General features: G+C 38.3%; 1 protein-coding gene across 6 annotated transcripts; it reads right to left on the reverse strand.

The window, feature by feature from the left end:
* Positions 1–18949: 18949 nt before the first annotated feature.
* On the reverse strand, positions 18950–118427 carry TMEM168 (transmembrane protein 168). 6 transcript variants are annotated; one of them, XM_036247260.1, is made up of 6 exons: positions 118380–118427; positions 117732–117847; positions 111932–113186; positions 27058–27200; positions 24333–24607; positions 18950–20193 (listed from the first exon to the last, which is right to left on the reverse strand). In XM_036247260.1, exons 3-6 carry the CDS (start codon positions 113057–113059, stop codon positions 19646–19648), a joined length of 2094 nt encoding a protein of 697 aa, XP_036103153.1. In that variant the 5' UTR covers positions 113060–113186; positions 117732–117847; positions 118380–118427; the 3' UTR covers positions 18950–19645. The 6 variants fall into 6 exon arrangements, with proteins under 6 accessions (XP_036103153.1, XP_036103154.1, XP_036103156.1 ...); XM_036247265.1 differs by having other exon boundaries at positions 18956–20193; positions 112865–113186; XM_036247261.1 differs by lacking the exon at positions 117732–117847 and having other exon boundaries at positions 118380–118417.
* Positions 118428–140650: the final 22223 nt, after the last annotated feature.

A 140650-nucleotide genomic window follows, 5' to 3' on the forward strand; every position in this document is an offset into this window, starting at 1 on the left:
CTCAGACTGTTATGTGCATCATATTTCACAAATAAGTAAGATCATATAATATTTGTCTTGCTCTGTTTGGCTTGTTTTGCTTAGGTTAATACTTTCCAGGTCCCTCCATGTCGTCTCAAAGGATAAGAGATCTTTCTTTATTACAGCTGCATAGTACTCCATTGTGTGTATGTACCACAGCTTTGTTATCCATTCATCTGCTGATAAACATTGGGCCTGTTTACAGATATTAGCTATTGTAAATAATGCTGCTACAAATATGGAAGTACATGTATTCTTTCTGATTGGTGTTTCAGGCTTCTTAGGGTATATATTCCTAGAAGTGGGATCACTGGGTAAAATGGCAGTTCAATTTTTAATTTTTTGAGGTAACACCATATTCTTTTTTATAGTGGCTGCACCAGTGTGCATTCCCACCAGCAGTGTACTAAAGTTCCCTTTTCTTCACACCCTCACCAACACTTCTTGTTTCATGATTTGTTGATAGTGGCCATTTTGACAGGTGTGAGGTGATACCCCACTGATTTATTTTGCATCTGTCTGATGACTAGCAATGTTGAGCATTTCATCATATGTCTCTTAGCCATTTGTATGTCCTGTTTGGAGAGGTGTCTGTTTACTTCCTCTGACCATTTTTTAACTGGATTCATTGTCTTTTTTTGTGGAGTTGTATGAGCACTCTATATATATTGGAAATTAACCCCTTATCTGATATATCATTGGCAATATGCTCTTCCATACAGTGGGATGCCTTTCCATTTTGATGATTGTATCTTTTGCTGTGCAGAAGCTTTTGAGTTTGATCTAGTCCCATGTGTTCATTTTCTCCTGTTTCTGTTGCCTTAGGTGATGTATTAGTGAAAATTCTGCTGCATATGATGTCTGAAATTATGTTGCCTATATTTTCTTCTAGGACTTTTATGGATTCAAGGGTCACATTTAAGTCATTTATCCATTTTGAGTTTATTCTTTTGTATTGTGTAAGTTAATAATCTAGGGTTTTTTTTTGTATGTAGCTGTCCAATTTTCCCAACACCATTTATTAAAGAGGTTGCCTTTACTCTACTGTATGCTCTTGCCTCCTTTGTCAAATATTAATTGAGCATGTTGCCTTCAGTCCATTTCTGGGTTCTGTGTTTTGTTCTACTGGTCTATATAACTGTTCTTGTGCCAGCTAGTACCAGGCTGTTTTGATCACAGTCGCTTTGCAGTATAACCTGAAATATGGTAATGTGATCCCTCCAACTTTGTTCTTTTTTAGGATTGCTGTGGCTATTGGAGATTTCTTTTGGTTCCATATGCACTTTTGAAGTATTTGCTCTAGTTCTGTGAAGTATGTCGTTGGTATTTTGATGGAGATTGCATTGAATCTATAGATTGCTTTGGGTAGTGTGAACATTTTAATGATAATTCTTCCAATCCATGAACAACATATGTGCTTCCTCTTTTTTATATTCTCCTCTATTTCTTTTTTCAATGACCTGTAGTTTTCTGTGAATAGGTCTTTTATTTCTTTAGTTAAGTTTATTTCTAGGTATCTTATTTTCTTTGCCATGATGGTAAATGAGATTATTTTTGTTTTAGTTTCTCTTTCTGTGTTCATCATTGGTGTATAAGAATGCCATTGATTTCTTGACGTTAATTTTGTATCCTGCTACTTTGCCAAATTTATTTATTAAATTTAGCAGATTTTTCATGGAGTCTTTGGGGTTTTCTATATATAGTATCAAGTCATATTTGAATAATGACAATTTTACTTCTTTCTTTCCTATTTGAATCCTTTTCATTTAAATTTTCCTGTCTGATTGCTGTGGCTAAGACTTCCACTACTATGTTAAGTAAGAGTGACGAAAGTGGGCATCCTTGTCTTGTTCCTGTTCTTAAGAAAAATGCTTTTAATTTTTGCCTATTGAGTATGATGTTGGTTGTAGGTCTTTCATATATGGCCTTTATTATGTCGAGATATGATTCCTCTATTGCCAGATTGCCGAGCATTTTATCAAAAATGGGTGCTGGATTTTGTCAAATCTTTTTTCAGCATCTATTGATGTGATCATATGATTTTTATTTTTCATTTTGTTTATGTGGTGTATCTCATTTATTGATTTGCGAATATTGTACCAGCCTTGCATCCCTGGGTTTAATCCCACTTGGTCATGGTGAATAATTTTTTTTGATGTATTGCTAAATTTGAATTGCTATTATTTTGTTCAGGATTTTGGCACCAGAGATATTGGTCTGTAGTTTTCTTTCTTTGTAGTGTCTTTTGCTGGTTTTAAAATTAGAATTAGGCTGGCCTCATAGAATGAGTTTGGAAGTCTTTTTACTTATTAAATTTTTTGAAATAGTTTTTCTTTGAATGTTCAGTAAAATTTTCCAGTGATGCCGTCCAGGCCTGGGTATTTGTTTGCTGGGAGAGTCTTGATTACATCTTTAATCTCTTTTGTTGTTATTGGTCTGTTCAAGTTTTCTTTCTCTTCCCCGTTTAGTTTTGGGAGACTATGTGTTTTTAGAAATTGTCGAATTTGTTGCCATATATAATACTTGTTAACAATTTTTTGTATTTCTGTGGTGTCAGTTATTTCTCCTGTTTCATTTCTGATTTTGTGTATTTGGGTTCTCTTTTTTTTGTTTCTTGGTGAGTCTAGCTAAAAATCCATTATTCTTGTTTATCTTTTCAAAGTACCAGGTCTTTGTTTCATTGATCCTTTGAATTGATTTTTGGTCTCCATGTCATTTATTTCTGCTCTGATCTTTACCATTTCCTTCCTTCTGCAGTTTTCTTTTTGCTTGCTTTCTATTTCTTTAAATTGTGAGATGAGATATTCTATTAGGAATTTTTTTTGTTTTTTGAGGTAGGCTTGTAGAGCTATGAACTTCCCTCTCAGAACTGCTTTCACTGCATCCCATAGATTTTGTGTTGTTATGTGTTCATTTTCATTGTTTTCCAGGAAGTTTTAATTTCTTTCTTGATCTCCATGGTAACCCATTCATTGTTCAGAAACATGCTATTTAGCCTCCATTTTTTCAAATGTCTTTGCATGTTCCTGTGGTAATTGATTTCTAGCTGCATGCCATTGTGATCTGAAAAGATGCTTGATATGACTTCAATGTTCTTGAACTTGTAGAGACGTGGTTTGAACCCTAATATGTGGTCTATTTTTAGAATGTCCATGTGAACTTGAGAAGAATGTGAATTCTGTAGTTTTGGGGTGTAATTCTCTGAAGATATCTATTAAATCCATTTGTTCTAGTGCTTCGTTTAGAATCTGTGTTTCCTTGTTAATTTTTTGTCTAGAAGATCTATCCAGTGATGTCAGTGGGGTATTGAAATCCTGTGCTATGACAGTATTGCTGTTGATTTCTTCTTTGAAGTCCTCCAACAGATTTTTAATATATGTTGGTGCTCCTATATTGGGTGCATATGTTTACCAAGGTTATATCTTCCTGTTGGATAGCTTTTCAGTATTATGTAGTGGCCTTCTTTGTCTCTAGTTATGGTCTTCATTTTGAAATCCACTTTATCAGATATCAGTATTGCTACCTGAGGTATTTTGCTTTCCATTTGCATGAAAGACTTTCTTCCATCCCTTCACTTTCAACTTATGTGAGTCTTTTGTTGTGTGGTTGGTCTCTTTTAAACAACATATATGTTAGTCATGCTTTCTTATCCCTGTCAGCTATTCTGTATCTCTTTATCGAAGCATTCAAATCATTCACATTAAAGGTGATAATAGATATGTACTTTTTTGTTGCAATTTTTGTTTAGTGTGGTTCTATTTTTCTTCCTATTTCTTCTACTAATTACAGAAGTTGTTTTAGCATATCTTGCAGTGCTAGTTTGATGTTAATATATTCCCTTAGCCTTTTTGTCTGGAAAGTTTTTACTTGACCTTCTATTTTGAATAATAGCCTTGCTGGGTAGAGTAGTCTTGGATTCAGATCCTTGTTTTTCATGACCTTGATTACTTCTTGCCCCTCCCTTCTGGCCTGTAGTGTTTCTGTTCAGAAGTCAGCTGAGAGCCCAGTGGGGTTTCCTGTGTGGATAACCTGTTGCTTATCTCTTGCTGCTTTTAGCATTCTGTCTTTGTCTTTAATTTCTGGCATTTTAATTGCTGTATATCTTGTTGTGGGCCTATTTGGATTCTTCTTACTTGTGGTTCTCTGTGCTTTTTGAACTTGAATGCCTTCTTCTTTTACCTTTATTTTTTTATTTATTTTTTTTTTTTATGAATTTTTATTTATTTTTTTGTTACAGATATTTTACCTTTTTACCCCATTGGCACCCCCCACCCCACCCCCTCCACCCTGTCCCCGGCTTAGTTGTCCATGTCCATTGGTCATGCATACATGCATATAAGTTCTGTGGTTTATCTCTTCCCACCCCCCCACCCCCCATCCCCTCTTCTGAGGGATGTCAGTCTGTGCCCTACTTCCATGTGTCTGGGTCTACTGTATTCCTCAGACTGTTATGTTCATTATATTCCGTATATAAGTGAGATCATGTGGTATTTGTCTTTTTCTGCTTGGCTTCTTTCACTTAGGATAATACTTTCCAGGTCCCTCCATGTCGTCTCAAAGGATAAGAGATCTTTCTTTCTTACCGCTGCATAGTACTCCATTGTGTATATGTACCACAGCTTTTTGATCCATTCGTCTACTGGTGGACACTTGGGCTGTTTCCAGATCTTAGCTATTGTAAATAGTGCTGCTATGAACATGGGGGTACATATATTCTTCCTGATTGGTGTTTCAGGCTTCTTAGGGTATATTCCCAGCAGTGGGATCACTGGGTCAAATGGAAGTTCAATTTTTAATTTTTTGAGGTAGCACCATATTGTTTTCCATAGCGGCTGCACCAGTCTGCATTCCCACCAGCAGTGTATTAGAGTTCCCTTTTCTCCACACCCTCGCCAACACTTGTTGTTTGATGATTTGTTGATGGCGGCCATTCTGACAGGTGTGAGGTGATACCTCATTGTTGTTTTAATTTGCATCTCTCGGATGATTAGTGATGTTGAGCATTTCTTCATATGTCTCTTGGCCATTTGTATGTCCTGTTTGGAGAGGTGTCTATTCAGCTCCTCTGCCCATTTTTTAATTGGGTTCTTTGTCTTCCTTTTGTGGAGTTGTGTGAGCTCTCTGTATATATTTGAAATTAACCCCTTATCTGATACATCATTGGCAATGATGTTCTCCCATACAGTGGGTTGCCTTTCCATTTTGATGATCGTTTCTTTTGCTGTGCAGAAGCTTTTTAGTTTGATGTAGTCCCATGTGTTCATTTTCTCCTTTATTTCTGTTGCCTTAGGTGATGTATCAGTGAAAATTCTGCTCCGTATGATGTCCGAAATTTTGTTGCCTACATTTTCTTCTAGAATTTTTATGGATTCACGGGTCACATTTAAGTCTTTTATCCATTTTGAGTTTATTTTTGTGTATGGTGTAAGTTGATGGTCGAGTTTCATTTTTTTGCATGTAGCTGTCCAATTTTCCCAACACCATTTATTAAAGAGGCTGTCTTTACTCCACTGTATGCTCTTGCCACCTTTGTCAAATATTAATTGAGCGTATTGCCTTGGGTCCATTTCTGGGTTTTCAGTTCTGTTCCACTGGTCTATATGCCTGTTCTTGTGCCAGTACCAGGCTGTTTTGGTTACAGTCGCTTTGTAGTATAACCTGATATCTGGTAATGTGATCCCTCCAACTTTGTTCTTCTTTTTCAAGATTGCTGTGGCTATTCGGGGTCTTTTTTGGTTCCATATGAACTTTTGAAGTATTTGTTCTAGTTCTATGAAATATGTCGTTGGTATTTTGATGGGGATTGCATTGAATCTATAGATTGCTTTGGGTAGTATGGACATTTTAATTATGTTAATTCTTCCAATCCATGAACAGGGTATGTTCTTCCACTTTTTTATATCTTCCTCTATTTCTTTTTTCAATGACCTGTAGTTTTCTGCAAATAGGTCCTTTACTTCTTTGGTTAAGTTTATTCCTAGGTATCGTAATTTTTTTGGAGCGATGGTAAATGGGATTGTTTTTTCAGTTTCTCTTTCTGTGAGTTCATCATTGATGTACAAGAATGCCGTCGATTTCTTGACGTTAATTTTGTATCCTGCTACTTTGCCAAATTCATTTATTAAGTCTAATAGATTTTTGATGGAGTCTTTAGGGTTTTCTATGTACAATATCATGTCATCTGCAAATAATGACAGTTTCACTTCCTCCTTTCCAATTTGGATCCCTTTTATTTTTTCTTCATGTCTGATTGCTGTGGCTAAGACTTCCAGTACAATGTTAAACAAGAGTGGCGAAAGTGGACATCCCTGTCTTGTTCCTGTTCTTAATGGAAATGTTTTTAGTTTCTGTCCATTGAGTATGATGTTGGCTGTAGGTCTTTCATATATGGCCTTTATTATGTCGAGATATGATCCCTCTATTCCTACATTGCTGAGCGTTTTTATCAGAAATGGATGCTGGATTTTGTCGAATGCTTTTTCAGCATCTATTGATATGATCATGTGGTTTTTAGTCTTCATTTTGTTTATGTGGTGTATCACGTTTATTGATTTGCGAATATTGTACCAGCCTTGCATCCCTGGAATGAATCCCACTTGGTCATGGTGAATAATTTTTTTGATGTATTTCTGGATCCGATTTGCTAGTATTTTGTTCAGGATTTTGGCATCTATGTTCATCAGGGATATTGGCCTGTAGTTTTCTTTCTTCGTAGTGTCTTTTTCTGGTTTTGGAATTAGAATTATGCTGGCCTCATAGAACGTGTTTGGAAGTCTTCCTTCTTCTTGAATTTTTTGAAATAGTTTGAGGAGAATGGGTGTTAGTTCTTTTTTGAATGTTCAGTAAAACTCCCCCGTGAAACCATCTGGGCCTGGGCTTTTGTTTGCTGGGAGAGTCTTGATTACCTCTTCAATTTCCTTAGTTGTTATTGGTCTGTTCAAGTTTTCTATCTCTTCCGGGAATAGTTTTGGGAGACTGTGTGTTTCTAGAAATTTGTCCATTTCGCTGAGATTGTCGAATTTGTTGCCATATAGTTGTTCATAGTAGTTGTTAACGATCTTTTGTATTTCCGTGGTGTTGGTTGTTACTTCTCCTCTTTCATTTCTGATTTTGTGTATTTGGGTTCTCTCTCTTTGTTTCTTGGTGAGTCTAGCTAAGGGTCCATCAATCTTGTTTATCTTTTCGAAAAACCAGCTCTTTGTTTCATTGATCCTTTGAATTGTTTTTTTGGTCTCTATGTCATTTATTTCTGCTCTGATCTTTACTATTTCCTTCCTTCTACTTGCTCTGGGGTTTTCTTTTTGTTTGCTTTCTAATTCTTTAAGTTGTGAGGTTAGACAGTCAATTAGAAATTTTTCTTGTTTTTTGAGGTAGGCCTGTAGTGCTATGAACTTCCCTCTCAGAACTGCTTTCGCTGCATCCCATAGATTTTGTGTTGTTGTGTGTTCATTTTCATTGGTTTCCAGGAAGTTTTTGATTTCTTCCTTGATCTCCTCAGTGACCCATTCATTGTTTAATAACATGCTATTTAGCCTCCATGTGTTGAAATGTCTTTGCATGTTCTTGTTGCAGTTGATTTCTAGTTTCATGCCATTGTGATCTGAGAAGATGCTTGATATGATTTCAATCTTCTTGAACTTGTAGAGATTTAGTTTGTGTCCTATCATGTGGTCTATCTTTGAGAATGTCCCATGTGCACTTGAGAAGAATGTGTATTCTGTAGTTTTGGGGTGTAATTCTCTGTAGATATCTATTAAATCCATTTGGTCTAGTGCTTCATTTAGAGTCTCTGTTTCCTTGCTAATTTTTTGCCTAGAGGATCTATCCAGTGCTGTCAACGGGGTGTTGAAGTCCCCAGCTATGATTGTATTGTTGTCGATTTCTCCTTGGAAGTCCTCCAGAAGATTTTTAATATATTTTGGTGCTCCTATATTGGGTGCATATATGTTTATCAAGGTTATATCTTCCTGTTGGATAGATCCTTTCAATATTATGTAGTGGCCGTCTTTGTCTCTAGTTATGGTCTTCATTTTGAAATCTATTTTATCAGATATGAGAATTGCTACCCCAGCTTTTTTTTGCTTTCCATTTGCTTGGAAAATTTTTTTCCATCCCTTCACTTTCAACCTATGTGAGTCTTTTGTTGAGAGATGGGTCTCTTGTAAACAACATATAGATGAGTCATGCTTTCTTATCCAATCAGCTACTCTGTGTCTCTTTATGGGAGCATTCAGTCCATTTACGTTTAAGGTGAATATTGATATGTACTTATTTATTGCCATTTTTGTTTAGTGTGGTTCTATTTTTGTTCCCATTTCTACTGCTAATTACAGCAGTCCTTTTAACATTTCTTGCAGTGCTGGTTTGGTGCTAATGTATTCCCTTAGCTTTTTTTTGTCTGGGAAGCTCTTTATTTGATCTTCTATTTTGAATGATAGCCTTGCTGGGTAGAGTAGTCTTGGATTCAGATTCTTGTTTTTCATGACTTTGATTACTTCATGCCATTCCCTTCTGGCCTGTAGTGTTTCTTGTGAGAAGTCAGCTGAGAGCCTTATGGGGTTCCCTTTGTAGGTAACCTGTTGCTTATCTCTTGCTGCTTTTAGGATTCTCTCTTTGTCTTTAATTTGTGGCATTTTAATTACTATGTGTCTTGGTGTGGGCCTGTTTGGGTTCTTCTTACTTGGGACTCTCTGTGCTTCTTGAACTTGAATGCCTTCTTCCTTCACCAAATTAGGGAAGTTTTCTCTCACTATTTTTTTGAATATATTCTCTATCCCTTGCTCCTTTTCTTCTTCTTCGGGGACTCCTATGATGCGAATATTATTACGTTTCCAGTTGTCCCATAGTTCTCTTTAGCTGTCTTCCTGTTTCTTAATAGTTTTTTCCTTTTGTTTTTCTGATTGGTTGATTTTTTCTACCCTGTCTTCTAATTCGCTGATCCGGTCCTCAGCTTCCCCTACTCTGCTTTTTAAACCTTCCAATGTGTTTTTCATTTCGGATATGTCATTTTTTATCTCTTCTTGTTGGTTTTTAATTTCCATTTGGCTTATTTTCAGTGTCTCTATGTCCTTACTCATGCTGTTCAGCTTCCTCAAGATCATGGCTCTGAATTCTAGCTCTGTTAACATGCCTAATTGCTCCACATTGATCTCATCTTCGGTGGAGGTGGTTTGCTCTTTCATTTGGCTTCTGTTTCTGTGTTTCACCATTTTAGCTATCACTCTGGGCTTTGGAGCCTGTCAAGTTCTCCCTGTGGGTGTTGGTGTTCTGCTGTTTGTGGCTCCCTCTCCTGTGTTTAGATGAGCGAGGGAGGACCCGCGTTGAACACCACTGTCAAGTCTTACTTTCCTGGTTAAAGTTGCCAGCCCAGGAAACGTACTGTTATCCTCTAGCTTTTTGCCTGGAAGCTAGCAGTCTAGGTTAATTGATGAGTTTTGGGTTGTCAGTTGATTGAAAAACTCCCTCTGGTGCTCAGCCAAGGGGCTTTCACGAGGGTGGGGCAGATGCTGGTTGTTAGTGAGCCTCAATTAGCACTTCAATGGCCCACAGGGTGGGGTTGGATCTCCGAGGGAGGGGCTGCTGCCTCTCTCAGAGCCCTGGGAAGAAGCAATGTGGCCACCGTCCTGAGTGGCTGCACTCAGCCAAAGCTCCGAGAGCCCTCCAAACCCCGAGTGTCCCGACACAGTTCCAGTCCAGTCTGCCCTCCCTCTGCCGGAGCCCAAGGTGAGTGGCTGTGGCTGTTTTAGCCTCAGACCCGGCTGCGCTGTGGGGCCGCCTGGGAGTGTAACCCGCGGGCGCCGCTTATAGCTAAGGCCGCTGCCGAGCTGCCGACCGTGCGCTCCCAGCCCCGTCTCGCGCCTTCGCAAGCCTACCGGGATGGAGTCAGTCAGTGTCCCTCGTTGTATGGTCCTCGCAAGCTGCTTTTCTGTTGGTTTTTCCCGTCGATTTGTCTGTGTTATAGTTGTAATTCCAGTTTGGTTCTGGGAGACGGTCTGTGTAGCTCCGTTCACTCCGCCGCCATTTTTAGGTCCCCCTCTTCTTTTACCTTTAAAGGTAGGAACGTTTTCTGTCACTATTTCTTCAAATATATTCTCTAACCTCTGTCCATTTTCTATTTCTTCGGGGACTCCTATGATGCAAATGTTATTACATTTTCAGTTGTCCCACAGTTCTCTTAAGCTGTCTTCCTGTTTTAATTGTTTTTTCCTTTTTGTTTTCTGATTGGTTGATTTTTTTTTCTACCCTGTCTTCTAATTCACTGATTTAGTCCTCAGCTTCCTCTACTCTGCCAGTTAGTCCTTCCAATGTGTTCTTAATTTCTGCTATGTCATTCTTCATTTCCACTTTGTTGGTTTTCAATGTTTCTGAGTCTTTACTTATGGTGCTGATGTCCTTACTCATGCTGTTGAGCTTTCTCAATATCATGGCTCTTAACTCTACCTCTGATAATTTGCTTAGCTGCATTTCATTTACTTCATTTTTGATAGAGTTCTCTTGTTCTTTCATTTGGTATTTGTTTCATCATTTTGGCTATCTGAGCAGGTTTTGGAGCCTGCCAAATTTTCCTTGTGCGTGTTGGTGTTCTGCTGTTTGTGGCTCCCTTAACTGGGTTTGGATATGCCTGGGTGGGCTCACGTTAAACACCACTGTCAAGTCTTACTTTCCTGGGTAGATTTGTAAGCCCAGAAAAGGTTCACTTATCCTCTAGCTTTTATCTGGTGGCTAGTAGTCTCAGTTACTCAGTGCCTTGGAATGTAGCCCTGGTGTTCTGCATAAGAGTATTTCCAGATGGTGTGATAGATGCTGGTTATTAATGAGCTCCAATTTGCATTTTTGCCTCACCTGGGAAAGGCTGAATCTCCAGGAGGGGGGGCTACTACTTTTCACCACAGCTCAAGAAAGGAGCACACTGGCCACCAATTTTTTTGGCTGCTACTTAGCAAAAACTCTGAGTGTCCTCTAAATCCTGGGTGTCCCCACAGAGTTCCAGCCCTGTCTGCCCTTCCACTTCCGTAGCCCCCAATTGAGTGGTTGTTGCTATTTTAGCACTCTGTCCTGGCTCTCTGGGCTGAAGAACAAGCTTGGTCTTTATTCCCCAAGGGCGCTGCTCACAGCTAAGACTACTGCTGTCTGTGGGCTCCCAGCTTGCCACTCTCCCATGCCCTACAAATCCTGCCACTGTCCCTGGTTATATGGTCCTGTCCTACTGCTTTTCTGTTGCTCTTTTCCAAAGATTTGTTTTTATTTTAGTTGTAATTTCTGTTTGGTCCTGGGAGATCATCTGCATATCTTCTATTCACTTTGCCTGCATTTTCAAATCCTCCATGCCTATCTTGCGTGCAGCTGGGTTGTACAGGCTTTTCTGGTGCCCTCGCACCTTGCAGGTCCCACAGGTAACTTCATTGCACAGTCCCTTTGGGGACCCGGCTCTATGCCTATGTTATGTGCTGCTTGGTCACACAGGCCTCTCTGGAGCTTTAGCAACCTGCAGGTCCCACTGATAACTGGATGGCACAGTCCCTGCTTGGTCATTCAGGCCTCTCTGATACTTCAGCACCCCATGGGACCCGTGGGTAACTAGATAGTGCAGTTCCTGCTGGGTCACACAGTATTCTCTGATGATTCAGCACTCTGCAGGTTCTGCGGGTAATTGGATGGCTCAGTCCCTGCATGCCCACACCCTGCAGTTCCCATTGGCACGCAGCTGGATCACACCAGTCTCTCTCAGGCTTCAACTTCCCCCTGCTCTTGTGGAGCCCCAGATCCCGCTGCTGGTGGCTGCAGAGTGCTGTTGCTTTGTGGGGTTCAACTCCTGCTCAGCTTTTGCTGTAGTTTTTGGGGAAGGGTCTCAGCTGCTGGTCTGTGCTTCTGTTGCCTGGGGAGGGATGTCTGTTCCCCAGCCTCTGTTGCTTGGTGTATATCTCAACACTGTTCTGGCTGCTAATATGGGAGATGGTGCTGGGCTCCAGGTTGTCCATGGCTTTCGTGACCAGCACCCTGGGAGCTCCAGTACTGTGCACTAGTCTGTGTTGACAGAGTGTCCACTGGTCTGATGGTGTCAGGTGTGCTAGTGGGCTCAGGTTGCTGGGCCCTAGCTGCTCCCACCCCCTTCTCCTAGAAATGACCCACGATCTTCCAAAATGGTGGGACCTCCCTGCGGTGCGGGAAGAAGTGCCCTGAAAAGCTGCTTACAGCGGTAGCAGGCTGTTCTCATCCACAGCACAGGAGCTTTCTGCTCCGAGGCTCTGCACTGCTTGGGTTTAGTCGTCCACTTTCATGTCCACTCACACTCTCTCACACACTCGCTCACTCTCTCACACCATCACCCTCCCTTCAGTCCTGCCCACCGCCATCTTCCCCAGCAGGAATTCTCAAATATTTTTTTTCTGATATATTTCCTTTGGCAAGGTAAACAAAAGAAAAATAAACAAATGAGACTACATCAAACCAAAAAGTTTTTGCACAGCAAAGGAAACTAGCAACATAATGAAATGACAACCCACTTAACAGGAGAATATATTTGCCAATGATACATCTGATAAAAGGTTACTATCCAAAATTTATAAATAACTTATAAAACTGAACACCATAAAAACAAATGACCCTCTAAAAAAAATTGACAAAGGACCTGAAAAGACATTTCACCTAAGTGGACATATAGATGTCCAATAGACACACGAAAAAATGTTCAATGTCACTAATCCTCAGAGAAATACAAATAAAAACCACAATGAGATATCACCTCACACCTGTCAGAAAGGTTATTATCAATAAATCAACAAGTATTGGCAAGGATGTGGAGAAAAAGAAACCTTGTGCACTGGTGGTGTAGCCACTGTGGAAAGCAGTATGGAGTTACTTCAAGAAATTTAAAATGAAACTGCCTTAAGACCCAGCAATTTTACTTCTGGGAATTTATCCAAAGAAACCCTAAACACTAATTTGAAAAACGATATGCACCCTTGTGTTCATTGCAGTGTTTTTGTTTTGTTTTGTTTTGTTTTGTTTTGTTTTGTTTTGTTTTTTACAATGGGTGAGATTTGGAAGCAGTCCAAGTGCCCATCAGTAGATGAGTGGATAAAACAGCTATGGTACATTTATACAATGACATACTACTCGGCTGTAAAAAGGAATAAAAATTTCCCCTTTGTGACAGTACAAAAGGACTTGGAAGACATTATGCTAAGTGAAATAAGCCAGTCAGATAAAGACAATTAAGATATGATTTCACTCATATGTGTACTTTAATGAACAAACTAAATTAACAAGCAAAATAGGCACAGACTCATAGAGAACAGGGTAAGAGCTCTGGTAGGAAGGGTGTGTTGGGGAGGGTGGAGAGATTGATTAAAAAAGGAAACAGTGTGGGTGGAGGTAGAAGAGGGTCTAGAAACAAATGGTAATAAAAATAAAATAAAAATAACAACAGCCCTGGCCGGGTTGGTTTAGCAGTTAGAGCATTGGCCTGCGGTCCAGAGAGACCCGGGTTCAGTTCCCGCTAAGGGCACATACCTCAGTTGCAGTTTGTGGTTGGGTCCTGAGGGTGGCAACCACTTGATGTGTCCCTTTCACGTCAATGTTTCTCTCTCTCTCTCTCTAAAAAAAAAAAAAAAAAAAGACAAAGTATTGCTATTTACAACAATGTGAATGGACTTTGAGAATATCATGCTAAGCAAAATAAGTCAGTCAGAAAAAGCTAAGAACCATATTTCACTCATATATGAAATATAGAATTGAAACTCACCCTGGCCAGTGTGGCTCAGTTGGTTGAGTGTTATCCCATGCTCTGAAAGGTTGCTGGTTCAATTCCCGGTCAGGGCACATGCCCAGGTGGTGGGCTGGATCCCTAATGGGGGTGTGCAGGAGGCAGCTGATAGATGTTTCTGTCTCACTGATGTTTTTCTGTCTCTCCCTTCCTTTCTCTAAAAACAAGTAAGAACATATTAAAAACAACAACAAAAAACCAAACAACAGAAAACTGACTCATAGACATAGACTAACAGTATAATGGTTACCACAGGGAAGGGGAAGAAGGGTAGCAAAGGGTATAAGGAGCCAAATATATGGTGACAGAAGATGATTTGACTTTGGGTGGTTGGCATACCATGCAATATATAGATCAAAGAAATGTACACTTGAAATCTATATAATCTTATTAAGCAATGTCGCCCCAATAAATTTAAAGATGAACTCATATAACTCAACAACCACCACCAAACAATCCATTTAAAAAATTGGCAGAAGACCTGAATAAACATTTTTCCAAAGAGGACATAAAAATGTCCAGTAGACATATAAAAAGATGCTCAGTATCACTCATCATCAGAGCAATGCAAATTAAAACCAAAGTGATAACCTCACATCTCTTAGACTGGGTATCATCGATAAATCAAATGACAAGTGTTGTTGACAAAGATGTGGAGAAAAGGCAACCATGGTGCACTGTTAGTGAGAATGCATATTGGTGCAGCCACTATGAAAAACAGTAATTTCCGCAAAATATTAAAAATAAAACTGCTTTATGACACAGTGTTTCCACTTTTGGGTATATATCTGAAAAAATCCAAAATACAAGTTCAAAAAAATATATGTAACTGTTAATTGCAGCATTGTTTACAATAGCCAAGCTATAGAAGCAATCCAAGTGTCCCTCAGAAGAGTGGATGAAAGAAGCTGTTACATGAATTAATATTCCATTGTATTGGCCATAAGAAAGAATGAAATCTTGCCATTTACGCCAGCATGGATGGACCTAGAGGGTATTATACTAAGTAAAATAAGAGTCAGGTAGAGCCAAATGCCATAAGATTTCACTTACATGTGGAATCTAAAGAAGAAAATTAAGAGAACCAGCAAAATGGAAAACAGACTCATAGACACAAAGAGAGAACTGGTGGTTAACAGAGGGGAGTGGGTCGAAGGCACCGGGTGAAAGATGTGAAGGGACTAAGAAGCACAAATTGGTAGTTACAAAAAAGTCATGGGGATGTAAATAAAGCATATGGAATAAAGTCAATAATATTGTGATAACTATGTATGGTGCCAGTTGGGATATTGGAAATATCACAAGGATATAAAGTATATGATTGTCTAACCATGAGGCTATACACCTGAAACCAGTACAAAATAAAATTGAAAAGCTGGTAAAATAAATAAAACAACATTCTGTATAGAATGTGATTATTAACATCTAATATTATGTCCAAAGAATCTTCAGTGTACTGGGGTGAGGAGGATAGAACAAATGATTCACTGCACAATTAAAACTGCCTTCAAGTTTTGTGAATTACACTAAAAATTAATGCAAGCCTTGCTCATCAATACATTGGTATTTTTTATTATAAAAATATTTTTAATTCACATGGAATAAATGGTGGTGGTCTAAAAAGATATGCTATGTTCCTCACTTATCCCTTGGCACACTCCTAAATATCTTTGAGTTAGAATAGACCAACATTTTTAGATATTTTTGAATAGACCAATATTTTTAGATATATCAATAGCAAAAACAAAAGTTTGCTAAAATTATCTTATTTTAATTATTTTCAGTTTATACTTATAAAATATTGTGAAGTCATCACACAAGATAAATGCCTGATCAATTTGGTTTTGTAAATTAATCAAAATTGGTTCTATGTATAACATTTACAAAATGTAGTGCTTAGACTATGGTTTTCAATTATAAATTAGCTTTGGTCAAAGCAATAATAACAATATTTCCTAACATAAATGTAAATTACTTTATCAACCAAGTAGTTGCTCAAAACAATTACTGCTTAAATTTCATTGTCTTATACTTTATATATATATATTGCAACTAGTGAATAGGGAAGGTACTTTAAAAATAAGATATTTTTAGTTTCCCTAGCTTATCCTAAACCTGCTTATATTTTATAGGCCATTTTTTTCTGACTCTACAATCTAATTGTCACTATGTACAAATTCTTGTTTATCAGACGTTTTTTAATTTTCAAGAATTTGTTTTATATATATATTCTTTTTCTATTTATTTTTGTTACAGATGTTAGACTTTTTTTCTTTTCAATATCTTCCATTTGTAACAAATTTTCAATCTCTATGTTTTTTATGAATAAATCAATGAAAGATTTGACCTTAATCATATCAGTCATGATAACAGTGAACTCAACCCACAAACAGCCTTTTTTTTGGTGACATTCACTGTTTTCATTCACACCTGCCTCAGTTTTTCCTCCCTGACCTTGACATTAGTTACTCTTTAACAACAAATTTGAGGTATTTTTCCTTTTACTGACTCTGTAAAAGTCTTTAGTAATTATTAACTTAAAGATCTTGAAATATATCTACTTAAAATTGTGAAGAAAATGTAGTAATTTACAATCAAGTTATTCCAGTTTCTGCTTAGAATTCTAAATACATTCACTCAATAAAAATTATTTTTAAATATCACCTATTATGGGCAAAGCACTCTTCTGGGTACCAGGATTACCAAGATGTGTAAGCCTCTGCCCAAAAAGAGATGGCAGTCTAGTAGTTTCCAATAGAGATGCTCAAATATACAGAAGTAACTCCTTTGAACATTTTCTATTAAATATACTTAATCACAGTCTTAAAATTAAACCATTTTCTTCTGGCATACATAATATTAAATATCACATCACCCGTGAAAAGTTAATGCAGAACATTACTTTGAAAGAGACTAAGCTCTAAATGCAAAAATATATAAAATGGCAGTACCCAAAACAATGACTATATTTAAACCACAATTTACAAACAAAATATACAGTTGAAAATATATCCGAATATCTTGCTAAAAAATAATCTACCCATTAATGCACTAAATATAAATGTATTTTAATTAACAATGTAATTTTTAAAGCACAGAACTTACAAAAACACTGGTCTGAAAAAGGTCTTTTCTGTAGACTTTTTATTAAAGAGTAAGAAACTATGCAAAGATAAATCCAAATATCCCAGGAGGGAAAAGTTGAGCCAGAATAAACTAAAACAAAACAGCATAACTCAAAAATTATGGAAAGAGAAAGAACCTGGCTTCTTAATTTATCACATAACACTGCACATTTTTGCAAAATGTTTTGAGGGGGTAGTGCTTTTGTGGTTTTAGCAAGGTATCATGTAACAAAACAAATGAAGTCATTATGTTGAAAATATTTCTATGTTACTTATTTTAGTGGAATGGAGTTTTGCCCTAAAATAATTCCTATCACTCAAAGTAATCCTTAAACATGATATATAAAATGAAAGGCCTTATAAAATTAATCAGATCTATTATTTAATCTTTAGGTAAAAGTAACCAATGACTTATCCTTCCCATAATATCCCTTCTCAATATTATCACTTTACGGTTTTGGCAACTTTAATTTAGAAGGATATATCCTAAGAGTCATTTATGTAGTTTTTTGTTTGTTTGGGTAGAAGAATCCATCAAAGTAGATATTCCATAACTCTTTTTTGTTAATAAATTGGCTCAAGTCACATTTTTAGCCCAGAACATTTTTGGTTGTACTTTCGCAGAAAATGTAAAATCATTAGTTCTGTGGCTGTAAAAGTGTCTGCTACCTTTTGAATATGATTTTTAGTACCATCTTATTACTTCATAAAGAATGCAGAATATATCTTTACATTTGACCTTCTCAGAGTAAAGAAATATGCTTTAGTTAAAGCTAATTTGCTAAATATTAGCTCAGAAATTTTAAAGGGGATTCTACTTAACATTAAATGTTTTTTTTTTTTTGTAGTTATAAACTCATAATTCTAACCTTTGGCTTTTCTGCTATACTATTTCTGAATAGGAATAAAACATACTCTTTCATTTGGATGATATTGATATAGATACTTAACCAACAAATTTTCAAATCAACCTGCCACTGACCATGAACTATTGCATAAGTTTTTTTCTTTTTATCACTTGCACTATCTAAAATATTCAATAATGGTTATTTGCACATTGTATGAAAACTTTTTAATAAAATTTTATTCAAAGCATTAGGAAAATCATATTCAAAACACAGAAACAATCAGACTATAACAATGCTGCATAAACAGTGGTATACAAGTTCCCTGATGCTTAGTGACTTTTTCCTAACTAAAACTTCAGTTTTCAAATCAAATAAAAAATGGTGGGGACATTATTTCGTGTCTCTGAGACCAGAAAAATGGCTTTGATGGTGAGAAGTGATGCCATTAAAACATCAAAGATTAGATTATCCCCAGTTCAATTATATTTCCTTGTTACATCCCAGAGATAAAAATTTAGAATGTAAGAATTATCAGAAGGAAATAGGAGGTAAATTACCTCAGAGGATACCTGATCAGTGCTTGCTTCAATTAGACAAAACACTAAATTAAGTTTTAAAACTAACAACTTCACCATTATGCTTATCTAAAATTGTTAATATGAATATATTTTTACATAACATATAACATGTATACAAAAAAAAAAAAAAAAAAATTGACCCGCTTCCAATTCTTTCACCTTCAGTAAAAAAAAAAAAAAAAAAGGTAAAATGTTATCACCAATGGAGAATTGAAAAATAATTTTCAAGGAGGAACTGTAACTTTATAGAGATCAAAATAATTTCTGAATACTGAAAATAGCCTAAATCAGTAAGAAATTGCTAAACTTATAAGATTACTTTTTGAAAAGGAAGACAATTTATTTGGAAGAAATATGTAGTTGAAAACATTGTTCATTAAAAAAAACATGGCTGTCTGGCCAATGTGGTTCAGTGGTTGAGCATCGACCCAAGCACCAAATGGTCACCTGTTCGATTCCCAGGCAGGGCACATGCCCAAGTTGTGGGCCAAATTCCCAGTGGGGGGCATTAAGGAGATGGCCAATCGATGCCTCTCACACTGATGTTTCTCTCTCTCCCTCTCCCTTCCTGTCTCTAAAATCCATAAAGAAAAAAAAATTAAAAAACAAAACAAAACATGGTTATCTTGAAAAAAAGACTCTGCCAGTACTTTCAGAGGCCCCCAACAATTCAGGAAGGAGTAACTTTTAGGCTCTAGCCTCTTATAGTTACCTACATTAAAAAAAAAAATGTTTTGATCTAAAAAGTGATTTGTGCTAGATCACAACCAAGACACCTACATGTGATGAACTATAAGCAAATTTTGTATGCATTTCAGGTAGAGTTTCTTCTTTCCTAAGAAGAGAGTTTGTCATTTTTCAAATGGTCTTAGACACAAACCTACTTCACAAAATAATCTTCTGTATGTAAATTAGTAGTTTTCTTATAATGGTAAACAAATTGGTTGGTCTACATTCTCTAGTCTATGCCTACAAAATAAGGCATGAGTAATTCTTCACTAGCCACTGCAAAGCATAGATAAGTGTTTTCTTTCTAAAGCAAACATTTCTCAAAGTGCACTGTTATTTTTAACATCTCTTATGCATTTACAGTCAGAATTTTTGAATCTCTACATACTTTTAGTATAAAAGAATGGGAATTCCCAACTACTTACATACCATAATTACTTGAGAAAAGACAAAGTGAGAGCAGCTACAGATGCAGCAGTATACGTATTTTTCACAAATAAGAATATAACATACAAAGAAATGTCAAATTAGTGATAACTGGTAATATCAACTCAATATTATCCTACTTTGGCCTCCAAATTAAGATTTGACAAGTTTGAAGCCTTGTCCTGTGTCCAGCACAGTAGGAAGAAACCAGCTCATTTTTAATCTTTTCAAGCACCTAAAACAACTTTGGCAGATCCAAAAAAGGTTCAGACCACACAACCAATTTGCCAAATGTACAAGTGGATATGTAATGCGAGGAAAGTGTAACATCCAATGCTTGGCCACATCACTTCCCGTTGGCAAATGCAGAGTGTAGTCACTCCACTGTTTTGACACACCATATACCGCTTTCACTGTGCGTCCCTTTTCAGTCCAGCAGATGTTATTATTGGAGTTGCAATTATATTCCACCCAGTCTTTTGTAAAGTCACCCAGCTGTGGTGGGTCAACTTCTTCAATATCTATTGTCTTTATCATCTCTGCTCCTTGTACTGCAATATATTGGTCATTAATTTTTCTTACTTCTTTCACCCAAGGGGTTGAATTCTCACTGTCTAATACAATAATAAGTCGGGAACAGAAGGAACCATTCTTTTCTCTCCACCATTCTAAAAGTGTGTCAAGGCGTAGTACGTCTCCACCTACAAACAAAAGAAAATTCAATTAAGTACTAATTTCTGAAGCTTCTTAATAAGAATACTCTTTTGCCTTAAGTGTATTTTCTTTAAATTCTTGGAATTAAATATGTGTGAAGAAAAATAGAGCCTTCTTTTCAAAGTATCTTTTCAGAAGGTTTTTTAAAAACAAACTTTCAAGTTCAGGTTTTCAATCATCCTTATTATTCACATAAAAATGGGATATGCTATAATAAATAATTTAAAATAATTGTTTTATGAAGTTAAATTTGGTGAAAAAAAATGAATTATAAAGGAAAGCTTATACTCCACATCAAAAACAGCAAATATGGCTCATAGTCCAAATCCAGCCCATTACTTGTTCTGGTAATAGACTGAGAACTGGGAATTGATTTCATATTTTTACATGGTTGAAAACAAAAACAAACAAAATCCAGTATTTTGTGACATGGAGAAATTATAGGAAATTTACTTTCATATAATTGTTTCCATAAATAACACTCATTTGCATTCTGTGTATTGGCTGCTTTTCAACTACAGAGGCAGAGATGATTAGTTCCAATAGGGATCTTATGGCCCACAAAGCCAAAAATATCTAACCCTTTTCAGAAAAAAATTTGCCAACCCTGTTGTACACCACTCAAAAAAAAAGAAAAAGAAATAAAGTTACTTATCTTCGTATGTAGTTAGCTACTAAATAAAAAAGAAACTCTTCCTCTTTGTACCAAGAATGAGTTTCTTTTTATACATGTAAAACAACAAAAAATTAAAAATAGTTCATTCAGAAAGGTCTAAAGTAAATAAATTTGACCTAGAAACTTGTCTTCTAGCTAACAGGCTTCCCATTTGGTTCACTGTGAATAGTTTCTTTTGCACTAATTTTGATTTTTAAATGTTACATTAAAATATTATTTTGATTATTTGATTTTTGGCACCCTATTAAATTTTATGTGTGAGACAACTACTATCCTAACCTCACCCTTTTCCTGGCTCTGTCTGACACAATCATCCCAATTCTAGATATTTATCCTAAGAAAGGAGCAGGTATTGGGGCAAATAATTATATATAAAGATTTTCTCCCCTTTGCTATCTAAAATAGTATAAAATCTGAAACAACCAGGGGAATGAAAACAGATTATGATAAAACCTAATGAAGTTTACAGTAAAATGATATTTAAAAAAATATGTTTTATTGCTTTTTTTAGAGCAATAGAAACATCGATGTGAGAAGCACCTCCTGCACACCCGCTACTGGGGATTGAGCCCACAACCTGGGCATGTGCCTTGACAGAAATCAAACCAGGACCTCTCAGTCCATGGGACAATGCTCAATTCACTGAGCCACACCAGCCAGGTTATAGTAAAATGGTATTTATGAAGACATTTTAATGATGAGAAAATTATCTATAAATGTAGGATAAAAAGTATGACACGAAAATATATCTACAAAAATAATCGTGGTTATGTTAGGTGTTTGGATTTTAGGTGGCTTTGTTATTTTCTTATATTTTCCTTTTTTTTTACATTGAGTATGTTACTTTTATAATTAGAAAAATTAACATGCTACAATTTACTAACACAAGATATAATTAAGAACATTTCTACCAAGAGTTTGAGACCCGGGTGTGGTTTCCGCTAAGGGCACGTATCTCGGTTGCAGTTTGTCCCTGGCCCTGTTTGGATTATGCGTGTGGCAACCACTAAATGTGTCCCTTTCATGTCGATGTTTCTCTCTCTCTCTCTCCCTCCCACTCTATCTGAACAAAATATGGGAAAGTGTCGAGTGAAGATAAAAAAAAAAAAGAAAGAAAAATGTTTATATTACTAAATCCTTCACATAAACACAAGCACTTTTAAAATTACTTTCTTGTAACACTAAAAAGAACCAAGGATCGCCTGGCCAGTGTGGCTCAGTTGGTTGAGCATCACTCCATGGACCAAGAGGTCACCAGTTCAATTCCCAGTCGGGGCACATGCCTAGGTTGTGGGCTTGATCTCCAGTGGGGATGTGCAGGAGGCAGCTGATCGATGTTTCTGTCTCACATTGATGTTTCTATCTCTCTCCCTCTCCCTTCTCTCTCTAAAAAAATAAATGAAAACTTATTAAAAAAATAACCAAGAATTTATATATGACCATCAAAATATGCCTTCCCTCCATTTCATTTGGAAATAGTTTATCTCTGTTTATATATCTGAAATTCTACTTCTCTAGAGATTTTCTTTTTAATCCTCACCCGAGGATTTTTTTCCATTTATCTTCAGATAGAGGAGGGAGAGAAAGAGGGAAAAGGAGACAGAGGGAGAGGGAGAGAGAGAGAGAGAGAGACATCTATGTGAGAGATATATGTCGATTGGTTGCAGCCAGGGCCGGGGACCTAACCACAACCAGAATGAAACCTGCGACTCTTTGGTCCACAGGCTGATGTTCAAACCACTGAGCCAAACTGGCCAGAGCTCTAAAGATTTTAAAATTTACTACAACATTTTCTGTTGTGCTCTAAAGCAAAGTACACAGAATTCTACTCTTTACCTGGAATTAAAGTAGCCATAAAGGTTAAAAAGTCATTTCCTATTTTGAGTTATTAAAAAGTTAAGGTCAGGAATACAATTTTATAAATTACATTCAAGTATTTTTAATGTTGACTACCTTCTATATTGTAATGATTTGAAAATGTCACCGGTGAACCATGCTAACAAAAACATCTACTTATCCAGAATATGCCATCTCTCTACCTTCATAGTTTTTGCCTTTGGCAGCAACTTGGTACAAGGGGGAAAGTATACTCTAGGAGTCAGGCAGATCTGAGCTTGAATTATGGTTCCTCACTTATCAGTAGTATGAGCAATAGATAAGTTATGTAACCACTTTTAGCTTTCATTTTATCCTTTTTAAAATGTCAATGATAGACTATTTATATCAAAAAATTTCAAGTGAAGATTAAATCTAATGTGTACAAAGTAGCAAGCATAGTAGCTGTGCTTAAAATGTACCCAATATAGTTTGCCATTACTCCTAGATAGCCATTGAGTTGTTCTGTATTTATTTACACAAACAAAAAGTTACAAAAACAGTTTTCTTTTTGATAAATCCTTGCTTATAAATCTGGCATGAAATTAGTGAGACCAAGGGGTTTAAAATAATTTCTACTTGAACATAGAATTTGTTTCCTTCCTTCTGGAGTTTGTATATTGGCAGCTCTGCCTCTGTCCTTCTACAATACTTTTGTTTATAGTTTTCTGATTTGAGTATCTGTCTCTACTTATATTTTATGACTTTTATTTTTTGTATGGATCTTTGGGATAAATGAAACTATTTTATGAATAAAAGCGGAATATAATTTTACCTAAAAACTATTTCTAACCTAAAGTAAACAAATTACCTTTTTTATCATGATTCATTCAGTGATTTTATCCAACTACCAATTACTTAAGGAACCCTATTGTGTGCCAGGCTCTGTTCTAGATGCTACGCAAATAATTCATAAAACAAAGCCCTTGACTTACAGGGTGTTTATTCTAGTTGGTGAGAGCAACAAACAAATTTATATATAATATAGAGAGATCTCATTCCCCCTTGGCAGGGAAATTTAATATCACCCCTTCATTTTACAGATGAGAGAATCAAAGTCAAGAGAAGTTAAGTAACTTGCTTTAAGTTAAGAGGTTAATATCTTTAAACCAAGGTCTCCTGACCTAAATGCTTTTTCACTATATCACATCACCTGCTGTTTAACACTTTGTGGAGCTTTCTAACATAAATAAAACTGTACATGTAAAAGAGTACTCAAGTCAGCATTCGTAACATTTAGAGACTTAAAAGTACTAGTCAAATTAGTTAATCAGCTTCTGAAAAGTGTTACTATAATAATTCTGAAAATATTTTAAAGGGAAACTGATTATAAGTTTCAACATCTGTTTGATATTTTCTTCCAATAAATATTAAGACATAATTCTCAAAACCTTTGGAGATTAATAAATTATTCTATACAGGTATGCTAGAGAAAAGAAAAAAAGTCATATGTATACTTGGTAAATTGTAAAGTGGAAAATTGAGAAGTCTGAAAATTTAACGTTTCCCTGTGAAGGACAGTTTTCCACATTAGGTGTATTTTCACATTAGTGAAATTGCCAGAGGTGGCTTTACCTGCAAGAGCCCACTCTCCTGTACCATGAGTGTGCCCACTGTAATACAAAACATATGTATCATGTCTAGGTCCATCGACAGTCCGAAGTTCAAGAAAAGCTTTCAGTTTGGAATGTAGAGTATCAAAAGACAGTCCACTTGTGGAATAGTCACATCCATAGGTCTCAATCATATGATATGCAAAAAATCTTTGGATAGCATTTAGCATGCCAGTAGACCTCAAATTTAACTCCTGTACATGTTCTGGTGGAAGAAGTGTTGGCTGGCCATCAGGACTGAAGAAAGATAAAAAAATATTACTTTAGTGTTTAAGAAGCATTCAATGTCATATTTTTATCCTTTATTTATAATTAAGGATCTAAGAGTCATAACAGTTGCTAACTAAATGGCAGGATTAAAAAAAATCATTGTTTTAAAATTCCTGGTGCTAAGAATTAAGCTTTAAAATCAAAGCCTTCTTTCTAAAAATTTTATTTCTTATCAATAAAGCAATAACCAAACTAAAGTAGGAGAATAGTATCTTCAAATGTAGACAGCACTACCCTCTGTTATTTATTCATATAGTCTCACCAAATAATTGGTATTGGACATTTTAAAAGCAAAATTATACTAATTTTACCCTCAATGTGTTTCAAGAACATGGGTGAGGACTTTAATAAAAACTTTTCTTTCTTGAGAAAAAAGTTAATAAAGCATGTAAGAGATATTTTAAATTATATATTAATTTAATTTCTATACTAAAAGGAGTCTTTATAAGGTTGTGTTCAAGTTCTACTAACCTAAGTTACATAAATTATGGAAGAAATTACCTATTAGTAAGTGGCATTTAAAAACAATTATTAAAATTTAGGTCCATTGCCAAATCCTACTAAATACTAATTGAAGACCTAGATTTTTTCCTGGAACAATTATAAAATGATACTGTAGTACAGATGATAAACCAAGTCCTATAACTAGCGGAATCAAAATGCTATCAATATTGAAGGGGAAAAAAATTCATCAATCCTTTCCAGAAAAGGAATTTCTGCCAGGAATTTTGAAAACTACATTTTGCTTCAAATATTATCAATAACTATTCAAATAGTACTTTAGTTTTCATTACAGAAATAAAACATTTTGTGCCATACTTATATCATTTTAAAATGACAAAAAAGTAAAAAGACATGCATAAACAAAAACTATAACAGAATAAAAATCTAACCATGCAAATTATTTTTTCCACATATTCTATCTGCAAGTTGTCACAGCTTACTTTATAGGACCCTTCTAAATCAATGTATTTTATTTCTCATTAGGATCTTCAACTTTTTATTAAGTCTTTAACATGGAAGGAAATATTTAATACAAATAGACTATTTGCGGTTTTTATGTCAAATATTTGAAATAAGATAAAAACTTTTTGATTTCAAGTTCCTCTCACCCCAAGGGAAGTATGATGAATACTTGCTCATCAGAATGAATTAATGACAAAGAACTCATTTTTTCTATTTCAAAAGTACTTAATTAAATAAAAGAACAATTAAAATGTGGCAATATTTACAGATTCAGACATATCTATCACATATTCGGGATAAAAAATTATTTTGAAATAAAACTACAATAAATTATATATATACACATACAGAAATATATATTTATACACAAACACACACAATCTTTTGAATTCTTGGTATTCGTATATTTTCCAGTGGATATAGTATTTCTATATTCATATTTTCTTTAGCTCTTCATAATATTCATCTGAGATGGAGAATAGGTACCATCATTTGCATTTTAGAAACAGACACTCAAGTTCAGAGAAGTTATGATTTGCCTAAGGTAATACAGAACTAGGATTCAGGACTCTCAGGTCTTGTGTACATTATATTATTATTTTTTAATTAATTTATTTTATCCTCACCTGAGGACATTTTTTCACTTTTTGGTCAGATAGAGTGGGAGGGAGAGAGAGGAAAAGAGAGAGAGAAAAACAATGACGTGTACAGGTACACATCGAGTGGCTGCCACCCACACGACCCAACCAGGGCCAGGGACAAACTGAAACTGAGATACGTGCCTTTAGTGAGAACTGAACCCGGGTCTCTCTGGACCGCAGGCCAAACCTCTAACCACTGAGCCAACCCGGCCAGGGCCATTATATTATTTTTTACCATGCTGTTTCACAGGACATTTTCTTAAACAAGATATTCCTTTTCCTTTAAAAAATTTTTTTTCTTTATTGATTTTTAGAGAGAGGAAGGGAGAGGGAAAGAAAGATAGAAACTTCCATGAGAGAGAACATCGATTGGCTGCCTCCTGCATGCCCCACACTGGGCATCTGGCCCACAACCTGGGCATGTGTCCTGACCAGGAATCATACCAATGACCTCTTGGCGCATGGGTCGAAGTTCAACCACTGGTCCACACCAGCTGGGCAAGATATCCCTTTATAAAGAAAGTAGTTTGTTTCCTTAAAATGCAATCATATTTCCCAATTTCTAGCTAAAATATAAGCTAATCATTTGTAACACAAATTTAAATTGAACCCTGAAAATCATAATTTTACTGAGAATAAAGGCTTTTAAACATTTGGAATAAATAAAAAATGGAACAGTATTATATTTTTAACATACTATAGTTTTGAAAAAAAGGAACTATATTTTATATTTATTGTCATACAAATATTAAGAAAATGGTGAGTCAAGTAGTTATTACTAATTAATTATTACATTCTAGATTACTGTACCTGCAGAAGTTGGTAGGAATCACAATAGCATATCCAACAGATGTTCCTCCTAAACAATTACCCAATTCATGGAAAAGCCCATGAGCCATGGATTCCAATGGCAAAACAATTAGAAACATGCTCAAGAAGATTCCATTTGTTGGCTAAAAGAAATTTAAAACATAATGTTTACATTGTGCAATTGCATTTATGTGTACATATGTATATATATTTATATATGTATATACATATTTACTTACATTTTTGGCCACTTCTTCCAAAAAAAAAAAGAACAATTAATGATCTAAAATAATTATAAGTTGAAGCAGACAAGAATACATGAATGAGCAATGAACCCTAAAATTATCTCTAAGGTTCTTGGAAGTTGTGGGAACAAATATAGCATATATATAAATTTGTCAGATAACATCCCACTCAAAGTAAACAAAACAAAAACATATAACTTGAAAAAGTTAACTTTATATAACTTAGAAAAAGTCAGAAAATAAATCCTTTGTCGTTAAGACCCATTTGCCCTAAGTTATTTTTCAAATAACACACTCATTTAATTTATCAGAAAATATACTTTAGAAAGTGATCCTTGAGGAAGATGGCCGCAGGCAGGACCGAAGAGAGGGTGAGTGTGTGAGAGAGTGAGTGAGTGTGTGAAGGAGTGTGAGTGGACTTCAAGGTGGATGAATAAATAACCTGAGCAGTGCATAGATGCAGAGCAGAAATTTCCTGTGCTGTGGACTAGAGTAGATGGCTACCATGGTAAGCGGCACTTAATGGTGCTTCTCCCTGCGCCTGGGGGAGGTCCCACCATTTTGGAAGTTCCTGGTCTTCCCTGAGAGGAGACAGGGGGAGTGGCTAGGGCCCAGCAATCTGAGCCCACCAGCGCGCCTGGCACCATCAAACCAGTGGACACTGTGTGAATACAGACCAGTGTGTAGTAGTGGAGCTCCCAAGGTGCCAGTCATGGAAGCTGCAAACAGCGCAGAGCCCCCATAGTAGCAGCCTGATCAGAGTCGAGATATATTCCAAGCAATGAAGGCTAGGAAGCAGATATACATCCCCAGGCAACAAAAGCACAGACCAGCAGCTGATACCCATCCCCAAAAATTGCAGCAAAAGTTGAGCAGGAGTTGAGCCCCAATGCACAGCAGCACTCTCCAGCCACCTGTGGTGGGACCTGAGGCTCCACAGATGCCTGTGTGGTCCAGTAGCCCACAAGAGCAGTGGGCAGCCGTAGCCCGAGAGAGAAGGGTGCAATCCTGCTGCCAGCCTGCAGGAACTGCAGGGTGGGTGGGCACCGGAGAGGCCTGTGCGTCCAAGCAGGGACTTTGCAATCCAGTTACCCACAGGACCTGCGGGGTGCTGAACCACCAGAGAGGCTGGTGTGACCCAGCAGGGACTACACAATGTAGTTACTCACAGGGCCTGAGGGGTGCTGAAGCACCAGACAGGCCTGTGCGACCCAGCAGCCCATAACAGGCATAGAGTGAGTTCACCAAAGGGATGGTGCAATCCAGATACCTGAGGGACCTGCAGGGTGCGGGGGCACCAGAAAGGCCTCTGCAACTCAGCTGTGCACAAGATAGGCATAGAGGATGTGAAAATGGAGGCTGAGTGAATGGAAGCTACAGAGATGATCTCTCAGGACCAAACGGAAAATACAACTAAAATAAAGACAAATCCTCAAAAAAAAAGGAACAAAAAAGCAGCAGGACAGAACCATATAACCAGGGACACAGATAGCATCTGCAGAGGCAACAGAGGGTGGCAGGCTGGGAGCCCACGGACAGCAGCAGTCTTAGCTGTGAACAGCGCCCTTGGAAAATAAGGACCAAGCCCACTCCACAGCGCAGATGGTCAGGACAGAGCACTAAAATAGCCCCAGTCACTCACTTGAGAGCTACAGCAGTGGGAGGACAGACTGGGCAGGAACTCTGTGGGGACACCTGGGATTAGGAGGGCATTCATAGTTTTTGCTGAGTTATGGCCACAAAGAAAGGTGGCCAGTGTGCTCCTTCCCCAAGCTGTGGGGAAAAGAAGCAGCCCCCCTGCCGGAGATTCAGACTTTCCAAGCAGAGGAAAAGGCATGCAAATTAAGTCTCATTAATAACCAACATCTATCCCATCATCTGGAAATGTTCTTATGCAGAACACCAGGGCTACATTACAAGGCACTGAGTAACTGAGACTATTAGCCACCAGGAAAAAGCTAGAGGATAACTGAACCTTTCTTGGGATTGCAAATCTACCCAGGAAAGTAAGACTTGACAGTGGTGTTTAACGTGGGCCCACCCAGGCTCATCCAAACCCAGTAGAGATAGCCACAAACAGCAGAACAACAACACCCACAGAGTAATTTGACAGGCTCCAAAACCCACTGAGATAGCCAAAATGGTTAAACAAAGAAACAAATACCAAATGAAAGAACAACAGAACTCTATCAAAGATGAGATCAATGAAATGCAGCTAAGCAAATTATGAAATGTAGAGTTCAGAGCCATGATATTGAGAAAGCTCAACAGCATGAGTAAGGACATCAGCACCATAAGTAAGTATATAGAAACACTGAAAACCAACCAAGTGGAAATAAAGAATGACATAGTAGAAATTAAGAATACATTGGAATGACTAACCAGCAGAGTAGAGGAAGCTGAGGAACGAATCAATGAATTAGAAGATAGGGTAGAAAAAAATCAACCAATCAGAAAAACAGAAGGAAAAACCAATTAAAAAACAGGAAGATAGCTTAAGAGAACTGTGAGACAACTGGAAAAGTAATAATATTCACATCATAGAAGTCTCCAAAGAGGAAGAAAATGGGCAAGGGTTAGAAAATATATTTGAAGAAATAGTGACAGAAACCTTTCCTAACTTGGTGAAAAAAGAAGGCATTCAAGTTCAAGAAGCACAGAGAACCCCAAGTAAGAAGAACCCAAACAGGCCCACACCAAGAAACACAGTAATTAAAATGCCGAAAGTTAAAGACAAAGAGAGAATCCTAAAGGCAGGAAGAGATAAGCAACAGTTATCTACAAAGAAAACCCCATAAGGCTCTCAGATGACTTCTCAACAGAAACATGACAGGCCAGAAGGGAGTGGCATGAAGTAATCAAGGTCATGAAAAACAAGGATCTGAATCCAAGACTACTCTATCCAGCAAGGCTATCATTCAAAATAGAAGGTCAAGGAAAGAGCTTTCCAGAACAAAAAAAAAAAAAAAGTTAAGGGAAGATATTATCACCAAACCAGCACTGCAAGATACACTAAAAGGACAGCAGTAATTAGTAGAAGAAATAAGAAAAAGAAAATAACCACACTAAATATAAATGGCAAGAAATAAGTACATATCAATTATCACCTTAAATATGAATGGTTTGAACACTCTGACACAGAGTAGCTGACTAGATAAGAAAGCATGACTCACATATATGTTGCTTACAAGAGACTCACCTCACAACAAAAGACTCACATAGGTTAAAAGTGAAGGGATGGAAAACACTTTCAAGCAAACTGAAAGCAAAAAAAAAAAAAAAACCTGGGGTAGCAATACTCATATCTGATAAAGAAGATTTCAAAATGAAGGTCATAACCAGAGACAAAGAAGGCCACTACATAATACTGAAAGGATCTACCCAATAGAAAGTTATAACCTTGGTAAACATATTTATACATCTAATACAGGAGCACCAACATATATTAAAAATCTGTTGGAGGACTTCAAAGGAGAAAACAACAATACAATCATAGCAGAGGATTTCAACACCCTACTGACATCACTGGATAGGTCTTCTAAACAAAAAATTAACAAGAAAACAAAGACTCTAAACGAAGCGCTCGATCAAATGAATTCAATAGATATCTACAGAGAATTACACCCCAAAACTACAGAATTAACATTCTTCTCAAGTGCACATGGTACATTCTCAAAAAAAAAAAAAACACAAGTTAGGGCACAAGCTATGTCTCTACAAGTTCAAGAAGACTGAAATTATATCAAGCATCTTCTCACATCACAATGGCATGCAACTAGAAATCAAATGAAACAAGAACATGCAAAGACATTTGAAAACATGGAGGCTAAACAGCATGTTATTGAACAATGAGTGGGTTACCATGGAGATCAAGAAAGAAATTAATAACTTCCTAGAAACCAATGAAAATAAACTAACAACAACACAAAATCTATGGCAGTTCTGAGAGGGAAGTTCATAGGACTACTGGCCGACCTCAAGAAGCAAAAAAATTTCTAATAGACTATCTAACCTCACAACTTAAAGAACTAGAATGCAAATAGAAAGACAATCCCAGAGCAAGTAGAAGGAAGGAAATAGTAAAGATCAGAGCAGAAATAAATGACATGGAGACCAAAATAACAATTCAAAGGATCAATGAAACAAAGAGCTGGTTCTTTGAAAAAACAAACAAGATTGATTGACCCTCAGCTAGACTCACCAAGAAACAAAGAGAGAGAACCCAAATACACAAAATCAGAAATGAAAGAGAAGAAATAATTGACACCAAAGAAATACAAAGGATTGTTAACAAATATTATGAAAAATTACAAGGCAATGACAATCTAAGCGAAATGAACAAATTTCTAGAAACACATAGTCTTCCAAAACTGGACCGGGAAGAGACAGAAAACTTGAACAGACCAATAACAACAAAAGAAACTGAAGATGTTATTAAAACACTCCCCGTAAACAAAAGCCCGGGCCCAGAGGGCTTCACGGCGGGGGCGGGGGGGGGGGTTTACCAAACATTTGAAGAACAACTAATACCCATTCTCCTCAAACTATTTAAAAAGATTCAAAAAGAAGGAAGACTCCAAATTCATTTTATGAGGCCAGCATAATTCTAATTCCAAAACCAAAAAAGACACAGACAGAAAACTACAGGCCAATATCCCTGATGAATATAGATGCCAAGACGCTGAACAAAATACTAGCAAATGAAATCCAGCAATACATCAAAAAAATTATTCACCATGACCAAGTGAGATTCATCCCAGAGATGCAAGGTTGGTACAATATTTGAAAATCAATAAATGTGATACACCACATAAACTCCAGAGGACTTCAGAGGAGAAAATGACAGCAATAAAATCATAGCGAGGGATTTCAACACCCCTCTAACATCTCTGGACAGATCCTCTAGATAAAAAATTAACAATGATACAAAGACTCTAAATAATGCAATAGATCAAATGGATTTAATAGATATCTACAGAGAATTACACCTTAAAATATAGAATTTAGATTCTTCTCAACTGCAGAAGGGCCATTCACAAAGATAGACCACATATTAAAACAGAAAGTAAGTCTCTACAAGTTCAGCATGATTGAAATCATATCAGCATCAGCTCAGATCACAATGCCATGGAACCAGAAATCAATTAAAACGAAAACATGCAAAAATATTTCAACACATGGAGGCTAAACAGCATGTTATTAAACAATGAAAGGGTCACCAAGCAGAACAAGAAAGAAATTAAAAACTTCCTGGAAAGCAATGAAAATGAACAGACAATGATATCAAATCTAGGGAACACAAGGAAAGCAGTCCTGAGAGAGAAGTCCATAGCACTACAGGCCTGCCTCAAGGAACAAGAAAAATTTCTAATAGACTATCTAACCTCACAACTTAAAGAACTGGAAAGCAAACAAAAAGAAAAAAAACACAAAAAAACAGAGAAAATAAAAGAAAAGATAGTGAAGGGTCAGAATAGAAATAAATGACATGGAGAACAAAAAAAAAAAACAATTCAAAGGATCAATGAAACAAAGAGCTGGTTCTTTGAAAAGATAAACAAGATTGATGGACCCTTAGCTAGACTCACCAAGAAACAGAGAGAACCCAAATACACAAAATCAAAAATGAAAGAGGAGAAATAATAACTGACACCACAGAAATACAAAGGATTGTTAACAGATATTATGAACAATTATAAGCCAACAAATTCAACATTGTAAGCAAAATGGAGAATTTTCTAGATACACATAGTCTCCCAAAACTGAACTGGAAGAGATAGAAAACTTGAACAGAAGAATGACTACAAAAGAAATTGAAGATGTAATCAAGACTCTCCTAGCAAACAAAAGCCCTGGCCCAGACAGCTTCATGAGGGAAATTTACCAAACATTCAAAGAAGAACTAATACCCATTCTCCTCAAACTATTTCAAAAAATTCAAGAAGAAGAAAGACTTCCAAACTCGTTTAATGAGGCCAGCATAATTCTAATTCCAAAACCAGAAAAAGACACTACAAAGAAAGAAAACTACAGGCCAATATCCCTGATGAACAGAGATGCCAAAATCCTGAACAAAATACTAGCAAATCAAATCCAGCAATACACCAAAAAAATTATCCACCATGACCAAGTGAGATTCATCCCAGGGATGCAAGGCTGGTACAATATTCGCAAATGAATAAATGTGATACACCACATAAATAAAATGAAAGATAAAAATTATATAATCATATCAATAGATGCAGAAAAACCATTCGACAAAATCCAGCACCCATTTCTGATAAGAACGCTCAGCAATGTGAAAATAGAGGGATCATATCTCAACATAATAAAGGCCATATATGAAAGACCTACAGCCACCATCATACTCAATGAATCAAAATTAAAAGCATTTCCCATAAGAAAAGGAACAAGACAAGGATGCCCACTTTTGCCACTCTTATTGAACATAGTACTGGAAGTCTTAGCCACAGCAATCAGACAGGAAGAAAAAATAAAAGTGATCCAAATGGGAAAGGAGGAAGTAAAACTGTCATTATTCGCAGATGACATGATACTATACATAGAAAATCCCAAAGACTCCATTAAAAATTTACTAGACTTAATAAATGAATTTGGCAAAGTAGCAGGATACAAAATTAACATCAAGAAATTGATGGTATTCTTATACACCAATGATACAACAAAGAAAAAGAAACTGAAAAACAATCCCATTTGCCATTGCAGAAAAAAAAATTAAGATACCTAGGAATAAACTTAACCAAAGAAATAAAGGACCTATTCACAGAAAACTACAGGTCATTGAGAAAAGAAATAGAGGAAGATATAAAAAAAGTGGAAGCACATACCTTGTTCATGGATTGGAAGAATTAACCTCATTAAAATGTCCATACCATCCAAAGCAATCTGTAGATTCTATATAATTCTCATGAAAATACCAATGACATATTTCACAGAACTAGAACAAATACTTCAAAAGTTCATATGGAACCAAAAAGACCCCAAATAGCCACAGCAATCTTGAAAATGAAGAACAATGTAGGAGGAAACATAGTACCAGATATAAGGTTATTCTACAAAGCACTGTAATCAAAAGTCTGGTACTGGCACTAGAACTGGCATATAGATCAATGGAACAGAACAGACAACCCAGAATTGACCCAAGACATTATGGTCAATTAATATTTGACAAAGGTGGCAAGAGCATACAATGGAGTAAAGACAGCCTCTTTAATAAATGGTGTTGCAAAAATTGGACAGCTACATACGAAAAAATGAAACTAGATCATCAACTTACACCACACACAAGAATAAACTCAAAATGAATAAAAGACTTAAATGTGACTCGTGAATCCATAAAAATTCTAGAAGAAAATGTAGGCAACAAAATTTCAGACGTCACTTGTAGCAGAATTTTCACTGATACACTGCATAAAGCAAGAGAAACAAAGGAAAAAATAAACACATGCGACTACATCAAACTAGAAAGCTTCTGCACAGCAAAAGAAACAACCATCATAATGGAAAGGGAACCCACTATATGGGAGAACATAATTGTCAACAATACATCAGATAAGGGGTTAATTTCCAAAATATATAGAGTACTCATACAACTAAATAAACAGAAGACAAAGTACCCTATTAAAAAATGGGCAGAGGAACTAAATAGACATCTCTCCAAACAGGACATACAAATTGCCGAGACTTATGAAAAAATGCTGAATGTCACTAGTCATCAGAGAGATGCAAATTAAAAAGTCTATGAGGTATCACCTCACATCTGCCAGAATCGCTGCCATCAACAAATCATCAACCAACAAATGCTGGAGAGGGTGTGGAGAAAGGAGGACCCTAGTACACTGCTGGTGGGAATGCAGACTGGTGTAGCCACTATGGAAAACAATATGATGTTACCTCAAATAATTATAAATTGAACTGCCATTTGACCCAGTGATCCCACTTCTAGGAATATACCCTAAGAATCCTGAAACACCAATCAGAAAAAATATATGTATCCCCATGTTTGTTATTTACAATAGCTAAGATCTGAAAACAGCCCAAATGTCCATCAGTAGATGAATGGATCATAAAGCTGTGGTACATATACACAATGGAGAACTATGCAGCTGCAAGAAAGAAAGATCTCATATCCTTTGAGATGACATGGAGGGACCTGGAAAGTATTATCCTAAGTGAAACAAGCCAAACAGAGAAAGACAAGTATATGATCTCACTTATTTGTGGAATATAATGAACATAACAGTCTGAGAAATGGGGTAGTCTCAGAGATGTGGAATGAGGTACAGACTGACAATGCCCAGAAGAAGGGTTGGGTGGGGAGATAAACCACAGAACTTATATTCATGTATGCATGAACAACAGACATGGACAACAAAGCTGGGGACAGGGCGGGGAGGGAAGAGGAGAGGGGGAGAAAGGAGAAACATCTGTAACAAAAATAAATTAATTAATTTCAAATAAATAATAAGAACTTTTTAAAAATAGGCTGTAGTACATATACACAATTGAACACTATGCAGCTATAAGAAAGCCATATTTCTTATCCTTTGAGATAACGGGAGGAACCTGGAGAGCATTATCCGAAGTGAAATAAGCTAATCAGAGAAAGACAAATACCACATGATCTCACTTATTTATGGAATATAATAAACAAAAAAGAGCTAATGAACAAAATAGATCCATAGACATAGAAAGGAGTATGGTTAGACTGACAAACCTCAGAGGTGGTGGGCAGGGGGGTTGAGGGTGATGCAATAAACCACAGAACTTATATGACTTATATTTGACAAAGGACCAATAGACATAAACAGCAATGCCTGGCTGGTGGGTAAGGAGGGTGGAATAGGGAGGAAGGTATTGGGGGGAAAAGGAGAAAGATCTGTAAGAAAAACTAATCAGTAAAAAAAAGAAAGAAAAAAAGCAGGAGAAATACTAAAAGGAAGAGGCAAGATTACATAGTAACTACAATAAAGGAACAGGAAAAATTAAAAGACCCATTTAAGGGGAAAAAAAAAATGGAAGGATGATAGTTACTCAGTCCTAATCTATATCTTTGCAACACTGATGGTAGTCTACATTCTGTGTTGCTACTGAACATACTACACAGTCATGGGCCTATGTGCATGAACATACATTTTTCTAACACTATAAGGTGGTTCATTTGATCAGAATTTCAAAAAAAAAAAAAAAAAAAAAAATAGAAAGCTGATTCCCATAATGCGAAAATGGATACAATGCCCTATTTCTGGTACATTTAGTTATCAAATACATAAATAATACAGTACATGCCCAATTTAAAAACATTACAGAATACAAATATAGCCGCTCTTCCTTCCAGCAGCACACCTGTGACTTTCCCTTCCTCTACTCCCTCTCCATACTCCCACAGGCTTCACCTTTACCTTTCTCACTTCTAAGTTCCAAGGGCCCTTTCTTTACCTCGATAACTTGTTTCCTATGCCCATTTCTTCTACAAATTACTTCTTCTACCTGTGTTTTTCCAGATAAATGTTTTCTTATTCTAAAAAAATACAAATAAGTAAAAATGGTATGTCATTAAAATTACTCCAAGTGCCATCATCCATACACAGGTACTGTTAAAAATATTTCCAGCCTCCAGGCAATATATGTTCCCAAATATTTATTTATATATATTTTTACCAAAGTGAAGTATGATTTATAATGTTCTATAAACTTTTTAGTATATTATAAGCCTATTAAATCTAAAAATCATTTGTGAAAACCAAATTTCATTCCTATCATCTGATGAAATCTTAATTAGCTGATCAGCTATTGTTGCTATTTAGATTCCTATTAATTTTCCATTATGTTAAAGAAAACTAAAAGAAGTATTTAGTTCTTTGATTACTATATTAAATACCTTTAATCATTTGAGTTCCATCTTGGTGAAATGTTACATATTTTACCTACTTTTCCATGGGGCTACCTTTTTATTATTGATTTACAGGTTTATTTTACTCTCAATATATTTTAGATAAAAGTTGGTTGTATTGTAAATACAGGCATACAAATTTTATTGTGCTGCACAGATAATGACTTTTTGTTTTTAAAATTGAAGATTTGTGGCAACCTTACATTTGAGCAAGTCTATTAGTGACATTTTTTTTTTTTAGATTACATTTATTAAAACCTCTGAGAACAATGCAACAAGAAAGGGCTTAGGATAGAAGAGGCAACAGAAGAGTGCCTAGCAGGGCTGCTTTGGTTCTCTATAAATGTTATAGAAAAGAAATGAGCCTGAGGGGTTGGGGATGCTTTGGCTCACTGGAAAGTCAGAGAAAAAAGGGCTTTGGAGACAGAATCATGGGGTTAGTTAGCCTGGAACAAGCTGCTGCTGCACATTACTCCCCTGGTTGCAAGTCTAGAGGGGACTCTTAGATAATAAGAGATGCACACCCGAGAGGGAAGAAAGGCATGGGCATGCTCCTGGGAGGGAAAGTGCCTTGGTGCCATTTTTCCATAACAGCATTTGCATGCTCTATGACTCTGTGTCACATTTAGGTAATTCTCACCATATTTCAAAGTTTTTCATTATTATTATATTTGTTATTATGATCTATGATAAATGATCTTTGATGTTACTATTGTAATTGTTTTGAAGTGCCACAAACTGCACCTATGTAAAACGGTAAACTTAATCGATAAATGTCATGTGTGTTCTGTTCACCCACCTCTCTTCCTCTCCTAGGGTCTCCTATTATTCCCTGACATACAACAATATTAAAATTAGCCCAATTAATACTCCAAGTGTTCAAGTAAAAAACAGAGTTGCATGTCTCTCACTTTAAATCAAAAGCTGGAAAATATTATACTTAGTGAGGAAGGCATGTCAAAAGCTGAGATGGGCCAAGAACTAGGTTTCTTGGCCAAACAGCCTAATCCAGATGAAGGCCCTAACTTTCCTGAATTTGATGAAAGCTGAGAGGTGAAGAAGCTGCAGAAGAAAAGTTTGATGCTCACCGTTCATGAGAATTAAGGAAAGAAGCTATTTTCATAACATCAAAGTTCAAGGTGAAGCAACAAGTAGTTATGTAGAAGTTGCAGCTGTTTATCCAGAAAATCAAGCTAAGATAATGAATGAACGTGGCTACACTAAACAACAGATTTTCAATGTAGAAGAAACAACCTTTTATTGGAAGATACCATTCAGGACTTTCTCAGCGAGAGAAGTCATTTCCTGGCTTCAAAGAACAGGTTGACTCTCTGGTTAGGGTTGACTTTAAATGGAAGTCATTGCTGATTTTCCACCTCCCAAATCCCAGGTCCTTTAAGAACTGTGCTAAATCTACTTTTCCTGTGTTTTATAGTTGGAACAACAAAGCCTAGATGACAGACCTACTGCTCAGAAAAAACATACCTTTCAGAATATTACTGCTCATTGGCATACAACAGGTCACCCTAGAGCTCTGATGATGTACAATGAGATTAATGTTGTTTTCATGCCTGCTAACACAACATCCATTCTGTAGCCCATGGATCAAGAAGTAATTTCAGCTTTCAAGTATTATTATTTTCCAATGCTATAACTGCCATAGATAATGATCAGATGGATCCAGGCTAAGTAAATTAAAAATCTTCTGAAAATGATTCACCATTCTAGATGCCATTAAGAAAATTCATGGGAAGAGGTCAAATATCAACATTAAGAATTAGAAGAGGTTGATTCCAACCCTCATGAGTAACTTTAAGGGGTTGGAGACCTCAGTAGAGGCAGAACTAAGATAATTCAAATATTTGTATGCAATCACAAAGGATCCAGAATAGACACCAGCAATCTTAAGAAAAATAAAGTTGAAAATATGCTACCTGATATCAAACTATAATACGAGGCTATATTAACCAAAACAGCATGGTACTGGCATAAAAACAGGCACTTAGATCAATGAAACAAAATAGAGAGCCCAGAAATAAACCCATGACTATATTGTCAATTAATATATGACAAAGGAGGCAAGAACAAAAACTGAGGTAAAGATAGTCCATACAATGAATGGTTTTGAGCTCTTCTTGCCATTTTGAGTCATGTGGAGGCCTGCTGGGAACAGAACTTCTACAACAACAAACACATCTGGAAAGGGGGTTGGGAAGAAGGGTAAAAAAACTGTAGGGATTAAGAAGTGCAAATTGGTTGTTACAGAATAGTCATGGGGATTTAAAGTACAGCAAGGGAATATAGTAAAAAATATTCAAGTAACTATGTATGATGTCAGATTGGTGCGAGATTTATTGAGATGATCACTTGGCAAGTTATATAAAGTCTAATCATTGGGGTATACACCTGAAACTAATATAATAATGTACATAAACTATAACTGGAAAATACAAATAATTTTTAAATGGAAAAAATGAAAGAAGTTCCATTGTGAGTAAAATACTATCAAAGAGCACTGCATGCTACAGCGAAATCATTTGTGAAAAGAAATCAATCAATGTGGCAAACTTAATTGTCTTATTTTAAGAAATTGCCACAGCTACCCAACCTTTGTAAACCATCACCTTTATCAGTCAACAGTCATCAAGGCAAGACCCTCCACCAGCAAAAGGAGTATGTGTGACTCATTTAAGGCTCAGATAGCATTTGTTTTTAGCAATTAATTATTTTTAAATTAAGGTATGTACATTGTTTTTAAAGACATAATCCTACTGCATAGTTAATACACTACACTATAGTACAAACATACATTTTACATGCACTGGGAAACCAAAACAATCGTATGACTCACTTTATTGTGATAGTCACTTTATTGCAGTGGTCTGAAACCAAATCCACAATACCTCCAAATACAAAAATTATTTGTATTTTCCAGTACCCCCTGTGTGACTCCCGTAATGCTGTTTTTTGCTTAATATAAGTTCCTAAGTGTAATGTAGTCAAATTTCCTCCACCCAAAGGTTAATAAGATATTTTACATTAACCTCTAAAAGACTTACTGTTTTGCCCTTCACATTTAGGTCTAGAATCCAAATGTAATTGATTTATATAGTAATGGTTCAATTTTGTTCTTTCTATATGAACATCCAAATCCAATTATTACAAGTATCAACCATTCCACATTACTTTGTCATAAATGAAGTAGTCAGGGGCATGTTTTTGTACTCTTATGTCCCACTGGTCTACTTGTGTATTCTTTCAAGTATTTCCTTTAGTCTTTTTTCCTCCTTTTTTTCTGGGACTCCCATGAAACACAGATGAGATCTCAGTATATCCCCTTTTCTTCTGTATAGTACTTCTCCAATTTCTTTCCTCTGCTGTGCTCCTTCTTATATAGCTTCTTCTAAACTATATCATCAAGATCACCTGATCTGTTAAGCTTGTACACTCAATTACTTTCAGGCATTTTATTTTCTGATTCTAAAACTTCTGTTTGGTTCTTTTTCAAGTCTATCTTGTCACAATTTTTATACTTTCCAACTTTCTACAATTACATACTATGTTTGCCTTTATTTTTTTATCAATTTAGTAAATATGATAGTTTTCTCTGTTTGATAATTTCAATATCTCAACATTTTTACATCTCTCCTTTCTGTTGGTTTTGCTGCTTCTTGCTCTAGATGTCACGTGTGTGACTGTCTGGTTATATTTATGAGCTAAACACTGTATGCTCATGGCTCCATAACTTTCCATTGGTGTCATCCTAAAATGAGAGGTAATTTACAAGAGGGCCCTCCTCTGAAGGGCTTTGATTTTTGCTCCTCCTGACAGCACCAGAAGTGATACTCAGCTTTGAAAATTGTCTTCTCTATACTAACAAATGTCTTCAGGGTAGTTTTGAGGCTTTTCTTTTTATTGATTTTAGACAGAGACAAAGGAGGAGGGAGGGGGAGAAAGAGAAAGAGAGAGAGAGGAAAGAAAACATCGACTTGCTGTTCCACTCATTCATACCTTAATTGGTTGAATCTTGTATGTGCCCTGACTGGGGATCAAACCGACAACTATGGCATGCTGGGAGGATGCTCTAACCAACTGAGACAGGTCAGGCCCAGTCTTGAGCAATCCACAAATTAGTACATCTCAAGATAGGTATATGGGGACATGTAGGGGAGCCAGGATAAGGGGAAGGACACAGATGGTGTCCACAGACACAGTTCAGTGCCTACAATGACCCCCAGCTAATGTGTGGTGATGGAGGGTTGGGCTTGGGACCCACATTACACTTGGTAGAGTGTAAGAGAGCTAGATGCAGCATCATTGCCTGAGAGTCTGGCAAGCTCACCCACCACCACAGCAAAACCCGGTAGCAGCAGAAAAGAAGTATGAATTATCTAAATTCTCCAGGCTACAACACAGCTGTGCCAGGAGCCATAAGGAACAAGGGAGCAGTGCTGAGAGCTCATGAATCAAATTTCCCATCACCTATCCCCTACAGTAGTGGTGGTGCTACAAGACCTAGGAGACCAGGACACAGCAGGTACACCCTCATCCTGATCACCCAGGTGTCAATTTCCATGACTGCAGCTACCCGCCAACCCACCAGAACCCCAGAAGCACAAGTAATGCAGGTAAGAGAAAACAAAAACTTGCACTGTTGCACCATCTACTGGAAAACAAAAGAAACACCTCTAATAATAAACCTGCCAATTTAAGATCAAAATGGTGTCACCACAAGAAAAAAGTTCACTATTTCAAATGCACAGGCATCAAGGTGACATGATAACACACACACACGGCAATTTCTAAAAACCAAACTCATAGTCATAGAAGACTAATTTAAATGACGGAGAATTTAAAGACTGCAGTTATGAAGAAACTCAATGATATTCAAGAAAACTTAGAAAGGCAGTTCAGTGAGCTCAAGAATAAAATAAATAAACAAAAAGAGTACTTTAGCAAAGAGACTGAAAGTATAAAAGAGAACCAAACACAAATTCTGGCATCTTAATTTACTGAAAAATTCAATAAATGAGATGAAGACTACATTAGGGAGTAGTGAAAAAGAGCAGATGAGATCGAAGAGAGAATTAGTGAGCTCAAAGATAGAAATCTAGAAATGCTTCAGGTGGAAGAAGACTCCAGTAGAAAAAGAAACATAAAGGGTAATAGGTATTCCAGAGAGAAGAGAAAAAATAGCCTATTCAAAGCAATAATTGATGACAACATCTTGATCTTAGGAAATGAGCTGGGCATTTGATTATAAGATGCTAACAGAACATCTTATTACCTCAATGCAAAGAGACCTTTTCTAAGGTATATAATATTAAAACTTTCAAAAGTGAATAATAAAGAAAAAATTCTCAAGGCATTCTGGGAGAAGAAGACTGTAACTTAAAAAGGAAACTTGATTAGATTATCATCAGATTTCTCAGGAGAAACCCTACAGTCGAGGAGAGAGTGGAATGATACATAAAATACTGAAAGAGATAGCAACAGCCAAAAATAATATATCCAGCAAAGTTATCCTTTCGATATGAAGAAGAAATAAAGGCTGTCTAAGAAAACAAAAGCTGATATACAAATATAGCCTGGGCTGGGTGGTTCAATTAGTTGGATTATCATCCCACACACCAAAAAGTTTGTGAGTTTGATTCCCTCTGGACCGCAGGCCGACACTCTAACCACTGAGCCAAACCGGCCAGGGCATGAGTTTGATTCCCAATCAGGGCACATACCTAGGTTGCACATTCCCCAGTAGCGGCCTGACTGGGAGGCAACCAATCGATGTTTCTCTCTCTCCCTCCCTTCTTTTCTCTCTAAAATCAATAAACATATCATCAGTGGGGATTAAATATAAGAAAAAAAAAAGATATAAAAATACAAAACTTTGAAGATGATTACAGATAGAACAGAAAACTGCAACTCTATTTCAGAGTAGAGTATTAATTATAAAACAAAGGTAAAAAAAGGCATTAAAAATAACTATATTGCAATTTATTAAAATGCACAACATAAAAAGAAATAATTTGTAAGAATAATAAAAGAAGAAGAGAAGGACTGCGCTTGTATAGGTAAATGAAGATAAGATGCTATCAGAAAAAAAAAATCTATTTTATCTGAGACATTTTATATAAACCTAATGGTAACCATAAAACAAAATCCAGAGCTGAGACACAAAACATAAAATAATGGGGAAACAGAAAAACAGAAAATCACCAATCTAAAATAGCAGACCAAAACACAAGGAAAAAGAAACAATAGAGATACAGAGCAACCAGAAAACAAAAGATAAAATGGCTGTAATAAGTCCTCATATATCAATAATAACCCTAAATGTAATAAGACTGACCTCACCAATCAAAGGCAAAGATGAACTGGATGGATTAAAAAACAAGACTTAACAATATGCTGCCTTCAGAAGACCCATCTCAGCTCCAAAGACAAATATGGCCTAAATGAAGGGGTAGAATATGATATTCCATGTTAATAAATATGCACTCAACCTAGGAGCATGAAAACATATAAAGACATAATTAATATATGTAAAGGGAGAAATTGGAAGTTTAACAATAGTAAGTGACTTTAATACCCCACTTACACAGTCAACAAGAAACTGTGTATGACACCTTAGACCACAAAGCATTAATAGATATAAATAGAACATTCAATTCCTAAACAGAATACACATTTTTCTGTAGTGCATATAGGACATTCTCAAATGCAGATAACATGTTGGAATTCAAAACAAGTTTCAATAAATTCAAAAAGACTGAAATCATATCAAGCATCTATTCCAACAACAGTGTGAAAGTAGACATCAACTACAAAAAGAAAGCTGGAAAAATCAGAAACATGTACAGATTAAACATGCTACTGAACAACTATTGGGTCAAAAAAGAAATTAAATAAATCAAAAGACATGTAGAGACAAAAGAGAATAAGTATGTTACATACCAAAATTTTTGGAATGCAGCAAAAGCAGTACTAAGAGGGACATTTAATATAGGACTACCTCAAGAAACAAGAACTATCTCAAATAAACAATCTAACATTATACTTTGAGGAACTAAAAAACAACACAAATAAGCCCGAAGTTGGTAGAAAAAAGAAATAAATATCAGAGAGAAAATAAATAAAAGAGAATTTTTAAAAAGATAATTTTAAAATGCTTGAAATGAAGAGCTGGTTCTTTGAAAAAATAAAATTGACAAACCTCCAGTTAGATTCACTAAGTATAAAACATAAATGACTTAAACAAATAAAGTCAGAAATAAAAAAAGAAGTTACAAGTAATACCAGAAATACAAAGTATAATTTAAGAATATGTCATCAAATTGACAACCTAGCAGAAATGGACAAATTCTCAGAACCTTCCTAGACTGAATCATGAAGAATTGGTAAACTTAAATAGATAAATTACTACTAGTAAGGCTTTTGAAAAAAGCCTAATAAAATACCTTCCATGTGACTCATGAATCCATAAAAATCCTAGAAGAAAATGTAGGCAACAGAATTTCAGACATCATACGCAGCAGAATTTTCACTGATACAACACCTAAAGCAACAGAAACAAAGAAAAAATAAACACATGGGACTACATCAAACTAAAAAACTTCTGCACAGCAAAAGAAACAACCATCCAAGTGGAAAGGGAACCCACTGTAAGAGATAACATAATTGCTGATGATACATCAAATAAGGGGTTAATTTCTAAAATTATATATAGAGTACTAATACAACTCAACAAAAGGAAGACAAAGAACCCAATTAAAAAATGGGCAGAGAACCTAAAGAAACACCTCTCCAAAAAGGACATACAAATGGCCAAGGGACATATAAATAAATACTCAAAGTCACTAATCATCAGAGAGATGCAAATTAAAACAACTATGAGGTATCACCTCACACCTGCCAGAATGGCTGCCATCAAAAAATCATCAAACAAGTGTTGGCAAGGGTGTGGAGAAAAGGGGATTCTAGTACACTGCCAGTGGAAATGCAGACTGGAGCAGCCACTAAGGAAAACAGTATGGTGTTTCCTCAAAAAATTAAAAATTCATCTGCCATTTGACCCAGTGAGACTACTTCTAGGAATATATCCTAAGAAGCCTGAAACACCAATCAGAAAGAATATATGTACCCCTATGTTGGGAGCTAGCTACATGTCTGACAGTCAACGGAGCCTGAAGGTCTTGAGTCAGAGACAATCTCAAGGAATTAGGCTTGCATTGTGTTTGTACAGCTTAAGGATAAGTGTGACCCAATGTATCTTGAAATACCTGAGATAACAGACTGGGTGTTCCTGGGTGCTCCTGTGATCCCCAAGGCAAACTAATTCTATACAGCATTGTTGTAGCCCTGGGCATTATATCAAGATCCTATTTTCTTATATCATTAAACTTTTGCTGTAAGGTAAAAAAGGCATGTAATAAAGCATATCGAGGCTGATCTCACTGAGGACAGTTCTCCTGATCCCATATCCGTGTCATTGTCTTCACTCCCACAACTTGTACTCAGGGACTCTGCTCTCCAGGCTGGTTCCTGGCACGCCTATATTCATAGCAGCACTATTTACAATTGCTAAGATCTGGAAACAGGCCAAATGTCCATCAATAGATGAGTGGACAAAAAAGCTGTAGTACATATATGCAATGGAATACTATGTAGCTGTAAGAAAGATATCTTATCCTTTGAGACAACATGGAAAGACCTCAAGAGTATTAATTATCCTAAGCAAAATAAGCCAATCAGAGAAAGACAAACACCACATGATCTCATTTATTTGTGGAATATCATGAACAAAACAAACTGATGAACAAAATAGACTCAGAGACATAGAAAGGAGTATGGTTCAGACTGACAAACCTCAGAGAAGGGTGACGGGGGGATGGATGAAATGAACCAAAGAACTATATGCATGTATGCATAACCAATGGACAATGCTGGGGGGTGGGAGGGTGTTATGGGGAGAAGAATGTCTAGGGGAAAAAAAAGGAGAAACATCTGTAACAAAAATAAATTAATTAAAATTGGGGGAAAAATGTCAGTGAAAAAGAAATGAATACCCAAAACTAAAAAAAATTGGTGAAACAAAAAAATACACACACACACACACACACACAAACCTTCCAAAAAACAAAGTCCAGGAATAGATGTTTTCACTGGTGAATTCTAATGAATACTCAAAGAAGATCTAATACCTATTTTTCTCAAACTGTTCCAAAAAATTGAAGAGGACTGAATGCTTTTCAATTCATTTTATGAGGCCAACATTATCTTCATACCAAAATGAAGCAAGAAAATGTAACAACAACAAAATTACAGGCCAATATCTATTATGAAATAAATGTAAATATTCTCAACAAATTACTAGTAAATGGAACACAACCCTACATTAAAAAGGATCATACACTACTATCAAACAAAATTCATTCCAGTGACTGCAAATATGGTTCAACATCTGTAAATTAATCAACATGACCTTCCACATTAACAAAGTAAAAGATAAAAATCATATGATCCCCTCAATAGATGGGGGAAAAGGCTTGATAAGATATGTCGTTGATAATAATCATTTTCAATAAAATGGGCATAGAGAGAGAAAGCACCTCAGTACAATTAGAGCCATATATGACAAACCTTCGTCTAACATTCAATGGTGAAAAACTGTAAGCTTTTCCATTAAGATCAGGAACAAGAGGAAGACAAAGATGCCAAGTCTTGACACTGTTATTCAACATAGTACTGTAATCTTAGCCAGGGCAATTAGGCAAGAAAAACAAATAAAAAGCATCCAAATTAGAAAGGAAAAAGTAAACCTGTCACTATTTGCAGATAACAGGTTTATATGTATAGAAAAAAAACACTATTAAAGATTCCAACAACAACAACAACAAAATGTTAGAAATAAGAGATGAATACAATAATATTGCAGCAAACAAAATCAATATACAAAAACATGTTGCATTTTTATATACTAACAACAAAATATCAGAGAGAAATGAAGAAAACAATTCCTTACAATCGCAACAAAAAGAATAAAATTCCTAGGGATAAAATCAACTAAAGAATTAAAGGACCGCCCAGCTGGTGTGGCTCAGTGGTTGAGCATCAACCCATGCACCAAGATGTCACCAGTTCGATTCCTGGTCAGGGCACATGCTCAGGTTTTGGGCCAAATTCCCAGTGGGGGGCATGCAGGAGGCGGCCAATTGATGTTCTCTCTCAATGATGATTTTATCTCTCTCTCCCTCTCCCTTCCTCTCTCTCTATAGTCAACAACAACAACAAAAAATTTAAAAAAAAAGAAAAAAAATTAAAATGACCTATAACTGTACCAGACATTGAAGAAAAAGTTTTTTAAAAAGACAAAAAAAAAAAAAAAAAAAGATATTTGATGATCATTAGCTGGAAGAATTAACATAGGTAAAATGTCCATATTACCAAAATTAATCCACAGATTCAATGCAATCCCTATAAAAATCCCAATGACATTTTTTCACAGAAATATAACAACAATAAAAAAATCTTGACTTCTGGTCAAGATGGTGGCGTAGGTAAATGCGGTACTGCATCCTCCCACAACCACATCAAAGTTACAACTAAACTACAGAACAACCATCATTCAAAACCACCTGAAATCAAGCTGAATGGAAGTCCTATAACTACGAAAATAAAGCAGCAGCCACATTCAGACTGGTAGGAGGGGCGGAGGCGCGAGGGGCAAAGACGCGAAGGGCTGATCCCACACCCACGTATGGCGGATAAAAATCAGGAGGATACGTCGGCTGGGAAGGTCCTCCCTGAGGACTGAGGGGTCCCCGTGCCACACCAGGTGCCCCGCTCAGGGTTCCAGTGCCAGGAAGAGAAGTCCCCATAACTTCTGGCTGGAAAAACCAGCAGGAACTAAGGCTCAGGGAAGCTGACGCGGCTGGAGCCCAAGACTGCACCTTAATGGCCCGCGCACGGACTTATCGGACTCATTCCCTCTAAGCTTGGAGGGGAGGCAGCTCGAGGGGCACCAGAGACATACAGGGAAGAATTGAACTGTTTGGCACTGGAGCGAGGGCTGGAGAGGGGGTTTTCTCTGGGTCAAACGTGCTGTCAGAGGCCTTTGTTTCTTCGGTGAACCCTTCCCTGGGGCAGCAGACAGCCTCCACGTCTGGGACTTCAGCAACCTGGCTCACACTGGTAGCCCCGCCCTGGTGATTCCCTGAGGCCCTGCCCCACCCAACTTTCAGGCCCACCCAAGCTGTTGCCACTTGCTTAACCATAGGATTGGCCTGTCTTGGATCCTGCTTCAGATTTTTTGAAAATTCTTTCAAACAAGCGGCATCTGGTCTCAGCTAGCCCCATACTGCTCGTTAAGTAATACACAGAAACAAACACAGGGAGGCAGCCAAAATGAGGAGACAAAGAAACAGGTCCCAAATGAAAGAGCAGAACAAAACCACAAGAAAAGAACTAAGTGAAATGGAGATAAGCAACCTAACAGATGCTGAGTTCAAAATATTGCTTATATGGATGCTCAATGAACTTAGTGAGAACCTCAGAGAACTTAGTGAGGGCCTCAAGAGCATAAAAAAGGACCGGTCAGAAAATAATGGATGTACAGTCAGAAATGAAGGAGGCATTAGCTGAAATAAAGAATAATTTACACAGATTCAATAGTAGAGTACGTAAATCCAAGAAGCAAACCATCGATTTGGAATATAAGGAAGCAAAAAATGCCCAATCAGCACAGACTGACATTCCTCAGAAGAGGGGATGGGGGGTGGGGGGGTGGGAAGAGATAAACCACAGAACTTATATGCATGTATGCATGACCAATGGACATGGACAACTAAGCCGGGGACAGGGTGGAGGGGGGGTGGGGTGGGGGGTGCCAATGGGGTAAAAAGGTAAAATATCTGTAACAAAAAAATAAATAAAAATTCATAAAAAAAAAAAAAATGCCCAATCAGAACAGCAAGAAGAAAAAAGAATCCAAAACAATGAGGATAGTGTAAGGAGCCTCTGGGACAACTTCAAGCGTGCCAACATTCACATCTTGGGGGTGCCAGAAGGAGAAGAGTGAGAACAAAAATTGAAAACCTGTTTGAAACAATAATGGCAGAAAACTTTCCTAACTTGGTGAAGGAAACAGACATAGAAGTCCAGGAAGCTCAGAGAGTCCCAAACAAGATGAACTCCAAGAGGCCCACACCAAGACACATCATCATCAAAATGCAAAAGGTTGAAGACAAAGAGAGAAGTGCAAAAAATGGTGGCGGAGAGAATGGAAGCTACACAGACCATCTCCCAGGACCAAACTGGATTTACAACAAAAATAAAGACAAATCGTCAGGAAGGGGCAACCGAAAGACACCTTGGAGGACCACATAACGAGGGACACTGACTCAATCCTGGTAGGCTTGCGAGGATGCAAGAGGGGACCAGGAGCCCACGGTCCGCAGCGGCCTGGGCTGGGTTCAGCGCACTAGGATGGGACCAGGGTACTCGACTGGAAACTGCTGCCGCCTCAGCTGTGTCCTGCTACCGCGGCTAAGTCCTGTAAAGTCAGCTGGGTGCTACGCTCTCGGCTGGTGCCGCACAGACTTGGCTGGGACCAGGGGACTTGGCTGGAAGCAGCCACCGCCTCGGCTGCGTATCGCTACCACGGTTGAGTCCTACGAACTCAGCTGTGTGCTAAGCTCTCGGCTGGTGCTACACAGACTCGGCTGGGACCAGGGGACTCTGCTGGAAGCTGCTGCCGCCTCGGCTGCGTCCGCGGCTTGGTCCAGTGGCTTCGGCTGAGTGCTACGCCCTCGGCTGAATCCTGTGAACTCTGCTGGGTGCTACGCACTTGGCTGGTGCCACTACTCGGCCGCTCTTGGCTGGAAACAGCGCCCTCGGGTTAAAAGTCCCAGGCGGCTCCACGATCCAGAGTCTGGAGAGAGGCTAAATTGGCAGCAGCCACTCACCTTGGGCTCCGGCAGAGCGAAGGCACACTGGACTGGAACTGTGTGGGGAAACTCGGGTTTTGGAGGGTGCTCAGAGCTTTTGCTGAGTGCAGCCACGCAGGACTGTGGTCATCTTACTCCTTCCCAGGGACCGGGGGAGGGGCAGTGGCCCCTCCATCGGGGATACAACCCCACCTGGTGGCCATTGACATGCTACTTAAGGCCCATTAACAACCAGCATCTGCCCCACCCTCGGGAAACACTCTTACACAGTGAACCTGAGGGAGTTTTTCAGGCAAATCAGAAACCAAGGTTCTTCAGGTGACTGCTATTAATAGCCTCCAGGCAAAAAAAGCTAGAAGATAACTACCATTCCCTGGGCTAGCACACAAACCAGGAAAGCTAAGAATTGACAGTGGTGTTTATAGTGGGTCCTCCCTGCCTCATCCAAACCCAGGAGAGGGAGCCACAAACAGCAGAACACCAACACCCACAGGGAAAATTTGGCAGACTCCAAACTCCGTGATAGCCAAAATGGTAAAAAACAGAAACAAGAGCCAAATGAAAGAACAAAAAACCTCTCCCAAAGATGAGACAACTGAGGTGCAGTTAAGCAAGTTAACAGAACAAGAATTCAGAACCATGATCTTGAGGAAGCTCAACAGCATGTGTAAGGACATAAGCACCACGAGTAAAGACATAGAAATGTTGAAAATCAACCAGTTGGAAATTAAAAACCACCAAGAAGAAATGAAGAATGACATATCTGAAATGAAAATCACATTGGAAGGTCTAAAAAGCAGAGGAGAGAAAGCTGAGGACCGGATCAGTGAATTAGAAGACAGGGTAAAAAAAAATCAACCAATCAGAATACCAAATTGAAAAACGATTAAAAAACAGGAAGACAGCTTAAGAGAACTGTGGGACAACTTGAAACGGAATAATATTAAAATCATAGGAGTCCCCAAAAAGGAAGAAAATGAGCCAGGGTTAGAGAATATATTCAAAAAAATAGTGACAGAAAACTTTCCTAACTTGGTGAAGGAAGAAGGCATTCAAGTTCAAGAAGCACAGACAGACCCAAGTAAGAAGAACCCAAACAGGCCCACAACAAAGACACATAGTAATCAAACTGCCAAAAATTAAAGACAAAGAGAGAATCCTAAAAGCAGCAAGAGGTAAGAAACGGTTACCTACAAAGGAAACACCATAAGGCTCTCAGCTGACTTCTCACAAGAAACACTACAGGCGAGAAGGGAATGGCATGAAGTAATCAATGTCATGAAAAAAAGGGATCTGAATCCACGATTACTCTACACAGCAAGGCTATCATTCAAAATAGAAGGTCAAATAAAGAGCTTCCCAGACAAAAAAAGGCTAAGGGAATACATTAGCACCAAACCAGCACTGCAAGAAATGTTAAAAGGACTGCTGTAATCATCAGAAGAAATGGGAAGAAAAATAAAAACACACTAAACAAAAATGGCAATAAATAAGGACATTTCAATAATCACCTTCAATGTAAATGGACTGAATGCTCCCATAAAAAGACACAGAGTAGTTTATTTGTTAAGAAAGCATGACTCAACTATATGTTGTTTACAAGAGACCCACCTCTCAACAAAAGACACATAGATTGAAAGTGAAGGGATGGAAAAAAATCTTCCAAGCAAACAGAATGGAAAAGAAAGCTGGGGTAGCAATACTCATATCTGATAAAATAGATTTCAAAATGAAGACCATAACTAGAGACAAAGACGGCCACTACATAATATTGAAAGGATCTCTCCAACAGGAAGATATAACCTTGATAAACATATATGCACCCAATATAGGAGCACCAAAATATATTTAAAATCTTCTGGAGGACTTCAAAGGAGAAATCGACAGCAATACAATCATAGCAGGGGACTTCAACACCCCACTGACATCACTGGAGAGATCCTCTAGACAAAAAATTAGCAAGGAAACAGAGACTCTAAATGAAGCAATAGACCAAATGGATTTAATAGATATCTACAGAGAATTACACCCAAAAATACAGAAGTCACATTCTTCTCAAGTGCACATGGGACATTCTCAAAGATAGATCACATGTTAGGGCACAAACTAAGTCTCTACAAGTTCAAGCAGACTGAAAGCATATCAAGAATCTTCTCAGATCACAATGGCATGAAACTAGAAATCAATTGCAAGAAGAAAACACAAAGACATTTGAACACATGGAAGCTAAATAGTATGTTATTAAACAATAAATGGGTCAGCGAGGAGATTAAGGAAGAAATCAAAAACTTCCTGGAAACCAATAAAAATGAAGACACAACACAAAATCTATGGGATGCAGTGAAAGCAGTTCTGAGAGGGAAGTTCGTACAACTTCAGGCCTACCTCAAAAAACAAGAAAAATCTCTAATAGACTATCTAACCTCACAACTTGAAGAACTAGAGAGCAAACAAAAAGAAATCCCCAGAGCAAGTAGAAGGAAGGAAATAGTAAGGATCAGAGCAGAAATAAACGACATAGAGACTAAAAAAACAATTCAAAGGATCAATGAAACAAAGAATTGGTTTTTTGAAAAGATAAACAAGATTGATGGACCCTGAGCGAGACTCACCAAGAAACAAAGTGAGAGAACTCAAATACACAAAATCAGAAATGAAAGAGGAGAGGTAACAACCGACACCACAGAAATACAAAAGATCGTCAACAACTACTATGAACAATTATATGGTAACAAATTCGACAATCTAAGCAAAATGGACAAATTTCTAGAAACACATAGTCTTCCAAAACTGGACCAGGAAGAGATGGAAAACTTGAACAGACCAATAACAACAGAAAAAATTGAAGGTGTAATCAAGACTCTCCCAGCAAACAAAAGCCCAGGCCCGGATGGCTTCACAGGGGAGTTTTACCAAACATTCAAAGAAGAACTAATACCCATTCTCCTCAAACTATTTCAAAAAATTAAAGAAGAAGGTAGACTTCCAAACTCGTTTTATGAAGCCAGCATAATTCTAATTCCAAAACCAGAAAAAGACACTACAAAGAAAGAAAACTACAGGCCAATATCCCTGATGAACATAGATGCCAAAATCCTGAACAAAATACTAGCAAATCGAATCCAGCAATACACCAAAAAAATTATCCACCATGACCAAGTGGGATTCATCTCAGGGATGCAAGGCTGGTACAATTTTCGCAAATCAATAAACGTGATACACCACATAAATAAAATGAAGAATAAAAACCACATGATCATATCAATAGATGCTGAAAAGGCCTTCAAGAAAATCCAAAATCCATTTCTGATAAAAACTCTCAGCAATGCAGGAATAGAGGGATCCTATCTAGACATAATAAAGGCCATATATGAAAGACCTACAGGCAACATCATACTTAATGGGCAAAAACTAAAAGCATTTCCCTTAAGAACAGGAACAAGGCAAGGATGCCCACTTTTGCCACTCTTATTTAACATAGTACTGGAAGTCTTAGCCACAGCAATCAATCAGACAGGAACAAAAAGTCAAAGGAATCCAAATTGGAAAGGAGGAAGTGAGACTGTCATTATTTGCAGGTGACATGATACTATACGTAGAAAACCCCAGACTCCACCAAAAGTTTACTAGACTTAATAAATGAATTTGGCAAAGTAGCAGGACACAAAATTAATGTCAAGAAATCGATGGCATTCCTATACACCAATGATGAACTCACAGAAAGACAAACTAACAAAACAATCCCATTTACCATTGCGGCAAAAAAACTAAGATACCTAGGAATAAACTTAACCAAAGAAATAGAGGACCTATTTGCAGAAAACTACAGGTCATTGAAAAAAGAAATAGAGGAAGATATAAAAAAGTAGAAGCACATACCCTGTTCATAAATTGGGAGGATTAACATCATTAAAATGTCCACATTACCCAAAGCAATCTATAGATTCAACGCAAACCCCATCAAAATACCAATGGCATACTTCACAGAATTAGAACCAGTACTTCAAAAGTTCATATGGAACCGAAAAAGACCTCGAATAGCCACAGCAATCTTAAAAAGAGAGAACAAAGTTGGAGGGGTCACATTACCAGATTTCAGGTTATACTACAAAGCCACTGTAATCAAAACAACCTGGTACTGGCACAAGAACAGGCATATAGACCAGTGGAACAGAACAGAGAACCCAGAAATGGACCCAAAGCAATATGCTCAATCAATATTTGACAAAGGTGGCAAGAGCATACAGTGGAGTAAGGACAGCCTCCTTAATAAATGGTGCTGGGAAAATTGGACAGCTACATTCAGAAAAATGAAAGTAGACCATCAACTTACACCCTACACAAGAATAAACTCAAAATGGATAAAAGACTTAAATATGACCCATGAATCCATAAAAATCTCAGAAGAAACTGTACGCAACAAAATTTCAGAAATCATACGCAGCAGAATTTTCACTGACACATCACCTACTGCAATAGAAACAAAGGAGAAAATGAACACATGGGACTACATCAAACTCAAAAGCTTCTGCACAGCAAAAGATACAATCATCAAAATGGAAAGTCTACCCACTGTATGGGAGAGCATAATTGCCAATAATATATCAGATAAGGGGAATTTCCAATATATATAGAATGCTCATACAACTCCACAAAAGGAAGACAAAGAACCCAATTAAAAAATGGGCAGAGGACCTAATAGACACCTCTCTAAACAGGACATACAAATGGCTAAGAGATATATGAAGAAATGCTCATCATCACTAATCATCAGAGATATAAATTAAAACAACAATGAGGTATCACCTCACACCTGTCAGAATGGCTGCCATCAACAAATCATCAAACAAGTGTTGACGAGGGTGTGGAGAAAAAGGGACTCTATTGCACTGCTGGTGGGAATGCAGACTGGTGCAGCCACTATGGAAAACAAAATGGTGTTACCTCAAAAAATTAAAAATTGAACTCCCACTTGACCCAGTGATCCCACTTCTAGGAATATACCCTAAGAAGCCTGAAACACCAATCAGAAAGAATATATGTACCCCCATGTTTTTAGCAGCACTATTTACAATAGCTAAGATCTGGAAACAGCCCAAGTGTCCATCAGTAGACAAATGGATAAAAAAGCTGTGGTACATATACACAATGGAGTAGTACACAGCTATAAGAAAGAAACATCTCATATCCTTTTAAACTACATGGAGGGACCTGGAAAGTATCATCCTAAGTGAAACAGGCCAAACAGAGAAAGACAAGTTTCATATGATCTCACTTATATGTGGAATATAATGAACATAACAGTCTGAGGAAAGGGGTAGTCCCAGAGACGTGGAAGTGGGGTACAGACTGACAATCCCCAGAAGAGGGGGTGGTGGGGGAGAGATAAACCACAGAACTTATATGCATGTATGCATGAACAGTGGACATGGACAACAAAATGAGGACAGGGCGGGGTGGGTGGGGGAGGGGGGAATCAGTGGGGGAAAAAGGAGAAACATCTGTAACAAAAATTAATAATAAAAAAAGACAAAGAGAGAATCTTAAAAGCAGCAAGAGAAATGCAGCTAGTTACCTACAAGTGAGTTCCCATAAGGCTGTCAGCTGATTTCTGAAAAGAAACTTTGCAGGTCAGAAGGGAGTGGCAAGAAATATTCAGAGTGATGAAAATCAAGAACCTACAGCCAAGATTCCTCTATCCTGCAAAGCTGTCATTTAGAATTGATGGCCTTATAAAAAGTTTCCCAGACAAGAAAAAGTTAAAGGAGTTCATCACCACCAAACCATTATATATGAAATGATGAAAGGTCTTTTTGAAGAAAAAGATAAAATATATGAACAAACAAAATGGCAATGAATACATATCTATCAACAATGGAATCTACAAACAAAATGAACAGGCAGAACAGAAACATTCTCATAGATACAGAGAACATTTTGTTGGTTGCCAGATGGGAGGGGTGTTGGGGGAATATGTGAAAAAGGTGAAGGGATTAAAAAGTACAAATTCATTGCTATACTGACAAACCTCAAAGGGAAAGGGGTGGGGGTTGGGAAGAAATAAACCAATGAACTTATATGCATAAACAATGGACACAGACAATAGTGTGGGAAAAGGCAGGAGGGGGGCAGGAGTGGGGAGCAGGGTGTCAATGGGGGAAAAATGAGGAACATCTGTAATACATTCTACATTCAACAATAAAGATTTTAAAAAATAAAAATAAAAAATCTTCAAATTAGTAAGGAACCAAAAAAGACACTGAATTTCCAAAGCAATCCAGAGAAGAAAGAACAAAACCAAAGGTATCATACTCCCCAATTTCAAACTATACTACAAAGCTACAGTAATCAAAACAGTATAATATTTGGGGCAAAAAAAAACCCCCACAAAACAAATAAAACCAGACACACAAACCAATGGAACAAAATTGAGAACTTCCAGAAACCCCACACACACATGAAAAACTATTTTACAATGAAGCCAAGAATGTATAATAAAGAAAAGTCTCTACAATAAATGGTGTTGAAAAAAACTGAACAGCCATATGCAAAAGCATAAAACTAGACTGCTATCTCATACTACATAGAAAAATTAAGTAAACATGACTTCAATGTATAACCTGAAATAATTAAAACAGGGTGGGGTAAAAGTCGATTAACAATTATTCATATGAAAAATAATACAATAAAAAATAAGTAATAATACAAGAAACTCAGTGCATTGCATACTCATACCTGTAAATCTACTTTTTGCTCCACCCTGTACCTAGAACAAAACAGGCACCAAGCTTCTGGACATGGGTCTCAGAGATGTTTTTATAAATTTGACTCCAAACGCAAGAGAAACAAAAGCAAAAATAAATGAATAAGACTACTTCTAAATAGAAAGTTTATGTACAGCAAAAGAAACCATTAACTAAACAAAAAAGAAACTACCCAAATGGGTAAAGATATTCACAATCAATACCTCTAATAATGAGCTAATATCCAAAATATATAAAGAAGTCGTGCAACTCAACAACAATCTGATTAAAAAATGGGCGGAGAATCTGAATAAACATTTTTCCAGAGAATACATACAGATAGCCAACAGGCATATGAAAAGACATTCAACATAGCCAGTTGTTAGGAAAATGCAAATCAAAACCACAAAAACGTATCACCCCACACCTGCCAGAATGGCTACTAACAAACAAAAAGAAATAAGTGTTACGATGTGGAGAAAGAGAACCCTCCTATATTGTTGGTATTGTAAATTGATATAGCCACTGTTGTAGCTTACTGTCCTTAGAATCCAACTTGTCTTTAAGCTGCCCTAATTAACAACCTCAGAGACAGCAAGATGAACAATGGGGAATGTTATAGAGGGCTTTAGCCCCATAAAAATTAACCAGAGTTTGACCTTCACTGGGAATTTGAAAAGCAACATCCTTCAGGAAAAGGGAGGACAGAAACGGCCCCAAGGCCAGAGTGTCCTGCATACTCTGTAAAGAAACTGATAGGGAGAAACTGAAGCTCCCTTTACCCCATAAAACTGTAACTGTTAAACATGTGTGTATTGCACCTGACTGACCGCTGATATCCGTTTCGAATTTGTTAGTTTTTAAAACTTGGATAATGAAATGAATAGCAGGATAGATGTATGCTGACCCAGTTTACCCAGTTCCCTTTCGCCTCAGCTCCCTCCCACCTCCATTCCCTCCTGCTTATCGCTAACTGCCTCCGCTTCTGTACAAGCAGCTTGCTTGCTCTGCTAAACTCTTGAATGACCCCTGCCCTATATAAGCAACCCTCCCCCTGAGCTCGGGGCTGCAGTTCTCCTCTGTGTAGGTTGGCTGCAGTCCCTGCGCAGGTAATAAAACATCCCCAAAAACTGAAAAATTGAGTCTGAGTGTGGTTCATCTCCTGGGTTACAACACCACTACAGAAAACAGTATAAAGTTTCCTCAAAAAAGTAAGACTAGAACTACCATATGATCCAATTCTTCTCAGTATGCATCCAAAAAATATAATACTAACTTGAAAAAATATATACAACACTATGTTCACTGTAGTATTTGTTGTAGCTCACTGTCCTTAGAATCCAACTTGTCTTTAAGCTGCCCTAATTAACAACCTCAGAGACAGCAAGACGAACAATGGGGAATGTTATAGAGGGCTTTAGCCCCATAAAAATTAACTAGAGTTTGACCTTCACTGGGAATTTGAAAAGCAACATCCTTCAAGAAAAGGGAGGACAGAAACGGCCCCAAGGCCAGAGTGTCCTGCATGCTCTGTAAAGAAACTGATAGGGAGAAACTGAAGTTCTCTTTACCCCATAAAACTGTAACTGTTCAACATGTGTGTATTGCACCTGACTGACCGCTGATATCTGTCTCGAATTTGTTAGTTTTCAAAACTTGGATAATGGAATGAATAGCAGGACAGATGTATGCTCACCCAGTTCCCTTTCGCCTCAGCTCCCTCCCCCCTCTGGTCCCTCCTGCTTATCGCTAACTGCCTCCGCTTCTGTACAAGCAGCTTGCTTGCTCTGCTAAACTCTTGAATGACCCCTGCCCTATATAAGCAACCCTCCCCCTGAGCTCGGGGCTGCAGTTCTCCTCTGTGTAGGTTGGCTGCAGTCCCTGCGCAGGTAATAAAACATCCCCAAAAACTGAAAAATGGAGTCTGAGTGTGGTCGATCTCCTGGGTTACAACATTTGGAGGCCCCAGCGAGATCAGCGGCGAGGTCCCCCTTTTCCGTGGGGTCGACCTCCTCAGACTACGCGGAGGGCTGCCTCCTCGCCCTCCGCACCTACATTTGTTCTGGCTTTGATTCGGCTAATTCGGACTAAGACTTCAGCCTCGAGGATCTGGGTAAGGGATTTCCCTTTCAGTAGCTCCGGAGCGTTCTGGGATTGTTGCGGGCGGGACGCCGCTGAACCGCACTTCCCCCTCAGGGTCGGGACGCCGACTCCTGACCTGGGAAACCCGGTGGGTTTCCATCTGTTCTGAAATTGGTACCAATCTGTTTTAATCTGGCACTTTCGGGTGCATCTGGCACTTTCGAGTGCATCTGGCACTTTCGAGTGCATCTGGCACTTTCGGGTGCAGGAAACCCGGTGGGTTTCCATCTGGCACTTTCGGGTGCATCTGGCACTTTCGAGTGCATCTGGCACTTTCGGGTGCATCTGGCACTTTCGGGTGCAGGGAACCCGGTGGGTTTCCATCTGGCACTTTCGAGTGCATCTGGCACTTTCGGGTGCATCTGGCACTTTCGAGTGCATCTGGCACTTTCGGGTGCAGGAAACCCGGTGGGTTTCCATCTGGCACTTTCGGGTGCATCTGGCACTTTCGGGTGCAGGAAACCCGGTGGGTTTCCATCTGGCACTTTCGGGTGCATCTGGCACTTTCGAGTGCATCTGGCACTTTCGGGTGCAGGAAATCCGGTGGGTTTCCATCTGGCACTTTCGGGTGCATCTGGCACTTTCGGGTGCAGGAGACCCGGTGGGTTTCCATCTGGCACTTTCGGGTGCATCTGGCACTTTCGGGTGCAGGAGACCCGGTGGGTTTCCATCTGGCACTTTCGGGTGCGTCTGTTCAAACCCATCTGGCACTTTCGGGTGCGTCTGTTCTGAAATTAGTATTTTGTGTTTTGACCGCGGTTGTCTGTCTATTTGTGTTCCGTGTTCTCTGCTGCTCTAACTGTTTTGCTTTTGGCAGGATGAGACAAGGACCGTCAACACCCCGTACCCCCCTTGAATGCATTCTTGCTAACTTTTCTGACTTTTCCAGGAGATCCCAAGGCTACAGAACACCAGCCGATCCTGGGGTCCTCCGGACCCTCTGTGAGTTGGAGTGGCCAACATTCCGAGTTAATTAGCCATCTGAAGGGTCTTTTGACTTGAATCTTTTGTTTGCTGTGAGGTCCGTTATGTACGGGGTTCCCCACCCTGATCAAAGGTATACATTAATATTTGGATTAGAAAGGCCAGAGTGTCCGGAGGTTCAAATGAAAGGAAAAAGTTTTGTTAACAATGCCTCCGCCTGTCCTGAAGGACAGTTAACTCCTCCCAGCCCCCGAGGAAATTCTATCCCATCCTTCAGGACCCCCTTGCGGTATACAAAAATGTCAATTAAACTGAGTTTGCCTACTTTGGGTTCTTATTACAGAAAAGCTATAAGATGAATTTAGATCTGTTAATGATCTATTGATTAAAAAATGTCTATTGAAAATATGAATATATTCACTAATCAGAGGAATGTTAATTACTTGTACTTGTCAAAAAAAGAAAAAATATTCAATGTTTCTAAAAGTTAAAAGTTCAGATTAGGTTAAAAAGAAATTATATAATTTTAATAAAGGAAAAAATATATATTTTTAAACTTGTTCTAAAACTGGTTATTTCTGACTAGATAAAAAGGTTTATGAAAGTTAAAAGATTTGTTAAGAGAAATCTTAGAAAGAAATTATAAATAAAATAAATTAATATAGAATTTATTTGGTTCTTTTTCAGCCTGTTAAAAGGGGAAAACATTTTTTTCCCAATATTTGCCTGGAAAGCAAAAGTTATATATATGTTATTGAAATGGTTTTATGTTATGTTAATCAAGTACTTGATTCCTTAAAGAGCCATTTTTAAATCATAAGAACTGAAGTTTCACTGACCTATGTTTATGTTTAACATTTGTCATTGTCACTTTAAATAAATAATTGAATACTATTTAATTATATATATAATACTATATAATCTTTTGGTCAAATATGTTTGACAACCTTTCCAGGATTTGAATTTTAAGAAACTTTTTCTTGACCTGGAATTAGTTTTGAGTCATTCCAATAAGACCTGGAATTCCTCAAAGATTTATGTTCTCTCCTTATAAAAGGAAATCAAATCAGTACAGATGGCTTAACACAGTCTGTTTCCTCACTGAAATATAGATAAGAGGACAACACACTCCAAATGGAAGAGCATACACACTACTAAGAGTGATTATTTGTTCACTTAGCAGATGCACAGATGCCTCTTATATGTTGGTCTCTGCTAATGCTGTGGGTTATGCGAACAGTCCTCACTTTAAAGGGGCTTATAATATATTTTGTAAAGTCATGCTTGAATTATTTAAAGAAAGAGCATAATTGAGCCCCAGAGGCCTAAAGATCAGGCTCTTTTTAGTTTAACTAAAAAAGTTTTTTCTTTCATGGTACGATAATGTACTCACATATAAATAGAAAAAATAAATAAATAAATCTGAACTATAGTTACTATAGCATGAATAAAATGATATCTCTAATGTACTTGGGTCTCCACCTGAGAAGGGCTTTATGAAAAGAAAATTATAAAAATTGACATAAAGGAATAAAAATAGATGATGATTCTTTGCCGCTTTCTCCTGCCTTGTCGGCAGGGCAGGCTTCTCTCAGAGCCTCAGTTGCTGTGTCCCTGTGTATAGGGGGACCCAATGTCTGAATAGATATAGATGTGTTCAGATATACTAGCTTCTTTATGATGAGGTCTCAATGCCTCTCTGCAAGGCATAATAATATTCTCACAGGCAAACTGTTTAACCATTGAAATGCCAGTCCGGGCTGCTCGTCCACAGCGGGTTTGACAGCAACTAGTTTCCAACAGGCTTCTCTGAACTTTAGGGATCCCAGGCATGGATACGAAATTCTCTTAGAGAGTTAAAAAAAAAAAAACACTCTGCCCCGTGTAAACAATGTTAAGACATTGCTCCCCTTCCCTGTGTCCTTTTGTAAACCTGGGGTCAGAGGAAATGTTCCCATTCCTCTGCCCACGGTAGGACCCAAATACTGTCGGGGAAGGGCTTCCTTAGAACACTTTTCACCGTGTTCCCCTGTAAGGCCTATTGGCCCAATTGGCTGAATTAGCAAAGGTAGTAATAGCAGCCTTAAGAGAAACAGGGCACATAGAATAGGGTCACCCTAGGAAGGGAAATATAAGGAAGGGTCAGGACCACAGGCCTAGGTCCCAGTTAGGAATAGAAAAGACAAAGACAAAGTCAGGTATAGAAAAACAAAATAAAATGCTGTACTTAATTTAGGAAAATGACAGGGCCAGGGCTCCTTCCAACTGAGCCCTCTGAAACCCAGAATAATACTAAATAATAGGGGATAAACTAGTTAGTTTCTTAATAGACACTGGTGCAGCAGACTCAGTCTTGACCGAGCCAATGGGGCCCTAACCTACCCCTGGACTTCAAAGAGGACTATAGACCTTGGGAAAATACTGTAACTCATTTGTTTCTGTTCCTGCCGGAGTGCCCATACCCCCTACTCGGACGTGATCTCCTCCAGAGATCATTTAATTGCTGGCCACTGCCACTCCAAGCCAGACCCCGCATCAAGTTCCACAAGACGTTGGCCATCAATCCTGCCAGCCTGCCTCCAGATGAAGACCTGGAGTAACCTCTGCAGGACAACCTGGAGGCAATCGACACTGCAGACAGCCGCCCAGACCTCAGGGATGACCCACTGCCATCATCAGATGAGGTATTGTTCACGGACGGGAGCAACTATGTCCAGGAAGATATCAGGTATGCCGGGGCAACAATAGTAACTCTGGACCATGTCATTAAGTAGGGGAACTTCAGCCCGATGGGCTGAACTCATAGCCCTAATCCAGGCTCTCTGATGAGACAAGGGGAAACCATGCTGCAAATAAGGAAGATCAACATGTGGCCCTAAAACTAGTGGGGACCTCTCCAGATATCAGTCACCACACCAAACCCAAGTTCACCTCTGACTCCTACTTACACTGGGTCAGAAAATGACTTAACTGAGCAGAAACAAGTCATAAAGAAAATCAACGAATAATAGACACTGCCTGCTGGGAGATTGTTGGTCCCCGAGGCTCTAGGTCGGACTTTAGTCAACCAGCTGCACCAGCCTACCCTCTTAGGTTACACCAAGCTTACTGAACTCCTGGGATGCAGATAATGTCCAATAAGGTCACAGGGAAAAGGAAAAGATAGAAGGAAGCAGGAATATATAGGTCTAAATGGGGAGGAAAAGAAAAAGGCTAGAGGATATGCAGACAGCAGATAGATTGAGCAACCTCTCAGGTTCATGTCAGGGGAGGGACTAGAAAAGTCACAGAGATGCCCTGGCCGGTTTGGCTCAGCGGTTAGAGCGTCGGCCTGCGGTACAGAGAGACCCGGGTTCGGTTCCCGCTAAGGGCACGTACCTCGGTTGCAGTTTGTCCCCGGCCCTGGTTGGTCGTGCGGGTGGCAGCCACTCGATGTGTCCCTTCACATCGATGTTTCTCTCTCTCTCTCTCTTCCTCTCTCTCCCTCTCGCTCTGTCTGAACAAAAAATGGAAAAATGTCCTCGGGTGAGGATAAAAAAAAAAAAAAAAAAAAAAAAAAAAGAAAAGTCACAGAGAGTCTATGTAAGTTGAAGAAGGATTATGCAGAAAAAATAAAAAGATAGGAAGAAAGATAGGGGCATACATATTACAGGAAGACAGGACAATAGAGGATTACTCAAAAAGGGAAGAAAATAAGACACTGAGAGGGGAGAACTTGCCCCTACTAATATTATAACAGTCTAGGATGCAATAAAGGGAGTAACAGGTTTAGGCTACTCCTGACCCTTAGATCAGACAATGACCCCATCTTGATAGCAAAGATATCACAGGATATCTCTAAGGGATTAAATATAAATTAGAAGCTCCATTGTGCTTACCGCCCACAGAGTTCCAGGCAGGTAGAGCGCATGAACAGGACCTTAAAGGAAACCTTAACCAAATTTACTTTAGAAACCGGTGAAAACTGGACCACTCTGCTCCCCTCGCCCTCTTACAGTTCTTACAGGCCCTGCAGTCTGCCCAGAAGGCCGTCCATAAACACATCTGCGATGCCCTGCCTGTGCCCACCTCAGACTCTGTGCACCCTTTCCAGCCAGGGACTCGATGCAAATAAAGAAATTCACCATCCAAGGACTAACTCTGGCCTGGAAGGGACCATACACTGTCATCCTGCCTTCACCAACGGCTGTCAAGGTCAACGGCATCCCGGTCTAGCTGCATCATTCCTGGTTGAAGGCAGAAAAAGCAGAATGAACGGTGCAGACCTCTCCAGATCCCTTAAAATAAGACTCTTACGTTTATCGGGACTCTAATTTTTCTGATTGTAACTGTACAGGGAAATCTTTATAAATCTAGACCCCAGCAGAACTGGGTACTTAAAAATAAAACATTTTAAAAAAATCTTTAAAAAAATGTCAACCAAAAGAGGGTCTATATGCAGCCTTAGGTGAAACCTGCTATTTCTATGCCAACCATTCAGGTATAATCAGACAGAGCATCCAAATTCTAAGACAAAGAAACTAAGAGAAGGAGAACAGGTCTCCCATAATTATTATGAAAACTTATTTAATTAGTCACCATAGCTAACATCCCTGATTTCAGCTATAGCAGGGCCCCTACTGTTATTATTAATCGGAATAACTTGTAAACCCATCCAAATTTAATAGACTCCTAGCCTTCATCAGAGAGAGAGTCTAATCAGTAAAACTTAGGGTCTTAGCACAATCCAACTAGAGACTGTCTCCCCATGACAATTGTGGATCAATGGTTTGATCCACTATCAAGAAAAATGGGGGAATGTTGTAGCTCACTGTCCTTAGAATCCAACTTGTCTTTAAGCTGCCCTAATTAACAACCTCAGAGACAGCAAGACGAACAATGGGGAATGTTATAGAGGGCTTTAGCCCCATAAAAATTAACTAGAGTTTGACCTTCACTGGGAATTTGAAAAGCAACATCCTTCAAGAAAAGGGAGGACAGAAACGGCCCCAAGGCCAGAGTGTCCTGCATGCTCTGTAAAGAAACTGATAGGGAGAAACTGAAGTTCTCTTTACCCCATAAAACTGTAACTGTTCAACATGTGTGTATTGCACCTGACTGACCGCTGATATCTGTCTCGAATTTGTTAGTTTTCAAAACTTGGATAATGGAATGAATAGCAGGACAGATGTATGCTCACCCAGTTCCCTTTCGCCTCAGCTCCCTCCCCCCTCCGGTCCCTCCTGCTTATCGCTAACTGCCTCCGCTTCTGTACAAGCAGCTTGCTTGCTCTGCTAAACTCTTGAATGACCCCTGCCCTATATAAGCAACCCTCCCCCTGAGCTCGGGGCTGCAGTTCTCCTCTGTGTAGGTTGGCTGCAGTCCCTGCGCAGGTAATAAAACATCCCCAAAAACTGAAAAATGGAGTCTGAGTGTGGTCGATCTCCTGGGTTACAACAGTATTTAAAATAGCCAAGATATGAAAACACCTTAAATGTCCACTGACAGATGAATAAGGATGTGGTATAACAAGGAAGAAGATGGGGGCAGGCAGGAGCAGAGGGAGGGTGAGTATGTGAAAGAGTGAGCTACTGTGAGAAAGAGTGATTGGATGTGAAGGTGGATAACCAAACTCGTGTAGTGCAGAGACACGAAGCAGAAGGTTCCTATCCTGTGGACGGGGAGCAGCAAGCTACCATGGTAAGCGGCTCTTCAGGGCATTTCTCCCTGCTCCGTGGGGAAGTCTTGCCATTTTGGAAGATAATGGGTCTTCCCTGGGAGAAGGCAGTGGGAGCGGTTAGGGCCCAGTAACCTTAGCCCACCAGTCCACCTGGCACCACTGGACTAGTGGACACTCTGTATCAACACAGACCAGTGCACAGTAGCAAAGATGTCAAGGTGCCTGCTGCGGAAACCACAAAAACCGGAAGCCCAGCACCATTCCACACAGTAGCAGCCCGATCAGAGTCAAGATATACCCCTAGCAACAGAGACTGGGGAGCAGACATCCATCCATCCCCAAGCAACAGACGTACAGATCAGCAGCTGTGACCCATCCCAAAAAACTACAAAAAAGGCTGAGCAGGAGCTGAGCCCCACTGGGCAGCAGGACTCCCCAGATGCCAGTAGCGGGACCTGGGGCTCCATAGGGGCCTGTGCAACACAGCTGTCCACAAGAGCAGTGGGGGGCCAAGGCTCCATAGGGGTCTGTGTGACCCAGCAGGCCACAAGAGTGGTGGGGAGCCGGGAATCCAGAGAGATCTGTGTGACCCAGTGGCCCACAAAAGCGGTGGGGAACCAGGGCTCAAGACAAACCTGTGAGACCCAGAGGCCCACAAGAGTGGTGGGGAGCCAGGGCTCAAGAGGGGTTTGTATAATCCAGCTCTCCATGGGACCAGCAGGAAGCTGGGACTCCAGAGAAACCTGTGAGACCCAGCTGCCAACAAGACAGGCGTGGAGCCAGGTCTCCAGAAGGGACTGTGTGAGTCAGCTCCCCACAGGATCAGCAGGAAGCAGGCACTCCAATGGGGCCTGTACAACCCAGCTGCCAACAAAATCAGCAGAGAGCCAGGACTCCAGTGGGGTCTGCGTGACACAGCTGCCCATAGGACCTGCAGGGAGCTGGGGCTCAAGTGGGGCCTTTGCAACCCAGATGCCCATGGTGTGGGCAGGGAGTGCAGCTCCAGCAGGGCCTGAGCAATACAGCTACAGCAAAGAACACAGCTTCAGAGGGGCCCACATGATCCAGCAGCAGCACCTACCAGCACACACCAATACCAGCCCCCAGTAGTGAATCCTACAGGATCCACAGCATGCAAGAGGCCACACACAACAAACATCTGGGAGACACAGTAGCCTTATTTGATATACAGTGAGCTGCCTACACATCCAGACATCCCTCAACGTGTCTAGAGCTACTAGACTACTAAAATGGAAAGACAAAGCAACAACACCCAAAGGAAAGAAAAAGAGGAATCACCAGACTAGGAACTACAGGAAATGGAAGAAAGCAACTTGTCAAATAAAGAATTCAATGACTTTAAGGGTGCTCAAACAATTTGGTGCGAGCTAAAGCAACTTAATAAGAATTATGAAGAGCTAAAGCTCACTGGGAACTATTTCAGCTTAAAAAAAGAGGAAGGAGCTATGTATAAAGAGGTAGAAGCTTTGCATAAAAATCAAAAGGGAATTAAGAATGACATAGCTGCTATGACAAATATCTCAGAAGGGTTCAATAGTAGATTAGAAAAAGCTGAAGACCGAATCAGCAACTTAGAAGACAAGGTATAGAAAAACACCCAAAAAGAACAGCAAATGAGGGAAAAAAAAAAAAAGTTTAAAAAGCAGAAAGAGAGTTCAAGGGAGCTGTGGGATAATACAAAATGGAACAACATTCGCATTATAGGGGTACCGGAAGAAGAATCAGAGAAAGAAATAGAAAACCTCTGAAGAAATAATGACAGAAAACTTCATTAAACTAGTGAAGGAAATAGTCACACAAGTCCAGGAAACACAGAAAGTCCCAAGCAAGATGAACCCAGAAGACCCACAGCTAGACACATCATAATAAAAATGGCAAACATTAAAGACAAAGAATCTTAAAGGAAGTGAGAGAGAGACAGAAAGTAACCTAAAAGGGAGCTCCCATTAGACTGTCAAATGATTTCTTAATAGAAACGCTGCAGGCCAGAAGAAAGTGGCAGGAAGTGTACAAAGTAATGAAAGACAAGGGTCTGAATCCAACACTATCTGTCCAGCAAGGCTATCATTCAAAATTGAAGGAGAAATAAAGAGTTTCATGAATTTAAAAAAAGCTGAAGGAATTTACCATCACCAAACCAGCACTGCAAGAAATGCTGAAGAGACTATTGTAAAAAGAAGATGAAACAGAGAGAGAGAGAGAAAGAGAAAAAGAGAGACAGAGAGGAACACAGGCATAAAATTAAAATGACAACTAATAACTATCTATCAATAATGACCTTAAATATAAATGGCTTGAATGCTACAATCAAAAGACATAGGGTAGCTGATTGGATAAGAAAACACGACCCATATATATATATATATATATATATACACCGTCTAAAAGAGACCCACCTAACAATAAAAAACTCACACAGGATGAAAGTAAAGGGATGGAAAACTTTTTTCCAAGCAAATAAAAATGAAAACAAAAGCTGGTGTAGCAATACTCATATCTGACAAGATAGACTTCAAAACAAGGGCCATAATAAAAGACAGAAAAGGTCACTACATAATATTAAAAGGATCAATCCAACAAGAGGACATAACCCTGGTAAACATATATGCTACAGATACGGGAGCACCAAAATATATTAAAAAACTTCTGTAGGACTTCAAGAAATAAATCAATAGCAATACGATCATAGTGGGTGACTTTAACATACCACTGACTCCACTGGGTAAATATTCTAGAAAAAAAAATTAACAAGGACATAGACTACTTATAAGACAAAATACATCAGTTGGACTTCATTGATATTTACAGAACATTTCACCCCAAACCCGCAGAATACAGATTCTTCTCAAGTGCACATGGGTCATTCTCAAAGATAGACCACATATTAGAACACAAAGCAAGTCTCTACAAATTCAAAGAGATCAAAATCATATTAAGCATCTTCTCAGATCACAGTGGCATGAAACTAGAACTCAATTACAATAAAAACACACAAAAATATTGAAACACTTGGAGGCTAAATAGCATGTTATTAAACAAAGAGTAGGTTATTAAAGAGATCAAGAAAGATTAAAAATTTCCTGGAAACCAAAGAAAACAAACACACAACAACATAAAATCTATGGGACACAGTGAAAGCAGTCCTGAGAGGGAAGTTCTAAGCACTACAGGCCTACCTCAAGAAACAAGAAGAATTCCTAATGGACTTTCTAAACTTACAACTTAAAGAACTATAAAGTAAGCAAAAAGAATAATCTAGAGCTAGTAGGAAGAAGGAAATAGTAAAGGTCAGAAAAGAAATAAATGACACAGAGACTAAAAAACAACTTAAAAAAGCAATGAAACAAAAAGCTGGTTCTTTGAAGAGATAAGTAAGAACGATGGACCTTTAGCCAGACGCATAAGAAACAAAAAAAGAGAAACCAAATAAACAGAATAAGAAATGAAAAAGGAGAAGTAACAACTGACATCACAGAAATACAAAAGGTCATCAAAACACACCATGAAAAATTTTATGCCAACAAACTGGACAATCTAGGAGAAATGGAAAAATTCCTACAAACACAGTCTCCCAAAACTGAACCAGGAAGAGATAGAAAACTTGAAAAGACCAATAACAAGAAAGATAATTAAAGATGTAATTAAGAAACTTCAAGCAAACAAAAGCCCAGGCCCAGATGGCTTCACAGGGGAATTTCACTGAACATTCAAAGAAGATCTAATACCCATTCTCCTGAAACTATTCCAAAAAATCCAAGAAGATGGAACACTTACAAACTCATTTTATGAGGCCAGCATAATCCTAATTCCAAAACCCAAAAAAAACACTACAAAAAACAAAACAAAACAAAAACAAAAAAACTTCAGGCCAATATCCCTGATAAATACATATCCCAAAATCCTTAACAAAATATTAGCAAATAGATTCCAGCAATAGATCAAAAAAATTATTCATTATGACAAATGAGATTCATCCCAGGGATGCAACAATATTTGTAAAAGAATAAATGTGATACACCACATAAATAAAATGAAAAATAAATACCATATGATCATATCAATAGACGCTGAAAGAGGATTCGACAAAATCCAGCACCAATTTCTGAAAAAATGCTCAGCAATGTGGGAATAGAGGGATCATATCTCAACATAAAAAGGCCATATATGAAAGACCTGCAGCTAACATCATACTCAATGGGCAAAACTAAAAGCATTCCCCTTAAGAAAGAGTACAAGACAGGGATGCCCACCTGCGCCAACCTTATTTAGCATAGTACTGCAACTCTTAGCCACAGCAATTAGACATGAAGAAACAACTAAAAGAGATCCAAATTGGAAGGAAGGAAGTGAAACTGTCATTAATTGCAGATGACATGACATTTTACATAGAAAACCCTAAAGACTCTAACAAATATCTACTAGAGTAAATAAATTAATTTAGCAAAGTAGCAGAATACAAAATTAACGGAAGAAATCGACAGCATTCTGATACACCAACAATGAACTCACAGAAAGAAGAACTAAAAAAAATCATATTTACCATAGCAGCAATAAAATTAAAATATCTAGGAATAAACTAAACTAAAGAAGTAAAGGACCTCTTCACAGTAAATTACAGGTTATTGAAAAAAAACAAAAAAACAAAACAAGCAACCCAGATGGATGTGAAAATGAAGGCAGAGTGAATGGAAGCTACACAAACAAACTCTGAGGACCAAACAAGAATTACAACTAAAATAAAGACAAATAGTCCAAAAAAAAGCAAGGGTAGAGCAGCAGGACAGGACCATATAACCAGGGACATAGCTAGGATCTGTGGAAGTGCGAGAGGGTGGCGAGCTAGGAGCCAACAGAAAACAGAAGTCTTAGCTGTGAGCAGCGCCCTCGAGAAATATAGACCAAGCCCATTCCAATGCGCAGAGAGCCAGGACAGAGCGCTAAAATAGCCACAGCCACTCAAATGGGGGCTACGGCAGAGGGAGGGCAGAGTGGACTGAAACTTTGTGGGAACACCTGGAATTTGGAGGGCACTCAGAGTTTTTGCTGAGTTGCAGCCACAAAGTACACTGGCCAGTGTGCTCCTTCCCAGAGCAGTTGGGAAAAGCAACAGTTCCCCACCCTTGGAGATTCAGACTTTACCAGGTGAGACAAAGAAATGCAAATTAAGGCTCATTAACAACCAGCCTCTATCCCAACCTCTGGAAATCCTCTTATGCAGAACACCAGGGCTACATTCCAAGGCACTGAGTAACAGACTACTAGCCTCCAGGAAAAAGCTAGAGGATAACTGAACCTTTCCTGGGTTTGCAAAGTTACCCAAGAAAGTAAGAATTGACAGTGGTGTTTAACATGGGCCCACCCAGGCACATCCAAACCCAGTAGAGGGAGCCACAAACACCAGAACACCAACACCCACAGGGAAAATTTGGCGGGCTCCAAAACCCACTGAGATAGACAAAATGGTGAAACAAAGAAACAAATCTCAAATGAAAGAACAAGAGACCTCTATCAAAGATGACATAAATAAAATGCAGTTAAGCATATTATCAGAGATAGAGTTCAGAGCCATGATTTTGAGGAACCTCAACAGCATGAGTAAAAACATCAGCACCATGAATAAAAATATAAAAACATTGAAAACCAACCAATTGGAAATGAAGAATGAGATAGCAAAAAATAAAAAACACATTGGAAGACTAACCAGCAGAGTAGAGGAAGCTGAAAACTGGATTAGTGAATTAGAAGACAGGGTAGAGGAGATCCAAAATGGCGGTGGAGCAAATGGAAGCTACACAGATCAACTCTCAGAACCAAACTGAAATTACAACTATAACACAGACAAATCGACAGGAAAAAGCAACAGAAAAGCAGCTTGCGAGGACCATATAACCAGGGACTCTGACTTGATCCTGGTAAGATTGCGAAGGTGAAAGATGGGGACTGGGAGGGCACAGTCGGCAGCTTAGCAGCAGCCTTAGCTGGGAGCGGCACCTTTGGGTTAAAGTCCCAAGGGGCTACACAGCGCAGAGATGGGACAGAGGCTAAAACAGACACAGCCACTCACCTTGGGCTCCAGCAGAGGGAGGGATGACTGGACTGCAACTGTGAGGGGACACTCAGGATTTGGAGGGGGCTGAGAGCTTGTGCTGAGTTGCAGCCACACAGGATGGTGGCCATATTGCTCCTTCCCAAGGCTCTGGGGAGAGGCAGCAGCCATCCCTCGGAGATCCAACCCCACCCTGTGGGCAATTGAAATGCTAATTGAAGCTCACTAACAACCAGCATCTGCCCCACCCTCGGGAAATCCCCTTATGCTGAGCACCTGAGGGAGTTTTTCAATCAACTGACAACCCAAATCTCTTCAAGTAACCTCAACTGCTAGCCTCCAGGCAAAAAACTAGAGGATAACAGTACCATTCCTGGGCTAGCAACTTTAACCAGGAAAGTAAGACTTGAAAGTGGTGTTCAACGTTGGTCCTCCCTCACTCATCTAAACCCAGGAGAGGGAGCCACAAACAGCAGAACACCAACACACACAGAAAAAACTTGACAGGCTCGAAAGCCCACTGTGATAGCCAAAATTGTGAAACACAGAAACAGAAGCCAAATGAAAGAACAAGACATCCACCAAACATGAGATCAATGTAGAACAGTTAGGCAAGTTAATAGAGCTAGAATTCAGAGCCATGATCTTGAGGAAGCTCAACAGCATGAGTAAGGACATAGAGATGCTGAAAATAAACCAATTGGAAATTAAAAACCACCAAAAAGAGATAAAAAATGACATATCAGAAATGAGAAACACATTGGAAGGTCTAAAAGGCAGAGTAGAGAAAGTTGAAGACTGGATCAGTGAAGTAGAAGACAGGGTAGAAAAAATCAACCAATCAGAAAAACAAAAGGAAAAAACGATTAAAAACAGGAAGACAGCTTAAGAGAACTGTGAGACAATGTGAAACGTAATAATATTCGCATCATAGTAGTCCCCGAAGAAGAAGGAAATGAGCAAGGGTTAGAGAATATATTCAAAGAAATAGTGACAGAAAACTTAACTAACTTGGTGAAGGAAGAAGGCATTCAAGTTCAAGAAGCACAGAGAGTGCCAAGTAAGAAGAACCCAAACAGGCCGACACCAAAACACATAGTAATTAAAAGGCAAAAAACTAAAGACAAAGACAGAATCCTAACAGCAGCTAGAGAGAAGTAACAGGTTACCTACAAAGGTAACCCCATAAGGCTCTCAGCTGACTTCTCACAAGAAACACTACAGGCGAGAAGGGAATGGCATGAAGTAATCAATGTCATGAAAAACAGGGATCTGAATCCAAGACTACACAGCAAGGCTATCATTCAAAATAGGTCAAATAAAGAGCTTCCCAGACAAAAAAAGGGTAAGGAAATACATTAGCACCAAAACAGCACTGCAAGAAATGTTAAAAGGACTACTGTAATTAGTAGAAGAAATAGGAAGAAACATAGAACCACACTAAACAAAAATGGCAATAAAGAAGTACATATCAATAATCACCTTAAATGTAAATGGATTGAATGCTCCGATAAAAAGACACAGAGTAGCTGATTGGATAAGAAAGCATGACTCATCTAAATGTTATTTACAAGGTAGGCAGGAAAATGGCGACAAAGTGAATGGAGCGACACAGACCATCTCCCAAGACCAAACTGGATTTACAACGAAAATAAAGGCAAATCGTCAGGAAAGGGCAGCCGAAAGACACCTTGGAGGAACATATAACCAGAAACACCCACTCAATCCTGGTAGGCTTCCTAGGACGCGATAGGGGGCCAGGAGCCCACGGTCCGCAGCGGCCTGGGCAGGGGCCAGGGAACTCAGTGGGAAGTTACTGCTACCGCCTCCCTTGCGACCCTGTGTGGGCCCTGGGAACTCTGTTGCCTGCTAAGCTCTCTGCTGGTTCCGCACAGACTCGCGGGCACCAGGGGACTCGGCGGGACCAGGGAACTCGGAGGGAAGTTACTGCTACCACCTCCCTTGCCACCCTGCATGGGCCCTGGGAACTGTTGCCTGCTAAGCTCTCGGCTGGAGCTGCACAGACTCGAGGGCACCAGGGGACTCAGCGGGAAATTACTGCTACCGCCTCCCTTGCCATCCTGCATGGGCCCTGGGAACTCTGTTGCCTGCTAAGCTCTCAGCTGGTTCCGCACAGACTCGCGGGCACCAGGGGACTCGGCAGGACGCTGCTACCAGGCTGAGTCCCTCCAACTCTGCGTGCTAAGCCCTCGGCGGGCGCTACACAAACTCACAGGGACCAGGGGACTGTGCTGGATGCTACTGCCACCTCTGCAGTGTCCCGCAACCGCGGCTCAGTCCTGGGGGTTCTGCTGAGTGCAACCCCCTCAGCTGGAGCCACAGCCGCAGCCGCCCTTGGCTGGAAGCAGCGCCCTCGGGTTAAAAGTCCCAGGCAGCTCCACGACACAGAGTCCGGACAGAGGCTAAATTGGAAGCAGCCACACACCTTGGGCTCCAGCAGAGGGAAGGCAGACTGGACTGGAACTGTGTGGGGACACTCGGGTTTTGGAGGGTGCTAAGAGCTTTTTCTGAGTGGAGCCACGCAGGACAGTGGTCATTTTACTTCTCCTCAGGGCCCTGGGGAGAGGTGGTGGCCCCTCCCTCAGAGATTCAATCCAACCTGGAGGCCACTGAAATGCATATGAGGCCCATTAACAACGAACACCTGCCTCACTCTCAGGAAATCCTCTTAAACTGAGCACCTGAGGGAGTTTTTCAGGCAACTCAGAAACCATGGGTCTGCAGGTAACCTCTACTAATAGCCTCCAGGCAAAAAAAAGCTAGAGGATAACTACCATCCCCTGGGCATGCAACACTAACCAGAAAAGCTAAGACTTGAAGGCGGTGTTTAAAGTGGGTCCTCCCTGGTGCATCCAAACCCAGGAGAGGGAGCCACAAACAGCAGAACACCAACACCCAATGGGAAAATTTGGCAGACTCCAAAGCCCACTGTGATAGCCAAAATGGTGAAAAACAGAAACAAAAACCAAATGAAAGAACAGGAGACCTCTACGGAAGATGAAATACATGAGGTGCAGTTAAGCACGTTAACAGAACTAGAATTTAGAGCCATGATGTTGCGGAAGCTCAACAGCATGTGTAAGGACATGAGCACCATGAGGAAAGACATAGAAATGTTGAAAATAAACCAAATGGAAATGAAAAACCAACAGGAAGAAATGAAGAATACCATATCAGAAATGAAAAACACATTGGAAGGTCTAAAAAGCAGAGTAGGGAAGCTGAGGACCGGATCACTGAATTAGAAGACAGGCTAGAAGAAATCAACCAATCAGAAAACAAAAAGGAAAAAACGATTAAAAAACAGAAAGACAGCTTAAGAGAACTGTGGGACAACTTGAAACGGAATAATATTCGCATCATAGGAGTCCCTGAAGAAGAAGAAAGTAAGCGAGGGCTAGAGAATATTTCAAAGAAATAGTGACAGAAAACTTCCCTAATTTGTTGAAGGAAGAAGGCATTCAAGTTCAAGAAGCTCAGAGAGCCCCAAGTAAAAAGAACCCAAACAGGCCCACACCAAGACACATTGTAATCAAACTGTCAAAAATTAAAGACAAAGAGAGAATCCTAAAAGCAGCAAGAGATAAGCAACAGGTTACCTACAAAGGAAACACCATAAGGCTCTCAGCTGACTTCTCACAAGAAACACTACAGGCTAGAAGGGAATGGCATGTAGTAATCAAGGTCATGAAAAACAAGGATCTGAATCCAAGACTACTCTACCCAGCAAGGCTATCGTTCAAAATAGAAGGTCAAATAAAGAGCTTCCCAGACAAAATAAGGCTAAGGGAGTACATTAGCACCAAACCAGCACTGCAAGAAATGTTAAAAGGACTGCTGTAATTACCAGGAGAAATGGGAAGGAAAATAGAACCACACTAAACAAAAATGGCAATAAATAAGTACATATCAATAATCACTTAAATGTAAATGGACTGAATGCTCCCATAAAAAGACACAGAGTAGCTGATTGGATAAGAAAGCATGACTCATCTATATGTGGTTTATAAGAGACCCACCTCACAACAAAAGACTCACATATATTGAAAGTGAAAGAATGGAAAAAAATCTTTCAGCCCTGGCCGGTTTGGCTCAGCGGTTAGAGCGTCGGCCTGCGGTCCGGAGAGACCTGGGTTCGGTTCCCGCTAAGGCATGTACTCCGGTTGCAGTTTGTCCCCGGCCCTGGTTGGTCGTGTGGTGGCAGCCACTTGATGTATCCCTTCACGTCGATGTTTCTCTCTGTCTGTCTCTTCCTCTCTCTCCCTCCCACTCTGTCTGTACAAAAAATGGAAAAATGTCCTCGGGTGAGGATAAAAAAAAAAAAAAAAAAAAAAGGAAAAAATCTTTCAAGCAAACGGAAAAGAAAAAAAAGCTGGGGTAGCAATGCTTATATCTGATAAAATAGATTTCCGAATGAAGGCCATAACTAGAGACAAAGAAGGCCTCTACGTAATATTGAAAGGATCTATCCAACAGGAAGATATAACCTTGATAAACATATATGCACCCAACATAGGAGCACCAAAATATATTAAAAAACTTTTGGAGGACTTCAAAAGAGAAATCGATAGCAATACAATCATAGCAGGGGACTTCAACACCCCGCTCACATCACTGGATAGATCCTCTAGACAAAAAATTAGCAAGGAAACAGAGACTGTAAATGAAGCACTAGACCAAATGGACTTAATAGATATCTACAGAGAACTACACCCCAAAACTACATTCACATTCTTCTCAAGTGCACATGGAACACTCTCAAAGATAGACCACATGTTAGGGCACAAACTAAGTCTCTACAAGTTCAAGAAGATTAAAATTATATCAAGCATCTTCTCAGACCACAATGGCATGAAAGTACAAATCAATTGCAAGAAGAACATACAAAGACATTTTAACACATGGAAGCTAAATAGCATGTTATTAAACAATGAATGGGTCACCGAGGAGATCAAGAAAGAAATAAAAAACTTCCTGGAAACCAAAGAAAATGAAGACACAACAACAAAAAATCTATGGGATGCAGCGAAAGCAGTTCTGAGAGGGAAGTTCATAGCACTACAGGCCTACCTCAAAAAACAAGAAAAATTTCTAATTGACTGTCTCACCTCACAACTTAAAGAATTAGAAAGCAAACAAAAAGAAAACCCCAGAGCAAGTAGAAGGAAGGAAATAGTAAGGATCAGAGCAGAAATAAATGACACAGAGAACAAAAAAACAATTCAGAGGATCAATAAAACAAAGAGCTGGTTTTTTGAAAAGATAAACAAGATTGATGGAACCTTAGCGAGACTCACCAAGAGACAAAGAGAGAGAACCCAAATACATAAAATCAGAAATGAAAGAGGAGAGATAACAACTGACAAAACAGAAATACAAAAGATCGTTAACAACTACTATGATCAATTATATGGCAACAAATTCGAAAATCTAAGTGAAATGGACAAATTTCTAGAAACACACAGTCTCCCAAAACTGGATCAGGAAGAGATAGAAAACTTGAACAGAGCAATAACAGAAGAAATTGAAGATGGAATCAAGACTCTCCCAGCAACCAAAAGCCCAGGCCCGGATGGCTTCACGGGAGAGTTTTACTGAACATTCAAAGAAGAACTAATATCCATTCTCCTCAAACTATTTCAAAAAATTCAAGAAGAAGGTAGACGTCCAAACTCGTTTTATGAAGCCAGCATAACTCTAATTCCAAAACCAGAAAAAGACACAACAAAGAAAGAAAACTACATGCCAATATCCCTGATGAACATAGATGCCAAAATCCTGAACAAAATACTAGCAAAACGAATCCAGCAATACACCAAAAAAATTATCCACCATGACCAAGTGGGATTCATCTCAGGGATGCAAGGCTGGTACAATATTCGCAGATCCATAAATGTGATACACCACATAAATGAAATGAAGAATGAAAACCACATGATAATATCAATAGATACTGAAAAAGCCTTGGACAAAATCCAGCATCCATTTCTGATAAAAACGCTCACCAGTGTGGGAGTAGAGGGATCATATCTAGACATAATAAAGGCCACATATGAAAGACCTACAGGTAACATAACACTCAATGGGAAAAAACTAAAAGCATTTCCCTTAAGAACAGGGACAAGGCAAGGATGCCCACTTTCGCCACTCTTATTTAACACAGTACTGGAAGTCTTAGCCACAGCAATCAGACAGGAAGAAAAAATAAAAGGGATCCAAATTGGAAAGGAGGAAGTGAAATTGTCATTATTTGAAGATGACATGATACTGTACATAGAAAACCCCAAAGACTTCACCAAAAGTTTACTAGACTTAATAAATGCATTTGGCAAAGTAGTACGATACAAAATTAATGTCAAGAAATCAATGGCATTCTTGTACACCAAAGATGAACTCACAGAAAGAGAAACTAAGAAAACAATGCTATTTACCATTGCGGCAAAAAAATTAAGATACCTAGGAATAAACTTAACCAAAGAAATAAAGGACCTATTCACAGAAAACCAAAGGTCATTGAAAAAAGAAATAGAGCAAGATATAAAAAAGTGGAAGCACATACCCTGTTCATGGATTGGGAGAATTAACATCATTAAAATGTCCATATTACCCAAAGCAATATATAGATTGAACGCAATCCCCATCAAAATACCAACGGCATACTTCACAGAATTAGAACAATTACTTCAAAAGTTCATATGGAACCCAAAAAGGCCTCGAATAGCCACAGCAATCTTGAAAAGGAAGAACAAAGTTGGAGGGATCACAGTACCAGATTTCAGGTTATACTACAAAGCCACTATAATCAAAACAGCCTGAGAGTGTCACAGGAACAGGTATATAGACCAATGGAACAGAACAGAGACACCAGAAATGGACCCAAGGCAATATGCTCAATTAATATTTGACAAAGGTGGCAAAAGCATACAGTGGAGTAAGGACAGCGTCTTTAATAAATGGTGCTGGGAACATTGGACAGCTACTTGCAGAACAATGAAACTAGACCATCAACTTACACCCTACACCAGAATAAACTCAAAATGGATAAAAGACTTAAATGTAACTCATGAATCCATAAAAATACTAGAAGAGACTGTGGGCAACAAAATTATAGACATCATACGCAGCAGAATTTTTACTGACACATCACCTAAGGCAATAGAAACAAAAGAGAAAATGAACACATGGGACTACATCAAACTCAAAAGCTTCTGCACAGCAAAAGATACAATCATCAAAACGGAAAGGCTACCCACTGTATGGGAGAGCACAACTGCCAACGATATATCAGATAAGGGGTTAATTTCCAATACATATAGAGTGCTCATACAACTCCACAAAAGGAAGACAAAGAATCCAATTAAAAAATGGGCAGAGGAACTAAATAGATACCTCTCCAAACAGGACATAAAAATGGCTAAGAAACATATGAAGAAATGCTCATCATCACTAATCATCAGAGATGCAAATCAAAACAACAATGAGGTATCACCTCACACCCATCAGAGTGGCCGCCATCAACAAATCATCAAACACCAAGTGTTGGCGAGGGTGTGGAGAAAAGGGGACTCTAGTACACTGCTTGTGGGAATGCAGACTGGTGCAGCCACTATGGAAAACAATATGGTGTCACCTCAAAAAATTAAAAATTGATCTTCCATTTGACCCTGTGATCCCACTTCTAGGAATATACCCTAAGAAGCATAAAATACCAATCAGAAAGAATATATGTACCCCCATCTTTGTAGCAGCACTATTTACAATCGCTAAGATCTGGAAACAGCCCAAGTGTCCATCAGTAGACAAATGGATCAAAAAGCTGTGGTACATATACACAATAGAGTACTATGCAGCAGTAAGAAAGAAAGATCTCTTATCCTTTGAGACTACATGGAGGGATCTTGAAAGTATCATCCTAAGTGAAACAAGCCAAACAGAGAAAGACAAGTTTCATATGATCTCACTTATTTGTGGAATATGATGTACATAACAGTTTGAAGAATGGGGTAGTCCCAGAGACGTGGAAGTGGGGTACAGACTGACAATCCCCTAAAGAGGGGAGAGGTGGAGGAGGGACGAACCACAAAACTTATGTGCATGTATGCATGAACAGTGGACATGGACAACAATCTGGGGAAAGGGCAGGGAGGGAGGGGGAGGGAGGAATCAGTGGGGGAAAAAGGAGAAACATCTGTAACAAAAATTAATCAATAAAAAAAAAAATGTTGTTTACAAGAGACCCACCGCACAACAAAAGACTCAAATAGATTGAAAGTGAAGGGATGGAAAAAAATTTTCCAAACAAACAGAAAGCAAAACAAAGCTGGGGTAGCAATACTCATATCTGATAAAATAGATTTCAAAATGAAGGCCATAACTGGACACAAAGAAGGTTACTACATAATATTGAAAGGATCTATCCAACAGGAAGATATAACCTTGATAAACATATATGCACCCAATATAGGAGCACCAAAGTATATTAAAAATCTTATGGAGGACTTCCAAGGAGAAATCGACAGTAATACAATCATAGCAGGGGACTTCAAAACCCTGTTGACACCACTAGATAGATCCTCTAAACAAAAAATTAGCAAGGAAACACAGACTCTAAATGAAGCACTAGACCAAATGGATTTAATAGATATATACAAAGAATTACACCCAAAAAATACAGAATTCACATTCTTATCAAGTGCACATGGGACATTCTCAAAGATGGACCACATGAAAGGACACAAACTAAATCTCTACAGGTTGAAGAAGACTGAAATCATATCAAGCATCTTCTCAGATCACAATGGCATGAAACTAAAAGTCAATTGCAACAAGAACATGCAAAGATATCTGAACACATAGACGATAAATAACATGTTATTAAACAATGAATGGGTTACTGAGGAAAGCAAGGAAGAAATTAAAAACTTCCTAAAAACCAATGAAAATGAACACACAACACAAAATCTATGGGATGCAGCGAAAGCAGTTCTGAGAGGGAAGTTCATAGCACCAGAGGTCTACCTCAAGAAATAAGAAAAATTTCTAATAAACTTCCTAACCTCACAACTTAAAGAATTAGGAAGCAAACAAACAAACAAACAAACAAAAAAACCCAGAGCAAGTAGAAGGAAGGAAATAGTAATGATCAGAGCAGAAATAAATGACATAGAGACCAAAAAAAAAAACAATTCAAAGGATCAATGAAACAAAGAGCTGGTTTTTTGAAAAGATATACAAAATTGATGGGCCCTTAGCTCGACTCACCAAGAAACAAAGAGAGAGGACCCAAATACACAAAATCAGAAATGAAAGAGGAGAAGTAACAACCGGTACCACAAAAATAGAAAAGATCGTTAACAGCTGCTATGAACAACTATATGGCAACAAATTCGACAATCTAAGCCAAATGGACAAATTTTCAGAAACACACAGTCTCCGAAAGTGGACCAGGAAGAGATAGAAAACTTGCACAGACCAATTTCAGCACAAGAAACTGAACAGGTAATCAAGACTCTACTAGCAAACAAAAGCCCAGGCCCAGATGGCTTCACGGGGGAGTTTAACCAAACATTCAAATAAGAACTAACACCCACTCAAACTATTTCAAAAAATTCAAGAAGAAGGAAGACTTCCAAACTCGTTCTATAAGGCCAGTATAATTCTAATTCCAAAACCAGAAAACGACGCTACAAGGAAGATAATTACAGGCCAATATCCCTGATGAACATAGACGCCAAAATCCTGAACAAAATACTAGCAAATCGGATCCAGAAATACATCAAAAAAATTATTCACCATGACCAAGTGGGATTCATTCCATGGATGCAAGGCTGGTACAATATTTGCAAATCAATAAATGTGGTACACCAATTAAACTAAATGAAGAATAACCACATGATCATATCAATAGACGCTAAAAAAGCGTTTGACATAATCCAGCATCCATTTCTGATAAAAACACCCAATAATGTGGGAATAGAGGGATCATATCTCGACATAATGAAGGCCATATATGAAAGACCTATAGCCAACATCATACTCAATGGGGAGAAACTAAAAACATTTCCATTACGAACAGGAGCAAGACAAGGATGTCCACTTTTGCCACTCTTATTTAACATAGTACTGGAAGTCTTAGCCACAGCAATCAGATATGAGGAAAAAATAAAAAGGACCCATTTTGGAAAGGAGGTAGTGAAACTGTCATTATTTGCAGATGACATGATATTACACATAGAAAACTCTAAAGACACCATCAAAAATCTACTAGACTTAATAAATGAATTTGGAAAAGTAGCAGGATACAAAATTAACATCAAGAAATCGACAGCATTTGTATACACCAATGATGAACTCACAGAAAGAGAAACTGAAAAAACAATCCCATTTACCATCGCGGCAAAAAAATTAAGATACCTAGGAATAAACTTAACCAAAGAAGTAAAGGACCTATTTGCAGAAAACTACAGGACATTGAAAAAAAAATAGAGGAAGATATAAAAAAGTGGAAACACATACCTAGTTCAGGGATTGGAAGAATTAACATCATTAAAATGTCCATACTACCCAAAGCAATCTATAGATTCAATGCAATCCCCATCAAAATACCAACGACATATTTCATAGAACTAGAACAAATACTTCAAAAGTTCATATGGAACCGAAAACGTTCCCAAATAGCCACAGCAATTTTGAAAAAGAAGGACAACGTAGGTGGGATCACAATGCCAGATATCAGGTTATACTACAAAGCAACTGTAATCAAAACAGCCTGGTACTGGCACAAGAACAGGCATATAGACAAGTGGAACTGAACTGAGAACCCAGAAATGGACCCAAGGCAATATGCTCAATTAATATTTGACAAAGGTGGTAAGGGCATACGGTGGAGTAAAGACAGCCTCTTTAATAAATGGTATTGGGAAAATTGGTCAGCTTCATGCAAAAAAATGAAACTAGACCATCAACTTACACCATACACAAAAATAAACTCAAAATGGATAAAAGACTTAAATGTGACCCGTGAATCCATAAAAATTCTAGAAGAAAATGTAGGCATCAAAATTTTGGACATCATATGCAGTACATTTTTCACTGATACATCACCTAAGGCAACAGAAACAAAGGAAAAAATGAACACATGGGACTATGTACTTCAAACTAAAAAGCTTCTGCACAGCAAATGCAACAACCATCAAAATGGAAAGGCAAGCCACTGTATGGGAGAACATAACTGCCAATGATAAATCAGATAAGGGGTTAATTTCCAAAATATATAGAATACTCATACAACTTAACAAAAGAAAGACAAAGAACCCAATTAAAAAATGGACGAAGGAGCTGAATAGACACCTCTCCAAACAGGACATACAAATGGCCAAGAGACATACGTAGAAATGCTCAACATCACTAATCATCAGAGAGATGCAAATTAAAACAACAATGAGGTATCACCTCACACCTATCAGAATGGCCGCCATCAACAAATCATCAAACAACAAGAGTTGGCAATGGTATGGAGAAAAGGTGACTCTAGTACACCGCTGTTGGGAATGCAGACTGGTGCAGCCACTATGGAAAACAATATGGTGTGACCTCAAAAAATTAAAAATTGAACTGCCATTTGACCCAGTGATCCCGCTTCTAGGAATATACCCTAAGAAGCCTGAAACACCAGTGAGAAAGAATATATGTACCCCCATGTTCGTAGCAGCACTATTTACCGTAGCTAAGAACTGGAAACCGCCCAAATGTCCATCAGCAGACAGATGAATAAAACAGACAGATGAATATATGCAATGGAATACTATACAGTTGTAAGAAAGAAAGATCTCTTATCCTTTGAGATGACATGGAGGGACCTGGAGAGTATTATCCTAAGCAAAACAAGCCAAGCAGAGAAAGACAAATATCAAATGATCTCACTTACTTGTGGAATATAATGAACATAATAGTCTGAGAAATGGGGTAGTCCCAGAGATGTGGATGTGGGGTACAGACTGACAATCCTCAGATGAGGGGTCGGAGGGGGAGAGATTAACCATGAACAACAGACATGAACAACAAAGCTGGAGACAGGTAGGGAGGGGTGGGGAGGGGGTATCTATGTGGGAAAACGAAGAAACATCTGTAACAAAAATAAATAAATTAATTAATTTAAAAAAAAAGAAGCAGAGGAACATATAAAAAAGTAGAAGTATATACTATGTTCATTTATTGGAAAAATTCACATCATTAAAATGTCTATACTACCCAACGCAATATATAGATTCAATGCAATCCCCATCAAAATACCAACATATATCACAGAACTAGAACAACCACTCCAAAAGTTTACATAAGAGTAAAGAGACACTGAATAGCCACAGCAATCTTGAAAAAGAACAAAGCAGGAGGGATCACATTGCCAGATATCATGTTATACTACAAAGCCACTGTAATCAAAACAGCCTGGTACTGGCACAAGAACAGGCACATAGGTCAATGGAAAAGAACAGAGAACACAGAAATTGATGCAAAACAATATGCGCAATTAATATTTGACAAAGTTGGCATGAGTGTACATTAGAGTCAAGACAGCCTCTTCAATAAATGGTGTTGGGAAAATTGGATAGTACTTGCAAAAAAATGAAAGTAGACCACCAACTTACACACTACACTAGAATAAACTCAAAATGAATAAAAGACTTAAATGTAACTCATGAATCCATAAAAATTCTAGAAGAAAATGTAGGCAACACAATTTCAGACATCATACGCAGCATAATTTTCACTGATACAACACTTAAGGCAAGAGAAATAAAGCAAAAAATAAACACATGGGGCTACATCAAACTAAAAAGCTTCTGCACAGCAAAAGAAACAACCATCAAAATGGAAAAAAGTGGAAACACTCCCACTATATGGGAGACCATAATTGCCAAGGATGCAACAGATAATTTCCAAAATATAAAGAGTACTCATACAACTCAACAAAAGGAAGACAAAGAGAATCCAATAAAAAAATGTGCAGAGGACCTAAAAAGACACTTCTCCAAACAGGACCAATGGCCAAGAAACATGAAAAAATGCTCTATGTCACTAATCATTGGAGAGATGCAAATTAAAACAACTATGAGGTATCACTTCACACCTGTCAGAATGGCTGCCATCAACAAATCATCAAACAACAAGTGTTGTCCGGCCGGTGTGGCTCAGTGGTTGAGCATCAACCCATGCACCAAGAGGTCCTCGGTGGATTCCCGGTCAGGACACATGCCCAGTTTGTGGGCCTGATCCCCAATGGGGGGCATGCAGGAGGCGGCCAATCAATATTCTCTCTCATTGATGTTTCCATCTCTCTCTCCCTCTCACTTCCTGTCACTCCCGAAAATCAATAAAGGAAAAACAATTTTTTAATAAAAACAAAAGAAAAAAACAAGTGTTGGTGAGGGTGAGGAGAAAAGGGGACCCTAGTACACTGCTGGTGGGAATGCAGACTGGTGCTGCCACCATGCAAAACACTATGGTGTTACCTCAAATAGTTAAAAACTGAACTACCATTTGATCCAGTGATCCCACTTCTAGGAATATACCCTAAGAAGCCTGAAACACCAATCAGAAAGAATATATGTAAGCCTATGTTCATAGCAGCACTATTTACTATAGCTAAGATCTGGAAACAACCCAAGTGTTCACCAGTAGATGAGTGGATAAAAAAGCTGTGGTACATGTACACAATGCAATACTATGCAGCTATAAGAAAGAAAGAAGTCTTATCCTTTGAGAGTACATGGAGCGACCTGGAGAGTATTATGCTAAGCAAAACAAGCCAGGCAAAGAAAGACAAATATCACATGATCTCACTTATTTGTGGAATATAATGAACTAAACAAAATGATGAACAAAACTGACCCAGAGACATAGTGGTAGAGTACAGACTGACAAACCTCAGAAGAGGTTGTGTTGAGGGGCAAGAAATAAATCACAGAACTTATATGCATGTATGCATAACCAATGGACATAGACAAAAAAGCTATGAGGCAGGGTGTAAGGGGAGCAGGGTGCCAATGGGGGAAAAAGGAGAAACATCTGTAACAAAAACAAATTAATAAAAATAATTTTTAAAAAACTGTGGTACAAAAATAAATAAATGAAAATGTTAAAAGAAAAAAAGATGTGGTATACCTATAACGGAATACTACTCGGCCATAAGAAAAGATGAAATATTGTCATTTTGGACTCTTAGATGAATTGAGAGTACTATAGTAAGTGAAGCAAGCTAGACAGAAAAGGATAAGAAATTATGATTTCACATATATGAAATAAAACAAATAACATACTCATTGATACAGACAACAGAAAGGTGGTTATCCGTGGGTCAGAGGGTGGCAGGACGGTGAATTTAATAAAGAAAAATAAATAAAAGTATAAAAAAATACATGTATTTTCATTACACACTCTTATATCTTCTTATACAATTCATGTTATATATGTGCATAAAAATTTATAGAGTTTTTATACCAGTAAAATAATAATGATAATCATATCAATGAATAAAAACCACCTTTTAAAACATAGTTTAAAACTTTAAAGATGTAACATAATTCTTCCAACTATTACTACAGGATTTTCTTTCCTTTTTAAATTATCACTCGAGATTATGTTCATTGATTTTAAAAAGAGGGAGAGAGAGAGAAAGAAACATTAATATAAGAGAGGAACATCAATCAGTGGCATCCTGTATGCACACCAATTGGGCATCTAACCCACAACCTAAGTATGTGCCCTGACCATGAAATGAACCTGCAACCTTTATGGTGTTGTGGATGATGGTCCAACCAACTGAGTCATCTAGCCTGGGCTATTATAGCATTTTCCATTGGTTTTTTAATTAAGTGTTAGGTTATCTACAAACATTGATCATTTTCTTACTTTCTTTTCAATTTCAATACCTTTTATTGCATATTGCTCTAATATAATAAAAATTATTTGATCAATTAAACTCCAATTCGCATAAAAAGATTACTTTCAAATTGTGACAGTCATTCATATAACTGAAATACTGAAAAGAATTCATGAGTAACATGACCAATACATGACAGCATTATTATTTCTACCTTTAAGATTACTTGACAAAATACTTTTCTGATCAGTAAACAATATAATAAATTAAATAATTAATCATTTTAGAATTTAAAAAGATAGTCACAAATTCAAATGTTTTCAAGAGTCAGAAATGAAGATATGTGAAACAGCTGTGGAGGAAAAAATAGTGGTATTGTAAAGAAAGATGCATTTCTACCTAAAGGCGTATATTTTTTTTAAATGTTCTGGCCAAATAAAATTGGCCTACTCAATAATCTTACAGGCATGTCTATTTTGCTCTGGTTTGGCTCAGCAGTTAGAGCGTCAGCCCACAGACCAAAGAGTCGTGGGTTTGATTCCAGTCAAGGGCATGCACCTCGGTTTAGGATCAGTCCTCAGCCTTGATTGGGGTCATGTGGGAGGCGGCTGGTCGATGTGTCTCTCTTGCATCAATATTTGTTTCTCTCTCTCTCTCTCTCTCTCTCTCTCCCCCCCACTCTGTTTGAAGATAAATGAAAAAAAATATGCTCGGGTGAGTATTTAAAATGAATAAATAAATAACAGAATTAAAAGAAAATAGCATCTTCTTTTTTAAAAAATCCTGCACATTAATCCTAAAATCAGTGTAGTTTCAGAAGAATGAGAAGTTCAGGTATGTAAACAGACCTTCTGTACCAGCAGTTACTAGAACATTTCATGACATAGAGAAAAACACATATATGAAAGAAAATTCAGCTATAAATATTCCAAAATTTAATATTCTACTGAAAGTGGACAAATGATTTAGATATGTAAATGATAAAAAAGTTAAAATAATGTACCAACAAAAAGTGTTCACTTTCACTTTGTTTAGTCTAACTACTTTTTGAAAAAAATCTTTGTAGCTTTATTTGTAACTACTTTCTTTAGTTAAGACTATTTATTAATTTGCCATCTATCAATTATTCTTATTTACTATAGAAAAGAGAATGAAAATTTTCATCCAGAAAGCAGGACTAGAAATATTTATTTTAAAGCCTGACCCTATATATATAAATATGTCAAATGTAGTAACTGGCCTTCGTTTAAATATTCATGTATATAGAATATCAACAGTAATTATTGACTTCTGCATTACCTTTAAGAAATCTATAAAGCTACTAGTACTGAGATTTTTGTTGTGAAATTAAAATATAGCAAAGTTTCTACCATCAGAAAAAAAATGATTAAACAGTTTATAATATACTAGTGAACAACATAAATGATAAAGTTCAATTAATTTGTAAATGACTCAAGTAGGAAGCCTAATTAAATAACTTAAAATTCCAATTAAAAATGTTAATTAATAGTGGTTATTCAGTATCCTCATGTCTGCTATATAACACTAATGATAATATTTAATACAACAGCACTAAATAAGCAGCTATTCTGATGTCCACTCATCACAATTCATAGAGTAGATGATGTTATTACCTGCTGTTTAAATCTTAATAGAAAATTTTAGGTTTTCAATAATTTTAAAAAGCAAACTGATCATAAAAGATCAGTAAATAATTCTATTAGGTGAATTTTCTAAGCAATCTTAGAAAAACAACACGGCGGCAGAGTAGGTAGAAACTACCCTCACCTCCTCCCAGAACCAAATTGGATATACAACTAAATTACAGAACAATCATCCTGAATAACCAATGGAAGACTAGCTGAAGAAAAGTCTTATAACCAAGAATTTACAGAAGCGGCCAAATCGAGACTGGGAAGAAGGGTGGAGATGCAAAAACAGATGGCCTTGCTCCCAGGAGTTGCAACTGAGGTTCTGGAGGGATATCTCAGTTGTGGGGGATTCCTCCTAAGAAGTGGGGTCTAAACCCCAAGCCAGGATACCCAGGCCAGAGAACCAGAGCTTGCAAAAAAGCAAACATAAAACAACTGGCTGTGAAAAGTAGGGGGGTTTCTGTACACTAGGGAGAAACAGGACACTGCTAAAAACACAGGCACTCTCTTAAACGGCTAACGCACAGCATTTTATTTGCAGCCACTCACCCTGGGATCAAGTGAAGGAATACATTGCTTGAGGAGAGCATGGGGTTTGTGGCTCTAGTGAAGGAGCTGAAGGGCCAGCCTCCAGGATCCCTATGATGGGCAATTATCCCATATAGCAGATGTCATCTTTCTAGGATGCAGCACTACCCTGCATGCTGCATCAGATTGGGGGAAAGCATTAGACCCACCCTCTGGTCTCTCTCTCTCACTCCACCCTGTGAAGCTTATGCCCTGCTGAGGAGTATAGCCAGAGGCTCTTCCAGTACCTGAGCCTAACAGGTGGAGACAGACAAAAGGCATATTCGTGGTGCCCTGGCACTTTTGCTGACATGCCCTAGGGCCTAGTGCTGGTAAAAGCCAGCATGGGTGTGCAACTTGGTACTTCCATGTGCATCCAAATTCAGCAGATGCAGCCACAAACTGTAAATCACTTGTAGCTCCAAAAAAGGTTGCAGAAGGCCATTCAAAAACAGCACCTTACATTAAACTTTAGCAGAGTACCTCCCAAGAGGTCCGGACCAACACACCCAGTGGTTAGCTTCAGATAACATCTAAGCAGGATCTAATGAGCTTCACAAGCAGCATATTCAAAGAGAGATCTCAACAGGTACCAAAGCCTGCTGAGGTGAATACCACTTTGTGTGGTCAGCACCTGCAAAACAGCTCACATGCCCTGATTAAAGTTAAGCCTCACAGTCAGCCAGCCTGAGGGTCAATCCTACACAAGAAAAGGCCAATAACAGTCAGAACTTAATTAAGGAGGAGGGCCCACACAACCCACACAAGGAACATTCCTGGGGTACCCAGCTCAGATGATCAAGGAAAATGCACCACTGGACACTGCAGGACACCTACTACATAAGACCACACTACAAAGACTGGGAGTCATAGAAGATACATAGAAAAAACAAAGAAACAGTCAAAATTGGGACACAAATAAATAGCCCCCAAATGAAAGAACAGGAGAAATCTTCAGAAAAAGAGCTAAATGAAATGGAGGCAAACAATTTATCAAATATAAAATTCAAAGGAACTGTTGTATGGACACTCAACAGCATGAAAATGGATGTAAAAAGCATAAAAAGGACCAGTCAGAAATGAAGAATACAATAACTGAAATGAATAAACTGGAAAGAATAAATAGTAGGTTAGATGAAGAAAAGGGCCAAATTGGCAATTTGGAAGACAAGGCAGAAAAAACAAACAAACAAACAGAAAAAAACACACACTCAGAGCAGCAAATGAAAAAGAATTAAAAAGAATGAGGACAGTTACAGAAACTTTTAGGACAACATAAAGTGTAACAATATCCACATCAGGGAGGGGTACCAGAACCAGAAGAAAGCAAGAGATTGAGAACTTACATGAATAAATAATGACTGCCATGACCATCCAATTGAAAAGAAATAAAACTGTCATCATTTACAGATGACATGATACTGTACATAAGAATAATAAAGACTCCACCAAAACAATACTAGAACTGATAAATGAATTCAGTAAAGTAGCAGGATCCAAAATAAATATCCAGAAATCACTTGCATTTTTATACACCAATAAGAACTATCAAAAAGAGAAACTAAGAAAACATTCCCATTCACAATTGCTTCAAAAAGAATAAAATATCTTAGAATAAGTTTAACGAAAAATGTAAAAATCTGTACTTGGAATATTGTAAGATACTGAAGAAATTAAAGAAGATAAAATAAATGGAAGCATACATCAAGTTCGAGAATAGGAAGAATTTACATCTTAGAATGTCCATATTACCCAAAGCAATCCATAGATTCTGTGCAAATCCTATCAAGATACCAATGGTGTACTTCAAAGAACTAGAACAAATATTCCTAAAATGTATATGGAACTACAGATGACCCCAAATAGCCACAGCAATCTGGGAAAAAAGAACAAAGTTGGAGGAATCATGCTACCTGATATCAAAATATACTACAAGGCCATAGTAATTAAAACAGCATGGTACTGACATATAGATCAATGGAACAGAATAGACAGCCCATAAATAAACCCATGCCTTTATAGTCAATTAATATTTGACAAAGGAGGCAAAAACATACAATGGGGTAAAGACAGTCTAGTCAATAAATGGTGTTGGGGAAATTAGAAAGATAGGTGCAAAAAAATGAAATGAGACATCTTTTTCTACCATACCTAAGAATAAACTCAAAATAGAATAAAGACTTAAATGTTAGAGTCAAAACTCTGAAAATCCTGGAAGAAAACAGAGGCAGTAAAATCTCAGACATTTCTTGTAGCAATATATTTTCTAATATATTGCCCTGGGCAAAGGAAGTAAAAGAAAAAATAAGCGAAAAGGACTACATTAAATTAAAATGTTTTTACATAGGAAAGGAAACCATGAACAAAATATAAAGGCAACCAATTGAATGGAAGAACATATTCACCAATGATACATCTGATAAGGGGCTATGTTCCAAAAGATGTAAAGAAATTAAAAACTCAACACCAAAAACAAACAATCTAATTAAAAAATAGGCAAGAGAGAGGAAAAATGGCGGCGGAGTGAACGGAGCTACACAGACCGTCTCCCAGAACCAAACTGGAATTACAACTATAACACAGACGAATCGATGGGAAAAAACAAAAAAAAAGCAGCTTGCGAGGGACCATACAATGAGGGACACTGACTCCATCCCTGTAGCCTTGCGAAGGCGCCAGACTGGGCTGGGAGCCCAAGGTCAGCAGCTCGGCAGCAGCCTTAGCTGTAAGCGGTGCCCTCGGGTTACACTCCCAGGCGGCTCCACAGCGCAGCCGGGACAGAGGCTGAAACAGCCACAGCCACTCACCTTGGGCTCCGGCAGAGGGAGGGCAGACTGGACTGGAACTGTGTCGGGACACTCAGGGACTGGAGGGCGCTCAGAGCTTTGGTTGAGTGCAGCCACTCAGGACAGTGGCCACATTGCTCCATCCCAGGGCTCTGAGGAGAGGCAGCAGCCCCTCCCTCGGATCCAACCCCACCCTGTGGGCCATTGAAGTGTTAATTGAGGCTCACTAACAACCAGCATCTGTCCCACCCTTGTGAAAGCCCCTTGGCTGAGCACCAGAGGGAGTTTTTCAATCAACTGACAACCCAAAACTGATCAATTAACCTAGACTGCTAGCCTCCAGGCAAAAAGCTAGAGGATAACAGTAAGTTTCCTGGGCTGGCAACTTTAACCAGGAAAGTAAGACTTGACAGTGGTGTTCAACGTGGGTCTTCCCTCGCTCATCTAAACACAGGAGAGGGAGCCACAAACAGCAGAACACCAACACCCACAGGGACTCTTGACAGGCTCCAAAGCCCACAGTGATAGCCAAAATGGTGAAACACAGAAACAGAAGCCAAATGAAATAGCAAGACACCTCCACCGAAGATGAGATCAATGTGGAGCAATTAGGCATGTTAACAGAGCTAGAATTCAGAGCCATGATCTTGAGGAAGCTGAACAGCATGAGTAAGGACATAGAGACACTGAAAATAAGCCAATTGGAAATTAAAAACCAACAAGAAGAGATATAAAAATGACATATCAGAAATGAAAAACACATTGGAAGGTTTAAAAAGCAGAGCAGGGGAAGCTGAGGACCGGATCAGTGAATTAGAAGACAGGGTAGAAAAAATCATCCAATCAGAAAAACAAAAGGAAAAAACTATTAAAAAACAGGAAGAGAGCTTAAGAGAACTATGGGACAACTGGAAACGTAATAATATTCGCATCATAGGAGTCCCCGAAGAAGAAGAAAATGAGCAAGGGATAGAGAATATATTCAAAAAAATAGTGAGAGAAAACTTCCCTAATTTGGTGAAGGAAGAAGGCATTCAACTTCAAGAAGCACAGAGACTCCCAAGTAAGAAGAACCCAAACAGGCCCACACCAAGACACATAGTAATTAAAATGCCACAAAATAAGACAAAGAGAGAATCCTAAAAGCAGCAAGAGATAAGCAACAGGTTACCTACAAAGGGAACCCTATAAGGCTCTCAGCTGACTTCTCACAAGAAACACTACAGGCCAGAAGGGAATGGCATGAAGTAATCAATGTCATGAAAAAAAGGGATCTGAATCCACGATTACTCTACACAGCAAGGCTATCATTCAAAATAGAAGGTCAAATAAAGAGTTTCCCAGACAAAAAAAGGCTAAGGGAATACATTAGCACCAAACCAGCACTGCAAGAAATGTTAAAAGGACTGCTGTAATTAGCAGTAGAAATGGGAAGAAAAATAGAAACACACTAAACAAAAATGGCAATAAATAAGGACATATCAATAATCACCTTAAACGTAAATGGATTGAATGCTCCCATAAAGAGACACAGAGGAGCTGATTGGATAAGAAAGCATGACTCATCTATATGTTGTTTACAAGAGACCCACCTCTCAACAAAAGACTCACATAGGTTGAAAGTGAAGGGATGGAAAAAAATTTTCCAAGCAAATGGAAAGCAAAAAAAAGCTGGGGTAGCAATTCTCATATCTGATAAAATAGATTTCAAAATGAAGACCATAACTAGAGACAAAGACGGCCATTACATAATATTGAAAGGATCTATCCAACAGGAAGATACAACCTTGATAAACATATATGCATCCAATATAGGAGCACCAAAATATATTAAAAACCTTCTGGAGGACTTCCAAGGAGAAATCGACAACAATACAATCATAGCAGGGGACTTCAATACGCCGTTGACAGCACTGGATAGATCCTCTAGGCAAAAAATTAGCAAGGAAACAGAGACTCTAAATGAAGCACTAGACCAAATGGATTTAATAGATATCTACAGAGAATTACACCCCAAAACTACAGAATACACATTCTTCTCAACTGCACATGGGACATTCTCAAAGATAGACCACATAATAAGACACAAACTAAATCTCTACAAGTTCAAGAAGACTGAAATCATATCAAGCATCTTCTCAGATCACAATGGCATGAAACTAGAAATCAATTGCAACAAGAACATGCAAAGACATTTCAACACATGGAGGCTAAATAGCATGCTATTAAACAATGAATGGGTCACCGAGGAGATCAAGGAAGAAATTAAAAACTTCCTGGAAACCAATGAAAATGAACACACAATAACACAAAATCTATGGGATGCAGCGAAAGCAGTTCTGAGAGGGAAGTTCATAGCACTACAGGCCTACCTCAAAAAACAAGAAAAATTTCTAATTGACTGTCTAACCTCACAACTTAAAGAATTAGAAAGCAAACAAAAAGAAAACCCCAGAGCAAATAGAAGGAAGGAAATAGTAAAGATCAGAGCAGAAATAAATGACATAGAGACCAAAAGAACAATTCAAAGGATCAATGAAACAAAGAGCTGGTTTTTCGAAAAGATAAACAAGATTGATGGACTCTTAGCTAGACTCACCAAGAAACAAAGAGAGAGAACCCAAATACACAAAATCTCAAATGAAAGAGGAGAAGTAACAACCAACACCACGGAAATACAAAAGATCGTTAACAACTACTATGAACAACTATATGGCAACAAATTCGACAATCTAAGCGAAATGGACAAATTTCTGGAAACACACAGTCTCCCAAAACTATTCCCGGAAGAGATAGAAAACTTGAACAGACCAATAACAACTAAGGAAATTGAAGAGGTAATCAAGACTCTCCCAGCAAACAAAAGCCCAAGCCCAGATGGTTTCACGGGGGAGTTTTACCGAACATTCAAAAAAGAACTAACACCCATTCTCCTCAAACTATTTCAAAAAATTCAAGAAGAAGGAAGACTTCCAAACACGTTCTATGAGGCCAGCATAATTCTAATTCCAAAACCAGAAAAAGACACTACGAAGAAAGAAAACTACAGGCCAATATCCCTGATGAACATAGACGCAAAAATCCTGAACAAAATATTAGCAAATCGGATCCAGAAATACATCAAAAAAATTATTCACCATGACCAAGTGGGATTCATTCCAGGGATGCAAGGCTGGTACAATATTCGCAAATCAATAAACGTGATACACCACATAAACAAAATGAAGACTAAAAACCACATGATCATATCAATAGATGCTGAAAAAGCATTCGACAAAATCCAGCATCCATTTCTGATAAAAACGCTCAGCAATGTAGGAATAGAGGGATCATATCTTGACATAATAAAGGCCATATATGAAAGACCTACAGCCAACATCATACTCAATGGACAAAAACTAAAAACATTTCCATTAAGAACAGGAACAAGACAGGGATATCCACTTTCGCCACTCTTATTTAACATTGTACTGGAAGTCTTAGCCACAGCAATCAGACATGAAGAAAAAATAAAAGGGATCCAAATCGGAAAGGAGGAAGTGAAACTGTCATTATTTGCAGATGACATGATATTGTACATAGAAAACCCTAAAGACTCCATCAAAAATCTATTAGACTTAATAAATGAATTTGGCAAAGTAGCAGGATACAAAATTAACGTCAAGAAATCGACGGCATTCTTGTACATCAATGATGAACTCACAGAAAGAGAAACTGAAAAAACAATCCCATTTACCATCGCTCCAAAAAAATTACGATACCTAGGAATAAACTTATCCAAAGAAGTAAAGGACCTATTTGCAGAAAACTACAGGTCATTGAAAAAAGAAATAGAGGAAGATATAAAAAAGTGGAAGCACATACCCTGTTCATGGATTGGAAGAATTAACATCATTAAAATGTCCATACTACCCAAAGCAATCTATAGATTCAATGCAATACCCATCAAAATACCAACGACATATTTCATAGAACTAGAACAAATACTTCAAAAGTTCATATGGAACCAAAAAAGACCCCGAATAGCCACAGCAATCTTGAAAAAGAAGAACAAAGTAGGTGGGATCACAATACCAGATATCAGGTTATACTACAAAGCGACTGTAACCAAAACAGCCTGGTACTGGCACAGGAACAGGCATGTAGACCAGTGGAACAGAACCGAAAACCCAAAAATGGACCCAAGGCAATACGCTCAATTAATATTTGACAAAGGTGGCAAGAGCATACAGTGGAGTAAAGACAGCCTCTTTAATAAATGGTGTTGGGAAAATTGGACAGCTACATGCAAAAAAATGAAACTAGACCATCAACTTACACCATACACCAAAATAAACTCAAAATGGATAAAAGACTTAAATGTGACCCGTGAATCCATAAAAATTCTAGAAGAAAATGTAGGCAACAAAATTTCGGACATCATACGGAGCAGAATTTTCACTGATACATCACCTAAGGCAACAGAAATAAAGAAGAAAATGAACACATGGAACTACATCAAACTCAAAAGCTTCTGCACAGCAAAAGAAACAATCATCAAAATGGAAAGGCAACCCACTGTATGGGAGAACATCATTGCCAATGATGTATCAGATAAGGGGTTAATTTCCAATATATATAGAGTGCTCATACAACTCCACAAAAGGAAGACAAAGAACCCAATTAAAAAATGGGCAGAGGAGCTGAATAGACACCTCTCCAAACAGGACATACAAATGGCCAAGAGACATATGAAGAAATGCTCAACATCACTAATCATCAGAGAGATGCAAATTAAAACAACGAGGTATCACCTCACACCTGTCAGAATGGCCGCCATCAACAAATCATCAAACAACAAGTGCTGACGAGGGTGTGGAGAAAAGGGGACTCTAATACACTGCTGGTGGGAATGCAGACTGGTGCAGCCACTATGGAAAACAATATGGTGCTACCTCAAAAAATTAAAAATTGAACTTCCATTTGACCCAGTGATCCCACTGCTGGGAATATACCCTAAGAAGCCTGAAACACCAATCAGGAAGAATATATGTACCCCCATGTTCATAGCAGCACTATTTACAATAGCTAAGATCTGGAAACAGCCCAAGTGTCCACCAGTAGACGAATGGATAAAAAAGCTGTGGTACATATACACAATGGAGTACTATGCAGCGGTAAGAACGAAAGATCTCGTATCCTTTGAGACGACATGGAGGGACCTGGAAAGTATTATCCTAAGTGAAAGAAGCCAAGCAGAAAAAGACAAATACCACATGATCTCAGTTATATACGGAATATAATGAACATAACAGTCTGAGGAATACAGTAGACTCAGACACATGGAAGTAGGGCACAGACTGACATCCCTCAGAAGAGGGGATGGGGGGTGGGGGGGGGTTGGGAAGAGATAAACCACAGAACTTATATGCATGTATGCATGACCAATGGACATGGACAACTAAGCCAGGGACAGGGTGGGGGGGGGTGCCAATGGGGTAAAAAGGTAAAATATCTGTAACAAAGAAATAAATAAAAATTCATAAAAAAAATAAAAAATAAAAAATAAAAAAGAATGGGCAAGAGACATAAATAAACACTTCTCCAAAGAATATATACAGATTGCCGAAAGACATATGAAAAGATGTTCTTGGTCACTAATCATCAGAGAAATGCAAATTAAAACCACAATGAGATATCACCTCACACCTGTCAGAATAGCTATCGTCAATAAATCAACAAGTGTCGGTGAGGATGTGGAGAAAGGGGAATACTTGTGCATTGTTGGAAATGTAGGGTGGTACAGCCACAGTGAAAAACAGTATAGATTTGCCTCAAAAAATTAAAAACAGAACTGCCTTATGACCCAGTGATTCCACTTCTGGGAATATATCCAAAGAAATTCAAAACACTGTTTCAAAAATATATATGCATCCCTATGTTCACTGCAGCATTATTTACAATAGCCACAATTTGGAAGCAGCCTAAGTACCCATCAGTATATGAGTGGATAAAAAAGCTATGGTATATTTATACAATGGGATACTATTGGGCTGTTAAAAAAAAAGAAAGAAAACCTTAACTTTTGTGACAAAATAGATGGACCTGGAGAGTATTATGCTAAGTGAAATAAGCCAATCAGAGAAAGATACGTACCATATGATTTCACCGATATGTGGACTCTAATGAACAAAATAAGCTATAAAAATAGAAAGAGACAGATACAGAGAGCAGACTTACAGCCATCAGAGGGAAGAGGGGTTGGGACACTGGGAGAAAAAATTGAATGGATTAAGCAAAAAAACAAAACAAAAAAAACCCCCACAAAACAACTGAAAGACCATAGTACAGTAATTACCAGAAGAATGGGGTATGGGAGTTGATATAAGAGTATATATGGAAAATAAATGGTGATAGAAGGAGACTTGACTTTGGCTGTAGATCATGTATTATAGACTCATTCATCTGAAACTTATATAACTTTGTTAACCAATGTCATACCAATAAATTACATTAAACAAAAAAGAAAGAGAAAGGGGAATGGATTTTCCCAGATTGAAATATAGATTCTCCTAATATAATGGGAGAAAAGAAAGACCACTGTGAATTCCAGAGTGACAGAGTCTGGCCTGGATTCTGGGCAGTGTGTGGCGAAAGCACCACAGGGAAGTTGTGAGGTAGGGAATCTAGAAAGTTGGCACCATAAGCAAACGTTAAGCATAAAGGTGCAGCCAGAACTGAAAGACCCTGCACGAGTCATTGGATATCTCAACATTAACTAGAGTGATCAGGTGTCTTGATTAGTAGAGGTTCATATCCCCATGCCCCAGTGCATATAATATAGAATTCAGGAACAACTCTGAGTGAGGGGTCTCAAAAATAACTAAGATTGCCCTGGCCGGTTTTGCTCAGCGGTTAGAGTGTTGGCCTGCGGTCTGGAGAGACCCAGGTTCAGTTCCCGCTAACGGCATGTACCTTGGTTGCAGTTTGTCTCCAGCCCTGGTTGGGTCATGTGGGTGGCAACCACTCGATGTGTCCCTTTCGCGTCGATGTCTCTCTCTCTCTCTCTCTCTCTCTCTCTCTCTCTCTCTCTCCCCCTCTCTCCCTCCCATTCTATCTGAACAAAATATTGAAAAATGTCCTCGGGTAAGGAAAAAAAAAAAGAATAACTAAGATTGAGCTTCTCTCTATACTTTTGGGATTGGGAGCTCAAATGGAATTACCTTGGATTAATAAAGAGATGTATTGCCCTGGCCAGTTTTGCTCAGCAGTTAGAGAGTCGGCCTGTGGACCAAAGAGTAGAGGATTCAATTCTGGTCAAAGGCATGTACCTTGGTTGCAGTTCGGTCCCCAAACCTGGTCGGGTCATGCAGGAGGCAACCAATCAATGTTTCTCTCTCTCAATCTCTCCCTCCCACTCTATCTGAAGATAAATGAAAAAAAAAAAAAAAATCCTCTGGTGAGGATTAAAAGCTAAATAAATAAATAAATAAAATGAAAAGATGTGTTATTTCTTATCTATCTGAACTATGGGCTAAGGTTTATACCTTCTACACTGATCTGATATTCCCAGGGCCACTGCCAGCAGATGTGGCATCTTTGTGAAAACTAGGAAACAGGCAATACCTCTGGGCTTACCAATTAGAGAAAGGCTCACTGTGCTCTGAGCTGTCAGTGTTGAGCCAGGGTCCTTGACTTGGTATGTTAATGTGGGCTGGATTTCAGCCTGCATTCATGTTCCTTTTACCATACAATCTGTACAACTATACATAGAAATCCTGAGTGATGCCTGTTTCAATCCACCCTTGCCGTCATCACCAGGAAACGTACTCAGGCACTCATCACATCATGGCACTCCCCTGCTTAAACCCTTCAGTGGCTCCCAATAGCCTAGATCTGCACTCACAGATATAATAGCTGCTAGAACCATGTGGCTCTTGAGCATTTGAAATGTGGCTAGTTCAAATTGAGACACAGTGTAAATATAAAACACATATTAGAGTTAAGTGACTTAGTACTGTATTTTAAAAGAATGTAAAGTATGTCATTAATAATACTTAACATTGATTACATGGTGAAATAATGTTTTTCATATATTGGGTAAAGTAAAATATAGTATTAAACTTAAAAAAATAAAAAAGTAGCCCAACCAGTGTGTCTCAGTGGTAGGGCATCGACCCACACACCAAGAAGTCACCAGTTCGATTCCTGGTCAGGGTACAAGCCCAGGTTGTGGGCCCAATCCCCAGTGGGAGGCATACAGTAGGTGGCCAATCGATGTTCTCTCTGATTTATGATTCTATCCTGCTCTGCTTCTCTAAAATAAGTAAAGATAAAAAATAAAAAAGTAATTAAACAATGAATAAAGGGTTACTAATGAGCTCAAGAAAGAAATAAAATACTTCCTAGAAACTAATGAAAATGAACACACAACAATACCAAATATATGGGACCAGCAAAAGCAGTCCTGAGAGGGAAATTCATAGCAATACAGGCCTACCTCAAGAAATAAGAGAAACTTCTAAACTATTTAACCCAACGACCTAAAGAGTTAGAAAGAGAACAAAAAGAAAAACCCAGAGTTAGCAGAACACAGAAAATAATAAAGACCATAGCAGAAATAAATGACATAGAAACTACAAAAAAAAATATAAAAGATCAAGGAAACCAAGAGCTGGTTCTTTGAAAAGATAAACAAAATCGATCTACCTTTAGCCAGACTCACCAAGAAACAAAGAGAATAAAATGAGAAACAAAAGAGTTTGAATAACAATGAACAAAACAGAAATACAAAGGATCATAAGAAAATCCTATGAACAATTATATGCTAACAAATGTGACAACCTAGGTAAAATGAACAAATTCTTAGAATCATATAGTATTCCAAAACTCAACTGGGAAGTCAAAACACCTAAACAGACCAATAAAAATTAATAAAATCTCAGAAAAAAAAAAAAAGCCCTGGTCTGGATGGCTATACAGGGGAGTTTTACCAAACATTCAAAGAAGAACTATCACCTATTCTCCTCAAACTATTCAAGAAGAAAGACATCCAAGCTCTTTTTCTGACCCCAGCATAATCCTAATCCCAAAACCAGATAAAGACACTACAAAAGAAGAAGATCACAGGCCAATATCCCTAATGCACATAGATGAAAAAATCCTTAACAAAATATTAGCAAATCGAATCCAGCAATATATTAAAAAAATTACACACCACGATTAAGTGAGATTTATCCCAGGTATGCAAGGCTGGTACAATATTCATAAATCAATAAATGTGATCCACTACATAAACTAAATGAAAGATAAAAATCACATGATCAATAGACCCTGAAAAAGCATTTGACAAAATCCAGCATCCATTTTTGCTTAAAACTCAGCAAAGTGGGACTAGAAGGATCATATCTCAACATAATAGAGGACATTTATGAAAAACCTACAGCCAACATCATACTCAGCAGGCAAAAACTAAAAGCATTTCCCTGAATAACAGGAACAAGACAGGGATGACCACTTTCACCACTTTTATTTAACATAGTACTGGAAGTCCTAGACACAGCAATCAGACAAGAATTAAAAATAAAAGGGATTCAAATGGGAAAGGAAGAAGTGAAAGTGGCATTAGTTGTAGATGATATGATACTGTACATGGAAAATCCTAAAGACTCCATCAAAAAACTAGTAGATTTAGGACTCTCCACATCTGAGGACTACTAACCATAGATTGAAAACAGTATATGACAGAAAAAAAAGGCAGCAGAGTGAATGGAAGCTACACAGACCATCTCTGAGAACGGAACTGGAATTACAACTAAAATGAAGACAAATCACTGGGAAAAGCCAACTGAAGAGCAGCTGGAGAGGAACTGTATAACCAGGAACAGAGATAGGACACCAAATTGAGCCTGGTAAAAACTGTGGAGGTGTGTCGGGGCAGGCTGGGAGCCCACGGACAGCAGCAGAGAGCTGTGTATGCTTCCTGTTGAGAATGTGGGGATTTTTTAAAGCATCAAATCAGCTACAGACACTCAAATTGGGCTCTGGCAGAGGGAGGGCAGAGTGAACTGGAACTGTGTGGAAAGGGTACAGGGCTCCTGGTTTGGGAGAGATCTAGAGGAGTTGAAGCCAGGAGTTCTGTGCTGAATACTCCATCATAGGAAAGTAGTCACCTTACTCAAAGAGCCCCTTCCAAGAGCTCAAGGGAGAAGCAATGTCCCCTGCTGAAGAAATTCAACACCATCAGGCCAGGCCAGAGAATGCAAATTGTGTGTCATTAACATCTCGATTTAGTGACCAAGCAAGTGCACGACCCAGAGAAAATCCTCTTGAAGCTGAAAGATTTTTTTACATTCAGCTGAGGGCTATAAATCATGGCTCCTCAAGCAACTGAGACTAATAGCTTCCAGGCAAAAAGTTAGAGGATAAGTGAAAATTTCCTTGGCTTGCAAACCTACCCAGAAAAGTAAGATTTGCCAGTGGTGTTTAACGTGGATCCTCTCACACTCACCCAGCCCAGCAGAGGGAGCCACAACCAGCAGAACACCAACACCCACAGGGAATATTTGGCAGGCTGCAAAACCTACTGTGACTGCCAAAATGGTGAAACAAAGAAACAAATTCAAAATGAAGGAACAAAATAATTCAACAGAAGATGAAATAAATGAAAGGGAACTGAGCAAGTTATCAGAGGGAGAGTTCTGAGTAATAATCAGGAGGAAGCTCAAGAGCATGCGTAAAGATACAGAGTATCGAAAAACAAGCATCTGGAAAAGAAGAATGACATAGCAGATATATAGAACATATTAGAAGGAATAACCATCAGAGTAGATGAGGCCAAGGAACAAATCAGTGAATTAGAAGACAGTGAATCAACAACAAAAGACTCACGTAGGCTGAAGGTGAAGGGATGGAAAAAACAATATCCAAGCAAATGGAGAGGAAAAAAAAAAAAAGCTGGGGTAGCAATACTCATATCCGATAAAATAGACTTCACAATGAAGGCCATAACTAGAGACAAAGAAGTCCACTACACAATACTGAAAGGATCTATCAAACATCTATCAAACAGGAGGATATAACATTCGTAAACATATGCACCCAACACAGGAGCACTAAAATACATTAAAAAAACTTCTGGAGACCCTGGCCAGTTTGGCTCAGCAGTTAAACGTTAGCCTGTGGACCAGAGAGTCCTGGGTTCAGTTCCCGCTAGGGGCACGTACCACGAGAAAAAAAAAAAAAAAACTTCTGGAGGACTTCAAAGGAAAAATCAACAGCAATACAATCATAGCAGGGGACTTCAACATTCTGCTGACATCATTGGATAGACCTTCTAGACAAAAAATTAACAACAGACTCTCAATGATGCACTAGATTAAATGGAGTAAATAAATACCTACAGAGAATTACACCACAAAACTGCAGAATTCACATTCTTCTCAAGGGCATATGGGACATTATCAAAGACAGAGCACATGTTAGGACATAAATTAAGTCTCTACAAGTTAAAGAAGATTGAAATCCTATCAAACATCTTCTCAGACCAAAAAAGAATGAAACTAAAAATCAATTACAACAAAAACAATCAAACACATGGAGGCTAAATAGCCTGTTATTAAAAAAAAAAAAATGAGATTCCAAAATGGCAGGAGAGTAAATGGAAGCTACACAGACTATCTTTCAGGACAAAATTGGAATTACAACTAAAATAAAAACAAATTGTCAGAAAAAAAGTAACAGAAAAGCAGTTTGAGAGGACTATATAACCAGGAACATTGAATTAAACCTGGTAGGTCTGCTGAGGCATGAGAGGTGAGCTGAGAGCCCACAGACAGCAGCAGTCTTAGCTGTGAGCAGTACCCTTGGGGTTAAAATCCCAAGCTGGTTCCAAAGCACAGGAGGACAAGACAGAACACGAAATAAGCTACAGCCACTCACCCTGGGCTCCAGCAGAGAAAGGGTGGACTGGACTGGAATTGTGTGAGGACACTAAGGATTTGCGGGCGCTCAGAGTTTTTGCTGACATCTTCTCAGACACGTACAACGGTGGCCATCTTGCTCCTTCCCGGAGCTCTGGGAATAAGCAGAAGTCCCTCCCTCAGAAATTCAACTCCACCCAGCTGGGCCAAAGAAATGCAAATTGAGGCTCAATAACATCCAGCATCTACCCCACCTTTAGAAAATCCTCTTACACTGAACACCTGAGAGAGTTTTCATTCAACTGAGAACCCAAGGCTCTTCAAGTAACTGAGACTAATAGCCTCCAGGCAAAAGACAAGAGAATAACTGAACCTTTCCTGGTCTTGCAAATCTACCCAGGAAAGTAAGACTTGACAGTAGTGTTGAACATGGGTCCTCCCACACTCATGCAAACTCAGTAGAGGGAACCACAAACAGCAGAACACCAACACCTATAGGGTAAATTTGGCAGGCTCCAAAACCCAATGAGATAGCCAAAATTGTGAAACAAAGAAACAAATCACAAATGAAAGAATAAGAGACCTCAAATGAAGATGAGATAAATGAATAAGCAAGTTATCACAGGAAGAGTTCAGAGCCATGATCTTGAGGAAGCTCAACTGCATGAGTAAGGACCTCAACACCATGAGTATATAGAAGCATTGAAAACCAACTAAGTGGAAATGAAGAATGACACAGCAGATATAAAGAACACACTGGAAGGACTAAACAGCAGAGAAGAGGAAGCTGAGGACTGGATCAATGAGTTAGAAGACAGGGTAAAAAAAACACAAAATCAACCAATCAGAAAACTAAAAGGAAAAACAATTTAAAAACATGAAAACAGCTTAAGAGAACTGTGGGACAATTGAAAACGTAATAATATTCGCATCATAGGAGTCCCCCAAAAAGAAGAAAATGAGCAGGGGTTAGAGAATATATTTGAAGCTATAATGACAGAAATCTTCCCTAATTGGCTGAGAGAAAAAGGCATTCAAGTTCATTAAGTACAGAGAACCCCAAGTAAGAAGAACCCAAACAGGCCACACCAAGACACATAATTAAAATGCCAATAATTAAAGATGAGAAAATCTAAAAGGCAAGAAGAGATAAGCAACAGGTTACCTACAAAAGAACTCCCATAAGACTATCCACTGAATTCGCAACAGAAATACTACAGGCCAGAAAGGAATGGCATGAAGTAATCAAGGTCATGAAAAACAGGGATCTGAATCCAAGACTACTCTAGCCAGCAAGGCTATCATTCAAAATAGAAGGTCAAATAAAAAGCTTCCCAGACAAAAAAGGCTAAGGGAATAAATTAGCACCAAACCAACACTAAAAGAAATGTTAAAAGGACTGCTGTAATTACCAGCAGAAATATGAAGAAAAATATAATCACATAAACAAAAATGGCAATAAATAAATACATATCAATAATCACCTTAAATGTAAATGGATTGAATGTTCCGATAAAAAAGACAAAGTAGCTGATTGGATAAGAAAGCATGACTCACATATATGTTGTGTAAAAGGGACCCACCTCACAACAAAAGACTCACATAGGTTGAAAATGAAGAGATGGAAAAAAATCTTCCAAGCAATAAAAAGGAAAAAGAAAAAAAGCTGGGGTAGCAATACTCATATCTGACAAAGTAGATTTCAAAATGAAGGCCATAACTAGAGACAAAGAAGGCCACTACATAATATTGAAAGGGTCTATCCAACAGGAAGATATAACCTTGGTAAACATATATGCACCCAATATAAGAGCACCAAAATATACTGAAAATCTTCTGGAGGACTTCAAAGGAGATATCGACAGGAAAACAATCATAGTAGGGGACTTCAACACCCTGCTGACATCACTGGATAGATCATCTAGACAAAAAATTAACAAGGAAACTAAGACTCTAAATGAAGCACTGGATCAAATGGATTTAATAAATATCTACAGAAAATTACACCTGAAAACTACAGAATTCACACTTTTCTCAAGTACGCATGGGACATTCTCAAAGAGACCACATGTTAGGACACAAACTAAGTTTCTACAAGTTCAAGAAGATTGAAATCATATCAAGCATCATTTCAGACAACAATGGCATAAAACTAGAAATCAATTGCAACAAGAACATGCAAAGACAACATTTGAACACATAGAGGCTAAATAGCACGTTATTAAACAATGAATGGATTACCAAGGAGATCAAGAAAGAAATTAAAAACTTTCTAAAAACCAATGAAAATGAACACACAACAACACAAAATCTATGGGATGCAGTAAAAGCAGTACTGAGAGGGAAATTCATAGCACTACAGGCCTACCTCAAGATACAGAAAAATTTCTAATTGAGTATCTTACCTCATAACTTAAAGAACTAGAAAGTAAACAAACAAACAAAAAAATCCAGAGCAAGTAGAAGGAGGGAAATAATAAAGATCAGAGCAGAAATAAATGACACAGAGACCAAAAAACAATTCAAAGGATCAATGAAACAAAGAGATGGTTCTTTGAAAAGATAAACAAGAATAAGGGACCATTAGCTAGACTCACCAGGAAACAAAAAGAGAGAACCCAAATACACAAAATCAGAAATGAAAGAGGAGAAGTAACAACTGTAATGACAGAAATACAAAAGATCTTTAACAAATACTATGAACAATTATATGGCAACAAAATGAAACTAGACCATCAACTTACAGCATACACAAGAATAAACTCAAAATGGATAAAAGACTCAAATGTGCCTCGTGAATCCATAACAGTCCTAGAAGAAAATGTAGGCAGCAAAATTTCAGACATCATACACAGCAGAATTTTCACTGATACATCACCCAAGGCAACAGAAACAAAGAACATATTGGACTACATGAAACTAAAAAGCTGCACAGCAAAAGAAACAACCATCAAAATGGAAAGGGAATCCACTGTATGGGAGAACATAATTGCCAACGATACATCAGATAAGGGGTTAGCTTTGGCCGGTTTGGCTCAGTGGTTGGAGTGTCGGCCTGCGGACCAGAGAGTCCTGGGTTCGCTTCCCACTAGGGGTATGTACCAAAAACAAAAACAAAAAACAGATAAGGGGTTAATTTGGAAAATATATAAAGTACTCATACAACTTAACAAAAGGAAGACAAAGAGCCCAACTGAAAAATGGGCAGAGGACCTAAATATACACCTCTCCAGACAGGACATAGAAGTGGCCAACAAACATGTGAGGAAATGCTCAACATCACTAATCATCAGAGAGATACAAATTAAAACAATGAGGTATCACCTCACACCTGTCAGAATGGCCATCATGAACAAATCATCAAACAACAAGTGTTGGCGAGGGTGTGGAGAGAAGGGGACTTTGGTACACTGCTGATGGGAATGCAGACTGGTGCAGCCACTATGGAAAACACTATGGTGTTACCTCAAAAAATTAAAAATTGAATTGCCATTTTACCCAGTGATCCCACTTCTAGAAATATACTCTAAGAAGCCTGAAAAACCAATCTGAAAAAATATATGTACCCCTATGTTTGTAGCAGCACTATTTATAATAGCTAATATCTGGAAACAGCCCAAATGTCCATCGGTAGACGAATGGATAAAAAAGCTGTGGTACATGTACACAATGGAACACTATGTAGCTGTAAGAAAGAAAGCTCTCTTATCCTTTGAGATGACATGGAAGAACCTGGAGAGAATTATGCTAAGCGAAACAAGCCAGGCAGAGAAAGACAAATATTACATGATCTCACTTATTTGTGGAATATAATGAACTAAACAAAATGATGAACAAAATTGACCCAGAGACATAGTGGTAGAGTACAGACTGACAAACCTCAAGAGGTTGCATTGAGGGGGAAATGATAAACCACAGAACTTATATGCATGTATGCATTACCAATGGACATGGACACCAAAGCTGGGGATGGGGTGGGGGGGATGGGGACGAGGGTGTCAATGGGGGAAAAAAGAGAAACATCTGTAGCAAAAATAAATTAATAAAAAGAATACAAAAAATATTGACAAGCTCAGGCAAAGCCTGTGTGGCGGCCTTACAAACTCAGAGACCTAAGTAACTACAAAGGATGGTCTGAAATGAAAAATTTTAACTAAAAGCAGTTTATGGTGGGTAATCATATCCTAGGCTGAAATCTTCCCTGATAAAAGTCAATCTTTACTTTAGTTGAGCCTGTCTGCTGTCTTTTTGCATCCAGGATAATATACCTTTGGACTGTAAAGTGATTTCCTATTTTGGGATCCCACACACCAGAGGGAGACCACAAATCCCCTCATTGTTTTTTTTACTGTGTTAATTGTTGACTATAAATTATCCTACACCCACATCTGTAAAAGGAGGATGTGTCTATCATTTTACTTTTTATCTAATCTCAGAGGTCTCCCTGCCCTTGCTTTCTCCCATCTCTCTAATCTACACCAATGGATTTCATGTAACGCACTTACATCTTCTCTTTTGATTGTAATGTATAAAGTAGGGTACAGAACTGCCATTTTCCAGAGCATTTTCTCAATCCTTTACAGTTTTGCTTCCTGGCAATTGTCGTCAGTTTAGCTCAAATAAACTCACAAAAATTCTCAAAATAAAAAAAAATTAGCAAATCGGATCCAGCGATACATTAAAAAAATTATTCACCATGACCAAATGGGATTCATCACAGGGATGCAAGGCTGGTACAATATTCTCAAATCAATAAATGTGATACACCACATAAACAAAATTAAAGATAAAAACCATATGATCATATCAATAGACACTGAAAAAGCATTCAACAAAATCCAGCACTCATTTCTGATAAAAACACTCAGCACTGTGGGAATAAAGGATTCATATCTCGATATAATAAATGCCATATATGAAAAACCTATAGCCAACATCATACGCAATGGGCAAAAACTAAAAGCATTTCCCTGAAGAACAGGAACAAGACAGGGATGTCCACTTTTGCCAGTCTTTAACACAGTACTGGAAGTCTTAGCTACAGCAATTAGACAGAAAGAAAATATAAAAGAGATCCATCAAAATGGAAAGGAAACCCACTATATGAGAGAGCATAATTGCCAATGATACATCAGATAAGGGGTTAATTTCCAAAATATATAGAGTACTCATACAACTTAACAAAAGGAAGACAAAGAACCCAATTAAAAAATGGGCAGAGACACCTCTCCAAACAGGACATACAAATGGCCAAGAGACATATGAAAAAATGCTCAATGTCACTAATCATCAGAGAGATGCAAATTAAAGCAACTATGATGTATTACCTCATACGTGCCAGAATGGCTGCCATCAACAAATCATCAAACAATAAGTGCTGGCAAGGGTGTGGAGAAAAGGGAACTCTAGTACATTGCTAGTGAGAATGAAGACTGCTGCAGCCACTATGGCAAACAATATGGTGTTTCCTCATAAAATTAATAATTGAACTGCCATTTGACCCAGTGAATCCAGTTCTAGGAATATATCCTAAGAAGCCTGAAATACCAATCAGAACGGATATAGGTACCCCTATGTTAACAGCAGCACTATTTATACAATTGCTAAGATCTGGAAAGAGTTCAAGTGTCCATCAACAGATAAGTGGATAAAAAAGCTGTGATAAATATACACAATAAAACATTATGCAGCTGTAAGAAAGAAAGATCTCGTATTCTTTGAGACGACATGGAGGGGCCTGGACAGTATTATGCTAAACAAAATAAGCCAATCGAGAAAGGCAAATACCACATGATCTCACTTATTTGTGACAGACCTGGGGATCTAGAAAAGAGTATGGTTCAGAATGACTAGCCTAGAGGAGCGGGGCGGGGGGAGGGATGAGATAAACCAAAGGACGTATATGCATGTATGCCTAACCAGTGGACATAGACAACAATGCTTGGTGGGGGGCGGGATAGGGAAGAGGGTTTCTGGGGAAGGAAATGTGAAATATCTGTAACAGAAGTAAATTAATAATAAAAATAAAAACTACCCAGCTGGTGTGGCTCAGTGGTTGAGCATCGACCCATGCCCCAAGAGATCATTGGTCAGGACACATGCACAAGCTGTGGGCCAAATCTCCAGTGGAAGGCATGCAGTAGGCTGCCAGTCGATGTTCTCTCTCATCGATGTTTTTATCTTTCTCTCCCTTCCTCTCTAATATCAATGGAAAAAAAAAAAAACTTCCAACAAATTAAAGTCCAGGACCAGATGGCTTCAGTGGAGAATTATACTATATATTTAAAGAAAACTAATAACTATCCTTCTCAAAATATTACAGAAATTGAAAAGGGAGGAATACTTCCGAACTCATTCTATGAGGTCAGCATTACCTTGATATCAACAATACAAAGACTACATAATAACAAATATCAGCCCAATATCCCTGATGAACATAGATGGAAAAATTCTCAAATATTAGCAAATCAAATTCAACATACTAATGGTTCAATATCTGCATACCAACCAATACAATATAACAACACATTAACAAAAGAAAGGATAAAAATCATATGATCATTTCAACAGATGCATTTTACAGAATTCAACACCTGATTAGATTTCAACAAAGTAGAATACAGGGAACATATCTCAACATAATAAAGGTCATATATGACAAACCCACAGCTAGAATCACCTCAATGGTGAAAAGCTAAAAGCTTTCCCCCTAAAATCAGAAAGATAAGAATGCCTGCTCACAGTAATTTTGTTCAACATACTATTGAAAGTCCTAGCCACAGCAATCAGACAATAAGATAAAATAAAAAGCACCCAAAGTGGAAAGGAAGAGGTAAAACTGTCACTATTCACAGATGACATGATTTTATATGTAGAAAACTCAAAGCTTCCACCAAAAAACTATCACAGTAAATATATTTGGTAAAGTTGCAGCATACGAAATTTATATATAGAAATCAGTGGCATTTCTATACATCAACAATGAATTACCAGAAAGAAAAATTAAGAAAAAAAATCCATTTACAACTGCATCCAAAATGAAACCAAAAAATGTCTAGGAATAAATTTAACAAAGGAGGCAAAAGACCTAGACTTTGAAAACAATAAAACACTGAAGGAAGAAAATGAAGACAACACAAATGGAAGAATATACCATGCTCATGGATTGGAAGAATTAATATCATTCAAATATCCTTACTACCCAAGCAATCAACAGATTCAATGAACAATAATCCTAAAATTTATATGGAACCATAAAAGTCCCCAATTGATAAAGAAGAACATAACTGGAAGTATCACTCTCTCTGATTTCAAGCTATACTACAAAACAGTATGATATGGCACAACAAAACAGAATAGAAAAGCCAAAAATTAACTCATACTTATATGATGAATTAGTCTACAACAAAAATAAAGCAACAATATGCAGTAGGAAAAAGACAGATTCACGCTAAAAAATAAAACTGGACCACTTTCTTATACCACATACAAAAATAAACTCAGAATAAAGACTGAAATTAATACCTAAAACCCATTAAACTCCTAGAAGAAAGCAGAGGTAGTAAACTCTGAGAGGTGAGGAAGGGGAAGGAGAAGTCTTGCTGGAGTTTCTCACATTATCCATCATCACTGTCATCACCATCACCATCACCATCACCATCCTGACAATCTCTAGCACTGGCAAGTAAAGTGAGGAAGATATATTCAGGCAACACCCACGATGTTTACATCATTTGGCTAACTCCCACACAGGCTCTCTACATTGACTAAGAAGAACCATACCCAGGTAAATCTTCACATCTCTCTTCAAATACATCTAGAATCATCCTGCAGTAACTAACTAGTGCAAAGCAGAGAACTGCACCAACCAGAGTTGACCTTTCTTTATGCCCTACATCCCAATCTGATGAATTGAAATTATAGAATTTGTCACTGTAATAATTGTTTGTTCACATGCCTGTCTATTCCCCATCCCATTAGAGACTGTGCCTTCTTTAAAAACAAAGGCCAGGTAAACTGGTACTGGCTATTACCAAGTGACTCTGGATATAAGTCTTCTCTGGCTTTCAGTTTCCTCATATATCAAAATGAAAGAATTAAAGAACAATCTCTCTATGTACCCTTCAAATGTTAATATTCTAAGAATTTTTAATCTAGGAGAGCTTCATTAATGAACAAGCAAAAGGTGGGAGGCATATCACAGGTTGAGTATTCCTAACATTTTGGTGCCTCTTTGCTAGAGATCAAACTAAATTATCCTATCAATGTTCATTCAGCAGTACTTTAATTCCACGAATAAAATTAAGTGCCAAAAAAAATCTCCTTTTGAAATCAGGAACTTGACCTTTCAATTCTAACAATTCAACACTTGAAACAAGCATTTAATCACACATCACAGGCAGTGACATAATAAACAAACTATAAGCTTACCTGCCAGGAAACTGCTCCCAAAATAGCTGTGGCAAGAAGACTGAAAAAAACTAACTGCTCTGAAATTAAGCAAAAATGGCGCATCCCTTTGGATGCCATAATTCTGTCAAGGCTGTTGTTATCTACTCTGTGGGTAAAATATACTTTATGACAGTCATTTAATTTGGTATGAAATCCCCAAAGAGTTAAAAGAAATATAATATGACAAATCATCCAGAAAATACCAAAAATGGAAAAACCTGGTATTACAAAATACCAGAGATGAGTGTCCCTAAGTTTAAATGCTGAAAGAATAAAAAATGTAAGTTCAATCATGCCAGTGAAAACAATTGAAAATCTTCTGCAAATTCTTCCACGGTACAAAAAAGGTTTCCACCTCTCAGTCACTGAAAGTCCACTAAAATAAATGTCAAGGAAAGGATCAGTTATCAGGCAAATAAAAAAACATGCAAAAGCAACTGGATTTTTGGGAGTTTCCAATGAGGAGAAAAACAATAAGACTACAAAAATAACTAAGTTTGAAATAGCTAGAAAAGACTTCATTCTTAAGTCAATAATCAGCATGGCCAAAGCTACAACAAGTAAAATGACACTGAGAAACTTCTCCACCAACATAGTTGTGCTGGCAATGGCAAATCCAACAAGTTCCAGAAATTCAACTGTGGTTAGTAGAGTGGGCCGATGACGGACATAACCAGAAATTCTCTCCACCAAAGCACATAATATCCTTAATACTATAGAAGTCAGAAGCAAATATTTGGTTGATTCTTCTTTCACATCATTTTTAAAGAATGAATTATCAAGAAAACATAGGAGGCCGAGCAAAAATCCAAACCAAAGATTGGAGAGACTTAAACTTGCTGCTTCCATTGAAAAATAATAATAGAGGATGCTGGCAATTCCAAGAACAAAAAGACCAAGAATAAAAATTACCAAAAGTAAGGAGTTTGCTGTTTTTTCCCATCTTACGTAAAGACCTAAACATATAGCAACCAGTAAATTGATTCTGGCTAAATAGCCAAGATAACGCACTGAAGAATGCATGTTCACTTCTCTGTTTACTTCTTCCAGTCTTGTCATTGCTAAATAGAGACAATGACTAAAGCAATAACGCAGTGATTTACACATGTAATATGGCAATTTGGGCTTTCTCTCCACGCTACAAAAATTAACTGGTTATATTTCATCCAGCAAATCACACGCATCCGTAACTCCTATTTCAGCACTTTCTCTGTTCAATTTTTTGTTCGTTGATCTAAAAAGAAGAAAAAACATTTCAACATTAATTTTATATCATTTACCTTTCACATATAGCTTCTTCATTAAAAATAATGAATAAGTAAGAAGTAAAGTTTCTTTGAAAACCCAGTTTAAAATGCAACTTGCATGTATCTTAATGGTAATTGTCTCTGGCTTAAAAATTTAGCAGTTTATCCCAACCAAAAGGCTGTGCTCTCCACCCATCATATGGTAGGACTGTATGACTAAATGATCATCAGTGAAAGTGTTTTTCCACAGATGGTGAGAAATTTGCCTAGTTAATGCTTACTCCAATATCTGTTTTTTCAACAAGTAAATGTAAGATATTCAGCTTAGCTTAGATTGTAGCAGATGGGTTTGGCACAATAAAAAACTACTCAGATCTTAAATAGAATGAGGGACTTCAACATTACCTCTAATTTGAAAGGTACTGGTACTCAATAATAGCAATCATCACTGCCTGCCTAAAATCCTCTACATCTTTTTATAAGGCAGCTCTAAAATGCTATAAAATCTTAGTCTTTACATTGTTTAATTAATAAACTTTCTAGAAGCAAAGTTAAACTGTATTAAAGTTACTCAGTCCCTAGAGTTAACCCATAATTCTCCCTATACTTTTACCTCTACTAAGTTCCTTAGACTTATCAAACCTACTTTCCAAATCTAAGTATTACCTCTGTAGAAAAGCAATTCCTGACCTTTCTAGTCAAAACTGAAAAGTTGGAATGTTGTAGTTATTGTCAAGTAAATTAAAAACTATTTTACTTTTAAAAAGTTACAACAATGATTGTTTGTTAATGGACCAGATAATTATCTCAATTTTAAGTGCCCCACAAGCTGCACTTAAAACATGATAGTGGTCAAAAATGGTTTAACTATCTACTAGGTACTCCTTCAATTGTTCTAGTATACTGTTTCTGAAGAACTGATCCATGCATTGGCTCATCGTCACACTGAATATCCATGGAGAACTCAACCAGATAAAAATTCAAAAAGTAACTAGTTTGTGATCAGCTTATTTCTACCTTCTTTCTTTTCTTTTCTTTTTGTTGTTGTTGTTGTTTGTTTAATTTTTTGAGAGGGAGAGAGAAACAGTGACATCAGAGCAAAGCATCAGTTGCCTGCCTCCCACATGCCCCACACCAGGGATTGAGCCAAACTGGCAACCTCTTGGAGCATGGGACGAAGCCCAACCAACTGAACCTTTGAGGCCAGGGTTATACTTTCTTAATAGCAGGACACTAAAAACAGACCCAACAGAAACATGAGATAACCTGGAATGAACCCTTAATTACCCATTTGTCAGGAGAAGAATGTCACTCCTTAAGGTGACCGCCTTAGGGTGTCTGCAAGGTTCCAAGTATTATTACTAATTCTAATTCTACATGTTCAACAAGTAGATTTTTTACTGCTAAATCTATTTAATTAAGTGTAACTGATTTTCATTCAATAATCACGTTTTCATTCAGTAATTCCTTACTTAAGGTACCACACACCTCTACAGAAAATATCTTCTATTGGTATTTTGTTTAACTAATGAATAAAATTTTGGTTTTATCTTTTATTTAAGTATGAGAAATTGATAAAATATAGAGATCATTGCATTTTTTTAACATTACTTTTGTGTGTTGTACAATCATTCAGCAGATATATTGGAATATATGTCTTCAAAGGGTTGATGGTACAGTGTGAGGTCAAATGACTGAACACTGCTGGAGACAAAAAAAACAAAAAAAATCACACACTAGGCTAAGTGGTTGTCATTCAACCACAGACACCCTTCTGTGTTTCCCTGGTCAATACTCTCTCTTATGTGATTATCCAAACCTCTCTTCCCTATCCTCAATCTCTGACACCACTGCATTCTCACCAGATGACTTTGCCACCAACAGAATAATAAGGGAGTTCACTTATGTTTCCAAAACCACAAACCCTCCTCTACCTGCATCTGCTCATACAACAAAAGAAGGGTGTCCTTTCCCTATCTGAGGCTAAATCTCTCAGACATACTATGTACCTCTTCCCCTCTGCCTCTTTCAGAACTTCTCACGTTCTCCTATCTCTTCTCTTATTCATTATTCATTAGAACTTAAAAATTTGCAAAGCTCTTTTCAGAAACAACTCCCCCCCCCAAAAAAAACCAGAAACAACAAAACAAAAACAATCCTCATTCATCCCCATCTCCTCTTCCAAGTTCAATCTTCTGTACCTTTGACAGCTAATATTTGATTGCTTCACTTTTCATACCTCTAAACTGTGGTTCCCATTGCATAACAATAAATTGTTCTGCCAAGTACTGAAATGGCCAGTAAATTCCTAAATCTGTGAAGGAATAGGAGCCATATACTAAACTTGACAAGTTCAGGGTAGGCCTGTATGTGGCCTTATAGACTCAGATACCTAAAATAACCACAGAGGATGGTCTGAAATTAAAACTTTTTAAATAAAATCAGTTTATGGTCGATAGTCATGTCCTAGGCTAGAATCTTCCTTGACAAAGGTCAATTTTCACTTTAATTAAGCCTGTCTATTTTCTTTTTGCATCTACCATAACATACTTTGAAATGTCAAAGTAATGTTCTTTTCCAGACTCCCCAAAGCACAGGTACTGCACCAGAGTGGAGACCACAAATCCCCTCATTGTACTGAGTTAACTGATGACTGTTAAGTATCCGGTACCTATCTATGTAAAAGGAGTATGTCTATCATTTTACTTTTTATCCAATTTCAGAGGTTTCCCCACTTTGCTTTCTCCCATCTCCCTAATCTATTACCAATGGATTTCATGTAACCCACTTATATCTTTTCTTTGGATCATAATGTATAACATAAGGTGCAAAACTGCCATCCTCTGGAGCATTTCCTCAGTCCTTTAAGATTTTGCTTCCCACAAGATGTTGACAGTTTGGCTCAAATAAACTCACAAAAATTCTCTACAGGTTTGATGCTTCTTTGGTTGAGAAATCCAATGGGCACTTTTCACTCATTATGCTGTACATTCTTTGAACAAAGTTTAACACTGTTGACCTCACCTTCTGAAACCCACCCTCCCTTTAGTTTCCAAAGACCAGTTTCTAGACTTTCTTCCTTACCTACTGATCTCTCCTACTCAGTCTCTTTGCAGGCTATTCATTCTCAATCCAACCTTCATACGTTCAATTCCAAGCCTAGGCTTTTCTCCTACTGCGTATTTCCTATGAGCAATCTTATCTATTTCATTGTCTTCAATTATGGCCTCCCCCTAAGTATACATATATATTCATCTACCTGATAGAAATAAAAGCTCTAGCTCAGTTCTGCATTGTTAATAGAAGTAAATATCTAGGAAAAAAGTAAATGTAAACATGTAAATAAAGTACAGCACATTGATATAATGGAATACATGCAGCCACTCTTATGGACCAAAATCAACATGGCAGACTATTACTTCTTTCTTTCTTTTTCTTTCTTCCTTCCTTCCTTCCTCCTTCCCTCCCTCCCTTCCTTCCTTTCTTTTCTTTCTTTCTTTTCTCTCTCTCTCTTTCTTTCTTCTTTCTTTCTTTCTTTCTTTCTTTCTTTCTTTCTTTCTTTCTTTCTTTCTTTTTAGAGAGAGAGAGGAAGAAGAGGGAGAGACAGAAATGATAAGAGAGAACATTGATTAGCCACCTCCTGCATGCTTCCCACTGGGAACTTGGCCCACAACCTGGGCATGTGCCCTGACCAGGAATCAAACTGGTGACCTCTTGGTGTATGGGTCGATGCTCAACCACTGAGCCACACCAGCCAGGCGGCAGACAATTACTTTTAAGTGGCTAATTTACAAAAGTCTTTCCCCCCATTCTGACGTTCTTCAAATGACAATTAGCCTCAATCAGAGAATAAAACAACAGAGTATTACAATCCTTTCCAAAAGGTCAGCCATCACTGGAGAATTACTTGAGAGGCAGATAAAAATGGAGCACAGAAGAGTCAGTCTGCACATGGGAAAAATTAATGTCCTGAGTCTGTTTCATAAAAACCATATACTACTCTAAGCTTCCTCTCCTTCACCACCTATATTTTATCCTTGCTGAGTACTGACTACTATTCTTCCCGCACATCTCTTAAATGTTTCTACTTCTTTCCAAGGTCGCAGTCTCAGTTTTGGTCACCGTCATCTCATATTTGACCTGTATCCACTCTTGCTCTTTTCTCCAAGAAATGTCCTTTTTAAAACCAAAATTTGCCACATCACTCTGCTATGTAAAACACTCCAATGGTTTCCCATCACTCTTAGTAATCAAGTCTAAACTCCTTAAAATGCCTTATAAGGCTCTCCACATTGGACGTGAATAACTCTCCTGTCTTGTGAACTTCCTCTTGAACTTTGTATTCCAGCCATATTGATCTTTCAATTTTTTCAATGCGATTCCCTCTCCAGGTACACTCCCTTCCCTTCTCCTTGCCCCACCTCAGTCCTCATAATATCACTGTAATAACCCAGTTATTAATTAACAGGAAAGTAGGAAAGGGAAGGCCAGATAATATAGGCATGCCATTTGTGCCAAGAAGCTGCGTTTACCATTCTCCAGATTTGTCCTTCAATTCAGAAACTATTTCTGTTCCATCTAGGGGAAGTGTCAGAAGCTTCAACACCATATAGAGCGGCCAGGGTCCGGGAATTCCAGTGCTTTGGTTCTGTGAATTCATATAACTTTTTAGGCCCATTTCATAAAAGGAGAATGGCACCTTGATTATTAAATCCCTCAGCAATAGGCCAGCAATGGCAATTCTTCCTGCATTCCGCTTCCTTCTAGCAAGACATGAGAGGAGCCTGGCAGTTCACAACCACCCCTCTGCTTTGAGAGAAGGCAATGACAACTGGGAGCCCAGCTGAGTGGGGAAAGGTTGGGTGATATTACCTTCCATCCTCCACCTCGCCCCCTCCCCCCACCATCAACTTCTCTCTGGGCAGGTATCCCCACTCTAGCCCGGGAAAGCCCGCAGAGCGGAGCTAATTGTCTGTGCCCAGGTTTTACAGGCTCGCTGTTTACCCTACCTGACTGGGCCGGTGCCATCAAAGCTCTCTCAACTCTCAGAATCAGCGCGGGGTCTACATAGTAAAGGGAAGACCCTAGGGGCTGTGCCTGCGACTCCAAACAGGGGCGGAGGAGGGTCGAGGGCCGGAGGCCGCAGGCGCTAGGACAGGACCGTCTGTTTGGAAACTTACTCCGATGCGGCACTTCCACAGCCGCCATATTCCCGCCGCGGAATCCACATCCTACGGAACGCTGCCGGGGTCAAACTGCGCAGCACACTTCCTCCCCGCCAAGGCCCGCCCCCCTTAGCTCTAAATCGGCTTGGTGGCTGGGAATCTCAGTTGTGCCCGGCCTTAAGCACGACCTCCCTTTCCTCGGAGACCTGGAATTAGCGGCAGAGACCAGGGAGCGGGAAGACCATAAGAATCACACCATTTGCGTTCAATAAGTATCTAGGGGGCCTGCTCCGATGAACCGAAACTAGAGCGGGATGGCCACACAAAATGTTACAGCGCCCTGGCTGTTGTTGCTAGTGGTTAGAGCGCCTGACCACGTACCAAAGTGTCCGCAGGTTCAATTTCCAGTCAAGGGCAGGTACCTGGATTGTAAATTCTATACCTGCGTGTGGAACGAATTCATGTGTCTCTCTCACACCATATTTCTCTCTCTCCCCCTCCCTCCCACTCTCCCTAAAAATCAATGGAAAAAATTTTCTCCTCCTTGAGTATTGACAAAAAATAAAACGTATTACAGGAGAGATTGCTACTCTTTAATACTTTTGGAATGATATATGGCTTTGTGTCCATCGACCAGCTAAAGCCCAAGCTCCTTTCGCTTGCCTTCAAAGCCCTTCTCGCCTCCTTTGCTTTATGTTATTTTTAAAAAATTATTACAGTGACTTTGGTTAATACATTTATATAAGTTTCAGGTGTACAATTTTATAATACATCATCTGTATATTGTGTTGTGTGTTCATCACCCCAAGCCAAGTCTCCTACCATCACCATTTGTCCCCCCTTTACAGTCTTCTACCTCCCCCCACTCTCCTTTCCCTCTGCTAATCACCATCCTGTTGTCTGTGTCTATTTGTTTTTTGTTTTTTAATTAAATTTACTGGAGTGACATTGATTAATAGGATTATGTCGGTTTCAAGTGTACATTTCTATGATACAAAATCTGTATATTTTCACTATGTGCCCACCACTCAAAGTCAAACTATCTTCCTTTACCATATATCAGGCCCCCTCCAACTCCAACCACCCTACCCCACCCTTTCCTCTGGTAATCACCACATTGTTGTCTGTGTCCATGTGTTTCAGTTTTATATCCCACATATGAGTGAAGTCATGGTGGTTCTTAGCTTTTTCTGACTGACTTGTTTCATTTAGCATAATATTCTCGAGGTCCAAGTTGTCACAAATGGTAGTATTTTGTCTTTTTTTATGGCTGAGTAGTATTCCATTGTATATATGTACTACATCGTCTTTATCCAATCATCGATTGAAGGACACTTCAGTTGTTTCCATGCCTTGGTCACTGTGAATAGTTCTGCAAGGAATGTAAGGGTGCATATATTTTTGTAAATACATCTTTTAGAGAGGAATTGCTGGGTCATATGGTAACTCTATTCTTAATTTTTTGAGGCACTGCCAGACTGTTTTCCACAGCCACTGTACCAATTTACATTCCCACCAGCAGTGAATGAGGGTTCCCTTTTCTCCACAACCTCTCCAGTACTGTCATTACATGTCTTGTTGATAATTGCCATTCTAACATGTATGAGGTGATATCCCATTGTAGTTTTGATTTGCATTTCCCTAATAGCTAGTGAAGTTGAACATCTTTTCATATATCTGTTGGCCATTTGTATGTATTCTTGGGAGAGGTGTCTGTTCTTTTCCTCTGTCCATTGTTAAATTGCATTTTGGTGCTGTTTCATGAGTTCTTTATATAGTTTGGATATTAAACCTTTGTTGGAGCTGCTGTTGATACATATCATCTTGATTCAGTTGGTTGCCTTTTTGTTTTTTTGTAGGTTTCTTTTGCTGTGCAGAAGCTCTTTAGTTTGATATAGTCCCATTCATTTATTGTAGCCATTAGTTCCCCTGCCTTTGGGGTAAAATTTATAAACTCTGCAACCAAGGTCCATAAGTTTAGTACTTATGTTTTCAACTGTGAAATCCATTGTTTCAGATCTTTTATGTAGGTCTTTGATCCATTTTGAATTAATTTTTCTACACAGGGACAAACTGTAACCTAGTTTCACTCTTTTGCATGTGGCTTTCCAGTTTTCCCAGCACCATTTCTTCTTTTTTTAATTGTTTTTATTAATTTGTTTTTGTTACAGTTGTTTCTCCTTTTTCCCCTCTTGACACCCTTCACTCTCTCCCACTACCCCTATCCCAGCTTTGTTGTCTATGTTCATTGGTTATGCATACATGCATGGAAGTTCTGTGGTTTATCTCCCCCCCCCCCAACTCCTCTTCTGGGGTTTGTCAGTCTATACCCTACCTCTGTCTCTGGGTCAATTTTGTTCATCAGTTTGTTTAGTTCATTATATTCCACAAATAAGGGAGATCATGTGATATTTGTCTTTCTCTGCTTGACTTGTTTTGCTTACCATGATACTCTCTAGGTCCCTCCATGTCATCACAAATGATAAGACATCTTTCTTTGTTATAGCTGCATAGTGTTCCATTGTGTACATGTACTACAGCTTTTTTATACACTCATCTATTGATGCACACTTGGGTTGTTTCCAGATCTTAGCTATTGTAAATAGTGCTGCTATGAACATAGGGGTACATATATTCTTTCTGATTGGTGTTTCAGGCTTCTTAGGGTATATTCCTAGAAGTGGGATCACTGGATCAAATGGAAGTTCAATTTTAAAATTTTGGAGGTAACACCATAGTGTTTTCCATAGTGGCTGTAACAGTCTTCATTCCCACCAGCATGTACTAGAAACCCTTTTCTCCACACCCTCGCCAACACTTGTTGTTTGATGATTTGTTGATGACAGCCATTCTGACAGGTGTGAGGTGATAATTCATTGTTGTTTTAATTTGCATCTCTCTGATGATTAGTGATGTTGAACATTTCTTCATATGTCTCTTGGCCACTTGTATGCCCTGTTTGGAGAGGTGTCTCGTTAGCTCCTCTGCCCATTTTTTAATTAGGTTCTTTGTCTTCCTTTTGTTGAGTTGTGTGAGTACTCTATATATTTTGGAAATTAATCCCTTATCTGATGCATCATTGGCAATTATGGTATTCCACATGGTGAGTTCCCTTTCCATTTTGATGATTGTTTCTTCTGCTGTGCAGAAGCCTTTTAGTTTGATGTAGTCCCATGTGTTCACCTTTTCCTTTGTTTCTCTTGCCTTAGGTGTGGTATCAATAAAAATTCTGCTGCATATGATGTCTGAAATTTTGTTGCCTACATTTTCTTCTAGAATTTTTATGCATTCATGAGTTACATTTAAGTCTTTTATCTATTTTGAGTTTATTCTCATGTATGGTGTAAGCTGGTGATCTAGCTTCATTTTTTTTGCAAGTCCAATTTTCCCAACACCATTTATTGAAGAGATTGTCTTGACTCCACTGTATGCTCTTGCTAGTTTGTCAAATGTTGATTGGGCATATTGTTGGGTCAATTTCTGGGTTTTCTGTTCTGTCCCATTGATCTGTCTGTCTGTTCTTGTGCTAGTACCAAGCTGTTTTGATTACAGTGGCTTTGTAGTATAACCTGATGTCTGATAATGTGATCCCTCCTACTTTTTTTTTTTTTTTTTTTTTTTTTCAAGATTGATGTGGCCATGTGGAGTCTTTTTTGGTTCCATATAAACTTTTGGAGTATTTGTTCTAGTTCTGTGAAATATGAAATTGGTATTTTTATGGGGATTGCACTGAATTTATAGATTGCTTTGGGTAGTATGGACATTTTAATGATATTAATTCTTCCAATCCATGAAGAAGGTATGTGCTTTCAATTTTTTATATCTTCCTCTATTTCTTTTTTCAATAACCTGTAGTTTTATGCGAATAGGTCCTTTATTTCTGTGGTTAAGTTTATTCCTAGGTATCTTAATTTTTTTGCTGCAATGGTAAATGGAATTTTCTTTTTTAGTTCTACTTTCTATGAGTTCATTGTTGGTGTATAAGAATGCATCGATTTCTTGATGTTAATTTTGTATCCTGCTACTTTCAGCATCATTTCTTGAAGAGGATTTCTTTTCTTTAGATTGTTTCTGGCTCCTTTGTCAAAAATTATCTGCCCATATACATTTGGTTTTATATCTGGGCCCTCAGTTCTGTTCCACTGATCTCTGTGTCTGTTTTTCTTCTAACACTATACTGTATTGATTATCATAGCTCTGTAGTATAATTTAAAGTCAGGTTGTGTGATACCTCCTCCAGCTTCTTTTTTTTCCCTCAAGATTACATTGGTCTTTTATAGTTCAATACAAATCAGATGATTTTTTCTTCTATTTTTTTTTAATGGCATTGGGCTTTTGATGGGGATTGCATTGAATCTACATACTTTTTTAGGTAATATGTCCATTTAAACTATGTCAATTCTTCTAATCCATGAACACAAAAAAATCTTTCAATTTCATTGTATCTTTTCCACTCTCTTTGAATAATTCTTTGTAGTTTTCAGGATATAGGTTTTTCACATGATTTGTTTTTTTATTTAATTAATTAATTTATTTGTGTTACAGGTGTTTCTCATTTTTTCCCCACTGATTTCCCCCACCCACTTCCTCCCTGCCCTGTTCTCAGCTTTGTTGTCCATGTCCATTGTTCATGCACACAATGGTTTATCTTTCCCCCATGACCCTCTCTTCTGGGGATTGTCAGTCTGTACCCCACTTTCATGTGTCTGGGACTACCCCATTCCTCAGACTGTTATGTTCATTATACTCCACAAATAAGTGAGATCATATGATACTTGTCTTTCTCTGTTTGGCTTGTTTCACTTAGGAAATACTTTCCAGATCCCTCCATGTCGTCTCAAATGATAAGACATCTTTCTTTCTTATAGGTGCATAGTACTCCATTGGGTATATGTACCACAGATTTATTATCCATTCATCTACTGATGGACATTTGGGCTGTTTCCAGATCTTAGCTATTGTAACATGGGGGTACATATAGTCACTCTGTTTGGTGTTTCAGGCTTATTAGGGTATATTCCTAGAAGTGGGATCACTGGGTCAAGTGGGAGTTCAATTTTTAATTATTTGAGGTAACACCATATTGTTTTCCATAGTGGCTGCACCAGTCTGCAGTCCCACCAGCAGTGTACTAGAGTCCCCTTTTCTCCACACCCTCGCCAACACTTGTTGTTTGATGATTTGTTGATGGCAGCCATTCTGACAGGTGTGAGGTGATTCCTCATTGTTTTAATTTGCATCTCACTGATGATTAGTGATGTTGAGCATTTCTTCATACGTCTCTTAGCCATTTGTATGTCCTGTTTGGAGAGGTGTCTATTCAACTCCTTTGCCCATTTTTTTTTTTTTTTTAATCCTCACCCGAGGATATTTTTCCATTTTTTGTACAGATAGAGTGGGAGGGAGAGAGAGGAAGAGAGAGAGAGAGAGAGAGAAACATCGACGTGAAGGGACACATCGAGTGGCTGCCACCAGCATGACCAACTAGGGCCAGGGACAAACTGCAACCGAAGTACGTGCCCTTAGCGGGAACCGAACCCGGGTCTCTCCGGACCGCAGGCCGACGCTCTAACCGCTGAGCCAAACTGGCCAGGGCGCTTTGCCCATTTTTTAATTGGGTTCTTTGTCTTCCTTTTGTTGAGTTGTATGAGCACTCTATATACTGGAAATTAAGCCCTTATCTGATATATCATTGGCAATTATGCTCTCCCATACAGTGGGTTGCCTTTCCATTTTGATGATAGTATCTTATGCTGTGCAGGAGCTTTTGAGTTTGATGTAGTTTCATGTGTTCATTTCCTTCTTTGTTTCTGTTGTCTTAGGTGATGTATCTGTGAAAATTTTGCTGTGTATGATGTCTGAAATTGTGTTGCCTATAGTTTCTTTTAGGACTTTTATGATTCATGAGTCACATTTAAGTCTTTTATCCATTTTGAGTTTAGTCTTGTTTATGGTGTAAGTTGATGGTCTAGTTTCATTTTTTTTTGCATGTAGCTGTCCAATTTTCCTAACACTATTTATTAAAGAGGCTGTCTTTACTCCACTGTATGCTCCTGCCACCTTTCTCAAATATTAATTGTGCATATTGCCTTAGGTCCTTTTGCGGGTTCCCTGTTCTGTACCACTGGTCTATATGTCTGTTCTTGTGCCAGTACCAGGCTGTTTTGATTACAGTGGCTTTGTAGTATAACCCTGAAATCTGGTAATGTGATCCCTCCAACTTTGTTCTTCTTTTTCAAGATTGCTGTGGCTATTCAGGATCTTTTTTGGTTCTATATGAACTTTTGAAGTATTTGTTCTACTTCTGTGAAGTATGTTGTTGGTATTCTGATGGGGATTGCATTGAATCTATAGATTGCTTTGGGTAGTATGGACTTTTTAATGATGTTAATTTTTCCAATCCATGAAAAAGGTATGTGCTTTCACTTGTTTATATCTTCCTCTATTTCTTTTTTCAATGACCTGTAGTGTACTGCAAATAGATCCTTTATTTCTCTGGTTAAATTTATTCCCAGGTATCTTAATTTTTTTCTGCGATGGTAAATGGGATTTTTTTTTTAGTTTCTCTTTCTGTGGGTTCATCATTGGTATATAAGACTGCCATCGATTTCTTGACGTTAATTTTGTATCCTGCTACTTTGCCAAATTCATTTATTAAGTTTAGTAAATTTTCCCCCATGGCTCGTGGAAGGAGCACACTGACCACTGCTTTTTGTGGCCGTAACATAGCAAAAACTCTGAATGCCCTAAATCCCTGGTGTCCCCACCGAATTCCAGCCCAGTCTGCCCTCCCTCTGCTGTAGCCCCCAGGTGAGTGACTGTGGCTATTTTAGTGCTTTGGCCTTGCTCTCTGGGCTGTGGAGGGGGCTTGGTCTTTATTCCCCAAGGGTGCTGCTCACAGCTAAGACTGCTGCTGTCCCTGGGCTCCCAGCCTGCCACTCTCTTGTTCCTTCACAGATCCTACCAGTGTCCCTGGATTATGGTCTTGTCCTGCTGCTTTTTGGTTGCTTTTTTCCAAGGATTTGTGTTTATTTTAGTTGTAATTCCCATTTGGTCCTGGGGGATCATCTGCGTGGCTTCTATTCACTCTGCCTACTTTTTCACATCCTCTAAGCCTATCTTGTGCGCAGCTGGGTCGCACAGGCCTTTCTGGTGTCCCTGCCCCTTACAGGTCCCATGGGTAACTGGATCGCACAGTCCCTCTGGGGTTCTGGCTCTATGCCTATGTTATGGGCTTCTGGGTTTCATAGGCCTCTCTGGTGCTGAAGCACCCCACAGACCCAGTGGATAAGTAGATCGAGCAATCCCTGCTGGGTGGCACAGGCCTCTCTGGTTCCCCTGCACCCTGAAGTTCCCGCGGGCAGGCAGCTGGTTTGCACCAGTCTCTCTGGGGCTCCGGCTTCCCACTGAACTTTTGGGCTACTGGACAGCCTCTGTGGAGCCCCAGGTCCCGCTGCTTGTGGTTGGGGAGTGCTGCTGCCTCATGGGGCTCAACTCCTTCTCAGCTTTTGCTGTAGATTTTGGGGATGGGTCTCAGCTGCTGGTCTGTGCTTCTGTTGCCTGGAGATGGATGTCTACTCCTCAGCTTCTGTTGCTGGGGGTATATCTGGACTCTGATCAGGCTGCGACTATGTGGGATGGTGATGGGCTCTGGGCTTTAGTGGTTTCCATAACCAGCACCTTGGGAGCTCCACTACTGTGCACCAGTCTGTGTTGACACAGAGTGTCCACTGGTCCGATGGTGCCAGGTGTGCTGGTGGGCTCAGGTGCTGGGCCCTAGCCACTCGCCCTGCCTCCTCCCAGGGAAGACCCAGGATCTTCTAAAATGGTGGGACCTCCCCAAGGCTCAGGGAGAAGCACCCTGAAGGGCCGCTTACATCGGTAACTGGCTGCTCTGTCCACAGCACAAGAACCTTCTGCTCCAAGTCTGCACTGCATGGGTTTGGTTATCCACGTTCATGTCCACTCACACTCTCTCATACATTAGCTCACTCTCTCACACACTCACCCTCCATCTGGTTCTGTCCACCACCATCTTCCAACCTCCTTCCGACTTTTTTATATCTTCCTCTATTTCTTTTCTCAATGACCTGTAGTTTTCTGCGACAAGGTCCTTTATTTCTTTGGTTAAGTTTATTCCTAGGTATCTGAATTTTTTTTTTTATCCTCACCCAAGGTAATTTTAAAAATATTTTTATCAGATAGAGTGGGAGAAAGAGAGAGAGAGAGAGAAACATCGACGCGAAAGGGACACATTGAGTTGTTGCCACCCGCACAACCCAACCAGGGCTGGGGACAAACTGCAACTGAGGTACATGCCCATAGCGGGAACTGAACCCGGGTCTCTTCGGACCACAGACCTATGCTCTAACTGCTGAACCAAAACGGCCAGGGTGGTATCTGAATTTTTTTTCCATGAGGATAAATGGAATTTTTTTTTAGTTTCTCTTTCTGTTTGTTCATCATTGGTGTATAAGAATGCCATCGATTTCTTGACGTTAATTTTGTAGCCTGCTACTTTGCCAAATTAATTTACTAAGTCTAGGAAATTTTTGAAGGAGTCTTTGGGATTTTCTACGTATAGTATCATGTCATCTGCGAATAATGACAGTTTCACTTCCTCCTTTACAACTTGGATCACTTTTATTTTTTCTTTTTGTCTGATTGCTGTGGCTAAGACTTCCAGTACTATGTTAAATAAGAGTGGTGAAAGTGGGCATCTTTGTCTTGTTCCTTTTCTTAAGGGAAATGCTTTTAATTTTTGTCCATTGAGTATGATGTTGGCTGTAGGTCTTTCATATATGGCCTTTATTATGTCGAGATATGGTCCCTCTATTCCCAGATTGTTGAATGTTTTTATCAGAAATGGGTGGTGGATTTTGTTGAATGCTTTTTCAGCATCTATTGATATGATCATATAATTTTTGTCTTACATTTTTTTATGTGGTGTATCACATTTATTAATTTGCAAATATTGTACCAGCCTTGCATCCCTGGGATGAATCTCACTTGGTCATGGTGAATAATTTTTTTGATATATTGCTGGATCCGATTTGCTAATATTTTGTTCAGGATTTTGGCAACTATGTTCATTAGGGATATAGGTCTGAAGGTGTCTTTCTTTGTAGTGTCTTTTTCTGGTTTTGGAATTAGAAATATGCTGGCCTCATTAAAGGAGTTTGGAAGTCTTCCTCCTTCTTGAATTCTTTGAAATAGTTTGAGGAGAATGGGTACTAGTTCTTTGAATGTTCAGTATAATTCCCCTGTGAACCCGCCTGGGCCTGGGCTTCTGTTTGCTGGGAGAGTCTTGATTACATCTTCAATTTCTTTTGTTGTCATTGGTCTGTTTAAGTTTTCTCTCTTACTGGTTCAGTTTAGGAAGGCTATGCATTTCTAGAAATCTGTCCATATTGCTTAGATTGTCAAATTTATTGCCATATAATTGTTCATAATATTTGTTCACAATCCTTTGTATTTCTGTGGTGTCAGTTATTATTTCTTCTTTTTCTGATTTTGTGTATTTGGTTTCTCTTTCTTTGTTTCTTGGTGAGTCTAGCTAAGGGTCCATTAATCTTGTTTATCTTTTCAAAGAACCAGCTTTTTGTTTCAATGATCCTTTGAATTGTTTTTTTGGTCTCCATGTCATTTATTTCTGCTCTAATCTTTGCTATTCCCTTTCTTCTATTTGCTCTGGAGTTTTCTTTCTGTTTGCTTTCTAGTTCTTTAAGTTGTGAGGTTAGATAGTCTATTATAAATTTCTTTCGTTTCTTGAGATAGGCCTGTAGTACTATGAACTTCCCTTTCAGAACTGCTTTTGCTGCATCCCATAGACTTTGGTGTTGTTGTGTGTTCATTTTCATTGGTTCCCAAGAAGTTTTTAATTTTTTCCTTGATCTCCATGGTAACGCATTCATTGTTCAATAACATGCTATTTAGTCTCAATGTTTTCTAATGTCTTTGCATGTTCTTGTTGTAGTTGATTTCTAGCTGCATGCCATTGTGATCTGAGAAGATGTATGATATGATTTCCATCTTTTTGAACTTGAAGAGACATAGTTTGAGCCCTAACATGTGGTCTATCTTTGAGAATGTTTCATGTGCAGATGAGAAAAATGTGAATTTTGCAGTTTTGGGGTATAATTCCTTGTAGATATTAATAAAATCTATTTTATCTAGCACTTCATTTAGAGTCTCTGTTTTCTTGTTAAATTTTTGTCTAGATGGATCTATCCAGTTATGTCAGCAGGGTATTGAAGTCTCCTACTTTGATTGTATTGCTGTTGATTTCTCCTTTGAAGTCCCCCCAAAGATTTTTAATATATGTTGGTGCTCCTATATTGGGTGCATATATGTTTATCAAGGTTATATCTTCCTGTTGGATAGATCCTTTCAATATTATGTAGTGGCCTTCTTTGTCTCTAGTTATGGCCTTTATTTTGAAATCTACTTTGTCAGATATGAGTATTGCTACCCCAGCTTTTTGTTCCTTTTCGTTTCCTTGAAAGATTTTTTTTCCATCTCTTCACTTTCAACCTCTGTGAGTCTTTTGTTTTGAGATGGGTTTCTTGTAAGTATATGTGTGAGTCATGCTTTCTTATCCAGTCATCTACTTTGTGTCTTTTTGTCAGAGCATTCAAATCATTCACATTTAAGGTGATAATTGATATGTACTTATTTATAGCCATTTTTGTTTAGTGTGGTTCTGTTTTTCTTCCTATTTCTTCTACTAATCACAGCCATCCTTTTAGTATATCTTGCAGTGCTGGTTTGGTGTTAATATATTCTCTTCACCCGTTTTTGTCTGGAAAGCTCTTTATTTGACCTTCTATTTTGAATGATAGCCTTGCTGGATAGAGTAGTCTTGGATTCAGATCCTTGTTTTTTCATGACCTTAATTACTTCATGCCACTCCCTTCTGGCCTGTCGTGTTTCTGTTGAGAAGTCCGTCGAGAGCCTTATGGGGTTTTCTTTGCAGGTAACCAGTTGCTTATCTCTTGCTGCCTTTAGAATTATCTCTTTGTCTTTAATTTTTGGCATTTCAATTACTATGTGTCCTAGTGTGGGCATGTTTGGGTTCTTTTTACTTGGGGCTCTCTGTGCTTTTTGAACTTGAATGCTTTCTTTCTTCACCAAGTTAGGAAAGTTTTCTGTCACTATTTCTTCAAATATGTTCTCTAATCCTTGCCCATTTTTTTCCTCTTTGGGGACCCCTATGATGCGAATGTTATTACATTTTTCAGTTGTCCCACAGTTCTCTTAAGCTCTCTTCCTGTTTTTTAATTTTTATTTCCTTTTGGTTTTCAGATTGATTACTTTTTTCTACCTTGTCTTTTAATTCACTGATCCAGTTTTCAGCTTTCTCTACTCTGCTTGTTAGTCCTTCCAATGTGTTCTTAATTTCTGCTATGTCATTCTTTATTTCCACTTGGTTGGTTTTCAGTGTTTCTATATCTTTACTCATGGTGCTGATGTCCTCATGCTTTCTGTTGAGCTTCCTCAAGATTATGGCTCTGAACTCAACCTCTGATAATTTGCTTAGCTGCATTTCATTGATCTCATCTTTGTTAGATTTCTCTCTCTTTTTTTTTATTTTTATTTGGGATTTGTTTCTTTATTTTACCATTTTGGCTATCTCTGTGGGTTTTGGAGCCTGCCAAATTTTCCCTGTGGGTGTTGGTGTTCTGCTGTTTGTGGCTCCCTCTGCGGGGTTTGGATGGGCTTGTGTTGGCCCACGTTAAACACCACTGTCAAGTCTTACTTTTCAGGGTAGATTTGCAAGCCCAGGAAAGGTTCAGTTATCCTCTAGCTTTTTTCTGGTGTCTAGTAGTCTCAGTTACTCAGTGCCTTGGAATGTAGCCCTAGTGTTCTGCATAAGAGGATTTCCAGAGGGTGGGATAGAGGCCGGTTATTAATAAGCTCAATTTGCATTTCTTTGCCTCACTTGGGAAAGGTTGAATCTCCATGCGGGGGTGGGGGGTGGGGGCTGCTGCTTTTCTTCACAGCTTTGGGAAGGAGCACACTGGCCACCATATTTTGTGGCCACAACTCAGCAAAAATTCTGAGTGCCTTTCAAATTCTGGGTTTCCCCACAGATTTCCAGCCCAGTCTGCCCTCCCTCTGCAGTAGCCCTTAGGTGAGTATCTGTGGCTATTTTAACCCTCTGTTCTGGCTCTCTGTGCTTTGAAGCGGGCTTGGTCTCTATTCCCCAAGGGCGCTGTTCACAGCTAAGACTGCTGCTGTCCGTGGGCTCCCAGCCTGCCACCCTATCACACCTCCACAGATCCTACCTGTGTCCCTGGTTATATGGTCCTGTCCTGCTGCTTTTCTGTTGCTTTTTCCCAAGGATTTTTCTTTATTTTAGTTGTAATTACTGTTTGGTCCTGGGAGATCATCTGAATAGCTTCTGATCACTGCGCCTCCATTTTCACATCCTCTATGCCTCTCTTGTGCGCAGCTCAGTAGCACAGGTCTCTCTGGTGCCCCCCCCATACTGCAGGTTTTGCAGGTAGCTGGATAGCACAGTCTCTTTGGGATCCCGGCTCTATGCCTATGTTATGGACAGCTGGATTGCACCATTCTCTCTTGGGCTCTGGCTTCCCACTGCTCTTGTAAGCTGCTCGACCGCACAGGCCTTTTTGGAGCCCCAGGTTCTGCCGCTGGTGGCTGGGGAGTGCTGCTGCCCCATGGGGCTCAACTCATGCTCAGCTTTTGCTGTAGATTTTGGGCATGGGTCTCAGCTGCTGGTCTGTGCTTCTGTTGCCTGGGGATGGATATCTGCTCCCCAGCCTCTGTTGCTGGGGGTATATCTGGACTCTGATCAGGCTGCTACTATGGGGGATGGTGCTGGGCTCTGGGTTTTCTGTGGCTTCCATGACCAGCACCTTGGGAGCTTTACTACTGTGCACCAATCTGTGTTGACACAGAGTGTCCACTGATCCGGTCATGCCAGGTGTTTTGGTGTGCTCAAGTTGCTGGGCCCTAGCTGCTGGCCCTGCCTCCTCCCAGGAAAGACCTGGTATCTTCCAAAATGGTGGGTCTTCCCCACGGCGCAGGGAGAAGAGCTCTGAAGGGCCGCTTAAGGAGATAGCAGGCTGCTCCTGTCCACAGTACAGAAACTTTCTGCTCCTTGGCTCTGCACTGCTTGGGTTTGATCGTCCACCTTCGCACCCACTTACACTCTCTCACACACTTGCTCACTCTCTCACACAGTCACCCTCCCTCCAGTCCTGCCTTCTGCCATCTTTTCTCCAAGTTCTTTCATATTTTTATGATAAGTCTCTCTCTTCTCCCCTTTTCATCATTTCTATCTTTAATATTGCTGGTCCTTACCTCCATTTGGTTTGCTCTGTTTCCTATGCTCACTAATTCATTCTTTATCTCTTTCATTGACGTCTTCATCTCCAATATTTTTGTTTGGTTCTTTTTTAAGGTTTCAATCTCTTTGGTGAAGTATTTGTTTTGTTTATCAAGTTGTTTTCTGAGCTCACTAAATTGCCTGTCAAGACTCGCTTTATTATTTTTTTCTACTGTATTTCTTTTTTTTAAAACAAGGCATACAATTTTGTACTATCCATTATCCAATATATTAAAACAGTATGTTCATACTTTTTCTAGTGTTCTACTAGTTTATATATAAAAAGCTCAGTACCAATTAGTTCTTCATGGCTGGGAGCAAAATCTAAGTGTTATATATATATTAAATAATAATAAAAAACAATAGATACAAAAATAATGATAATACATCTTAATGATTTAAGAAATGTAATGAGCTAGAGCAGTTTTGAGAATCATAGATTATTTTATTATTCTTCATATTAACAATGTTGTCTTTGATACTAAACAATGTATCAGTGTTTACAATTGTTTTCAAATTATATTTAATAGCTCCTCACAAGCTGTACATTAAGAAAATATGAGATCAATGACAGAAAAAAATTGTTGTTAACTCCATTAATATTTTTCAAACATACAAAATTATGTCACATTCATTTATTATTGACATTATTTATAATGATGAATCCATAGCATCATTTATTAATAAGCTACAGATATATTTACTAAAATGCATTCTTTAAGTAAGTAATCGCAAAATTTTGTTTAAAAATATTATTAAAGGTTAGAAAATTAATATTTTGCCTGGCCATTGTGGCTCAGTGGTTGAGCATCAACCCATGAACCAAGAGGTCACTAGTTCAATTCCCAGTCAGGGCACATGCCCAGGTGGTGGCCCAATTTCCAGTGGGGACATACAGGAGGCAGCCAGTTGATGTTTTCTCTCATCAATGTGTTTGTCTCTCTCCCTCTCTCCTCTCTCTCTAATAATCAATGAAGAAAAAAATTTAAAAATATATTTTAAAAGAAAATTAAAATGTTGACTTATGAGTAAGAAATCCCCTCAGAATGTCTTGTCTTTATATAAAAAGCATATATAATTTTTAAAACTGACTTTAAAAGAATGTATAAATAAAAAAAAGCATATATCTGAAAAGGAACAAAGTGTAATTCAAGATAACATTATTAAACTTATTCTAAAGGGACTAAAAACAGAAATATTGTTTTATATATTTTTTTATTTTTGAAAGTATTACAGGTGTTTCCTGTTTTTTCTCATTGATCTCCTCCTTCCCACTCTCACCCCTACTGCCTTCCCAAGCCTAGTGTCTTGTTGATTGGTTGTGCATATATGCATATAACTTCTTTGGTTTATTTCTTCCCTGCCCTCCCACCTCCCTGTATCTCTGAGGTTTGTCAGTCTGTTCCCTATTTCCATGATTCTAGATCTTTTTGGTTGACAGCTTATTTTGTTCATTACATTCCACAAATAAGTGAGATCATGTGGTACTTACCTTTCTCTGACTGGCTTATTTTGTTTAACATAATACACTCCAAATCCCTCTATGTTTTCTCAAAGAATAGAGATCTTTCTTTCTTACAGCTGCATAGTATTCCATTGTGTAAATATACCAGTTTTTTAATCCACTTATCTACTGATGGGCACTTGAGCTGTTTCCAGATCTTAGCAATTGTAAATAGCACTGCTATGAACACAGGGGTGCAATAGTCTTCTTGATTGGTATTTCAGGCTTATTAGGCTATATTACAAAAAGTGTGATCACTGGGTCAAATGGCACTTCCACTTTTCATTTTTTGAGGAAACACCATATTGCTTTCCATAGTAGCTGCACTAGTCTGCATTTCCAACAGCAGTGTGCTAGGGTACCCTTTTCTCTACATCCTCGCTAGCATTTGTTGTTTGAGGATTTGTTGATAGCAGTCATTCTGGCAGGTGTGAGGTAATATTGTTATAATGTGTCAGCGAGATAACCAGAGATGCACAGCCAAATTGTAAAGGAGCGCTTTATTCTCGCCAGTGGGCTGCAGAGGGCATAGTCTCCCCTCAGATGAGCAGCCCTGATTCTTCTTGCCGGTCAGATTTTAAAGACAGAAGCCCCATCCTCCTTTTGCCCCCCGCCCCCACAGGACTGGTACAATAGTGGGTGTGACAGCGATTACAGAAGTCAAATTTAGCATTATTCACCAGGCTCATGAGTACCTGCAAATGCCTGCAATTACTGATACAGAAACTGCAAATGCCTCCCAACACTTGGCGCAATTATAATCTTAGGCAAAATTTTTTTACTTCTAGGGGTAATTAACCTATTATTGGAAAAATATTGAGGAAGGTCCATTGATGATAAAAATGGAGTTATTTAGTCACCTTAGCCAAGAGGCCTACATAAGAATAGAATCTAGTCGCCTTAGCCTTGGGGCCCAGGTCAATATCTCATAGTCATTTTAGTTTGCATCTCTATGATGATTAGATGATGAGCATTTTTTATATGTTTCTGCCTATTTGTGTGTCCTCTATGGAGAAGTGTCTATTCAGGTCCTCCATCCATTTTTTTTTAATTAATTTTTGTTACAGATGTTTCTCCTTTTCCCCCCCACTGATTCCCCCCTCCCCCTCTCTCCCTGCCCTTTCCCCAGTTTGTTGTCCATGTCCACTGTTCATGCATACATGCGTATAAGTTCTGTGGTTTATCTCTTCCCCACCACCCCCCTATTTAGGGGATTGTCAGTCTGCCTCCCACTTCCATGTCTCTGGGACTACCCCCTTCCTCAGACTGTTATGATCATTGTATTCCACAAATAACTGAGATCATATGAAACTTGTCTTTCTCTGTTTATTTTTAATTTGATTGTTTGTTTTCCTTTTGTAGAGTTGTATGAGTACTCTATATATTTTGGATATTAACCCCTTATCTGATGTATTATTGGCAAATGTGTTCTCCCAGAGAGTGGGTTCCCTTTTCATTTTGATGCTGGTTTCTTTTGCTGTATAGAGGCTTTTAAGTTTGATGTGGTCCTATTTACGAACTTCTTTCTTTGTTTCTCTTGCCTCAGGTGATGTATCAGTAAAAATTCCACTACATGGGATGTCTGAGATTTTTTTGCCTACATTTTGTGCTAGGACTTTTATAATTTCACAGGTTACATCAAGTCTTTTATCTATTTTGAGTTTATTCTTGTATATGGTGTAAACTGGTGGTCTAATTTTAAATTTTCCCAGTACAATTTATTGAAGATACTGTCTTTTATCCATTGTATGCTTTTCCCTCCTTTGTCAAATATTAATTGTGCATACTGTCTTGGGTGGATATCTGGGTTCTCTGTTCTATTCCATTGATCTATATGTCTGTTCTTGTGCCAGTACCAGGCTGTTTTGATTATGATGGGTTTGTAGAATAACTTGATATGTTACCATTGTGATCCCTCCCACTCTGTTCTTCTTTTTCAAAATTGCTGTGGCTATTTGGGGTCTTTTATGGTTCCATATAAACTTTTGGAGTGTTTGTTTTAGATCTGTTAAGTATGCTGTTGGTACATTAAATAGGGATAGCATCGAATCTGTAGATTTCTTTGGGTAGTATGGACATTTTAATGATGTTGATTTTTCCAAACTATGAACATGGTTTGTTTCCACTTTTTTATATTTCCTTCTTTTTTTTTAAATGCCCTGTTATTTTCTGAGAAAAGATCTTTACCTCCTTGGTTAAGTTTATTCCTAGATATTTTATGGTAAATGAGATTTTTTGTTTGTTTGTTTCCCTTTCTGGGTATTCATTATTGGTGTATAAAAATGCCATCGATTTCTGGGTGTTAATTTTGTATTCTGTGCCCTTTCCAAATCCATTTATTAAATCAAGTAATTTTATATGGACTCTTTAGGGTTTTCTATGTAAAATATCATGTCATCAGCAAGTTGTGACAGTTTCACTTCCTCGTTTCCAATTTGGATCCCTTTTATTTTTTCTTCTTGTCAGGTTGCTGTGGCTAAAACTTTATGTACCATGTTAAATAAGAGTGATGAAAGTGGGCATTCCTGTCTTGTTCCTGTTCTTAAAGGAAATGCTTTTAGTTTTTTCTATTGATTATGATGTTGGCTATAGGTTTTTAATAAATGGTCTTTATTATGTTTAGATAGGGTCCCTCTACTTCCACATTGCTGAGCATTTTTATCAGAAATGGGTGGGGGATTTAGTCAAATACTTTTTCAGCATCTATTGATATAATCATATGGTTTTTATCTTTTATATTGTTTATGTGATGCATCCCTGGGGTGAATCCCACTTGGTCATGGTGAATAATTTTTTTTAATGTATTGCTGGATCTGAATTGCTAATATTGTGTTAAGGATTTTGGCATCTGTATTCATCAGGGATATTGCCCTGTAGTTTTCTTTCTCTGTAGTGTCTTTATCTGATTTTGGAATTATAATTATACTGGCCTCATAAAAAAAAAGTTTGGAAGTGTCCCATCTTGAATTTTTTGGAATAGTTTGAGGAGAATGAGTGTTAATTCTTCGAATGTTCAGTGAAACTCCCTCATGAAGCCATCCAGACCTGGGCTTTTATTTGCTGGGAGTGTGTTGATTACATCTTCAATTTTCTTAATTGTTATTGGTTCATTTAAGTTTTCTGTCTTTTCCTAGTTCAGTTTTGGGAGACTGTGATTTTAGAAATTTGCCCATTTAGCCTAGATTGTTCAATTTGTCGCCGTATAATTGTTTATAGTATTTCTAAAAAATTGTTACCTGAAAATATTTTTTCATATATCTTCAGATAGAGTGGGAAGGGGTGGGAGAGAGGGGGGGGGAGAGAGAGAGAAACATCTACGTGAGAGACACATCAACTGGTTACCTCCTGCACGAACCCAACCAGGGCCAGGGACTAACTGCAATCCTGGAATGTGCCCTTGACTAGAATTAAACCCGCAGCTCTTTGATCCAGGGGCCAACACTCCAATTGCTGAGCCAAACCGGCCAGGGCATTCACAGTATTTTTTAACACTCCTTTGTATATGTGTGGTGTCAGTTGTTACATCACCTCTTTTGTTTTTTATTTTGTTTATTTGGGTCCTCTCTCTTTGATTTTTGGTGAGTCTGGCTAAGGGTTCATCAATCTTGTTTATCTTTTTGAAGAACCAGCTCTTTGGTTCATTGACCTTTTGAATTGTTTTTTTGTTTTGTTTTGTTTTGTTTTTGTTTTTTCTTTTAGTTTCTATATCATTTATTTCTATGCTGACCTTTACTATTTTTTTCCTTCTACTTGCTCTGAGTTTTTGTTTATTTTCTAGTTATTTCAGTTGTAGGATTAGCTGGTCAATTAGAAATGTTTCTTGTTTCTAGAGGTAGGCCAATAGTGCTATGAATTACCCATTCAGGAGTGATTTTACTGCATCCCATAGATTTTGTGTTGTGTTTTTATTTTTATTGGTTTCCAGGAAATTTTAATTTTCTCCTTGATATTCTTAGTAATCCATTTATTGTTTGACAACATGCTATTTAGCTTCCATGTCTTTGAATGTGTTTGAGTGTTTCTATTGTAATGAATTTCTAGTTTCATGGAATTGTGATCTGAGAAGATGCTAGATAGGATTTAAATATTTTTGAACTTGTAGAGACTTAGTTTGTGTCCTAACATGTGGTATATCTTTGTAAATGCCCCATGGGATTTGCAAAGAGCGTGAATTCTGCAGTTTTGTGGTGTAATACTCTGTCGATCTATTAAATCCACTTGATCTAGTGCATAATTTAGAATCTCTGTTTTCTTGTTAATTTTTTGGTCTATATCTATCCAGTGATGTCTGCGGGGTGTTGAAGTCCCCTGCAATGATTGTATTGTTGTTGATTTCTTCTTTGAAGTCCTCCAGAACATTTAAAATATATTTTAGTTCTCCTATGTTGGGTGCATATATGTTTACCAAGGTTACATCCTCCTGCCAGATAGATCCTCTCAATATTATGTAGTGGCCTTCTTTGTCTCTAGTTATGGCCTTTATTTTGAAGTCTTTTTGATCAGGTGTGAGTATTGCTACTCCAGCTTTTTGTTGTTGTTGTTCACTTTGCATAGTAAATTTTTTCCCATACTTTCACTTTCAAAAATGTGAGCCTTTGTTGTGAGGTGGGTCTCTTGAAACAACATATATCTGAATTATTCTTTCTTTTTTTTTTAATGAATTTTTTATTTATTTTTTTGTAACAGATATTTTACCTTTTTACCCCATTGGCACCCCCCCCTCCACCCTGTCCCCAGCTTAGTTGTCCATGTCCATTGGTCATGCATACATGCATATAAGTTCTGTGGTTTATCTCTTCCCACCCCTCCACCCCCCTACCCCCTCTTCTGAGGGATGTCAGTCTGTGCCCTACTTCCATGTGTCTGGGTCTACTGTACTCCTCACACTGTTATGTTCATTATATTCCGTATATAAGTGAGATCATGTGGTATTTGTCTTTTTCTGCTTGGCTTCTTTCACTTAGGATAATACTTTCCAGGTCCCTCCATGTCGTCTCAAAGGATAAGAGATCTTTCTTTTTTACTGCTGCATAGTACTCCATTGTGTATATGTACCACAGCTTTTTTATCCATTCGTCTACTGGTGGACACTTGGGCTGTTTCTAGATCTTAGCTATTGTAAATAGTGCTGCTATGAACATGGGGGTACATATATTCTTTCTGATTGGTGTTTCAGGCTTCTTAGGGTATATTCCCAGCAGTGGGATCACTGGGTCTAATGGAAGTTCAATTTTTAATATTTTGAGGTAGCACCAAATTGTTTTCCATAGCGGCTGCACCAGTCTGCATTCCCACCGGCAGTGTATTAGAGTCCCCTTTTCTCCACACCCTCGCCAACACTTGTTGTTTGATGATTTGTTGATGGCGGCCATTCTGACAGGTGTGAGGTGATACCTCATTGTTGTTTTAATTTGCATCTCTCTGATGATTAGTGATGTTGAGCATTTCTTCATATGTCTTTTGGCCATTTGTATGTCCTGTTTGGAGAGGTGTCTATTCAGCTCCTCTGCCCATTTTTTAATTGGGTTCTTTGTCTTCCTTTTGTTGAGTTGTAGGAGCACTCTCTATATATTGGAAATTAACCCCTTATTTGATACAGCATTGGCAATGATGTTCTCCCATACAGTGGGTTGCCTTTCCATTTTGATGATTGTCTCTTTTGCTGTGCAGAAGCTTTTTAGTTTAATGTAGTCCCATGTGTTCATTTTCTCCTTTATTTCTATTGCCTTAGGTGATGTATCAGTGAAAATTCTGCTCCGTATGATGTCCGAAATTTTGTTGCCTACATTTTCTTCTAGAATTTTTATGGATTCACAGGTCACATTTAAGTCTTTTATCCATTTTGAGTTTATTTTTGTGTATGGTGTAAGTTGATGGTCTAGTTTCATTTTTTTGCATGTAGCTGTCCAATTTTCCCAACACCATTTATTAAAGAGGCTGTCTTTACTCCACTGTATGCTCTTGCCACCTTTGTCAAATATTAATTGAGCATATTGCCTTGGGTCCATTTCTGGGTTTTCAGTTCTGTTCCACTGGTCTATATGCCTGTTCTTGTGCCAGTACCAGGCTGTTTTGGTTACAGTTGCTTTGTAGTATAACCTGATATCTGGTATTGTGATCCCACCTACTTTGTTCTTTTTTTTTCAAGATTGTTGTTGCTATTCGGGGTCTTTTTTCTTTCCATATGAACTTTTGAAGTATTTGTTCTAGTTCTATGAAATATGTCGTTGGTATTTTGATGGGGATTGCATTGAATCTATAGATTGCTTTGGGTAGTATGGACATTTTAATGATGTTAATTCTTCCAATCCATGAACAGGGTATGTGCTTCCACTTTTTTAAATCTTCCTCTATTTCTCTTTTCAATGACCTGTAGTTTTCTGCAAACAGGTCCTTTACTTCTTTGGTTAAGTTTATTCCTAGGTATCATAATTTTTTTGGCACGATGGTAAATGGGATTGTTTTTTCAGTTTCTCTTTCTGTGAGTTCATCATTGGTGTACAAGAATGCCGTTGATTTCTTGACATTAATTTTGTATCCTGCTACTTTGCCAAATTGATTTATTAAGTCTAGTAGATTTTTGATGGAGTCTTTAGTGTTTTCTATGTGTAATATCATGTCATCTTCAAATAATGACAGTTTCACTTCCTCCTTTCCGATTTGGATCCCTTTTATTTTTTCTTCATGTCTGATTGCTGTGGCTAAGACTTCCAGTACAATGTTAAATAAGAGTGGCGAAAGTGGACATCCCTGTCTTGTTCCTGTTCTTAATGGAAATGTTTTTAGTTTCTGTCCATTGAGTATGATGTTGGCTGTAGATCTTTCATATATGGCCTTTATTATGTCGAGATATGATCCCTCTATTCCTGAATTGCTGAGTGTTTTTATCAGAAATGGATGCTGGATTTTGTCGAATGGTTTTTCAGCATCTATTGATATGATCATGTGGTTTTTATTCTTCATTTTGTTTATGTGGTGTATCACGTTTATTGATTTGCGAATATTGTACCAGCCTTGCATCCCTGGAATGAATCCCACTTGGTCATGGTGAATAATTTTTTTGATGTATTTCTGGATCCGATATCCTAATATTTTGTTCAGGATTTTGGCGTCTATGTTCATCAGGGATATTGGCCTGTAGTTTTCTTTCTTCATAGTGTCTTTTTCTTGTTTTGGAATTAGAATGACACTGGCCTCATAGAACGTGTTTTGAAGTCTTCCTTCTTCTTGAATTTTTTGAAGTAGTTTCAGGAGAATGGGTGTTAGTTCTTATTTGAATGTTTGGTAAAACTCCTCCGTGAAGCCATCTGGGCCTGGGCTTTTGTTTTCTGGGAGTCTTGATTACCTCTTCAATTTCCTTAGTTGTTATTGGTCTGTTCAAGTTTTCTATCTATTCCGGGAATAGTATGGGGAGACTGTATGTTTCTA

The sequence above is a fragment of the Molossus molossus genome, unplaced genomic scaffold (assembly GCF_014108415.1).
Source record: "Molossus molossus isolate mMolMol1 unplaced genomic scaffold, mMolMol1.p scaffold_m16_p_7, whole genome shotgun sequence".
NCBI lineage: Eukaryota > Metazoa > Chordata > Mammalia > Chiroptera > Molossidae > Molossus > Molossus molossus.

Excerpts from the sequence above, each read along its gene's own strand:
- TMEM168 (XM_036247260.1), bottom strand. The coding sequence starts at position 113,059 with ATGTGTAAATCACTGCGTTATTGCTTTAGTCATTGTCTCTATTTAGCA. Across the intron at positions 27,201-111,931 it reads TGGGAGCAGTTTCCTGGCAG|CCAACAAATGGAATCTTCTT; the intron begins GTAAGCTTATAG and ends AATTTCTTTTAG. Across the intron at positions 20,194-24,332 it reads AGGAGAGTGGGCTCTTGCAG|GTGGAGACGTACTACGCCTT; the intron begins GTAAAGCCACCT and ends TTTTGTTTGTAG.